This window comes from Sebastes umbrosus, chromosome 11 (assembly GCF_015220745.1).
Source record: "Sebastes umbrosus isolate fSebUmb1 chromosome 11, fSebUmb1.pri, whole genome shotgun sequence".
In the NCBI taxonomy this organism is placed as follows: Eukaryota; Metazoa; Chordata; class Actinopteri; order Perciformes; family Sebastidae; genus Sebastes; species Sebastes umbrosus.
In genome coordinates this window covers 30,193,959-30,315,854 of record NC_051279.1, presented here as the reverse complement: position 1 = coordinate 30,315,854, position 121,896 = coordinate 30,193,959, and the positions used below count along the sequence as shown (strand labels likewise).

At 41.0% G+C, this 121,896-nt stretch overlaps 2 protein-coding genes and 3 long non-coding RNA genes across 5 annotated transcripts; 1 reads left to right on the top strand and 4 right to left on the bottom strand.

The window, feature by feature from the left end:
- Positions 1-325: 325 nt before the first annotated feature.
- On the bottom strand, positions 326-6,930 carry LOC119497223. The gene is made up of 3 exons (XR_005208887.1): positions 6,857-6,930; positions 6,249-6,311; positions 326-1,649 (listed from the first exon to the last, which is right to left on the bottom strand). It is a non-coding gene; the product is annotated as an uncharacterized LOC119497223 (long non-coding RNA).
- A 14,271-nt stretch (positions 6,931-21,201) lies between these two features.
- Positions 21,202-69,557, bottom strand: LOC119496530. Its single transcript, XR_005208734.1, has 4 exons — positions 69,117-69,557; positions 47,174-47,289; positions 41,430-41,504; positions 21,202-21,366 (listed from the first exon to the last, which is right to left on the bottom strand). It is a non-coding gene; the product is annotated as an uncharacterized LOC119496530 (long non-coding RNA).
- LOC119496531 lies at positions 23,978-25,125 on the top strand. The gene is made up of 2 exons (XR_005208735.1): positions 23,978-24,394; positions 24,532-25,125. It is a non-coding gene; the product is annotated as an uncharacterized LOC119496531 (long non-coding RNA).
- Positions 69,558-72,139: 2,582 nt separating the features above from the next.
- Positions 72,140-77,355, bottom strand: tent5aa (terminal nucleotidyltransferase 5Aa). The gene is made up of 2 exons (XM_037784006.1): positions 75,916-77,355; positions 72,140-75,446 (listed from the first exon to the last, which is right to left on the bottom strand). Exons 1-2 carry the CDS (start codon positions 76,339-76,341, stop codon positions 74,667-74,669), a joined length of 1,206 nt encoding a protein of 401 aa, XP_037639934.1. The 5' UTR covers positions 76,342-77,355; the 3' UTR covers positions 72,140-74,666.
- Positions 77,356-88,987: 11,632 nt separating this feature from the next.
- ibtk (inhibitor of Bruton agammaglobulinemia tyrosine kinase) lies at positions 88,988-118,993 on the bottom strand. Its single transcript, XM_037784005.1, has 29 exons — positions 118,804-118,993; positions 117,045-117,950; positions 116,736-116,832; positions 115,546-115,670; positions 114,034-114,144; positions 112,786-112,956; positions 112,383-112,500; positions 111,925-112,105; positions 110,342-110,465; positions 109,843-110,020; positions 108,954-109,107; positions 107,694-108,078; positions 106,768-107,024; positions 106,598-106,684; positions 106,388-106,470; positions 106,088-106,125; positions 104,459-104,555; positions 104,250-104,351; positions 103,696-103,813; positions 103,345-103,405; positions 102,145-102,272; positions 101,404-101,516; positions 101,160-101,305; positions 100,770-100,888; positions 99,132-99,230; positions 98,744-98,899; positions 96,784-96,984; positions 90,677-90,809; positions 88,988-90,156 (listed from the first exon to the last, which is right to left on the bottom strand). The coding sequence occupies exons 2-29, from the start codon at positions 117,366-117,368 to the stop codon at positions 90,031-90,033; spliced, it is 4,032 nt and encodes a 1,343-aa protein (XP_037639933.1). The 5' UTR covers positions 117,369-117,950; positions 118,804-118,993; the 3' UTR covers positions 88,988-90,030.
- Between the last annotated feature and the right edge of the window lie 2,903 nt (positions 118,994-121,896).

Below are 121,896 nucleotides of genomic sequence, written 5' to 3'. Positions count from 1 at the left end.
GATTGCCTGTGGCAGTTGCAGTGAATCTCATATCTTGAACCTTTATATCTCTCCTTTTATTAGCAAAAAGCAACATGCACAGCATTCAGTTTATGTTAGCATTCTCATTTTTACATTGAGCTGCCACCACTTTTACAGATTGAAATGTCAAACATCATCATGTCAGTTCAGCAAGCTAACACTGAAAGGATAGTTCGGGTGTTTTAAAGTGGGGTTGTATGAGGTACTTCTCCATAGTCAGTGTATTACTTACAGTAGATGGCGGTCGACACGCCCGCCAGTCTGTAGAAACAGACAGGAGTACCGGCACGGGAGCAGAGCAATGTGCTGCTGTGGACGGGGACGGCAGAAAAATGTATTTCAGCCACCTAAAAGAAAAGCTCACCTAAAAAAAACAATATCAGTTTAAGTGTACACTATATTTAGAATATTTTCACCGCTTTATCTTCCCGTCAGACAGTTCTTTCCGAAAAACTGAAACTTATCTATGTTCTCTTGAAAGATATACAATCTATTTTGTCCTACATTTTCTTGTCCTTCCTTCTGGCTACTTCCACTGTTTTTATTAGATACACATTGCTTCCACCAGAACATACAGTGCAGACGTTTCAGCTTTGGGTGATTGATGAACTCAGTGGAAGATGTAGTTGGGGTATCCCATCCTAAGTGAGATCCCTTTTGGGATAAAACTAATAAAGTTTATGCTTACTCTAGGTCTGGAGTTTCAGTTGGCTCAGTTGTGTGCTACGGAATGAATGTAGTGTCTGTGAATGTTGCGCTGCCAGGTTTTAAATCTATTATCTTGTATGTGTGTATACAGTCCCATCCAGTATCTGTTGTGTGTGGTCAGCTGGTGCAGACTCTGCTCAGCAGCTGGCCGGAGGGAAGTTCAAGATAAAGGTGGATGTGCTCAATCAGCTGGGTCCACTATGCTTCATCTCCATCCAACACTTTGATGTCCATCTGTGGTGAGGCTCACACTGAGAGGGACAAGTGTAAACCACTCGTATCTCACTTCACTAAACACTGTTTTGATTGCAGTTGCATGTCCAAGATTTATATTTGCAGATGAACAATGCTTGCATCTTTTTTTATTACTATTTCCTGGAGCATTCCAGTAGATAAACAGCTTCCTCAGAGAAACGGACTCCATGTGGAGTGTGCAGTTAATCAGACATTATCTACTAAAGAGGAAAAGGTGGAGTGGAAAGGTTCAACAATTAACTCTATAGGATTCAAACCATCAGAGTTCATGTGCAGTAGTAGCTCTAGACAACAGTGCTGATATTTTATGAGAGATTTTAACAATGCCCAGTACTCATCACTACAGAGAATTTATTATAGCAGCAGTTTGTTATAATATTGATCAGTAGCTGGCAATGACAGCTTTACCAAACCATTAACATCAGCTTGCAATCAACACGCGACGCCCTCCAGTCATAAATGCTGTTGAAATTGTTGCTGGTCACATATTTCCTCAGTTTTGAACACGCCAGTCCGGGCTTGTGGCATGGCTTCCATTCTTCAGCCCTTCACGCACTCTCATTTTTTCAGAAACACTTGTAGACACAGAGTACTTAATCCACTCTTGGTTCCCAGATGTGTCAGATGTGCCGTTGAGCGGCGGTGCTGAAGGATCTCAAGGAACGCTATTTTGCAGGGAGGGAAGAGAGGAGTCATTTGAGTTCAGGGAGGGGGAAATGTGTGAACAGTAAAACATTTCACCTTCCTGGAGGCTGAGTCAGAGTACTTCTATCTGAGCTGGGAGCGAGGTAGAGGAGTGGGGGGCGGGGGGGGAGCTGGTTAATGTGATGGCTATCTACTGACCCGTGCACCGCTGAGCTCCTACTGGAGGAGTAAATTAGATTACTATTCTTCTAGTACTTCTCACAGACAAAAATGTAAACAAGATTCTCTATGAGAAAAACTGGACACTTGCATACCTTTATGGCAGGATTATTTTGGGTGTAGTGGTGAAATCCATTTATAGCTGTTTGGGTGAGAAGACATGCAAATGTTTGCAAAGATATTTTAGGTAGAAATTTGAAGCATTCCCAAAGTTTACAGTTTCACTTGAATAATTTGTTAATTTGGAAATTCAGTTTAATTGGAAAAAAAAAAGTTAGATCCCAGACATACTTTGTTATACTCCTGCAGCGCCAACTTTCCTCAGAGGCAGGTCATATGAACTTGAATCTGGCGCTGGTTTGCAGGGATACAATTACAATTTCACAGACACCCTTTTAAGTAAATCCGTCATAATTTAAAATACGTGATACCTTATAATATATGATGGTATTAGAATTCTTTTCTTTTTATCAGGGAATGTGTCTCAGTGTAGGCCTAATGTTATTGCACTTTCACAAGTCCGTTTGGCTAATCCGAATCAGACAGAAATCAATCTTTTGGTACGTTTTCTATTTAGTCTGGTTCTGTTATATAGTGCACAAATGAAAATTCAGTGGTAAAGTTACTGAACATGGGATTGCACATTTAGCCTTGAGTGTTTCCTACATTAATTAAGGTGATTAAGACCTTTTAACAGTGTCTTTTAACAGACTTTACAGTGTCCCAAATAGGTCATGACTATCCCACATTAGGAAATAAAGATTTGTCTGAGAAAACTTGGCATTTCTTTTATGAGTATGATATCTGCATTTTCTTTTTTTTTTTGAAGCTGACATTACAACCCATTTAAAGAGACTGTTTGTAAGAATCAGAAATGCTTGTTAAAAGCGACACCTATGGCCGTTAAGTCAACGAAAGTCAGCGTCAGGCTTGCGCTTGCTTGCTCTAAATAGACATGAACGAGCATTGCTCAAAACAGTGAGGCGACACGCGTCAGCTAAACCACAATATCACTCTATATTTCACCTGCTTGGCAGTAATGTTAGCTGACAAGACAAAGGTCTCTCCATGAATCAATGCTGATCCTAGTGTAAGCTTTTCCTGCTTCAGCCTCCCGACCGCAGCCCGAGGGAGACACCAGCACCCGGTTGGAGACGATAACGTTTCTCGCTGCGGAGCTCCGTCACTTCACAAGACACGGAAAACCTCTGTTGGTCTGGAGGAGCTGCAGCAGTAATTTCTGCACAAACGTCCACTATACATTCACTAGATATTCTCAGAGCTACTGAGTCTCCTGCAGTGTGTAGTGAGCGCGCATGCACGTGAGGTCGAGCGAGCTGAGTGAAGGCAAGCAGGCAGGCAGAGGAGCAGTGGAGCAGAGGACAGCAGAGACTCCGGCCCTGGAGACCAAAGCTACGGTCTCCCCCGCGTACTACGACCGCGGCCAACACTGTTTTGCAAGACGGGCTTCACTAGATAGAACTTTGTGGTTTTGGTGCTTTCGTGTAGTTTGTGTTGGAGTCTTGTCTGAACAGCATAGCCACATGCGAGCACCATATGCGAGCGCGCCCAGGACACCGACCCGGGTGATTTATACGTGTAAGAAGTTACAAACAGTCGCTTTAAGGAGCTCATTTGTCTTCTTTGCAAGTGCTCAGAGAAAAGAAACACAGTGTTGGAGGAGGAACAGCCGACTGGGTGGAGACGAGGACATCAAGGTGAGGAGAGGTGGACCTAAAAAACACTACTATCTGTACACAGTTGGAAACTGTAACAGTCAAATGACATGATTTTTATATTTGAATGATTGTGTGACTGTAATATGTATTTTTGCTTCAGTAAACACTAGAGGAGCAGCTGGAGAACCAGAGGGAGGCTCAACAGAAGCTGCTCAGCCACCTCTGAGACAAGATCTAAGACAAGCAGAGGATGCTGGACGAACTCAGAGTAAGGCCAGTAAAGCTAAATATTGCCTTGATACTTTGATTATTGTTTCTGTAAGTATTGTATGCCATAAAAGCTTCATTATATAGTATGCCATGAAAAACATCATAGTATAGTATGCCATAAAAAATGTCATAAAAAATATAATAGTATAGTATGCCATAACAAAATGTCACAACAAATGTCGTGAAAAATGTCATAATATAGTATGCCATAAAAAAGCTCATAGTATGTTATAATATAATATGCCATAAAAATATTATAACAAATGTCATAGTATATAGTATGCCATAAAAATTAATATAGTATGTCACAAAAAAAACTGTCACAAGTATAGTATGCCATAAAAAATATAATATAGTATGTCATAAAGAAGTCATAGTGTAGAATGCCATATATATGTCATGAAAATATTATAGTAAGTCGTAAAAGAGTCATAAAAATGTCATAAAGATATAGTATGGTATGTCATTAAAATGTCATAAAAAGTATCATAGTATACATTCTGGGCGGTATATCGACTTTTTAAGGTATGTTATTAAAGTTGAGTGTTGCGTTATGTAACGTTTCTTCCGTAAAGCCTTAACAGTGTAGGCTATGCATCTCTCCTCCTGCTCTCCTCTCTCTAACTCTCCGACTAGTACTCATACTGGTTACTGTATGAAGCACGTGCATATGCCCATGCTGATCTGGTGGGAGGAGCTTAAGAAAGAGAGAAAAACTGCAGGATGAGGGCTGTAATTCCAGATTCTGGCTTTTTTTTTTTTCTTTTCCAGAAAACTACCCTGGGGTACCAATTGAATTACAATATGCTAAAAGGTTATAATGGAATTTTTGCCAAATAACAACAAAAATAAACTGCATGCCCCAGGTTTAAGTATAGTATGTCAAAAAAGTATTAAAGTCAAAGCATAGTATGTCAAAAAAATACATAGTATAGTGTATCATAAAAAGTCATAAACATTCTAGTATGTCAAAGAAAATCATAAAAAGTCATGGTATAGTATGTCAAAAAACGTAAAAAAAAAAAGTCATAGTATAGTATGTCGAAAAAAGTCATAAAAAAGTCATAATATAGTGTATCGAAAAAAGTCATAGCATAGTATGTTGAAAAAAAGTGATAAAAAAGGTATACTATACTATAACATTCTTTTATGGTCTACTATACTAAGACATTTTTATGGCATACTATATCACTTTTATGGCATACTACACTACATTATTATTTGTCATTGCATACCATACTATGACATGTACTATAACACTTTCTATGGCCTATAATACTATGACATTTTTTGTGAGATACTATCCTATGACTTCTTTTATGGCATTTTATGAGATACTATACTATAACATGTTTATGAAATTTCATATGGCCTATTACACTATGTCTCTTTTTATGACATTTTTATAACATACTATACTATGACATTTTCATGGCATACTATACTATAACATTTTTTATGACATTTTTATAACATACTATACTATGACATTTTCATGGCATACTATACTATAACATTTTTTATGACATTTTTACGGCATACTATGACATTTTTATGAAATTTTATATGGCCTATTATACTATGTCACTTTTTATGACATACTATACTGTGACATTTTTATATGTATACTATTAAACTGTGACATTTATTATATCATGTTATATACCCTATAATACTATGACATTTTTATGACATATTTATTGCATTCTATGACATTTTTATAACATACTACGACTTCTTTCGTGACATTTTTTTATGAAATAATATACTATGACATTTTTCAATGATACTATACAATGTCATTTTTTATGAGATAATATACTATGACATTTTTCAATGATTCTATACTATGTCATTTTTTTATGATATACTATACCATGATATTTTTATGATATACTAAACTATACTATGACATTTTTTCCAAGATACCATACTAACTAACTAACTTGACTAAGATTATGATTATTATTAGTATTATCACTTTTCTTTTCCTTCATTGGCTATTAATTTGAATAAGAATGAAAAAAAGTAAATATACTCCTCCGAAGAGGGGGGATGGTAGCGAGCCCAAAAAATAAAGAGGGGGCAGCCCTACATACTATAACATTTTCATGACTTTTTAATGGCATACTATATGACTTTTTTATAACATTTTTATGGCATACTATATTATAACTTTTTTTATGGCACACTATACTATGACATTTTTATGTCATATTATGACTTTTTTATAAAATGTTTATGGCAGACTGTATTATGACTTTTTTATGGCACACTATACTATGACATTTTTATGGCATTTCTGACATACTATAGTGTGACTTTTTTATGACTACTACTACTAACGTTACTACAACCACTACTACTACTGCTCCACCAATTGCTACTAATACTACAACAACTTCAACTATCACTACAACTACTACTACTACTAGTTGATTTGATAGTTACCAAGTGTTTGTTCCAGTTCTTGTCTCCTCCAGGCTCTTCAAGTCCCTTTGTTCATTCAGCAGTCTGGACAGAAAACAGAGACATAACATCAACATCTATGAAACATATAAAGTCTCTCCTGCTCCAATAACAGACCCTGGTTCACCACTTTTTAAACAGTTCAGTTGCATCAGTTTTCATGGAAGACGGATCAAAACCTTGTAAAACACAAACCACAGGTAGGTATACTATAGGTCATATACTGATAATCTGATCATGTAATCACAAAGTGCCTTCTGTAATGATGACAAACAGTTAAAGTGACTTGCACTGAATTACATTTAAGACCCTATAAGTCACAAAATGACTCACAATGATTAAATTGAGACCTACACTGTCTGCCAGTCCGTTAATTTGGTAACAAATAATAAAAATATAAATAAATAAAACATGAATGTCCAGGTAGTCAAGTGCATATGACGCATTATGGAGTTCCACTGGATCCATTCTAACCATCTACTATCAATAAAAAAAGGCTAAAATGTCAGATAAATACCTTTAAAAAACAGAAAAATCTGAAACAATAATCAAAGTATGGAGAAGATATTGCTTTACTGGTGTTTCCTCACTTTGTGAGTTCGTCCAGCATCGATCTTGTCTCAGAGGCTGCTGAGCTGCTTCTGATGAGCCTCCCTATGGTTCTAAAGAGACACAAAAACACACATTTCAGACACACAATCATTCAAATATTAAAATCATGTCATTTGACTGTTACAGTTTCCAGCTGTGTACAGACTGTAGTGTTTTTTAGGTCCACCTCTCCTCACCTTGATGTCCTCGTCTCCATAAAGTCTGCTGCTCCTGCCACAACATCTCACATCTTTTCTCTGAGAACCTACAAAGAAGACAAATGAGCTCAGCTTTAGCTATTCTGAAGTTCTGGACATCAGGGATAATGAAATAATTTATTTCCTAATCATTTGAATTGCGTGTTTTTATGCAAATAACCACTATAGATGACAATAACAAAGTAAAAGGATAACATTTAGAAATATCGGACAGTTGGAATGTAGCACAAGATGGAAGTGAAAGCAGCGCTCTGTTTATTTAAATGTGAGATTGCAATAAAGATATATTGTCCCTAATCTAAAAATAATCACAATCTCAATATTGATCAAAAATAATCGTGATCATCATTTTGGCCAGAATCATGCAGCCCTATGATTCAGGAAGGTTGTTTATGTATAGACTAAAGAGTACCTGTTTTACTCTTTAAAAAAGAGGATGTTTTATTGTTGATAATGACACATTGTTCATGGTTCAGAAGATATGATTCAAACCATGTCAAGTTTTTTTGAGAAAAACTGTATTTGTAAAGTTTGGAGATAAGAATACTATAATTTACAGTATCATTGCCCTCCTTTCATTTCTACTAGCCCACCCTAATATAGCTAGAAACTATCAATATATCCACACATCTTTAAATGACTGAGTAAAGCCATTACTAGCATATTTCCACCTCCTAAAATTAGATAATTCTGCTTACAAGAGCAACGTTACAGTATTTAAGCAGTTGGTAATGTGAGGAAATAACACAAATAGGAGCTATAATCAAAACTAAATCAAAACTAATACAACTAATGCTGAACATGTTACACAAGCAGAGATTAATAACCTTAACAAACCATATTTAAGCAATAGATAATATCAACAGAATCATGTATGAAGTCTGTACAGTAACTTACATTATCATAAATGAATTTGTTTCTTAAACTCTACAATCTTGCACTAATTGTGAGTTTTGTGTTCATTATCAGCTGTTGACCTGCCGCCATCTCTTCTTTCCTCCTGATGTAGTTGATTAGTTTTAATGCTCATCCACAGGTCGCCTTGAGCTCCTCTGACAATAACAGCAGTACAAGTCTAACAAAAGCGATATCTAACGCCATGTTCATTCTCATTTTCACCATCATTCGGGTGAATTTGACCGCCGGATCGTTTGATTATCGCCAAACAATCAAACACGTGTTAGCATAAGTTAGCTGTAAGCTAACTAGCTACCTAGCCAGGCAGCCACCATGTGTTTGTAAGGCTGTTCAGCCTCTGACGGACCTCATAATTCACCAGAAACGCCAGTTCTTTCTGTTGTTTTCCTCCAGCCTCTCTCCGCTTACACCTCGTCCTCCATGAGTCTTAATGAAGAAGGTTCATGAAGGAAACGTGTTGAGCACATGGACGGTTGGGCCGCGGGAAGCCATAAATGGACATGGTTCAAACACTTTTTCATACTATTATCTTGAGATCGCCATTTAATTAACTCGTTATCACGATAAATCAAAAGTTCGTTATCTCTTATTAGGCAACTTCTAATGTTTGGGTCAAATCAGCCGATGGTAAGTGCATTCAAACATTCAAACAGCCCACATGGAGCTGAGACCATGGCTGACACAGTAATGGACTTGGAGAAGCTAGCGGAAGGACGCGTGTGACTACATCCGGTTTTGAAAATAAGTTTTTTTTTATTCACAAGATGAATTTACAAATAATAAGGCAATCATCACAATCACAAATGAATCATCATCTAACTGAGCAGGTACCACATTAAACATAAAACATTTACACAGATACTAGTATATTGACAATACTATATAACATTTTATATATATAAACTGGAAAAACAAAGTTTGGAAACTTGTGTTTGGTCGATTATTTCTCTGTTGTTACAATGCTAATTGGCGTGGTATTTTACATCGTTGGAAAGCCTGTTTATTTACCTTCTCAATGATGTCCAACTTGTAAGGATCATGCATTTGTGGGATGAGCAGCAAAGCTGATTATGTAGGTAGCGCCCAAGAAAAATTTGCCAAAATGCTCCGTCAATGGTAAACAGTGTATTCTCCTGTTGGTATTGACTCTTGTTTTGAGTTGTTTGGTGGATTGGATGATTGAACTCTCTATCAGTAACAAGGAACAAACAAGACATATTGGCAATTTTACACTTTATTCATTTAATCCACCGTCAGGAGCCTCAGTAGCGAGTGGAAGATCAATACGCAGCCACAACAGCCTGGCACCTCCTCCTCATGCTGGTCACCAACCTGGTCACACGTTGCTGTGGGATGGCGTTCCATTCCTCAACCAGGATTCGTTGCAGGTCAGCCAGCATGGTTGTGTTGGTCACTCTAACACGTACAGCACGCCCAAGCTGATCCCACAAGTGTTGAATTGGGTTGAGGTGTGGACTCTTGGCAGGCCGTTCCATTCTCTCTACTCCCACATTGTGGAGGTAGTCTGTGATAACCCTGGCTCTGTGGGGGCGAGCGTTGTCATCTTGGAGGATGAAGTTAGGTCCCAGATTGTGGAGATATTGGATCGCCACTGGCTGCAGAATCTCATCCCGATATCTCACTGCATTGAGATGGCCTTCAATGATGACAAGCCTTGTTTTGCCAGTGAGGGAGATGCCCCCCCACACCATGACACTGCCCCCACCAAAAGCTGTTACTCCATCGGTGCAACAATCAGCATAGCATTCTCCACGTAGTATCCATACTTTGACCCTGCCATCCAACTTTGGCAGACAGAACCTGGACTCATCACTGAACATGACATTCCCCCACATGTTCAGGTTCCATTGTCTGTGTTGTTGACACCAGCACAAACGGGCCTGACGGAGAAGGGCAGTCATTGCAGGCTTCCTGGTAGCCTTATGAGAATACACTGTTTACCATTGGCAGAGCATTTTGGCAAATTTTTCTTGGGCGCTACGCACATACTCAATTGTGCTGCTCATCCCACAAATGCATGATCCTTACAAGTTAGACATCATTGCGAAGGTAAATAAACAGGCTTTCCAACGATGTAAAATACAATGACCATTAGCATTGTAACAACAGAGAAATAATCGACCAAACACAAGTTTCCAAACTTTGTTTTTCCAGTATATATATATATATATATATAATATATATATAAATATATATATAAATATAAATAAATAAATATATATAAAAATAATATATATATGAATTAATAAATATATGTATATATATATATATATAAATTAATATATTTATGTATATATAAACTGGAAAAACAAAGTTTGGAAACTTGTGTTTGGTGGATTATTTCTCTGTTGTTACAATGCTAATGGTCATTGTATTTTACATCGTTGGAAAGCCTGTTTATTTACCTTCGCAATGATATCCAACTTGTAAGGATCATGCATTTGTGTGGAAGATCCATACACAGCCATAACAGCCTGGCACCACCTCCTCATGCTGGTCACCAACCTGGTCACACGTTGCTGTGGGATGGCGTTACATTCCTCAACCAGGATTTGTTGCAGGTCAGCCAACAAGGTTGTGTTGGTCACTCTAACACGTACAGCACGCCCAAGCTGATCCTACAAGTGTTGAATTGGGTTGAGGTGTGGACTCTTGGCAGGACGTTCCATTCTCTCTACTCCCACATTGTGGAGGTAGTCTGTGATAACCCTGGCTCTGTGGGGGTGAGCGTTGTCATCTTGGAGGATGAAGTTAGGTGCCAGATTGTGGAGATATGGGATCGCCACTGGCTGCAAATCTCATCCTGATATCTCCCTGCATTGAGATGGCCTTCAATTATGACAAGCCTTGTTTTTCCAGTGAGGGAGATGCCCCCCCCCCCCACCCCCCCCCCTCCCTACACACCATGACACTGCCTCCACCAAAAGCTGTTACTCCATCGGTTCAACAATCAGCATAGCGTTCTCCACGTCGTCTCCATACTTTGACCCTGCCATCCAACTTTGGCAGACAGAACCTGGACTCATCACTGAACATGACATTCCCCCACATGTTCAGGTTCCATTGTCTGTGTTGTCGACACCAGCGCCAACGGGCCTGACGGTGAAGGGCAGTCATTGCAGGCTTCCTGGTAGCCTTATGAGAATACACTGTTTACCATTGGCAGAGCATTTTTGGCAAATTTTTCTTGGGCGCTCCCCTCATAATCAGCTGTGCTGCTCATCCCACAAATGCATGATCCTTACAAGTTGGACATCATTGCAAAGGTAAATAAACCGGCTTTCCAACAATGTAAAATACAATGCCAATTACCATTGTAACAACAGAGAAATAATCCACCAAACACAAGTTTCCAAACTTTGTTTTTCCAGTATATATATTTTTTTGTGTATTTTTTTTCAGAAACATCTTGTAGTGTACTGTTTAGTTGTAAAATGATTGCTGTTGCTCCGGCTGGTGGGCGGTGCTTGGTATTTCCTCAACTGATCTCAACATGGCTGCTGGGTCACAAACTTTCTAATTTTACAGCTAAACAGCACACTACAAGATGTTTCTGAAAACATTTGAGGCAAGAAATAGGCATTAAAGTAACAGAATATTGATTCATATTTGATCAGGGCTGCCTAGTTTGACCGTTTGATCGGAGTTTACGAGTGATTAACAGCTGCTCAGAGACGGCAGGGTCCAGCTCGGCTTTGATTAGTTGTTTTTGCAGATCTTGCAGATGCCATTAGGAGCACCAGAGGTCACAGAGGCACATGATTTTTTTCAGATTGCCTGTCTCATCCACTACTGTCAGGATATAGTGACCGTTTTATAAAAATAACTTTTTTTAAATCATATTGCTTCATTTCTACCTACTGCTGCTTTAACATGTGAACTGGAACTAGGTCATATTGTTGCAGCGTGGCTAAAATGTGAAACTGGCCATCTAAATTGAGCCATTGTAAAACAAAAGGAATGGCTGTTTCTTGTGTCTAATTTCTCTAAGCTTCTTCCTCTGCTTTACTGACAGTGTGACCTTTACAGCCTTTTAAAATCACTCATAGCTCCACAGTCACATTCTCAAAGCTTGTGACCAAACCTCCCACTCATGTCACTGCCGTGCTCCCGCTTCAATAAAACAAATACACAAAAAGTCACCTTTCCAGTTACATTTACTTTTTTTTTTTTCTCCATGACTTTCTGCCTAAATCTTTATAATTTTCGTTTGGAACCTTTGTTTTTGTTTTGGTATATTTAGCCATTCCTCGTCCTGGGCACAGCACCCGCTTGACAGACAGTCTCTAATTAGCACAGCTGAAATACATATTTAGAGCTGTGCGGCTTTGGAGACTCTCTTTATTTAAGTCACCAGGGAGAACAATGGAGGAAACAATGGCTGCCTGCAGCAGGCATGGTCTTCACATCACCGACTCAGTGCAGATCTTTTCAATATGACAGTCCAGTTCAAATTGAGATACTGTAAAACAACCCACTCATTGCAGAGGCTACAAAAAATGTTTATTTTCTTCAGTGACAGGGGGTTGATTGTTGTGCTGCAGGGTTTTACACACAATATGAATAGCTGTGGTACCATGTCTGGAAAGGATTTAGTATAAGCAAATGTTTTTGGCACATTTGTTGCATGAATAATAATGAATCATAGCTTAAATGATGAATATGGTGGCTGCTTGTAATCAAGACAAGTGTTTGTTCCCCCTAATCATGGGTTACGCGGGTGATTTAAGGCATAATAATAGACATTTTGGGAACAAACTGTTTTAATCTCCCTGTGGCAGAGTTGATAAGAGGAAGCTGTGTCTTAATACCAGTAGCTGTTTCGGGTTTGTGTGCTCCATGGAGGCAGGCTTGTGCAGGAAGTGTGGGTGCGGCCGGCAGACATTTCCCTTGGCTTCCTGCTAAGGCTCCTTTAAAAGTGAAACTTGAATCAAAGCCTCTACACATTCACTTGTCTGCGGTTCACAAATGAGTAAATGAGTAAGCAGCAGGGGACTTCACCTCTGCTGCAGTAAAGGATACCCCAAATAAGACCTTAGATTTCAACCTGAAATAAAAGGGTGGCTGCATGACAAAATAACTCTTCAATCTTCAAAACAATATTATTGCATAACACTCTTTACTCTCTAAATCGATTGCAGTTATAGAGCTAGTGAAGATACTGGTATCATATGAAACCAGAAAACCTAATGAAGCCTACCATGCCAGCTTGTCGCAAAGGAGGCTAAATAACACTCCAAAGTTGAGCTAAATTTTGGCGAGGGAAAACTGGCATGGCCTCAGGATATGTGAATGAAAATGGGTTATATGGGTACCCACGAGTCTCCCCTTTACAGACATGCCCACTTTATGATATTCACATGCAGTTTGGGGCAAAAAAAACATGCAGTTTTATACACGTAGTACAAATGTGTTATTTTATTCTTTTGTCCCTATTCTAAAATTATGTATTTGAATATTTCTGCATACTGGGGTCCCTAAACAGTCTTGGAATTACATAAATTGGGTATCACTGTAAAGCTGAGACCCTTGTGGATCCAATGAGCCCAAGTGTGATGATGTCAGTCCCCATAGTAGCCATTTCATTGTAGTGAGACCATTTTTTGAAACTTTACCTCACTGTAGAAAAATGACCTCTGGTGACCTCTAGGATAATCACAGCCTCATGAAACTTTACAGCCACAAACTAAAGACCTAGAGAATTCAGAGGATATTCCTAGGTAGATTGACAATAAGGGGGTTTCTGAGCAGTTTCCAAAACAGAAGTGCTCGCCATCCAATCGCCTAAAATGCAATTCTTGCAGAAATCTCCAAATGTCAAAAGTTTTTTTAAATCAAATCACAGCATGGCTTTTTCTATGGTGTTCCTCAAGGTCTTGGTGTCTTAATGTGGTATTTTGGAGGGATTATTGATCATTCCTATCAATTCTCAAATGGTAAAAAATAGTTACATTTACCACTAAATCTGTGCAACAAATGGTATCAACCCAAAAATCACTGCAACAACTTATGAGACACAATAGAGCATGGGGATGGTCATCATATACTTATATCATGATGTTCTAAGCCCTTATACACTATACTCGATGTGACATATACTGCTGACCTGCTATCTCCCCGTAAAGATCCCCTGCAGCAGAGGGCCCTGAAAATACTATCCTGTATGATAGAATCAAAGAAAGGGTTAAAATTCTCATTTGGAGAGTACTAACTTTTCACCTTATCTACACAGGGAGTCAATCATTGTTTGGATCATTCGTCTTCCATTAAAGATTTTTTTAAACAAAAGCTGTGGCATTTCCTTGATAAATAACTGTAACTGTAATATTATTAAAACTGAAGCAGTATACCTTATTCCAAGTAATGCATTTTTAATAACCTCACTGTTCATTCAACTGCCACTAAACCTCATGGACTACATGTGTTTTCATCCCTGACTGAATGAATTTGTATCTATTGACCTGCTTCCATTATATTCTTCCATGTTCCCCGTCACTCAGCAGACGGCGGCGCGGCCCAGATGTGTAGGTGTAAACATGCTGGTAATTAGGCCAGAACTCGCTCTGATCTCCTTTCAAAGGCACTGACTCGCTACAGACACCCTCTCTCTCTCCACGACCCCAACGCCCAGCCACTGACCAGCCCTACACCCAAGGCAAATATTTGGGGGAAATAGCAATGAACCCTGTGTTATAAACACACACACATATGCGTGCATTTCTATAACTACACTTGTGAGAACCTCTACACCCCCTCCCCGCCCAGGAACCCTTAAAACTGGAGACAGAAATGTTGGTCTGTGTGTCTGACGTTTAGTCAGACACAATGATTTTGGTGATTACCTGACTTTTCAAGCTTGTATGAGCAAACACGCATATTGTATTACTGTGCTAATGTTTGCACTAAGCTCAAAGCAAGGCTGAGGAAGAACAGCTGATTTAAATTACACTAGGTAACAACAGGAACATGGTCCCAGCCTCACACTTTACTTTTGGAGTGTGGTGACGTAGTTTAAAGAGCGAAAAGACACACCGGGCGGAAGGTCAGGGAGGTGGATGGGTCCAACAAACACAAGGCTTTCATTCAGGAGACCGTTGTTTGTGTGCTGTGCGTCACGTTACGATAAGCTGTTCGTTCGTGTCCCGTGTTCACAACGTTCAGTGTCATTTTCACAGTGTAAATGTAGTAATTTTAAGCCCAACCATGTATTTCCTTCCTAAACCTAACTATAGTTGTTTTGATGCCAAAATTAAAGTGATGCCAAGGGGCGTGACAGAGCGGCGGTATTTGACAAGTTGGGAAGTTTCAAGATGGTAGCTAGCATGATTCATAATTAGCACGTTAACACACTTAGCATCAGCATGTTAACGTGCTAATCACACAGCCTTTGCTCTGGCATCACCCTCAAGGCAGATGTTACATATTTTTGCATATTTCTTCCCTGCAGGATTAAGAATAGCAGATACTAGTAGCCTACACTTGGCTAAGTGAGGACAGAAGTGGAACACGTACTGTCCGTACAAGCATGTCCGTACGACCAGCTCCTCACTGTGGGGACTTATTCATGGAATTTAGTGAAGCCTTGCGGTGTTTCCTCTCACAAAGACGAAGGTTCAGTGTCTCCGGAGATGCTTGCCAGTTGGACTGCCTGGTATTAATACCACTTGAATGAGGACAGCTTGTTTGTGATCCTACATGGAAGATGAGAAATCGGCTGAACCAGGCAAAGCAAAGCTCGCCAGTTTAGCGCTCTAGGTGCTGAAAGAAGGAAAATAGAAGCAGATGAGAATTTGTGAATACGAATTAAAAAACCTAACCGGGGATGGGGCTCTGCAAATTAGTTTCAGCTTGCATTTATTTTTTAAAATGTATTATTTATCTGTATTGTCCCTGAAAACGAATACATTATTACAGCAAATCAATGGGTTACATTCATGACACATACGCTTTTAAAGTGGACATGACCTTTCTTACAATATATCATAAGATTAATGGGAGAAATTCAAAATGAATTGAAGCCAATAATCAGTTGTCCCATAAAGAAATGATTACATTTTGCATGTTCAGTTTACTGTACTGTAATCTCCTTCAAACAACTGTATTTATTTAAGTTTCTCGCCAAAAACTCAATTTTTCAAGATTACATTTGAACACATCACCATAAAGTTAGAATTTACCTTTGCCCAATATTTGTTTTACTGAATAGAGCCTGAACGCATTATCATTTAAATCAAGCTAGCTAAAGCTAGTTAACGTTAGCTGTTAGCAGCCGGTAAGCAGCACAGTCCTGCACGGAGCTAACAGCTAATGTTAACTAGCTCTCCTCCTGCCGATTTCAACACAGATTTGTTGTTCGCAATGTCACATTATCAGGATAAAAATAGGGTGCGTCCTCTGGACACGTTGATAGTGAGTTTACAGCGTCCCAAACACATTTTCTATCGTCCCCGGGACGACGTTAGTCTCGAGCCCTGAAGGTACCTACAGTATCCGTGACACAAAAACGAATACAGTATTTTGGTACCCTATAGCCTGATGAAGATTTAGCTTTTATGAACTTTTTTAAAAATGTATCTGCATTTATATCCTCTCAACTCCTGGTCTTGGCCTGGATATCCTCTGGCTACAGCAGAACAATGTCACAGTCAATTAAATCATGATTGGTATTGTTACTTCTGGAGCCTGATAGTGTTTCTGGGCTCTATTGGCATTCACTTGTTGTATGATCTCCCTCCATATGCCGTCTTTTTGAGAGGCTGTGAAGCCACTGCTATTGAAGAAGTCACTGGCAATAAGCCTGTTACCTCATTTATCGCATTACTTGACATCTCACATCACAGCTCCTCTTTTTCACTTTTATTCATCATCATTTGGGTCTTAAAGTCAACACATTTCCCCCTCTGCCTAATATGGATTATCTAAAGTGATGCCATATTTTTTCTCACAGTAACTATGATCCCTTCTAAATATACTCACACATTTACTAGAGTATATGCGATGAATGAACCCATTGATTTCTGTCTGTTTTGTAACTCCCACCAGTCCCTTCTGTCTGACTTTCAATTTATTCATGTTTGTCTTTGTGTTTGTGTGTTTATCCGCCCATTCACCAGGGTTACTCACACTGAGGGCTGTTTCTCATCTCCACATACCCTGTTTGACACATGGCTAAATACAGCTGAGCCACTCTGCATTTATAACCCAGTGCTTTGTCTATCTACACTCTCCTCCTCTGTCCTTTGCTTCAAAGTCTTCAAACTTCCTCTAACTTCCCTCTTATCGTTTACAGGATTTACATGAAAATGCACGTTATTTTGATCAACGGAGATCACGCCAAACGTTCTGCAGGTTTCTTTTCATTTTAATATTTTAATGTCAGTTGCTCTTAGGAGTGTGATACCTGCTAATATTTACATCAGGACTCTTTTGACATTCACTCTCACACACATATTCATACTGTGTATTAGCACGGACCACACACACTCAATGATTGATTTAGTGGTGACATCAGTACTTTCCCAGCAATAATCTAAAGCCTCTTCACAGAACCTCATATCCGAAAATACTTTATTCATTAAAGCAGGGAAAGAAAAATACAGCTTTCAAATATTATCAGAGTCTTTCCTACCAACTGAGAGGAGAATGTGAAATTATTCCTTAACATACTCTGTGATTTAGTTTTATAGTTTTTTTTCCTTGACCTTCCCATAGATTTGTGTCGGCCTACCTCGCCAAAAAGTCTCCAAGTTTCCCCTTAATTGATTCTCACCGCATTCCAGCGACCGGCATGCCAAGCAGCCAACCTGATTAAGAGCGCAGGTAAGATCCAGGAAATAATTCAGCGCCGTAGGTTTGTGAGAATTTGTAGCTCAGATTTGGATCTGTGTACTGATCCTTCCAGCTGGAGCAACAGAGGAGCGTACAGCATCAGCGGAAGACAAACTCACTCAGAAAAACTTACAATTCAACATAAAATCTTGGCAAGACGATTAACCTGTGAGGTCACAAATTAAAGACAGCAACAGAGGAAAATTTGAAACCAGAGATGCCAAATCCCTGATTTATAGACTGCCTCACTGTGGCCCAAAACAGGCGAAATTGCAGCTCGATTCATTATTATCAGATTAGCATCATTGCGTTCATAAACTGGCAACCCACGTCAAAATCAGTCTCCCGTGTCTGCAGTACTTCAAGTCATGACGGCCATGTTTTTAAAAAAAAATTAAACCATTATTCGAACCCCGATGGTATGTTAGGGAATAAACACAGAATAATACAGTTGCAGCAGGTACCCTGACTCACTCTGTATCATTCATTCCTATTACTCACCAGGCGGCCGGCGAGACACGACGTTGCCTTCTACTTTCACATCCCACAGGAAGTGTTTTGCCCTGAGATCAATTGAAGGAAGATATGAAGACGGTATTTCATTTTGCTGTTATTTTACTGGACGTGGCGCTGTAGCCCCTGGTTGTTAATTCATAGATGTTCGGAGATGAACCCCAGCCATTTCTACCACACAGTTTTTGCCCGTGGACTCATTGCTCATCCCAGTTAAATTCATGTGAGTTTACAAGACCTTGAAAAGCACCATGCTGTGCTCGGCCTTATGTGACCTCAGCAGTACTGGGCGATATGGCTTCAAAGGGCACGGCGCTGCATGTAATTACACATCTGTTAGGTTTTTTTATCCTCCTTTCATCCTTAATTCCCATTTTTGCTATGTAAAATATTTACTCAGGTCAGTCATAATCACAGTGTCGCTGGTGTGGACACTGACCTACACACAGCTTACCGCGTCCAGCATATTATTTTCCTTAAAAGACGTAGTAAAGATACATCCGTGTGTCGTCTTTGGCTCATCTGTTTCCCGTGATGTTTGGATGAGTGGAAACTGTGCGGCGTTATATCATGCAAGGTTTTGGTGTCATCTATACTGAAGTGTGCACCCTATCATTTAACCCCATTCCCAAGATCCCCACGATTATATCATATGAAACTGTATATTTCCTGTTTTGCGCTACATGCAACAACTACATCCTCTGTATATTGTACTTGTGTTACGAGGCATGCAGGTCCAAGCGAGAAGAAAGGCCTCGTTTCATCGTAATAACCTGCCTACAGTAGCTTTTCCCACACACAGTGTCCAAAATGGACCTTGAACTGCTCATGATCAAGTATGCAGCTATAGCGAAACCTCAAATGCCCTACCACCCTGTGTGTTCCTCGCTCCGTCCATGTCGTCCCGTCTGCACCAGACTGACAGCTGCGCCTTCGCTCTCTCTGTGATTTCGACCTCAGAATTCAACCATAAATTGGGTTCCCATGTGAAGGAAAACGACATCCACCCCGTGCTGATGTAACCCCTAATTACAATTGATGTTTTTCCATGGATCCTGACCAAAACTTTGCACTGCAGCCTTTACAGACGGACAGTATGTGGAAGTCAGTGACAATTTGCGTCGCCGCAAATGTATTCCCAAACTCCTAATGGGATTTTAAAAACAAATACAGTCCTAGTAGTTGATTGCTTATAACTGTCCATGGTGGTGTACCAGACTTGATTTTAATGTAAACCTACAACTTTCTCATAAGGTCAAAGTCAGCAGCGTTTTCTATTTGACAAACATTCAGGACGTATTTTCTGGGGATTTAATTTTGTCAATTTATAATTTACTGTCCAGTAATTCATAATTTGTCTTTTTGTTACGTTTAATCTCATTTTAAAGCTGCACTAACCAAATTTTTGTGCAATGTTGACTATGTGTAATGTTAAAGGGGTCGCCTGTAGTGAGAATTATTGCCTGCCTCTTTGGTTCCACTCAGCTCTATGGAGTGTTTTAGCGTCTTTCAGCTTATAGAGAAACAAAGTCCCGCCCCTTTTGGTGGACCACCATGGGACGTTATTTCAGAAAAAATATGAACGCTAGTCAACGGCAAGAAACAAATATGTTTTTAATCCCATTTCAACTGCGCCATGAATCACACATATATTTGTCAATTTTGAAAGATAATATTGCAAGTCAAGAAGGTTGCAGTTGTATGAAACTGTGAAAACACATATTTAGAATGCCGACACACCCAAAAGTCACGTAAGTGACGTCTCTCTCGCCAAAGCTACGATGCCTGTGTGTTTCGTTCTGGGATGAACTCACGCCAGCAACGGGTCTCGCTTGTTCTTTCGCTTCCCAGCTGATAAAAAGACCAGGAGTCGCTGGATAAAATACATCAGGTAAGATAACGTTTCATTTGTGCGTTGGACATAGCTAAGTTAGCTAGCTAGCTAGTGTTGGTGACGTATGTTGTGTGATTTGAGAGATGTAGTTCACTGAACAGTTTCACACAAGACTAAATGATACTACGACAAACTGAGACTTTCTTTACTACTTGCAAAATTATCTTTTGAATTGACAAACATCACGTGTGATTCATGGCGCAATTCAAACGGGATGAAAGAAATATTTGTCTCTCTCCGTTGACTACCGTACATATTTATTCCGAAATAGGGTCCCATGGTGGTCCGCCAGAAGGGGAGGGACTTCACCTCTCTTTTGTTTTGGTTTTGCAGCCAACATGTAAGTTTTGATTCTCTTTCACAGCTCTCATCAACCTTGTTTCCTGTTGCAGGAGGCAGCCGTTTTCAGAAAAAGCTCTGATAAACCCCCTGTACTCTACTTGCCCAGCACTGAACAACAGACGTAGTGGAACATTTAGCAGTTAATGAGTCTGATTTTTTTTTCGAGTTGGTGAAGACCATAACAGAGCTGAAAGCTGAGAAAATATTGGACTTGCATTCATCGGGAGGTCAGACACACAGCAACACACAGAAAATGCTGCTCTGTGTCTGCTTGGAATAGGCGACACTCTAACATTCACTTTGACAACTTTGTAAGGTGACAATATTTCAACGATGTGTTTATTTCGTCCACTGCCCACAAGAGGCCAACAAAAAGTCCTTTAATGCTGCTTTAAGCCAATTCAATGATCCTCAAGAAGAAGCACAAATCTATTTCATTCTGAAATGAATGAACACTGGTTCGTGTGAAGATGTGTTAATCACAAAGAAAAATAAAATGCCCCATCCTTACCTCCATATAAATCAGCAAAGCAGTGTTGGTTTGAAAGTGGACCCAAGTGCAGATCACAGACACAAGAGGCAGATGAAGTTAAACTGGTTTATTGCAGTAGTGACTGTAGACTGAGATGGGTTGGAGTGTGGGGACGGCTGGAGACGGCAGAGGGAAGAGGGGGAATGGAAGAGCGGCTGGGCGGCGTGGCTGGCCGAGGACGCGGCAGAGAGATTGTTGGCAGGCAGGCGGACTGGCACACAAGCAGGCAGGCAGACAGGAATCCTGGAGCACAGGGAACAAACACGCATTAACGAGGAAAACAAGAACACTCTTCTCAAGAGATCCTGGAGCTGTAGACGCCTTGTACCACTGAGACCGGAACAGCGATATGGCAAAGAGTGGGAGGAAAGCTGGGTTGATATACTGTGGGTTGATGAGCTGATTGCAGGCAGGAAGGGAGGGTCCAGGTGAGCAGCAAGACGGGAAACCAAACCACCCCCTACACCATCCCTTCCTACTTCCATTCTGTTTGCACGCTCGCATGGAGGGTCCGCCATATATAGTTCCATCCCAAACCAATTAGCGTATATATACAGTGCTTTCAGAAAGTATTCAGACCCCTTCACTTTTTTCACATTTTGTTATGTTGCAGCCTTATGATAAAATCAATAAAATTACTTTTTTCCCTCATCAATCTACATGCAATACACCACAATGACAATGTTGAAACAGAATTTTAGAAATTTTTGCAAATTTATTAAAAAGGAAAAACTGAAATATCAAATTTTCTTAAGTATTCAGACCCTTTACTCAGTATTGAGTTGAAGCAACTTTACCAGCGATTAGAGCATCGAGTCTTCTTGGGCATGACGCGACAAGCTTTGCACACCTGGATTTGGGGAGTTTCTGCCATTCTTCTCTGCAGATCCTCTTAAGCTCTGTCAGGTTGGATGGGAATCGTCGGTGGAGACTCATCTTCAGGTCTCTCCAGAGATGTTCGATTGGGTTCAAGTCAGGGCTCTGGCTGGGCCACTCAAGGACATTCACAGAGTTGTCCCTAAGCCACTCCCGAGTTGTCTTGGCTGTGTGCTTAGGGTCATTGTCCTGTTGGAAGGTGAACCTTCAGCCCAGTCTGAGGTCCTGAGCGCTCTGGACCAGCTTTTCATTAAGAATATCTCTGTACTTTACTCCGTTCATCTTTCCCTCAACCCTGACCAGTCACCCAGTCCATGCCGCTGAAAAACACCCCCAAAGCATGATGCTGCCACCACCATGCTTCACCGTTGGGGTGGTATTGGGCAGGTGATGAGCGGTGCCTGGATTCCTCCAGACATAACGCTTAGAATTGAGGCCAAACAGTTCAATCTTGGTTTCATCAGACCAGAGAATCTTGTTTCTCACAGTCTGAGTGTCCTTTAGGTGCCTTTTTGCAAACTCCAAGCAGGCTTTCATATCCGTCTGGCCACTGTGCCATAAAGCCCAGATGGGTGAAGTGTTGCAGTGAAGGTTGTCCGACTGGAAGTTTCTCCCATCTCCACACAGGATCTCTGGAGCTCAGCCAGAGTGACCATCGGGTTCTTGGTCACCTCTCTTACCTAGGCCCTTCTCCCCCCACTGCTCAGTTTGGCCGGGCTGCCAGCTCTAGTGAGAGTCCTGGTTGTTCCAAACTTCTTCCATTTAAGAATTATGGAGGCCACTGTGCTCATTGGGACCTTCAATGCTGCAGAATTTTTTGTAGCCTTCCCCAGATCTGTGCCTCGACACAATCCTGTCTCTGAGCTCTTCAGGCATTTCCTTCCACTTCATGGTTTGGTTTTTGCTCTGATATGCATTATCAGCTGTGAGACCTTATATGGACAGGATTGTTCCTTTCCAAATCGTGTCCAATCAATTGAATTTACCACCGGTGGACTCCAGTCAAGGTGGAGAAACATCTCAAAGATGATCAAGGGAAATGGGAGGCACCTGAGCTAAATTTCAAGTGTCATAGCAAAGGGTCTGAATACTTATGTCAATGTGATATTTCAGTTTTTCTTTTTTAATAAATTAGCAAAAATTTCTAAAATTCTGTTTCTGCTTTGTCATTGTGATGTATTGAGTGTAGATTGATGAGGAAAAAAAGTAATTTTATCGATTTTAGCATAAGGCTGCAACATAACAAAATGTGAAAAAAGTGAAGGGGTCTGAATACTTTCTGAAGGCACTGTGTATATATATATATAAATATATATACATATATATTTATATATATATATACACACACATATATATATACACACACACACACAACATATAATTATTATTTTTTACCCCTATCAGCAGCAAAAAACCCATCTTTATAGGAAAGCCTTTTTATAGGCCTCATCCATAGGTCTTTCATTGTTTCTGTGTTTCATATTGTAATTATTCTTTGGTTTCTCTCATTGTTCGATATTTTATTTGTGTGTGAAGCACTTTGTAACAGTGTGTTTTAAAAGGTGCGATATAAATAAAGCTTTACTTACTTACTTTACTTACTAAGCTATAACCCCATAATTTATTATATCTTCAACTGTGAAGTACAATAATTTAGTGCAATATTTCAACTGTGCAATAATCTGGTTTACTCTGGCATTAACACTGCATTTATTTATACAGTACATTTAAACTAATATTCTTGTTTATTTATACTATTCTTGCATTTTTACACACTTAATGATAGATCATATTTTTCAGCATTATTATTTGCACTGTTGTTATACATATTTCTTCTTCAAAAAAAAAAAAAAAATAAAAAAAAATATATATTTATATATTTTTTTTTTTTTTTTTTTTTTCTATTCTAGAATGGGAGCTAAACATAACTCAATTTCTCCCCAGGGGATCAATTAAATATTTATGATTCTGGTATTTATTCATAGTTTCCTTGTCGGAGAGAGAAGTTCGTCCCAAAGCTTGCCGCTGTATTTATACCCTCCACCTTAAAGAAGGGTGCTTCATTCAGCTTTGAGTGTGACTACAGACGGAGTTAATTCCATCACGGTGTGGGAGTGAGGAGGGTCTGGTTTTATATGTGGCCGTGACAAAAAGAGCAAAATTAAATGTTACACAAAATCAAATCAGATTCTTTTTTTTCTTTTCCAGGCAGACCTTCTTCTCTGGCTATGTGACCACATTCTTAGTCAGGATCTGCACCAGATCCCAACACCACCCACGATCTTTAAATGCCTAAAGCATTCGACTGGTCCAGCCTCTGGCACGTATCCTGGAGGGAAACGCTGTCTGAGGGCAAAACTGTGTCTCAGCAGATAGTGGACGCATCAGGACAAAGGTAGATTCCCTAATCGTTTCCCTCTCTCATCCCCTCACAGTTGCTTATTGCAGCTTTAAATCACCCTAAAATCCCTAAAAGCCTCGGCTCTTACACAAACACATTCAGATGACTGATCTGTTCTCGTCTGTTCCCAGAGTTCAAGAGGATTTCTGACTCTCCAGAGGGCAGACTTTCTAGTGTATGATAAGCCACTGTGCTGGGATTCATGCCCATAAACAGACGTCACGAGGACTGATCTTTGGCTGACGCTGTCGAGCCATGGGTTGCATGTCGCTCTGATACAAGCCAGCGCTTATTAATTCCCGTCCCTTGATCTTTGACTGCCTGAGTGACGTCTTGTGTCGCAGGCAGAGCTCGGGTGTTGACTGGTTCGACGTCATGAATTTGTGACGACGTGAGTCACAGGAGCGGGGACATTTAGCCCCCTGTGGCACGCACAGTCGAGCACTTTCAGATAATCAGATGCGGTCGTGTTGAAAGCAGAATGGAGGATTATTCATTATTCATATGATTAAGATTAAATGATTTTGACGTTAAAATGTGTGCCTGGAAAAATTGATCCTGTAACCTTTTGTTCATTCATTAATTTCAGTTTTATGCTGAAGAGGAAGACAGATTGTTATCATGCTTTTAATCAGGATTGATGTGTTTCTTTTTAATCTGTTTCCTGTCATTTATTTTTTCCCATATGTAATTTCTTCATGGTTAACCATAAAATGTTGAAGCACGGTTCTGTAATCGTTCTTTAATGAAAAACATTACGCTAGCACACTGTCTGACCGAGGAAACATATAAACTCATGGTCCATATGCTTTCACATGGTCTTGGTTCTGTCCACATGGATCTCATACTCCAAGTTGCATAAAACAGCCCTCTAATCCTTACGCCTCTCTGTTGTTGTAACCACTTCACCCTGGTCTATAGTAAAAACACGTTCCAATATGCTGTCCTTATGGAAAAGTGAACCCGTGTTTCTTCTCGCCCGCTCTTTGATGCTGATATTTGATGTCGAGTGAATAGTGATCCCACATTGTGACGATATTGAGTTCTGAAAATTCAAACTCTTCAGTCTAATGTCAGGTGACAGGCCTTTCAGACCCGCTGTTTGGAGTCAGCAAAGCACCTGGTTAATGTAGGCCAGATAAGACCTCAACATGACCCTCATCCAGCGCCTGTTCGTCAAATCATGAGGTATTCACTGTAAAAAATAAAAAAAATCAAGTCTGAACACATTTTATACACGTTTGTTGTTTAGACTGTATATAAGTGGACGTAGTCACCGTAATGTCACCCATTTGGTTTGTGGACTGCCGTTTTGTAACCTCGAGCTTGGCATTTTGGCCGTCGCGATCTTGTTTTTTTGCAACCAGAAGTGATACAAGACGGTGGAGCTACAACCGAACGCTGAAGAAGATATTTTCAGGCGACCAAAAAGGTTATAATTAACTTTCATGAACTGAAAACACACTGTGAAAGGGTTAAAGTTGCAAGACGAAAACACGACAACTCCCAGACCGGACAACGCCATGGTAACGACCTGTCAATCACAAGGTAGCCACGCCCTAAAGCATCCCCTGCTTTATGGTCTATCTGACTCTAAATGGGACCATAATTTACTAAATGAACATCATGCTGTATTGAAGAAGACTTGAAACTAGCGATTGAGACCATAAAGTCATGTTTACAATGTTTACTGAGGTAATAAATCAAGTGAGAAGTAGGCTCATTTTCTCATAGACTTCTATACAATCAGACTTCTTTTAGCAACCAGAGGAGTCGCCCCCTGCTGGCTGTTAGAAAGAATGTAAGTCTGGCATCACTTCTCAGACCCGGAGGTAGCCCACTGGTCTGATGGAAGTGATCACAAAGACAAACACTTCTAATATTTTATTATTCATACACCTAATGACCCCCTTTGTGTCATGGGAGCACTTAATCATAAATAACAAACTCTCTAGGCAGTGGAAGAAAGTGCACCAGCGGCTACAGCGGAGATGAAACATCCAGCGAGTGTGACACACATGTGACAGGGCCTGCATCCAAACACAATAATGATGTGCTGGCCTGAGCAGAGGCGATGGAAAACAGCTTGTTCTGGTTAGATGCTGACCGGTGTGTGTCCCCCATTGAAGCCAGAGCCGTAAAGAGTCGACAGCAGTCGCACCGCTCACACCGCAATGACAATAAAATACCTCATCGATCCGCTCCGTCGCCAATCTCCAATGTGATAATCAAGCTCAGGGGAGTTTACAGTAGAAAGCACGGACAGAACTGAACATCAAAGCAGGCAACAGCTGGCCCCGGTGAAAAAGACACAACTGATTTAATTAGTTATGTAAAATCTATCTTTGTTGGTACCATCGACAGCAGATCAGGTCCCTTTATGACATGACAGAGACAAGCACAGCAGGTTTTACTGTGTATCTTGAACCTCTCACACACGAGTCAAGTAAAAGCAGAACAGACTTTTCACCATATGGATCCCATATTGTTTGACTCAAGACGTAAACCACAAAAATGCTGTTTTGATCCAAAAGGCAGATTTATTCTAACCCTAACCAACCCCAAGACATGTAGCATTTCAAAACCATAAACCATATAGCCTTTACAAAACATGCTTACATGCAATTAAATGTTTTTATCCTTCCAAGTACTATGCATGATGTTGTTAAAGTTCCCCCCCGTCGAGATCGAGATTTCATAATGCTATAGTTCACGGTCAGAAAATAACATTCCGGAATTGTAATCATCCAATGTAAATATCAGACTGAAGTTGGATCATCCAAGCATTTTATCAAAATTAGAGACTGCCATCAGATCCAGAGTCCACCACGTGCTATGGGATACCTATTGGACAGGAGGACTGGAAAACTCAAGTCTGGTGAGGAAACTCGAGGTGAGGAATTTGTGCCATATTTATAATCATCTGGCAGCCATTTAAAATACTGAAACTGTTTCAGTATGAGGTAAAGATGGCCTTACACACTCAACTTAAAGATAACGCTTTTGTACTTTTTCCCTTTCCTTTAGTGTGTTATATTTTTTGTGCATGTAAAAGGTCTTCAAAGTTACAAAGTCCACGCCAAAGGGAGTTACTCTCCCCTACAGAAACACTGCTCCTGAACTGCCTGAAATGCTTCCCTTGAAGTCCTGCCTTTTCTAACGTAGTGATGTCATCAAGTAACACATTTGCATAATACCTGCCTAGCGGGAAGTTTGGCACGCCCTCACACAAAGCTAGTTAGAGCGGAGCTGGAGAGGAGTCAGAAGAGTTTGGTTCGGCTGACCAATCAGAGCAGACTGGGCAGGAGCTCAAACAGAGCGTATCAAACAGAGGATGAGAAGAGGTGCTGCAGCACAGCCGGTATGAGAAAAATAAAGCGTTTTTTGAACATTAAATCATGTAAACATGTTCTAGCAGAAACCCAAAATACAAGTGTGAACCTGAAAATTAACCTTTAAACTCAAACATGTTCAGGGCTGCGATAGGTTGGAGGTACATCAGTGCACGTCCAGGACATCCAATGCAGAAATATCTTTACTTGCATCTTGTAAAGTGCTGCGTATTGTATTTGGATCTATCATTTAGATAGAAGTTCTATAGCAAACATGGAAAATACAGTACTTGAGATAGAAACATGGTGTAGTGAAAGAGAGGGAATTGGACAGGATGGGATTGACTGGTTGGCATGTGTTGGTTGGTGTTAGGACACCATGAGCCGCCAACACAGCTTCATTCTCCTTGGCAAGTATGCTTGAAGTCTCTGGACCACTAATGGAGTGATGAACACCATTTTTACATAATATACTCCCTGATTTGGTATTTTGATGATGGTCGTGTTCAGACCGACTTTAGCCCAGCATGAACAAAAAATGCAGCTTCCTCATCAATTTGAATGAGGCCGGGGTGGCACTGTGTCGCCTCACAGCAAGAGGGTTCCGGATTCGAATCCAGCTCAGGGTCCTTCTGTGTGGAGTTTGCATGTTCTCCCCGTGTTAGCGTGGGTTCTCTCCGGGTTCTCTGGATTCCTCCCACAGTCCAAAGACATGCAGGTTAGGTTAACTGTTGACTCTAAATTGTCTGTAGGTGTGAATGTGAGTGTGAATGGTTGTCTGTCTCTATGTGTCAGCCTACGTGATAGTCTGGCGACCTGTCCAGGGTGTACCCCGCCTTCGACCAATGTCAGCTGGGATCGGCTCCAGCTCCCCCTGCGACCCCGAATGAGATAAGCTGTAACAGATAATGGATGGATGGACAATAGTTCTGGTAGCTTCTGTATTTCTACCCACCCCTTCTTCACCCCTCACTGGACAATCAATTGGACAATAAAGTTATCACCAGTGGTGATGTGTTGTATTTCTGGTAGTGTGGTCTAATGTAGAGGAGATTCACAATAGCTCCAAGACACAAGCAGGGTCATGCATTCAGTTGGTGCAGGCCGCCACCTTATGAGTCATTTCAGCATGTGGGAGGGACAGGCTCCTTTTTGGCAGATCAAACGCCTCATCAATCTTACTTAATTTATAGCCAGAGAGCAAATAATTCTTCTTCTGTGTTGGCTCACGGTTTCTTGGAAAAGATGCTGTGCTGTCTATTCTCTGAACAGACTTCTGTCAAGACCTTTGATGGGGCAAGAGCTTCCCTAAGGGCAATCGACTGTGTGGAAGACAACCGTGAACATCACGACTGTAAAACGACTGTCAAATGCATTTGCAATTGCAAAAGCTTCCACACCCACTCTGCTATTAACCATCCACGTTCATAAAATATAGTCTAATCCATTCAGTGAAAGTGACTGCTAAATTGCTAGTACTGCTACCAACATTACTGTTACAGCTCAATGGAGCGGCAAACATATGCTAATTGGTTTAGAGGGGAGTTGATTTCCAGTTGCATTTCGTGAGCAATTAAATTCTGACTCATCTTAAGCAATAACAGGGTACTGTTATCTGGGTTGTGTCTATTTTTCATTAACATGAAACACAAATGTGCATCAAGTTACTTCAGAAGCTTGTTTGTCTCAGTTCCTGTTTCATATTTGTCCTTTTTTTTGTATACACAGTGCATTTCTTAAAGGGGCTAAATGCGAGATTGTGAGTATATCTATTGCCTCCACATGGCTCTCAACATGGCGATGGCTGAGCCTAACAGTGTTAACCTGAGGCTGGGTGCTACGCTTTCGCAACGCTGCTGTCGGTTGTGAATACCTTAGCAGACACATAGGAACATTAGCATTAGCAAGTCGTGTTTCCAATATTTACTCCTCTCCTTTTCGCTCTGATTCGGTTTCCACCAAGGGAAATATCTGTCGCTGCTAAATGCACCACTATGTTCACCAGTCGCTAAATTTGCCTGTCTGCTGTTTGATTTTTAGTGCAAATGCCTCAATTGTGAACAATAATTTAAAGAATATATAATCTTCAAGATGTTGCAGAAAATGAATGAGGCAAATATGTTATAAAAAGGTGTTATGTAATAGAATATGTGTAACTCCTGTATGTCTGTAAAAAGGGAGGATTAGGGAGGATTTCCCAGGTGTTATGTTATGATTAAAAGACAATAATGGGCCAATAAATCTGCCCTATCCTAATCTAATCAGGTAACTAGAGATCTCAGATCAATACTCTGGGACATCAGTCAGTACAATGCAAAAGGAAACAAATGGCTGAATACAAAGCCAAATCTAAGAGCCAACGGGCATAAAGTGATCATTCTCACATGACATGTGTTTGCACACAATCTATCACGGCCGGTGCCAAGGACTCAAAATAAAAAATTTATGCTGTTTCCCATATCCTCATACGCTATGAAAGCCCAATCAAGAGCACACCAGCAGAGCATGAAACCGCAAATGTCTTAAAACATCACAACAATGTGGTGGAGGTTTTACTAAAAGGAAACAACTATTGTGTTGCCCCTCAGTTTGGCAGCGGATGAAGGAATATTTATGACGTAGGCAGGATGTGGAAACACAAGTCATCACTCCTTCACAGAGCATGTCGTGTCAGGTCTTTGAAGGGAACTTGATTTAAACACTTCAAATTGGCGCAAATCAAGTCAATTAAAAATAGATTATATCACAAATCACAAATTTGCCTCAGTAGGCTTTACAATCTGTGCAGCATACGACACCCTCTGTCCTTCTCAACCCTCGCTTAGATGAGGAAAAAAATGGAAGAAACCTCAGGAAGAGCAACTGAGGAGGATTCCCCCTCCCAGGAGACGTGCAATAGATGTTGTGTGTGCAGGACAGACCAACATGATACAAAATAAATCAAAACCAGGAATGCCTGTGTTTTTCATATGATGGATGCATTTCGCAACCGTGACAGTTTCCCTGATCTGCCCCGTTGAACTGCAGGATCATCTCAGCGTCTGCACTCAGCCGACATTTCATTAAACATCACCTCAGGGCTCATGGACTGTTGCCCAAGCTCTTAGAGCAGCATTTGGGATTGAAATTGATTTGCTTGCCCATCCCTAAAGGCAGCTCCACTGCAGGTGTGACCTGAGTCTGACACTTTCTTTTATGACACGTATAAAATAATAGCCCAAGGTGATATGATTGACTAAATTGACATACATGTGATGGCCAACAATAACAGAAAAATGGTACAAACAGTAGAATAACAGAGAAATACTAATAATAAAATATGTACTAATATTAACATGTTTCATCATTTATAATATTAATTATCTTATTTAATACTTTTACTACTAATAATTAAGGCTGGGACGGTACCCAGCTCTTGATTCGATACTATCGCGATACTTGGGTGCCGATTCGATATGTATTGCGATTTTTAAGTATTCGATAATACAATTTATTGCTGTTAACTTTTTTAACACTAGACCATGGGAAAAAGTTGAATCATACATTTCTTGGGACTTTTTATTTGAAAAATATCTAAATTAATACAGTACAAAATTTAGATTTTCAGCATGTATGTAGTCAGAGATGTCCTGAAGTCAAATATAACAGTCATTGTCAGGAATTATTTATGAAATTTTTTCCAGCAACCCAAAAGTCAAAGAATAAAGACATTTCCCTCACAAATAAGTGATATTTTCTTTTTAATTTACAAGGGACATGTAATGTTTTATACTTCTGGTGGATATAATCCAATCAATCTTATTTCCATTGATGTATTTTGTATATACAGTTCCTTTTGTTAACACCTTATTTTGAAAACCGGACGTTAGCCGGTAACCCTTTAGCTGTGGCCATTTGAATGCATTTAACATAAATGTCAGTATATTGGTGCTCTACAGTTGTAGCGATGGCCCATTTGACCACGGAGATGAGAGTGACTTCACCGCATGTTACCGCAATACAATGACGTTTCCTGTCCATGAGAGAGTTAACATGCAGCTTTAGCCGTGATGTCTAGCTCTGCCTTTCCTGCAATGTGTGAAACCCAAAGTGTTTCCATACTTTACTGGATGTATAGTGTTTACCACGCTGGATTTAAAATGTGATCGTGCAGGTCGTATCCACGTGGACTCTCCGCCGTTTTCTTCTTTCTAGTTCCGGCTCGCTGTGGTTTGTTTTGGTTGAAGGATACGGAACGGATATGACGTCACTTTACTCTGACTACAACAATAAAAGCGGTAACTTCATTTTACTTCCGCATAGACTCAAATGAAGCGAATATATTGATTCTGGCATTAAAAAAATCTATTTCAAAATCGTGGGGGAAAGCAATCGTGATACAAAGGTGAGACTGCACTTAAACACAGCAGTGCTTTGAGCTATATGCTAACATCAGCATGCTAACATGCTAGCAGTGATAATGCTAAAAGGCGGTGCTGTAAACATCTGTTTTGATAGCAAAGAGCTTAGAAACTCTTTTGGGATCCCTTGTAAAATAATATGTCGGGGGTTTTAGCATTGAAAAGCACAGAGAGAAAAGCACGTAGAGGCCAGTGACAGCTGACATATAGCAGGACATGTATTTGATGCTGAGCACTTAAATTCGCGACAAATTCTATCAGATCATCAATCACCCAGCAACAACCCCGCTGATGAACCACTGCCTGCTGACTGTTCCCAACACATGCAAACGTGCCGGCACAGACGCTCACACTCACAGATGTTTAGTCAACAACTTCCCATTTTTGGCAGTCTGGTTTCCACTTTTCACACTGACCTGCCAGTCCTTGTTTCATAGGGAACCTCCTCTTTAGCTTTGACATACTGTGTAATTATGTCAAAGATGCTTTCAGCCTGCTTCACAAGATGCCTCTAAAACATTTACACTCAGCAAAGGTACATATTAGTGTCCCACACCTTGCAACACTCACACATGCTCACACACTCACATAAACTTTACAGTAAACCTCAGCCTCGAGCCAGCCCTGCTAAGCCCGCATCCTGTCATCCTCTCCCCACCGCAGGCAGGCTCAAACAGAGGTGGAAGCGTGCTGTCAATGTTCCATGGAGCATTCCCCAAATTCTGCCTTTATGGGAATGTTTGATCCACAATGAGCAATCTGTTAACCCCACACCTAAATACAGAGACCAAACTGTTTCTCTTAGACCGAAATGTTAGTTTATCGGCGAGCGTGTGTGTACTCGAGTGTCTGCGAGTGTACGCGCACCTGCTCCTCTGTGTGTGTGCGTGCATACATTGCCAAGAGAATTTTCCATATGTCCACACAAAAAGAATGATGTATATTCACTTATTTTTAAGCGGCCATAGGGTAAACATACTGTAGGCCTTGGCAGTGGACGTTTCCTGCACTGTTAATGTGGAACCCCAAGACGGACCTCAAGGCTCGCGGCGACTCTCCCTCTTCCGTATTTAAAAAATCTCGGTTCACAGCTGCGCTTCAAAGGATGACATGCTGTGCTTGGTCTGGAGTAGAATATGCTTCCAGTTATGGCCATGTTTCGGCCATTGAGCCCTGTAAAGAGCTCTCTCTGTCTCCAGTTATTTCCAAGCAGGGGTACTTCTACTCCAGACGGTACTTCTGCAGTTGCCAGGGGGAGCAGTTCAACCAAAATTAAAAAAAACAGATATTAAGAAAATATCCACATATAGGGAAATAACTATCTGACCATTAAGCTCCTAGCTACAATAGACTTACTGCACAGTGCACAACTCCCACCAATCTGAGTAACTGCATAAAGGTGCTAAATGACAGATTGCCTCCACACGGCTCTCAACATGGCGACGGCTGAGCCGGCAGCTCGCAGCGCTTACAGTGAAAACAACGGCAACATTGGTGACAGAGCTAACAGTGGCCCTGTTCAGACCTGGTATTAACTTGCAGTCCTCAGTGATCGGTTCACAAGTTGAGGACGCATTGAGATCGGATCTTTCAGACCACATTCAGAATTGGTCTGGGCCACATATGACCACATTCTTTTAGCAGTGTGTTCACGAATGCGTCCTGGGCCACATTAAGGACCACCTACTCAATTGATGTTCAGCTGGGATCCGTGGGATCACTGCGCTCGTCAGGTGAATAAACAGGCAGACACGGGCACTTGTCAGCATGGAAACGGCCTCTGTGCTCTACTGTATCCTGTCGGTACAACTGTATCAGCTGTAATTGCTGTATGAGAGCAGTGCAGAAAAGCGGCTGTGAGCTAGCCAGTGGGGCACGCTCACATGCACAAACATTAACTAAAAGCTTGTGCAGCCGGCCTGGCTATGTTAACAAAGCATGGAGATGCTCAGATTATACTACGCAGAGGGAGATTGACTTTATTCTCTGCTCAGGTAGCAATCCTGTCATCCCACAAAATTACGTTTCCATACAACTAAACTGGATTCTCAATTACGTTTCGACAGTGGCGGCTGGTGGAAATTTTTCTAGGTAGGGCTGTGCCACATCCAATCAATTTCAGCAAACATTCCGATATGATTTGATGCAAAAAAAGTGAAGGTATCAAAAACACATTACTACTTTTCAGTTAAATAATCAACAATTATTTTATTCCAACAGGAGCAGTAAAGAATGCTTAGAAAAACACAACAGTATAACATGTACTCAGTGGTGGAAAGTAACTAAGTACATTTACTCAAGTACTGTACTTAAGTACAATATTGAGGTACTTGTACTTTACTTGAGTATTTCCATGTTCTGATACTTTCTACTTCTACTCCACTACATCTCAGAGGGAAATATTGTACTTTTTACTCCACTACATTGATTTAATAACTTTAGTTACTTTACAGATTCAGATTATTAATACAATATACAGTATAATCAACGAACAAATGAGTATAATGCAATAATATACATTATTCTGCATAATGTCTACTTTTATGTTTGGTACTTTAAAGGTGAAGTAGGCGAGATTGGAGCAAATATGATTAAAAAAAGCTATTTTTATAAAACGGTCACTATATCCTGACAGCAGTACGTGAAACAGGTAACCTGAAAAAAATTATTCCCTCTGTGTCCTCTAGTGTCCTCCGGTGTCCTCCGGTGCTCCTAACGGCATCTGCAACATTTCACTGCAGTCAGAGCTGACCTGAGGTCTGCTGTCCAGCTGCCGTCTATGAGAGCCAGCTGTCAATCACTCTGAACTCCGACCAAACGGTCAAACTAGGCCGCGCTGATCAAATATGAATCAATATTCTGTTACGTTAATGCCTTTTTCTCTCCTCGAATGTTTTCAAAATCATGTTGTAGTGCACGGTTTAGCTGTAAAATGAGAAAGTTTGTGACGCAGCAGCCATTGTGAAATCTGGTGAAGGAACGCCAAGTTCTGGTGACATGACCGGAGTACAGCCAATAGGAACGCTCTCTCAATGGACTGACCTGTGATTGGTCAAAGTCTCCCGTCACGGGCTAGATATTCTAAAGCCTGACGTCAACAGTAGCTCGCTGCTTGGGGCGATAAAATAATCGCCCCTCTCGTATCAGATTTGAGGACGCTGATTGGCTAAATTTAATGTCATAGCATCATTGGCTAAGCTGCTACATAGACCCGCCTGCTGTGGGCGATTTCTCAGTCGCCCCAGAGCTGAACTACAGACATACAGACAGGCAGAGGGGAGACAGGGACGTGCAGTAAAACCATATATTTTGCATAAATGATTTTCTGTCATATTTTACACATACAGTATTACTGGGTGCATTCTATATTTTTAACACAAACATATTGACAATTTGTATAATTTATTATTATCATTATTATTAGTAGTAGTAGTTATGTTCTTTTTGTGTGTGGCTGTCTGGCTCAGGGGGGTCGGCGCCCTAGCGCCCTCTATTAGCCGGCCGCCACTGCGTTTCGAGTGAAACGTATTTTGTCAATTCAGGGCCCTGCGATCGATATTAGTTAAATATGCCCATTTAACACAATCAGTTACAATTATAGTAACTCACAAAAAGCAACTAAAATATTATTTGACAGTTTTATTACTGGGCTCTGTAGGAAGGAGGTGCGTTCGGACGGAAATGGTGATACAGACGTGCCATGGGAATTTCAAAATAAAGGAGATGATGTTTTCACTTTGCATCGATGACATTGGATCGTTGATCATTGAATCGATATGTATTCAGATCGATGTATCGTTACACCCCTAGAAGAGAGACGATATAATAATTAACAAAAAGTAGATAAACAGATGAAATAACGATATGAAATTAATGGATAATCAGGTTAGCACAAAAGTAAACAGGTAAAATATTTAGCTGGATAAATGGTTGAAAGATTCAGCTGCTTCCAAAAGTGTTGAAGTGGTAAAATTGGAATAAATTGATAATTCCATTATATGAAAAATGATTATAAACACTTTTTGTGGTGTTACTTAAAATCCACTTTAAAATCTGAAAAGAACACATGAGAGGTGGGGTTGATGAAGGGGTGTTTGGACTAATAAAGATGTGAGGGAACATCAGACTAAACAGGTTGGGGATCACTGCATGGCAGTTTTTATTTTCCTCAACCACATGGCATTGATAGAAAATGAGATGACGGTCAGCCGATCATATTTCATAAAAACATCTGACTCTACTCTCTCTTGCTCTTGCACATGGGATGCTTCATTGTGTTGTTTTGTTTTCTTTGGCAGGCCCGACAGTCAAAGCAGCTTTTCAGCAGCTGTCCTCACACCCCTGTGTGCCTTAATATTAATTTGTCTCACAGGATTTGGTTCCTTCCCGCACAGCCAGTACACAGCAGCGAGGCCAGTATAGTAAACCCCCTCAAGGTTTCGCAGATACCTCATGACGTCCAAGACCCTGTTGATCATCAGCAAATGGCCGTGAGAGACAGTCTGAACATTCCCTACCTGGGACAGTGTTACATGATGTGCGGTACATCCTGTCATTTTCTCCGCTTGACAGAAATGATTAGAGGCACTTGCGGGGATTGAGACTGGAAACCAGTAGGACTCCCAGTGCTCCTGCTAGGTTCCTGGATGCCATGTTACAAGACAGAAAGACAGAACCTTCCATCTGTTATCGTTGCACACCAGTTTTTATTTTGCAGCTATGAAAAGCCAAAGAAGGCTGCAAAATAACACATGAACTATTGCCCCAAAACATGTAGAAACATAAATATCAGAATATGAGTCTTGCCTAAGTGAAAATTGAGTCCACGTGGAAATTATTTGTAATGGCTTAATCATTTATCATGTGTTCGAGTGCATTCTGGATGTCTGTTCATGCACTCACATCAGCAGAACACAACAGATGCCACGATTAGTATGTAATAGTTTTGTTTGAGACATTCAAAGTCATGAGTCATCAGAAGCCAATGAGTCCTACATACACGTTTTTATGGGCCTTGTTCTCAGCAGCACAGCGGTCATACTGTATAGCCAGTCTCTTACACTTCATGACAAAAATGTGGGAAGTGTTTTCTGCAGCTTCAGCATCTTGTTTTGCTTTGCGATGCTGGAATGGTAGGAGAGCCAAAGTCTTGTTTATAACTGTTTTATTTGGTAAAGTCCACTGGAAGAAATGTTTGTGTCTTGGTGGGTTGGATGCTGCCAGATTGTCATCAATACTCTGAGCAAGGACATAAAAGTTAAACCAATGAGCCGTGGGGATTGTGATCTCGCTCAACAAAGGCTTGCTTTTCATAGTGGATTGTGAAAGCAATAGATACACACTGATTAGACGACAGATAATGAGCACATCTGATACTATAACACAGACAAATCCGGACTAGAATCTCTACAACATGCGCATAAAGTCTGTTATTTACTGCCTGAATGTGTAGCACACATTCATCCGTTTGTTTGTTTTTTAATATGGAGCAGAGAGCAGGGGTGAATCAGTAGGCATGGATGCCACACAGATGAATTCTGGGATTAAATGGCAGCAGTGCAGCCACTCATCTGGTTCCCATGTCTCTTGGAGAGCCAGTAAAGACACAAGTTTGTCAGCAGGCACAATGACTTTGAACTGTCTCCGACAATCACCGCTCTGGACTTGGATGATGTTCTTTGTCACAAAAATTCTATTTATTTGCTTATTATTACTTTCCATAACATATCAGCCAAATGGTATGATCAACAAACAACAGATTCTTCTCCATATTGCAAATAGATCCCTCAACGATTGTGCTGCTCAGATCATTTACATAACATCTGACAAAGTCTGAAAATGATTAAGATGCTCAGCAAGCCTGCAACCTTACATCTTGTGTTTATTTACCAAGTAAATATCACTTAGCAGTTTGGCTCATTCCTGCAGTCTCAGAACATTTCCAAGTGAATACAAATGTTCATACATTAATAAGGTTGGCGTATAGCTCTTCGTTATCCGATCTATGGTGAGCAGATGATAGCGAGGGAAAGGCAGATGATAGGAAACAATTGCAGCTTTCACCAGTGTTCGTTATTACTGTAACTTTATAAAAAGACTGATTCCAGGCAGCTCCGAGGTTATTTTCTTTAACTGGACTCTTACTGGAGATGACGTGTTTGTGCATAACTCTGACACTCTGAAATAGCTTCTGTGATGGCAGTATCGTGGCTGTGAATATCTGGATATAAATCTGTAAATATATAGAGCGTATGTATATAAATATAATAGCCACTGGTCTGGAAATGGAAGGATTTAAACTAGCTGTCAAAGTTAACGCGATAATGACGTGTTAACGCAAATTTGTTTTAATTAATTTAATTTAATTTAATTTAATTCTAATTTTTCTAATGCATTAACGCAATCAAGGTTGTAGTGGGCTCAGTTTTTAAAGCATACTTGCTTGTCGAGAAGGAGGTTAAATAACACTCCAAACTTAGGCTAAATTTTGGGAAGGAAAAACTGACATGGCCATTTTCAAAGGGGTCCCTTGACCTCTGACCTCAAGATATGTGAATGAAAATGGGTTCTATGGGTACCCACGAGTCTCCCCTTTACAGACATGCCCACTTTATGATAATCACATGCAGTTTGGGGCAAGTCATAGTCAAGTCAGCACACTGACACACTGACAGCTGTTGTTGCCTGTTGGGCTGCAGTTTGCCATGTTATGATTTGAGCATATTTGTTTATGCTAAATGCAGTACCTGTGAGGGTTTCTGGACAATATTTGTCATTGTTTTGTGTTGTTAATTGATTTCCAATAATAAATATATACATACATTAAACGTATTTGCCCACTCCCATGTTGATAAGAGTATTAGATACTTGACTAATCTCCCTTTAAGGTACATTTTGAACAGATAAAAAAATGTGCAATTAGTAGCAATTTGTAGTTATGATTAATCATGGACAATCATGCGATTAATTATCACATTAATTGATTGACAGCCCTAATTTAAACATTTGTACGGAGTGAGTTCAGTGCGCAGAGATTTTAATCAAAGATTTTTTAGCAGAAAACTAAATTCATATTCATATATTTCATACATAAATTCACACCGTTGTATCTCATAAGATCAAAACTATTTTTGTGAGATAAGCATTTGTGCTTTTGCCAGTTTCATCCTGTCAACACAAAGCCATGACGAGACCCAGATATTTTGCACATATTTGATATTGTTCCATGGGAGGGTGTGAAATTTGAAGTGTCCGGCCCAGCTGGGTCAGGTCACATTAGCAGATTACATACTGTGGAGTAAATTCTGAATTTACAATGCAGTGTCAGTTGATCTAAGATGTGAACATGGTGATTTGAACTTTGTCACCATTTTTTTTGTGAGCATTTTAAAGACTGTTTCCTCGTCTCACCACACAATGAGGTTTCTTCACATACAATCTCCAAATTTTTTTCATTGCATCAGGTTTACTAAACACAAGGGTCATGCATGAGGGTTAAAATGAAAGCCGTGAATGAGTGTCTGGAACATACTGAGCATATGGATGGGTATTGGAGAAGTGTATTATGCTTAAGGAGAGGTTTGAGAAGCTTCTATGGATGTTGTTATGCCTTTTTTTTTACCAGAATTTATTGAAAATGACGTTGTTGTCTTTTTACTACAGTGGCATTGAACTGCTCAAACTTCATGACCTGATGTTTCTCCAGTCAGGGATTCTGAACAGAGTTGGTGGAAGTCTTTTGCTGGGCGACAGACCCACACATTAAAGAATCTGTAGGAAAACTCTGTGATATAGCGATATGTCGTACAGAAATTGGAAATTAAGTTATATTTGAACGAATCCTTCATGGGGGTTTTTAGATCAGAGTAAACGGGAAAGATAGACTAATCTGATAGCTATGAAAAGTACCATGCACCAGCCGATTAGACTGTTATCAGCTCATTAAATGGCCGTTATCAATGGTTATAAGCTTCATAGATGTGGGTCAGAAGCGGCCTGCTACACCCACTACTAGGTTTTATTATCTATTCATATGGGAGATCACCGAAAGAAGGAACAGTCGAATCGGGTGCGGCCACGGAGACAATTAGCGATGACTATAGTGGAAAAAAATAAAAGCCTTAAGTGGTATCAAAAATAGGGTTTGATTAAATGAAAATCTTAAAGGCACAGTTGGTAAAGATTTTAGAAATATCTTTTGTTATATTGGTTGAAATTCTCATTACCACTAGCTACTTTCATTGGAAAAGAGTTGGAAACACTGGAATTAAAAATCAAGTGTACTCTTGCCAGTTTCTCAAGATCACCGACTGTGCCTTTAAGGATGTAACTTGGGAGCGGAGTTAGGATTTAAAAGCACAACTGTCTGCTCGATGTGAAGTATCAACATCTGGACTCAAGCAATAATAATTACATCTGGAATGTGCAGTAAATCTTAAACTTAATGTAGCATTCCCCTCATATCATTCATTCCAGTTCAGAGCAAAAGCCATTTCTTATCACTGGAATCAGTTCCTTTTTCTGACTGGCTGCAGTTTCATGCATGGCTTTGATTTCTGGCCTGTTACTCTGCTTAATCTATGAAAGCTGTCATCTCTATGGCAACCTGCTCGCTCACATCAACCATTGGCAACAGACAGAACAATGTTGTTCATCGCATGTATAATGACGGGGTGTGCTTACATGAGAGAGAGAGAGATAGATAGAGAGAGAGAGAGAGAGAGAGAGAAAAAGACACAGGGAGGAACAGAGCATTAGAGAGCATATTTAAGGTGGTTTATGTACTAACACATACATGCTTATGTATGAGCGTGTGTGTATGCGTGTGCGCCTGTGTTTCCAAGCAGCGGAGAAGCGAAGTGGAGGCTGACGTCAAGCGGATGACCTTGGGTCTGGATGTGTTTACTACTATGTAAAGTGTCTGTTCTGGCCGACGGTGATGCAGCCCATGAGTCTATTGCATGTGTGCGAGGCCACGTCGACATGCCATGCGAGTGCAACACGCACTGCCACCAGCCTTGTAGGGTGTTACAGTGACGCCTAAATACGAGCAGACAGAAATAGAAATGCACAAAGCTTCCTACGCACACACACACACTTTCATATCTCACACTTTCAGCTGGAGTGCCAGACACACAGTCATAAACATCCAATTACAATCACGGCTTTGTTTATCTGTTGATGATTAGGCGAGAGAAGTCTTCCTTTCCTGCTGAAACTCTCTGTTGTGTTACATTATTGATGACTCGATGGGTGGCAGAGTGAGCCAGTAGGGTGTTTTTTTTTTTTTTTACTTACATTGACTTATGATGTTGTGTCATACTGTAGATCTCCTGCTCTCCCGTTGCTGTTTAGTTCCTTCAGGTGACATCACTGGAGAGATTACAAATTGCATCAACTGTCAAGTTACTGAAGGTGGCAGCTATTGTTTTTTTTTGTTGATCTATAGGGGTAGACAAAATCTCTTTACAGTGCAATACAATATCCCTGCAGCAAATAACAAGTTGTCAAGTTTGTGGAACTTGCGATATTCACTTTTTAAATACTTTCACAGGTGCTAATTCAAGTCGATGGCTACAGGTTGCACTGAGAGGTAGATAGAGGGCCCTTATGAAAAACACGCATCTCTAAAATGTGAGCTTTTTTTTTTTAGAGAAGGATTTCTTAACGTCCAGTGAATAGACTATATATAAAGGTGGACGACATCACAGCTCCCCAAAAGTGAAGACAAAACATCTCAATCGCCCCCTGGTGGCTGGCTGCAGTATAGCTCATAAAGCCCGCCCTCCTCTATGTTAGTGGATGGGACATGAGCCAAACCAAAAAGTCACGTCAAATACATTTTTCCCAAAGATGGTTTCTGTCATTTTAGGTAGCTTTTATCATGCTGATGTACGTTCAAGTGTTCATTTTTCTGATATATTTGGTTTTAATTAGTTATTTGATGCTATGAAAAGGGGGTGAGACATCATGATTGGCAGCTGTGAGTCCCTGGTGCCGACAAGCTGCAGCTGTGCTCGGCTCGCGATTGGTTCGGGCGGGTGACCTCGATATCATGGCTCCACCGCTCGATCAATACTGCACAGACTAGGCCCCAGGGTGCCCCAAGTGCGCCGGTCGTCGATCCCAACTTTCGTAGTGGCCAAACGGCGGTACTGCAACTTCCGTGTCAGTCACGTGATGCATAGGGCCCAAAAATACTTTTTCTCATAGACTTACATTGGGAAAGAGACGTCTGTAACTCAGCAGATTTTCCGGACGGAAGTTGAGCCATTTAGGCTTCATGCGCCAATGAGCAACTCTCATAGGAATGACCGGAGGCCCACCTCCAACGCTGTATCCAGTTCTTTTAAAACATCCATGGCGAAGACTCTGTCTCCAAATTAAAATCAAATTAAGATTAAGATCTCAAGATGGCAGCTCCCGTATGCAGAATATTTGGGCTTCACTTCTGTACAGTAGGAGGAAGTGGAGAAACATCGTCCATCTTTATATACAGTCTATGGTTCGGTATGAATGGGAGGAATTACAGTTCAATGTTCCAATGGGGACCTGACTAAGGGAGACTTGAAAAACTGAATATATCCTTTAATGTTGATTCACATCACCACTTTCTCACTGTGAGATTATTCACCTCTTCTTCACAATAATAGAAATGCTGATCGAGTAAAGACACAGCAATGACAGAGTGACAAAATTTCCCATACTGTTTACAGCTCCGGGAGACTCTGGAGTCTTTTAAAAAGGAGGTTTGGGGTTTGCCGGGGCAGTTTCTGGTCATATGAAAGTGGTTTTACTGAATCCATATAGAGCTGACATTCTGGGGATGCTGAACTCTCTGGTCCTTCTAATTTTATACATCTTTCTGCCGGCATACAGTGTATGCATCGCTAGCAAAAGCTTCTCCATGTGGAAACATGATTCGTGCGAGGCTTAGGTCTTGGCTTTTTGTCTTACTATAATCTTTTTATAGTTGTTTGTTCAGCTTTGGGAGTTTGGCTGACACTGAATATCTTGAGAGAAGAAAATCCACCCATTGCATGAATCGGTGATGTTCAATACATATTAGACAGTTACTGTATGTGTCTATAAATGCACTTCATAATTAAAATGCATTATATCATTATCAGATCTTTGAGTTTACGTGTCTTTTTGTATGCGATTCACAGTAACACTTTTCAGGGGTTCTGAGTAGCAACCAGCAAGAAGTAAGGATAAAGTCAGATTTCCTATCTACGGTGGCCCTGAGAGCTCAACGCACTGCAAATTAAGAAAACACACGCAAATACAGAAACGTGCTACAAGTGTGCCACTTGTAGCACTACAACGGAAGCTGTTTCTAGGGGACACTAAAAAGTGATGCACACGGCTTGGACATGCTTGTTGTTGCCATGCTTAAGAAGTTACTGAAGTTGGCTGTCTGTTGTCTGTTAGTGATGGAAAAAGAGCTTATTATTAGCCTGCCAAATCAAATAATCTGACGAAATACACACAATTAATTGGGAAACTTCTGAAATTTCAGAATTGTCACCAAGTAACATTCAAGTACAAAAGAAATTACTTTTTAAAAATTAGTAGTTAAAAACAAGTCAAAATAAGTTGCAGCTTGATGCCATGAATATTATTTTAAAATGTATACCTTTCTGTAATGAAAGAAGGGGCAGCATTTACTTAATTGTAAACTGATAAACAAATTAAGCAAAAGTGAAAGGCTTCAGTTTATTAGCCATGCTTGTCCCCTATTAGAAGTAACTATGAATGTAATAGCCAGCTAACATAACGTTAGCCTGTTCCACAAAAAACTGTGTGTATTTGGTCTGATTATTTGAATAGGCAGGCTAATATATTAAGCAAAAGGCTAACGCTAGGTTAATTTCAGCCATGTGCATCACTTTTTAATGTCCCCTGGAAACAGTTTCTGTTGTAGTGAGAACCTCTTGTAGCACGTTTCTGTATTTGGTTGTGTTTTTGCAGCGATTCTTTCCAAATGCTGCGCATGTGTTTTGCACATGCAAGATGTTTTCTTAATTTGCTTTACCCATTTGCATGTGTTTTCTTAATTTCCAGTGTGTTGAGCTCTCAGGGCTACTGTACCTAATCAATGGTTGTTGGAAAGATTGGGAAATCAACCAACATAGTATAGTATAATAGCTATGAAAAATAACAATTCAAAACCTCCTGTTCAATCATTTGAATGTCTATCAGTCAGTGTTTGTGGTCACTGTTCAACATTAAATAAAATTGAAAACTTTAGCCATAGTGCTACAGTGTTGTGACAGCAGTTGATAACTTTACTGTTAGGCGTGTTTAGCGTATACTTCGAACAGTTGTCTAACTGTCTTTCCCTCTGTACCTCCCCCCAACTTTCTCGGTCTGTCCAGCGTAGGGCATGTTTTCCTGTGTTTACCATCAATCATTCTTTAAGAACTGAGTTCTGTTTGCGGTCTCTCGGCTCACAGGGAGTGATGAATCACACCCTTGGAGTGGATACATTTTCGCAAATCAGACGTAGGTAACTACTAAACTTCATCAATGAGTCATGAGTGATTCCTCCTACTTCACGCGCTACACTTTACCCAGACTAAACACACACACACACAGAGAGTTTGGAGAGTATGAGGAATCCTGGGAAACTCTCTCTTCCTTTTGATTGGCGTTGTGCCCAGAGGGGTTTCCATGTTTCTGTGACGTCTGAGGAACAACTCTGTGTAGCCACATATGAGGACAGCATGGGTTACACCTGGACATTTTTCAACAATTTACAGTAACATCACCTTTACTCAATAAAGCACTGAGCTCATAGACTGTATATAAGATGTGGACGTAGTCACCGTGACGCCACCCATTGGTTCGTGGACTGCCGTTTTGAAGCCTTGAGTTCGGCATTTCGGCCGTCGCCATCTTGGTTATTTGCAACCAGAACTGACACGATAGGGTGGAGCTTAGTACCATAATTTACTAAATGAACAACATGCTGTATTGAAGAAGACTTGAAATTAGCGATTGAGACCATAAACTCATGTTTACAATGTTTACTGAGGTAATAAATCAAGTGAGAAGTAGGCTCATTTTCATAGACTTCTATACAATCAGACTTCTTTCTGCAATCAGAGGAGTCGCCCCCTGCTGGCTACTAGAAAGAAAGCAAGTTTAAGGCACTTCCACATTGGCTTCACTTTACAGACCAGGAGTTGCCCAATGATTGAGCTTCCTACAGTCAGGCTAATGTTACAGGTAGCAAGCTAACATCAAGGTAAAGTATATTGTATTTCTGGGCGTTAAAGCTCCCACAGGTGTCAGTCGTTCGACATATTTATATGAAATGGAACAGATTATCTGATTCTGTGACAAGCTGAAGGGAGACAGGTTGCTGTTTTTATGATGAGTTTACTTACTTACTGTGTAGTACACAATTCAAATGAGGTTTTTTTATCCTCCCTAGAGCTTTTAATAGTAAATTCAAACCAAATCAAATAAGTAAATCCAATTTAGCACATCAGTTAGCCACAGATATCAGGATTCATGCTTGTGAAAAAAAGCAGTCACTGGAACAACTCTCATTCTTTGCAGCTTCAGAATCAAATTATGCATCTATTGAGCAATCGGTTTCAAATCCCCAAGATGTATCTGGCAGGGGATGACTCCCAGGTGTGTTGCTAAGGGTTTGAATCTAAACTTTGGCATGGCTACAGCGCTGCAGAGCCATATCTGTCTGTCAGTGGAGCAGTCAGCAGTCCTCAGCTGGACTCTTAACGCTGGGTCCTCAGAGCCCAGAGCGCCAGTCTGCTAAGCTGCTAATGGGCCCACACTCCCACCATCACCTCATCACTCAGCTTCTGGGAAAGCATAGTTAGAAAATAAACAATGTGAAATCCCTGTCAAGATTTTATTCTCCACCTTAACAATAACAGAACGTACATGTCATGATGTCATGTTCTGCGGCTGCTGACTACTGCAGCTAATGCTATGTTCACGCTATGAGCGCCAAAAGCAACAAAACAGTTGAGCGTGGCCAGCTACATTGTCAGCGAGTTGCTGTTAAAGTGTTGCTTAAGCGCTCATTGACGTAATATTGTTGTTAAATAACACGGGGAACTGACTAACAGCATTATTTTTTGATGGAACGGAACGAGCGAACTCTGGCTAATGGAGCACAAAAAATTGTCCAGATATTCTGTCATCATCGCTTTGCCTGTTCGCTAACGCACGGAACAGGTTAGGACGTGTTCATTGGGAAAAACTGAAACAATCTGATGTTCGCTCCTTCGCATCGCATCCTGTTAGGAAGAGGTGTAAAGCTACGAGTCCAAAGCCGTTCTAAGCAGCTCTGTGAGGCTGCACAGTGGAGCTTTGAGCTAAATGCTAAATTCAGCATGTTAACACACGAGACAATGCTAACATACTGATGTTTAGCAGGTATAATGTTTACTATGTTCAACATCTTAGTTTAGCATGTTAGCATGCTAACATTTGCTAATTAATTAGCACTAAACACAATGAGGCTGATGTGAGTGTCATTAGTTCTGCAGGTATTTAACACGGTAAAATGTTGACCTGATGATGGTGTTGGATAACAAGAGTATTGGGAGCTTGAATATCCGTACCAAATTTAAAGGCCTATATTTGTGGAGACATTTCACACAAAAAACAAAAAATTCAGGTAATCACCAAGTCAGTAGGTTTCATTCTCTGGGGCCACAAATATCTGCACAAAATTACAATGTAATCCATTCAACAGTTGTTGAGATATGTCAGTCTGGAATTTGGTGGACTGACTGACATATATCCCTAGAGCCACGCGGCTACAGTGGCTAACAATCTGACCAGTCGTCTGTACTACTGGAACCACTGAATGAAAGCGAGCCATGTATTATTATCTTTCTACTGCTTTTATCTCTTGTTTATGCAAATGTTATCCATTGCCAATTTCAAAGTAATCTTTTTTTCTTTTTGATGCTCTCCTAACCCAAGTTTCCTTCAGTTCCTCTGTGAGATGTCTTCATCTTGTATCAGACGTGTGTGTAGTGTGATAGCATACTTACTGTAAGGTTCAGAACGGCATCCATTACATCTTTCCTGGACAGCCACTTGCTCGTCCATTCCCACAGCTCTCCCATAGCAGGTCTGCTCTCCCTCACTGTTGTGTGCCAGCCGTTGTCTAATAGCAAAAAAATGATCTTCATTTGAAAACCTTTGATAGTGCTGTCTGCTTCTCTCCTCTGAATGGAGGACACATGTTATACATACTGCTAACTCTGACCTATAGCAGTTAAGGGGGCAGTATATTCCCTCAGAAAACCAACAAAAAAGCACGTATCTTTATAGTGACATGTCGAAAATGTTGTAACATACCACAGTTTAAGTTTTTTGGCAAACATGGTGCTGTGTCTTGTTTTATTACTTGAGAAATAAAACAGTAGAAGACTGGTATCCCTCAATAAAAAGAGGAATAAGCAACCGATTCCAATCTGGACTGAACCTGTTATTGTGTGCAGGGGAAATTAACGGAGGGAACCTTTATGTAACACAGTGTGACGGTAAACGTAGTGACCTTTCAAGACAACAATGCAAATGGCACACAGGGGACAGATGACTAAGTAAGTACAAAGACATCAACTAGGCCAATGGAGAAAAGAAAATGAGACGGTTTTGTGCAAACTATAGCAGTGTTTCCATTCACATATTTGATTCATAATTTATATTTTGAAGTATTGCATTAGAAAAGCTGTATGGAAACGGCAAAATTCGATGAAACTTCAATTGCGAAAAAAAAAAGTTTTTGAGTTGATACGCTGAATGGGATATAGAAATGCCTTTGGTGATGTAATGTAAATGAGTACATTTACTCAAGTACTGTACTAAAGTACAATTTTGAAGTTTGTGTACTTAACTTGTTCCATTTTCTGCTATTTTATACTTCTACTCCACTACATCTCAGAGGGAAATACAGTACTTTTTACTGCACAACATTTATCTGACTTTACAGATTTATATTTTGTATTAATAATCTGAATCAGTAAATTATGATATATTGCTGTATATTAAGCTGACGACCAGCAGTTAAGTATTTAAAATTTGCCACACCATAACCAGCTGCAAAATGAATGTGATGTACACGAGAATGCATCAATAATTATAATCCAACAATATAATATATATTATTCTGACAAGGGCCATTCTGCACAACTTTTACTTTTGATAGTATATTTTGATTCTAATACTTTTGTACTTTCACTCAAGAAAGATTTTTAATGCAGGGCTTTTACTTTTAACCAAGTATTTCTACACTGTGGTATTTCTACTTTTACTTAAGTAAATGAATACTCTGACGTAGTGAACATTTAACTCACGACAGATCAGCCTCTCGGGTATTCCTATAACGTGCGAATGCTTGTCTTCGTCTCCGGACAACATGAAACACTGCCAATATTAGCTGACATTAAAGAAGAAAAATTGCCCAATTGAAACAAATTCTTGAAGAGCTCTCTCCAATTTTTTTTAATCGTAGATGGGTTGGATGGCCGAGCCATTTTGTTTCCAGTTCACAACCTCTACTTTTCTAATCTGTTCACTGGAGGATTACTGCCATGCGTGGCCTATAGCGCCAACTTCTGATGGAACTATGCTGTAGCCAAGTTTATTCACTCCACACTAGTTGATGGAAATGCATCTAATTCGCATTTTTTATTATTTTTTTTGAGACATTTCAAAAGTTCACTTAAAATTTGCTTGACAATTGAATGAAAACACGGCTAAAGTCACCTCAGCATGATCAATCTGACTGCTCTGCCCATGAATTTGTTCTTTTTCTTACACAGTTTGGCCTCTCCACCATGTCTCTACATGCCACATAGCTTGCCCGTGTATTTACTGTGTGATGGAAAAGAGTCTTATTCCCCCATTTTTCTTCCTGCTTTTGAAATGCAGACAGACAGCTGCACTAATGCACCTCGGGGTTTAAGCTTGAGTATGAGTATGGCCTTTTTAACCCCCTGAGTGCTCCCTTCCTTTAACAATTGACACCGCTATCTTTATCTCTTTCACAGCCCAAGGAGGAGTCTATTCTCTGACCTTGAAAACAGGTTTGAGTTACAGTGTCACTGAGGGACTTCCATGGGTTTACCAAAGCAAGTCCATGAAAGCTGCAACTGACTCATTCTAACACAAAAGGAATCAAGTACTGCTTTCACAAAGATTAATGTTTTACTAGCTGGAAGTACGTTTGTGTCTTAAGTGATGTTTTGGAAGACGTCATGTTCCGTGATGCAATAAAAGAAAGTTGTTGTGAAGCATTTCCTTCAGTGTCCCAGTCGAGCTCAGCTAGTCAAACACCTAACCATCCTCATCCATCTCTCTTTTTGGCAGCAGACACTTGGAAATCTGCATCTGTGTCTGCACCAGTAGCTCTCTCTAATGTTAGGGAGTGCATTTGTGCAAAGGTTAAGTGTGATTACACTATAGAAGAAATGAGATTATTCATTTTGTAGCATGTGTTTAGTTTCACCAGTGCTACTGGGAGATGTCACATTATCGCTGAAAGAATTTAAAGTTCACTCAAGGAAAATTGAAGCGACCACAATGCACCGTATGTTTAACATGGTCACCATCTAAATAAGAGCTGATAAACTGTGTGCAGGAATATGTTAACAATGTGAGGCATAAAAACTAGTTTTTCTCTAATGTTTACAGAATCCAAACACTTTACGAAGCAACTGTACACATCTAAGCTGTCTCTTTTTTCCATTTTTACTTGCCATCTATTCTGTCACATTCCCATATTTTCTCTGACGGATGATATTACCCCTTTTTCTGAAATTTCTCCTGAAACTCTCAACACATCAAGGACCTCTGCATGCAGCACGTGAGCTTTTTCAAATCAATGGATCTTGTTATCTTGGTAAAATCAGTTTGATTTACAGCATATTGCCTGGCTGTCCTGATATTAAATATTTGTACGACAGCCAATACAGGCAGGTATCCACTTGAAGAGGAGTGTATAGTATCAACCGTATGGGAGTCTGTGTGCGTCCATGCGTCTGTCCAAGTGCATTCATGCGTATGGGTATGTGCACACCAGCGATATAATACAGATGCGTACAGGCATGTATTGCTGCATGTGATGTGTTGACATGTGCTATCATAGTAATTTGTGAACTGAACCGACTTTGTAAAACCCTAAGAACACACACAGAGAGACATAACCAAGCCTCTTAACCTCATGACCCTACTCCAGTCCAAAGGGTAGCTATATTAATGGTTAAGAAATGTACTAAAGCTATATATATATATATCAGTTACGAGGCCATGATAAAGTACATATTTTGGGTTGCTAGGCCAGTAATTTAATCTTTTCCGGTGTGCATCTGGACTACTATCCTTTTACTAAATCTTGCCTACAACTGCAGACCTGATAGGTTGTGAAAACGCTTTCTTAATGACTTAATATGTTTTACGAGTGCAGACATGATGGCTCATTATAAAGTGAAAAAAGGCTATTTATCAACAGTTTACCAACATTTATAACTGCATATTATCAAATAGAAACACGCCGCCATGTTAATTTCTCCGCCAGGAGATCGATCACGTGTGTGAGCGTGGGTGAGTGTGTGTGCATCTCTCTGTCTGTCCTCCGGTGCTGAGAAATGAAGCCAACGCGGAAGTGCAAAAAACTGCAGTTCATTGAATGGCCACTTGAGGCTGGCTCCAAAAGTGAGGCAATCCCCACAGACCCCCATGTTAACATGCCCAACTTTACAGCAGGAAATAAACATGTTTACAGCCTTGTACAGAAATGGTTTTGGTCTCTATAACTAATATCCTCGTTCAAACTGTACAGGGGTGAATTTTTATATAAGTCACCCATTTAAATTATATTAAGGCTTAAAGTTAGGCATATAATTGACGGCGTGGCCGCTTTGAAATACAGATGGGTGCTGTACCAGAGCGCTAGCTGTCAGCTCCACCGACAATCCACCTCTTTGCCCATTTGTGGATTAGCAGGGAGTTAGGCTGTGTATCGTCACTGCCAAGATGGTGACGGCTGGAGCCACCCACTTTGAGCTTCACAACGGCTCTTCAGAAACCTATGGGTGACATCCTGGAGACTACGTCCATATTTTATCAGTCTATGCATTTGACCCATTGTTAATGTAAAAATACTGATTTCTACAGCTTTAAAGATCCTTTATAAAGGGTGCCTTATTAGAAAGTGGTATCAGATATGGTTATTTCATATTGTTGTGTTATCGCCAGGCTTTAGTGTGTCTCGAAGAACAAGACACTCTCTCTAAAGTCACCATTTTGCACGCACGGATTGAATTCTGTCGGTGAGAATTTTTCCCACTTTAAGGACTCAGAAGTGGTTGGCTTTCCCATGAAACCCCAACTCCCTAAAGTGCTGTAGCACTCTGATATTTTAAGTTCCATTTGAAAGCTTCTGTTTTTGGTGCCAGGATTCGTTCTTACAGTCTGAAAGTACCTGATGGAGTACCAAGAAGCTGTCTTGATTGGCTGATTGTTAGCAATAATGTTCTCGGTTTGGAAGGGTCTCGCTGTCAGATCTGTCTGGCCACCACGGTACACAATGTTATAAACTTAGAAACCAAAAGTCTCCGTACTATTAGGCAATCCCTGTGTTTTTTGTTACGTCTCCATGGACCAATGCCATGTTTAACAGAATTTGATCCGCGAGGCTGAAGGTTTGTGATTGGAGCCACATATTCTGTCTTGGTTGGCTAATTGTAGGTGATGGTGTTTCCTGTTGTGGGAAGGGACACGCTGGCTCGATCATAGCGCAGGGTCGTTGCGGCCATGCCTAATAAGAAGCAGAATAAGATTACTCACATGTGGAAACCGAGCACACGAAGGAGTCATACATCATAGGGAGGAGGAGGAGGAGGACGGGTAAAATAAAACAGGTCACTACAAATATTGCCATGAAGAGAAGAAGAAAAGCGAGGCATTGATCCATTTATTGTTACAGCTGAGGAGTGTCCATAGCCAGGAAGCTTTAGACAAAAGCTCTGTGGTAAAGCTAAATGTCTATAATTATAGCACCACATCATAAAAGAGGTGAGAATTGTATGCGCGGTTACATATGTCAGGAGAGATGAGTACAGTGTAGCACCCATCTGTCAGTCAGTTTTATGTGACTGTGGTTATTGCAGGTATTATCACTGCACTACGAGGCAGTCAGTTGACGCCTGTTCTCACTCCATAGTGGTTAGAGCAGAGGCACTGGTGTCCAGCGGCACCATTTCAAAATACATACGAGATGAGTCTGTGAACTTGAGGCACGGCGCAAAAAAAAGAAGAAAGTCTGTTCCAAGGAAAAGGTGAAGCCCAATACCTCAAACGGCCAAATATTGTCTTTTGTCATCTCTTTTTTGTTCAGCTAAGCTCAACACATTCTTTGGAAATTCGCAAGCTTTGGAAACTACACTCACATGCTGTTAGCATCAGAATTTACATTGAAATCCTTTTCAGAGTCATGGTTTTTATTCAGTGTCCACTTCACTAAATGGGCCTGTTGGCCAGCAGATGCTCCGCACACTATAACCCTCCTCACAGGCTGAATCATGCACTGATTTGTGAGGCAGAAACTGCCGGCACCAGAATAAATCTCAACCCCAGAAACTGATAAAACGCTTGTTTAGCTCTTGGCATGGCAACCACAACCGGACAAGACTTAGACGCCGCTGGCTCTCTCTCTCTCTCTCTCTCTCTCTCTCTCTCTCTCTCTCTCTCTCTCTTTCTTTCTGTTCCCTCTCTCTCCCTCCCACTCCCCGTGTTTTGCTTTCCAGATTTTTCTCTGGAGTTGTCAACAGTTGAGCAGTTGAGGACCGGCACGGCTGGATCCCAGAACAACAGCAACAGTCACATGAGGGCCTCAGCGTGAACTGTACCGGACCGTGACCCGGAGCGAGACCGTACAGTAACTCAGATACAATGACCTAATGAAGCACAGGAGAGAAGGCCTGTTCTCAGGCAAAAAAAAACACTTACAACACTAAGCAGAAACTATTAGGACATCATCTGAAAATCATTATACATTAGAGCCGATTAAAATATTCAATCGCGACTAATCACATTATAGTCCATAATTAAGGCTAAGGGAACTTAAGGCTGAGAGAACAAAAGGCTGAGGGAACAAAAGGCTGAGGGAACATAGACATGTTCCCAAACTGGAGCCAGGATGTGGTTAGGTTAGCTTAGCACAAAGACTGGAAGCAGGACTGGAAGCACATCTATCCTGGCTCTATCCAAAGTTCAAAAATACATCCACCAGCTCCTGTACAGAGCCAAAGTGAAGCTGAAATATCTGGGTCAATAATAACGCAAACATCTAAAAATTCAGCATAGTCAGCAACCTCTTTCATAAACTAACAGTGTAATTTATGTGTAGAAGAGGACCAGTACAGTTCCTGGAAGTCCTCCCCATACCAATAATTAACACCATTTTCCTAGCCAGTGGTCATCTATTTCCACAACTCGTTCATGGAATTATCTGTCATTTGAGTTGAAGAATTGCTGCACTGCAGGAGGGTTGTACTTACTTGTGCTAGGGCAGGTGTGTACGGTAGGGAATCCGCTAGCACAGGTATGACGATGGAAAAACCTGATAATTACTGTCATCTTTATCCCAGGTAAGTATAGCTGTGGATCAGCAGCGGGTTCTAGATGTGAGTGTTGCTCCATCATCGGAGCATAGAGGCTTGTCCAGGGAAACAGGAATGGCTTTCACTGTCAAAGCTACTGCGATACGGCAGTTTATAAGCCCTTAACTGGTGTAATTTTAGCTTTAATGAGCACTTGAGGAGAGAGGTATGTTGAAAATTGGTACTCTATGCCAATAAAACATTAAAACGATGCTCCTTGGCAGCCCCTTATCTCTCAAAGTCTCCGTAATTGCTCCACGTGTAGGCTTTTCAAGTGTAATTCCTTCAATGTGGTGACTGCAAATGCACAGTTATATTGTGGGTGGCAGTACTCGCTGTCCCGTAACTGAGCAATTACACCCCACCCCAAACATGCTTGTCATTTAGCACCTACAGAACATATTAAGTTCCAAAACTGAAAGATCAATCAATCAATCAATCAAACAAACTTTATTTACATAGCACCTTTCAAATAAGTCAAATGCAATTCAAAGTGCTGTACAAACGATTGATAAAAATGTAGAATGTTAAAAATGGATTTAGAGACTAATGCACACCAAAACAACCAATATAAAAGTTCATTGAATAAGAAAGCAATACGAGATGGGTATTTAAGATAATAAAAGATAAATGAAATACAAGGAAATAAAAAATAACAATAAAAATAAATAAATACAAATTATGAAACTACACAAAATAAGCAGATTGTATTAAAATAATGAAATTTTAATCAAATAAAATAGAATAAAAGAGATAATAATGATCCGCAATAAAATGTTGATTAAATAAAATAGAATAAAATAAACACTAAAATGATGATGATAAATAAAATAAGTATATACAAACCATACAATTTTAAATTTATAAAACTATAAAACACTACATAAAAGCCAGACTAATTACATGAGTTTTTAGTTTACATTTAAAAATATTAATATTTTAAGCTCCTCTGGGAGGTTGTTCCAGCAGCTGGGAACGTAATGGCTGAAAGCCGCAGCATCACCAGATGTTTTTGTTCTGTTTTGTGGAACAACTAAAAGAGAAGAACCGGAGGATCTGCGGGGCCTTCCTGGTTCATAAACCAAAAGCATTTCTGCAAGGTAGTCTGGTACAAGGCCGTGTAGTGCCTTATAAACTAATAAAAGAATTTTAAAATCAATACGAAAGCTGAAAGATGATTTCATTCTATCAGGACACTGTGAGAGACATGACGCCATAGGGGCTAACAGATGTTTAATTAACGGCAAGTTCATAAATCTTCAAAAAGTGTGTAGATGAATTTAAAGGTTTGTAAAATTAGTCAGGTGTTTTTAGAAAAAAATTTGCAGCAAGACCTAATCATGAAAAATAGTGTGTACTTGTTTGCCTCGTATTGAATGCTAATCAATTTATCAGTTGTTTTTGCAATGTGTGGAGTGTCTATCCATCACACAAAGCACTGATACATTGACAAATTACATTAAAAGAGAAGGAAGGAGTATTATTAACTGATCTGAAAGACATTATGAAATTAAAGATTTATCAGAGCAAAAACATTAAACATTACCAAACCACTTGAATAACATGCTGTAACCGCAGTCTGAAAATATCCAAAATATGAGCTGTTCAGCAGCTGAGATAACCCATTTTTAATGTTTTCTGTTGTCCCAGTGAATCAGATTTCAGAGGGTTAAGAGGCCATAGAATGCCCTCGACCCACAGAGTAATCCTTCAGCTGCAGTGAAACCATGAAAATTACCTAAGTTGATTTTATGAGGTTTTTACACACAATCAGTGTTGAGTGTTGGTGAGCAGTTTTCATCACGTCAACACCGAAGCGAATGCACTGATGCTGTTGCACCATCTGGGGAGGTTTAGTTAAACATCCTCTCTACACATGAAGAGCAGAGATGGTGTCCAAACCGAACAGGGGATATGTTACAGACTACCCTCCAGAGAGGTTTTGGGTCGTCCAGACAGGAAATGAAATGGAAAATGGTTGTAAAACGGGTTCTGCACATGACTCATCAGACCTGGCACTCAATAGCCTGGAGCTCGTCCCTAGGTTGTTCTGACCTGGACTGTTTGGTAGTGACATTACTTAAATTCAGTCATGTTGAAAGACATTTGTTGTGTAAAATGTCAAATGTCTGCATTTAATAAAGTGGTGCAGGAATGAGTCCTAAAACCCAGAAATGAGTTAGCATTTCAGCACTTCCGCTTCCGTTTTAAGACGTCTTATTATGTCATTAACACTGATAAAGTTCAATTCATGCTCATATCAGTTCTTGGTCATGCAAGCAGCGGGGCAGTAAGGTAGGCAAGTTCTGTCCGCCACTTTTGTCCAAACTGAAATATCTCAACAACTATTGGATGGATTGCTGTGGAATTTTGTACAGATGTTCTTGGTCCCCAGAGGATGAATCCTGACTTTGCTGATCCCGTCTTTTACTCTACCGCTGCCACTTCATCTTTCACCTCCCAGCTACATCATCAAAACTTCAAAGTGTCCAATACTTTGGTTTATGACCGAATGACCTGCAAAACTGATGACATTCCCATCAGCCTTAGCTGTACTTGGTGTTTAGTTGTAATTAGCAGATGTTAGCATGCTAACATGCCAAACTAATATGGGGAGCATTGCAGATATTACCTGCTAAACATCAACATGCTGACACTGTCATTGTGAGCATGCTAGCATACATGTGCTTAATGGGATTTTGACGGCCAATACCAACTAAGGCTGGGCAATATATCGATATCATATCGATATTGTGATGTGAGATTAGATATCGTCTTTGATTTTGAATATCAAAATATCGGAATATGGCATAAGTGTTGTCTTTTCCTGGTTTTAAAGGCTGCATTACAGTAAAATTACTAATTTTCTGAACTTACCAGACTGTTCTAACTGTTTTCTATTATTAGCCTTTACCTACTTAGTCATTATATCCACAATGCTGAAGGATTATTTATCAAAAATCTCATTTTGTAAAGATTTAGTGAAAGCACCAATAATCAACCCTACACTATCGTGGCAATATCAATATCGAGGTATTTGGTCAAAAAATATGATATTTGATTTTCTTCATATCGCCCATCCATAATACCAATTTATTTGTGGACTGAAACTGTTGATAGCTTATATTTCATGCTTATACATAATATCTTCCATCTTAAAAAAAATCTTCATCTCACTGTGTCAAGTGCATGTAGCACTACGATGTACAGATCAATACTGAAATACCAATCAATGAGGCTCAATGAGGCTAGTTACCATAAGTGATTATACTGTATACAATACGTTAAGATTCCTCCATGAATTTGTATATGAACTGAAAGACTGAATCAGGTGTTTATGTCCAACTCAATTATTAGTCCGCTGGAGTTTAGTTTTATGTATTTTGGACTTGGAACAGGCGGATACAACTAACTGGAGGAGACGTCTGTTGATATCTGGACCAGTGATGCTCTAATGGGGCTATTTGCTGGCGTATGTGTCAGCACCGGGCTCACAGCCTTTTTTTTTTTTTTTTCAGGAAAACTTCCAGCTGGCCCCGTGTGTGGAATTACACCCCAGGATCCAAGCAGGGCCGGCTCACAGAAAAGAAAACAGCTGTCAGACAATGAATTACTGTCCTGTGACCAGACAAGTGCTTTTCTGAGGAGTGGATGAGGAAGCTGGGAGCGCGTCAAGAATCACACGTACACACACTCCCTCATGTGCACATATATACACACATATTATATGCATACTTGCTCACATGAGATCACACACTGAGAAGAACTAAATTACAAATTGAACCACTTTTCCTACTTGCAATATATTATACTTCACACGGTGTCAGATACTTCATATTGTACGGAGCCAACACAACATAAACCCAACAGAAATCCCCACTTTACCGTTCACATGTTCAGTGCTACAGTATCCCCTTTCCTGAGGGGAGAAGGAAAAAAAATCTCAGAAAAAAAATCTCAGACTTTCCAAAAATGTTGCTCTTTTCTGGAGAAGGGCTCTTAAAGGTCTATCAGCTCACTTTGGCAGCAGCGTGGCTTTGCAATGCAAACAGCACACATCCTCAGACTGACCCCTGTGAACCAAGCCAGCAGCTCCACACATCGACCCCAGAGCCTGCAGATCTCAATGCTGCCTCAGTCTCACATATGACTGTGAGGGCCTGAGGCTCAACGGTCTCACGGAAACAGAGGAGGCCCTTTTTAGAGGAGCTCTGTTGAAGGGCTCAATGTGTAATGCATATGTGTGAGTAATGGAGTTCCGACAGATTGTCGGAATATGTGCATAAATGTCAGCCGGATCCGGTTATCATGCAGTTTGAGGGGTTACATATTTACTATAAAACTACTCAACACTGCTCCACTGGAACATTTCTGAATCTTTAATCCATTACAAATATAATGCAAATATATATTAATTGATATGTTTGTCGAGCGGTGGGCAGCCTGTTGCAGCAGCTCTCTCGCTACGGTCTTATCTTATCTTATCTTAGACCTGTTTCAATAGAGACATACACCGATCAGCCATAACATAATGACCACTGACAGGTGAAGTGAATAACATGGAATATCTCGTTACAATGGCACCTGGCAGTGGGGGGGATATATTAGACAGCAAGTGAACATTTTGAACTTTGAACTTTGTGTTGGAAGCAGAAAATATGGGCAAGCGTAAAGATGTGAGCGACTTTGACAAGGGCCAAATAGTGCTGGCTAGACGACTGGGTCAGAGCATCTCCAGAACTGCAGCTCTTGTGGGATGTTCCCGGTCTGCAGTGGTCAGGACCTAACAAAAGTGGTCCAAGGAAGGAAAACCGGTGAACCGGCGACAGGGTCAGACCCGAGGCTCATTGATGCACGTGGGGAGCAAAGGCTGGCCGTGTTGTCCAATCCAATAGAAGAGCTACTGGAGCTCAAACTGCTGAAAAAGTTAATGCTGGTTCGGATAGAAAGGTGTCAGAACACACAGTGCATCAGTTTGTTGCGTATGGGGCTGCGTAGCCGCAGACCGGTCAGGGTGCCCATGCTGACCTAATGTTATGGCTGATCGGTGTATAGTGACCCAGTAAGACATGACAGTGTGACAACAATACCGTGACCCTGAAACCAAAGAAGCTAAATCCAATTTAGCTATCAATAGTTTTATTATTTACAACTGTGCGTTTTCTACTGTGGCACATCAGTGCGTTAAGTTTGAAGACCGTCAGGTCACGTTTAGCCTAGCTTGGCATAAGGCAGTGGGAAACAGCTAGCCTGTCCATATGTGTCCATAAGCGTCTTTGAGATCACTAAAAAGCGCTATATAAATCTAATATATTATTATTATTATTATTATATGTGGCAACCTTGAGACATCAAAAATAGGGAGGATTTCAAAACCAAAGCAGGGGGTCTGCGGGTCCTCCCCAAGGAAAATTTGAGTTTCAGAGACTTTTTTTCCTGCATTTCCTGGTGACTTTTAGAGAATGAAAATAACAAAATAATAATTACACTGCAACAGCATCTTCATGTTAAATAGGCCTACTTTTAATTTGACTTTTAATCCTCAGGAAAGAAAACTGAATAATTCGCCCCTCTGGCATGAACTTGTGTGAATCTGATGAAATGATGCGGTGGAGACTTACTGGGATAATACATGCAGCGTCATGGCTGCTACAGAAACTCTCCCGGGGGGATGGGTGAATATGGGACTGAATTGTCTGTGTTGCGCGTACACTGCAGCTGGTGATAAATTATGGATTTAACCTGTGGATCGGCCTTTCGTTGCAGCTTGTTAGGCACTAACAGTAGCACCGCTGCATGCCACGCACTAATGTTGTCAGTTAACGGTTAATAATCGGTTAACGAGGGTCGGTTATTGGCTAGGGAAAAAATCAAAATTAGCATCCCTACTGAGAATGATATCAATCTTCTCATGTCACTCTTGGAAAGGAAAGTAACTAGCCTTTTTTACAATTATTTTATTTCTTTCATCAGGGCCTTCAACAAACCAATACTAGTCAATACTAGTTGAAGTGTGTCCTTGCAAATATGACAGTGTGATTCAAAGAAAAAGGACTTTTTCTTTTCATAATCAACAGGTTTAGTTTGCATGTTGGTGACACTCCGCCAAACTCTTACAGGTGTACACAAACCTGCATCTCATATAAGGTATGGAACATCGCTCTTTGTGTGCACGTTCTAGCGTTTGTGTGTGCCTGCGTGTAAGAATTACATTTAACAGTAATAATCAAATCTGCGCTCAATCTCAGGCAACCTCATCTAGTTGCATTGTGAAGCTTTCAAAAGAAAATCAATCTCTCCTGCCAGGGGGGTTCTCGGTATTTCTCCTCGCTCGCAAGACTCTCCTCCTACCAATCACATTTAATTGGAAAGTAATGAAATTTCTTTTTAAGGAAATGATACAAGTTTACGAGGATCGTCTCGTTGGGGAGACATAGGATAGCCTTATCTCGGTCTGGTTTTAGGAGAAGTGTCTAGTCCTTTCACAGTGCCCTTGTATGAAATTACCTTGCTTTTATATCAGCTCTACCATCTGGGTCCTATTACCTCAGCAGCTGATGAGCCAGCCTAAAATGGTTTGTCTCTGAGAGGAGAATATTGCGGTTTACCTGGCAAACACTACGTGGATTATCACGCAGTTGTGTTTTGCTCCTGTTGTAAATATAAGGCTATTTTAAGACATATGTTTTGAAAAACTTTTTTCAAAGCCTAAAATAGCTTCCAAATCCCCAACAAGGTTTTCTAAGGAGAATATGGTATATGTTATCAGAATTTGGGACATTGCAGTCGAGTATATAAATAAAACGTTGTAAGGCTACAATTAGTGGTCTGAAGAATGCACATTCATATAAAGCAGCTGCTCTATTCAAAGCAATGGCTTGCGTCAGGGCCAAGGATGTCATCTGTTTCAGGGGAAAGACAGTTACAAAACGGGGGTCAAAGAGCCACAGCAGCAATCAGGATGATACATGACAGCCAGTCACCAAGGGTTTTCTTGACTTGATGTTCAGTGCCCACAGGAACCAAGGCCGTAAAATGCCAATAATATGGAATAAAATAACTTGAGATAAACATTAAATATCTCAGCTCTGCCTGCTTCTGCCGGAACATGGAAACAATCTGAGGAGCCATTTCAGTTCAAACCAAAGGCTTTGAATTCAGTGTTTAGTGTTGTGGTTGTATGGAAGGCCATGTCGGTCTGTTGGTCCACCACTTTGGTACAGATTGAAATATTTACACAACTTTTGGATGGATTGCCATGACATTCATGGTGCCCAGAGGATGAAGCATACTGACTTTGGTGATCCCCTGACTTCTCCTCTAGCGCCACCCTGAGGTTGACTCGGTCTACAGCCATGCTTACAGCTATCTCTTGTCCCTAGTTAATGGATATTTGGTGGCGTGTACAACAAGCTAAGGTGGAAGACAAGGCCTGTGTTCATGTTTGCAAGTTAGATTCTGAGATTTTAAGCTAACGTGGTTGCTCTTCAGAGTCTGTGTCTCTTCTGTAGCAGGCTGCTGTCTGGCTTTTAGTCATTGTGACCATCTGCCTATGTAACGCTGACGTTACTGCTTTGATCTGATTGGGTGTATCAACATAAGGTCTCCATCTACGTAGACACATACCAGAGCAGCGTTTTGTCAAATTTATTCAAAACCAGAGGACGCCATCATAAAAGCCAAAAAATATAAAATTTCTTTTTTGATTTATTTCCTCAAAGGAGAACACAGGACAAGTGATTTACAGGGCAGATGTGTACGCTGAGAATTTTTTTATGTAATTGTATTTCAGTTGGACTGAAAAAATGAATTATTTCCCATGTACCTCTAAAATAATACCATGTTTAAGGTTGCTAAATCCGAGATTCTGAGCATTTCTATTGCCTCTACACAGCTCTTAACATGGCGGCAGCTGAGCCGGTGGCTCGCAGCTAATGGTGCTAACAGCACTAACAGTGCAAACAATGGCAACAGTGCTGACAGAGCTAACAGTGTTAACCTGGGGGGAACCGGAGGGTGGGTGCTACGCTTCTGGGATGGTGTTATCAGCTGTAACCGCCGTATGAGCGCAGTGCAGAGCGGCGGCCATGAGCTATCCCAGTGGGGCACGCGCACATGTACTATAAGCATGTGTGGCCAGCCTGGCTATGTCAACAAAGCACGGAGAAGCTCAGATTACAACACACACAGTGGGAGAGTGACTTCATTCTCTGCTTAGGTAGACATTATTCCACAGAACCAGATTAAATGGATAAATTCCACTAGGCTCCCCCCTACATGCACGTTTTGATTCTTTATAGCAGGTTCAAATGAACTTTGACGCAACAAAAAGAAAAACGAGAATCAATGATCCCGGGCTAATATGCTTCATATTAGAAATGCACATTATTGAATGTTTAGCTTTATATAACAAGCACCATTAATTCTGTGAATTGAGAATGAACAAATGAAATGCATACAAGTTTATGACAAACACGAACAAACAATCACAATCATAGACACCACAGAAAGCATCTGTGGATTTACAAAATAGCCTACTGTAGCTGCGAGAAAAGATGACTGCAGTTGAATATAATGATGCAGAGCCATCTTACGTTACTGTGGAAACAGGAATAAACTCCTGCTAGTAGCTGCTAGCCAGCTGTAGCTCATGACATGCCGCAACAGCTGTTTCTACACCCCCTGCTGATTTTGACAGAGAATCCTTCATAAATTAAAAATATATTTAGCGCTTCACTAGTGCTACATTCTTATATGAGTGCTCTGATAATAAATGTATTCTTTGATTTTTGAAACAGTAGCCTTGTGTTGCGGTTGGCTGCAATGTGGAGTCGCTGGACAGTAGCAATAGCCTGCAAGTGAGACGTTTATGGAACATCAGTAAATTGTAGCGCCTACCAATAGTTTGCATACAAGTCAGTCCGATGTCTTCATATAATCTATATATGTTATAGTTTTCTTCCATAAATATTTTTAATGTAGCCTACATTAAATAATGTTAAATTTAACACATATTCTAAAATATTTTCATTATGTAGGCAGTTGATGTTCTTTACCCCTCTGTCTGGGCCCCCTAATGGCAAGGAGGCTCTAGGCATGTGCCTAGATTGCCTGTACATAGACCCGGCCCTGGACGAGTGACGTTAAGGTACAGTTAAGAGGAAAAACATGAATGTACTGTAGAAAAAATATTTAACACTAAAATATTTAATAATATTAATTTGCCTTAAAATAATACTGGAAAATATTACATTGAGTGGAAGAAGTAATGATTAACATTGTGATAAACAACTTTCATTCAACGGTAGCTCGAACCGGTAATGTTGTAATCGATACAGTTGTGATGCAGTGAAGACGTATTGCTTGAGTATACTTCAGTGTGCTGATAATGGCATACTTGATTGTTAATTTAGTATGCAGTGGGCGCAGCGGTAACTCACCTGGTAGAGCATGCACCCATAAACCAAGGCTGAGTCCTTACCGCAGTCGTCCCCTCTCTCTCCCCCTTTCCAGTCTATCCTCTGTCCTATCAAATAAAGGCCAAAAATCCCTAAAAAATAATAATCTTAATTTAGAATGCAGTATTACGAACACAGCTTCACCACTATTCACATCGATTTGTCCGTGCACGCTCTGTGGGATTTCAGACTATCTTTAATGAGTTTACACTTTCCATTCAAGCATTTTCATGATATCTGCAGGTCTTATTCCTGCAGACAAAGAAAGTCGGCTCCCCGCCAGCAGCACATCTTCTCACACCACAAATCACAATGCAGGATCCCTCCACGTCAATTTCGTTTTAGCTCAGCATTGACTTATTCTGTGGTGGACGTCAAACTGGTGATATGACAGGAAGGAATTACAATCACAAAGTTGTCAGATATCTGACATGTTTTACTGTAAAACTAAAACCTGATCCACTGTACCTGCCACCCCCCTTCTCTCTATCCCTAATTCTCTTCCACATAAACACACAAACACACCGGTCATGCACAGATGCACACCCGTCCATGCATCTATTGTGCTGATGTGGGTGTGATGTTGTTTACTCTGGCTGTGTGAAAGGGAGTCATTTTATACTCTCTTGTCAACAATGGTTAACACAGACCGCCCAACACATGCAGGTATCATATGAGAGACCTGTGTCAACAACTGCCTGCTCAACAACACAAAACACACTGGCAACATGAGCTCTGAACACACATAATACTCCACACAAACAGCACTGCTACAATAGAAAACATAATAATACCAAAGTATTTTCAAAACAGAGGAGCAACTAAAATTATTTTTGTTAAAACAGATGAAAGAATGTCTCATGTGACTCATTCCATACATTTATAGATAACATAATTAAATTAAATAATTATTCAAAACATTATTTTTTATATTATTTTTTATTTTATTTATAATATTATTTGTAATTATAATATAATAATTAAATAATCGTGATTTTTTTTCTATCTTCAGAAATTGACAGAAGTGAAACTGAAATAATTTTACACCATTGAAAGGATTATTCGCTTTAAATAAATGCAGATTCTGTGTAGCTCCAAAGCGTATCATGTAATGTAACTGTTACTCCTAATCATTAACCGATTAATTGCCATTGCCTCTTATGCAGAGAAAATACAACAATATGTCTCATAAAAAAATGTTTAATTTTAATGTGTAAGGCTATAATAATTGTTTTTACGCAAAGTCAAAAATAAAGTAATGTCTATTCCTTTTATTTCATAATTTAAATGACTGAAAACAGATAAACGAAAAAAATATATTAAATGTTTTGCTTAATTTTTAGAATAATGTATTCTTGGGCTGTCAAAGTTAACGTGATAATAATGCGTTAACACAAATTATTTTTAACGGCACTAATTTCTTTAACACATTAACGCAACTTGCGATTTTTAAGTTGTAGCGAACTCAGTTTTAAAGCTAGAGTGATGATACTGTTATCATATGAAACAAGAAAACCTGATGAATCCATCGGTTCCAATCATTCATACTAGCTTGTCGGAGGAGGTTAAATAACGCTCCAAACTTATGCAAAATTTTGGTGAGGAAAAACTGGCATGGTCATTTTCAAAGGGGTCCCTTGACCTCTGACCTCAAGATATGTGAATGTAAATGGGTTCTCTGGGTACCCACGAGTCTCCCCTTTACAGACATGCCCACTTTATGATAATCACATGCAGTTTGGGGCAAGTCATAGTCAAGTCAGCACACTGACTCACTGACAGCTGTTGTTGCCTGTTGGGCTGCAGTTTGCCATGTTATGATTTGAGCATATTGTTTTATGCTAAATGCAGTACCTGTGAGGGTTTCTGGACAATATCTGTCATTGTTTTGTGTTGTTAATTGATTTTCAATAACAAATATATACATACATAAAGCAAGCATATTTGCCCACTCCCATGTTGATAAGAGTATTAGATACTTGACAAATCTCTCTTTAACAGATAAAAAATGGGCAATTAATTTGCGATCAGTTGTGATTAACTATAGACCATCATGCAATTAAATAACTTAATCGATTGACAGCCCTTATATATTTAAATACAGTATATTATCAATATCTATATTTAGGTGGTCTGGTTACATGGAACTGAAAAGGTACACTGGGGAGCCATCAACCCCTTAACAATACAGAATATAATAATTCAAATCCTTATCAGGCAAAACTTAGCATGAAAACATGAATCCAAATGCCTATTCACTACAATACAAACGGCGTCAGACTTCAGAGTTTCCTCTGACATGTATGTGTCTTCTTTATAGATTCCTTTTAGAGAAAACAGAAGTTATTACAACTCTGGTAAAATGAAAACAATTTCTATGACTGCCAATCTGAGAGTAATCATCCAGCTGAGTGATGTTCATGTCCATGTAGGAAATGATTTTCTCTGTTATGTCTCATCCTCAGTTTCCCAGACATGTGACATCGTCAGATCCAATTTGCATACAAACAGGATCAAAATGTGTAGAGAATGATTTTTTTTTAACATACATGGTTTATTAGGATGGACTGAGGATGGACTTTCTCTCCCCGTCTCTGTCTCTCTGGCCCAGTTGCTGAGAGAGAGAGAGAGGATGTGCATCTGTCCTGCAGGTTCTGAGACTTACATAAGATAAACCTGCTCACCTCAATGACACTAATCTCTGTGAAGAGAGGATCATCTTCCCTCCCTGCACTCTCTCACCTTCTCTCTCTCTGTCTGTCTCTCTACACAAACACCTCTTTTATGATCCGCTACATTTTGTCTGTACTCACAATTCTTTTTTTCTTTTCCACCTCCATGATCCATGAATCACTAAGCTCTGTATTTCCTCCCTGTTGACGCCGTCAGCTGAGGTGTTCTTTTACAGAAGTCAATCAATCTTTAAACATCAGCAACAACATCCATCAGCTCACCGTCGCTCCCATTAACACCTGCTGTTGACCCACTATGTCTATGTATCTCTTCCAGTGTCTGGTTTCTTCTGTGTTTCCAGTAGCAGGTCAAGACTAAACTGACTTGTCTTGCATTACCTTTTTTTGACACACCTTTTGCTACAAAACTTTCCCAGGTTGGCTCATATTTGCTCCAAATCTACTGGAATAAATATTGTTCACTGTTTTTAAGTACTTACTGTGGAAGTGACTTAACATTTTCTCCTGGAACTGAGCCTCTTTTTATTGTGGCCTTTTGATTAGGGATGAATATTACTTTTTAATGTCCGATACAGATACCGCAACCTTCAGTATCTGCCGATACCAATCCGATACTGTCTTTTTCCCTGTCTTAAACAACTAAGTTTAATAATTTTAATAACTCTACATACTTTGCAGATTCAGGTTATTAATACAAAATATGTAAGGGATAATGTACAGCGGGCCACTCATTGTTGTGAAAGAATCCCTGACAGGGCAATGCTGCACTGTGGACTCTCATCGCCCCGACGGGGATTCTTTCGCATAGCTGTACATTACCCCGCTTATTACACGGCTACTTACTGAAGAAATCAATATTTTTAACACAAAAACGGTCCGCCAGAGTCCGAAATCAGAACTGCGCCCATAGCAAATGCCTGCTATACATAAAAACGATCTGTTATAAAGAAATTACAGACCGCGGAACGCCGTGATTGACCAATCAGAATTGAGTATTCAACACAGCCGTGTAATAAAATGAACTAATAAATGATGATGTATTACAATAGATTAAACTACCCAGCTGTATATAAAGTCATTAAAAAGACCTCCACATTTACCAGCTGCAACATGGAAGTGATGAACACTTTAATGCATCAATCATTAGAATACAATATCATATATATTATTCTGCGTAATGAGTACTTTTCCTTTTCGTGCTTTAAGTATATGTTGATGCTAATACTGATGGAGACTGTAGTCAGCTGATACTTATCTGAGTTTGTAATTGTCACTGCTAGTGACACCTTTTAACATAACATTTAACCCCATATCAAAATATTGGTTGGTGCAGCTTTAACTTGAGCAGGATATTATAGACGTTTTCCCCACCAGTGACTGTTGTAGCTTTTCGATTTCACAGCCTGAAGGCCCGAAGGTGACAACTACTGTCAGTGAATTTAAGGATGAAACAAGCCCGGTACTAATATATCCATGCAGTCTGGTATAGTGAATGCAACCTTATTGTCAATACAAGGCCAATATCAGCCAGCCGGTAATCTCAGACAGATCCATCAGCCTTCCTGAATAGCCTGGGATGTATCTGCTGATGTAGGAGTTCACTGCTTGAGGCAGGTTGTTGTCTGGAGGCCCAGAGCGATCCTGATGATGTTGTTTTACTAAGAACAGTAGTGTGCTGTAGGTCCATCTGTCTGTGACCTGCAGCTGACTTTCCCTCTGCCTCTTTATCTCCCTCATGGCTGTTAACATGCATGATGAATGTTTCCTTACTGTTTGCACAAACTCACTCCTCTGGAATTTGTTTACAAGCCTGGCTTGATGTGGGGGGGATTTCTGCTCAGTGTTATCCCACACTCCTTAAATAAGAAAGAATATAATGATGACATGTTATTATTACTGAGACTAAGCCACATTGTAGATTGAAACAGTACGTGAGCTTGGCCGCAGTCGCCGCTCCCCACCAGCGGACTGGACCCAGTCGGTTTTGTCCAGCCCCCCTTCCAAACGGTTTCCGCTTATTCCATAAAAACTTTCATCTGGAAAAAATTCTTCATAGCAATAGAGAGGGGAAAAGGAGAGAAACCTCGCAGACAGTGGAAAAGCCATTAGAGATCAACTGAGCCCTCAGACAAGCAGGAGGGACGTGGACCTGGAGGATGAATGACAAGTGTCTAAGCTTCTCCTCAAAGGTAAACAGGTTATTATAAAGACATTCACTGGCACATACTGTGGGGATTCAATCTGCGGTCGGCTTCAGCTATCGCCCGCTGCCAGCTGGCTACTGCGGGGAGAGTCTTTCACAACTTCACTCTTCAAACTTTAAAATCAAAGCTCCCTCAAATTAAGAGGGCTATTTGGTCTGATGCTGCATCTCAAATTAAGGACCTGAGATTTAGGCCCTTCGGCGCCGTTGTTACATCAATCGGACTTCTTTACAGCAAACCACAAATGAGAAGGCTTCTTAAGAAGAGATTAAGTAAAGTCGTGCTTTAAATTAAGACGAAGACTAGAAACACCACCAGGTATAAACATGTACGAGATAGTAAGTAAAAGCATTCCTGCTGGCTGCTGGTAAAGATGACGGCTGTGATGGTGTAACACTAAGCCTGACTTTGTTTGTTCGAGTGTTTTTAGGCCATGTATTGATGATAATAGCCTCTGGTGATAGGAATTTCATGCTCATTGTCACTCATACACTCAGACAAATGCCCAGGTCTAGCCCTGATTAGCGCTGCACAGAACAGTACAGTACTAAATACTGTATTGTGGTCCTAAATGGATACTCAAAGGCATACTTACCAACCTTGAGACCTCAAAAATAGGGAGGACTTCAAAACCAAAGTGGGGGGTTTCAGGGTTCTCCCCCACAACAATTAGAGTGTCAGAGACTTTGTTTCCTGCATTCTTGTGACTTTTAAAGAAGGAACAACATCAGCAATAAGCCTCACAAGAATGAACCAGAAAAGAGACACAACTAAATGATGGACAATAAATAAAGCTAGCTATGGACACCACGGCACCTGAAACTTCTTTTAGAATCAACAGTAGAATAAAACATCACCAAAGGAGACAACGTGGACATGTAAACAATAAAAACTCAATAGGTTGCAGCCACAACCACAGCAAAGGAGAGACTGCACAGGTTTTACCATCTAATGTTGTTGTCCAGTTACTCACCTGCCTGAACCTGGATCTGTGAGTCTTTAGCACAGCGACGTCCTCCACAGTTTGATCCAAGTTCAACTCCTCTACTGATTCATTTTCAATGCAGACAAGGAGTCCACTCGGCCTCCTTGTCCCAGTATGACCAGTCCACTTGGCCAGTCCACCGTCACATCAGGGATTAACAGTGTAAAACAGCAGAAAGTCCTCATTCATCTCATGAAGGTAGAAGTTCCTCAGTGGACGCAGAGATCACCTGGAGGATGAGCATGTTAGCATGTTAGCTTGTTAGCCAGACCCAGCCTGTAGGCTACTGTGCAGGTCACGAACATTGTGTGCTCGCTGGGTGCGGTGCATTAAATCGGTCATTGATTAAGATACATGCGACATGTTTTACTATGCCGATGTACAGTAATGCTAATTATAACCACACCCTGTCATTTGATTGTGGTTGAAGTGGCCCCTGACCGTGAACTCGGCGGCGGTGGGAAAACATTTATCACTTCGGTGTGTCACCTCTCTGAAAGAGAGGAAACTCTGGTGTTTATCTAACAGCCGCTGCCACCATTTTTGTTCCGAAAACGCTTATTATATTTATAATATTTTATTTTTCATCACAGACCATTTTGATAGAATATGACAATAGAATAGAAATAATTTTATTTAACTTTTGTATGGCACTTTTTAGGCGGACGTTTTACTGGCGTCCGGTAGTCACTTTCAGTCCAAAATGGCGGAAGCGTAGCTCTGCTGCTGGGCGCTGATGTTGCAATGGAAGGAACAATTGACTTTCACTTCTTGTTAATATACGTTCTTGGATGGATCTCTGCCCTCCTGCTGCTGCAGACACACCTGCAGCTTGTTCTCTGCTGCAGCTGATGATTTATCTCCTTTCTTCCGCTCCATTCTCACACAGTTTATCTGGACTTTTTCATGTGACTTTTGTTTTTACTCTGTAAATTGAAATGTAAAGTATGCCTACAATACTTGTGATAGATGGAATTAACCAATATATAGAATTTACAGATTTTTTAAAATACCGTACTGTATTCAAAAAGTACAAGTACACAAAAATAACTTTGTTACAGTAACGAGAGTAAATGTAATTGGTTTCCACCCCTGAGTAGAGTTGAATTAATCCTTAAAACTGAACATGAGTCCTTGCAAAATCCAACATGTGCTGCTACTGCTGGCTGGAAGCTACTGTGTGATACTGATGCAGGATGCATATTTGCTGCTATATGGAAGATAAGAGTTGATGAGAAAAAGTACTCATCTAACACAGTGTAAGACGTCAAAGAAGCAAATCTATCTTTAAATGCCAGAAACAGGTGACTCACTCAGGTAGTCATTCAATGGCAGGTTATTCCTATATTATTGGTCATCATGACATGAAGACTTTAAAGAATAGGTTCACATTTCTTTAAATCTTTCTCAATACTCCCATCATGTCCAAAGACTTGAAACTTGACTTGCAAAAAGAAAAAAAGTGACTTGTGAGCATCTCTGCTTTGTAGTTCATGAACATATACTTTGTATACTTTAACTTATAGTACTTAACCAATGATTTATTTATTACATAAAGAGACTTGCTGCTTTTGCTATTTGACTTGATGATTTGTGATGAGATTTAAAAAAAGAATAAAATGTATGGTTCATGCATGCCTCTATAGTGATCGGATAATCCAAAAACTTGCTGAATGAAGTAAATTCATATCAAAACAGCCTTTTATAAACTCTCACACAATTTAATAGGTTACTCTTTCAAAAAGGAAGCACAACTACAAGCCAAGTATTCTTTTCTGTCGGCCTATAAGGCATGAATACTTAATTATACTTTTGTATATCTTGATCAAAAGATTAAGTAAGTAGGCCTATAAGCCAAGTATACTTAGACTTTTCTGTATACTTGTCAGTATGAGCCAAGTATACTTAGACTTTTCTGTATGTATACATATATACTTTTGTTAAGTATATCTCTGATAAGTACATATAAAGTAAACTGAAACTCTTTTAAGTTCAAAAGAAGTATACTAATAGTACACTTGAATAACCTTCATTTTGGTAAGTATAGTTAGTATATTAAAAGTGTTTGTGGTTGCTGCAATGGTTCCTCCTGTCCATACTGGCCATTAAAAGATCCCTTCCTGAGGTGATTCCACTGAAGACAATATCGGGCTTCAAATCAAGTGGCTATCCTCCAAAGTCAGTCTATTTTATACCAAATGCCCGCTAGTAATGTTTTATGGTAGACTTGAAAACAGTGATTCTATTCTTTATGAAAAAGGCTAATAGAACATTAAATATGCTATATGAGCCTAACCGGTCGAACGTACACAACACTTGTATGCCTGTATGTGCATTTCTATTCAGCCTCAACCTGTCAATCATCAGTGGCTCAGATTAATGAGCTGTAAATGCGCTTAAGTGAGAGCGATAATGTCTGCTATATATAGTACCGTGTCATACATCTCTTACTCATTGTCTTCTCCGTATCTAGGACATCATCGTTATGTGACCTGTCAGCTCTGTTTTTGAGAGTTTTGTTTCAGCCTGACAACCATGAGACAGTTGGACTCTGGTCTCTGCAGGCCTTAGCGCTGATCGTCACTGCATTGCTGTCGGAGTATGGTGGTGATGGTGGGGGTTGGGGGGGCTGTTAACAGAGAGAATTTGATGAGCAGGCAAAGATATTCATTCTACAAAAGCGTCGAAGTCTCTTTTTTGGGTGGATGCAAATCCCCTCACATTCAACAACAGCTCTTTCTGGCAGCGGAGGGCCAGTTCTGGACGGGTTTCTGGCTGGGCCTGTCGGGCCCTGCAGGCCATGGCAGGGGTGAGTGAGTGGGCAGGGAACCCGTCTGAAAGCCACTGAATGGCTAACGTCAGTGAAAAGAGACTCTCTCACTGTCCTTTGAGAGAAGAAATCTGAAGTTCATCAACAAAATGAGCATTTTCTCACATTTGAGCTGCTTCATCTGTGGACCAACGTGACTAACACTCAAAAAAATATGAAGAACGACAGACATGACAAAACCTGGTTTTCAGATATTTTATTGACGAAAACATCTTTAACCTTTTGACCCATTGGACACATAACATAACATAGCAAAAAAAGCTATTGAGAACATATCCTTTGAAGCCCGATCACAGATTCAAAAGCACTGCAACACCCTGCAGTGTCTGGTACATTTATAAAAATAACAATCATAAAAAATATACATACAAGACAAAAGATCTCTTTTTCTGTCTTTTCCAAAGTGTGATTTGTAAAACACTGCATGAACAGAAACGGATATTTGAGACGACGCATACGAGACAATGCAGTAACCCACGATCTCTAACTGACAGGCACGATCACTAACTGACAGGCAGACTGGAGCTAGCTAGCTAGCTAGTCAACTATTGGGACTTCACTGAGTATAAAATGACAATACATCGCCTCACACAATCCAGAGGACACTGTCGACGTGGACAGTCACTGAGAAGATACAACAACTGAGCAGAGCAGTTGTGGATTATCAGAATCAGGCGAGTCAGAGGATAAGAAAAAAAGCTCTTTTCAACGCAGTATTGAGTTGATGCTGGTCTTCTGGGCCTAACGTACCTTTTGATGCTATTTTGTCTATCTGCCATCCGGAAAGGCTGAAGTATAGTTTGCAAGGAGTAAGTGAGTTGGCAAAGCTGAAGCATGTAATCATATATATACACAGTTCTTTAAAATGAAGTGGAATGAAGCATAAAAAAAAAACATTAATAAAGCAACCTCACAAATGGGTTGCAACTTAAAGTCTCCTGACGCTGGTGTGAATGCATGTGATTTTCTTCAGTTTCAACTCTTTTTTTTAAACAACAATCACATGATTAAAAAAGAGAGCGAATGCTGATTTCATAATGTTTTGGTGTCCCTTTAGCGCTGTCCATAGTGTGACCTCAACAGAGACAGTTTGTACAGTAACGCGTGGTAGCCCTAGAGAGATAAACCCCATCACCAGCTGCACCCATCTCTCCAGACCGACTCACTCTCCCTCCTGCTACGTTTTCCTTTCTCTCCCTTTTCCACCTCATCTATCGTCTATTTCCCCGTCTTCTACATCAACACAGCATCTTTTTCTATATCAACACACGGCCCCTTTAAACTTCAGGGCTATCAGCGGGGCCAATGAAACGTTTGGCACAACATCATGTGAACCCTGAACGGAGCGCCTGCAGACCCAACCCAGCTAAGTTCAAGCTCTTCAGCAGCAGCTGAGGAATTCCCTGCCAGGGTGCTACAGCAAATAGTGTCTCGTCATTCGAGGTGTCTCTGCAAATATCCTTCAACTTGTAGGCGGAAGCATGGGGAACAGACACCAGCTCTCTGAATGCACTCTTTCCTCTCTCTCTCTCTCTCTCTCTCTCTCTCTCTCTCTCTCTCTCTCTCTCTGTTTGTCTCTCATCTTCTTCTTGTGAACTTTTGTTTTTGAAGCACCACTGTACAAAATATACAGGAAATTGTGTGTGTGCGTGTGAGTGAACGTTTTCTTTGTTGCTGATGATCTGAAAATGCACGTCATTCTTTCTCATAACAAATATGCAATATGTTAATTTGGGACATGCAATACAGCATGTTTGGTTTCCAAATACCCGCACGAAAACATTAACGCGCGCTGCTATTTGTCGTCCAAATATAAACAAACACCGACTGCATGATGTCACATATACATTCACAAGCCTCTGGGGTGCTATGGTCTTGTGTGCCTGGCTATCATATAAACAGAGTGGGGCTAATTCACAAAAAAATCATATGGCCTGCTCATTCTTTTATAGGCACTTTTAAAACACACAAATGTTCACATATACAAATAGACACAGCTTCATATTTTATTTATTTTTCCCCCATCAAAATAGGGTTTTAATGTTAGAAACAATCAAGAAAAATCTTTGGTCTGTAAACAACCATAATTATATCCAAATGCAAGGCGGAGACGCCAGTTTGTTATCCAAACTAGTTTAGCAGCATCTCACCTCAGTTAAGCTGACGTAAAACAGAGTCTAGGGTGCTGCACACACCTCTGATTTCACCTTGAGTGTGTGTGAGTGTGTGTGCGTGTGTGTGTGCGTGTGTGTGTGTGTGTGTGTGTGTGTGGAGCAGCTGTCAACTTCAGGGCACTGATGCAGCTGTTTGGACTGTGCTGGCTAATCAGTTCTTGACGGATTCAATCAGTCTCGCACAGATTCGATGACAGTTCTGCTGCTTGCGTCCGAGGCCGTCACACACTTGCATTCGGCCTTTATTTCAAAGCTACCCAAATTAGTCTTTCCCAAACCTGGTTGCAGGTCAGTTGGCATTTCAAGAAATGTGAGATATTCACATTTAAACACAAACTCGAAGAGTGAAAGCCAATTGTTCATACTCAGCGTATGAACAGAAAACACAAGCTTTGATGCAAAACATTAAAGAGAAGACTCCTTTTGCCGCCAGCTGTCAAACACTGGGCAGGTTTGAGTCGGCGTCTATGCTGCTGCTCTCTCCTGTTTAAACAAAAATCAGACTCTCTCCCTCCACCTTTCCTCTGGGCTGACTCAGTTACAGGGCAGCCAGGTGGAGTACGTAGGCTGCTGGCAAGCAAACATCGGCTGAACCTGCGCTATGTAGTAGTTACTGAAGTTGCCATCTGCCACATAAGGAGCAGGTTGGTAGTAACATGTGACGTTGGCCACGTTGGGGATGACATTCTGCTCTGCGAGAACGCGTACCGCCAGCATGGCTATGAGCCCGAGGGTCTGCCGCCTCTCGTGTCCCATCAGGCACACCGTGCTCTCGTTGACCACTCCGTGGAGGGTCATCAGGTAGTCGTACTTGCGGTCCTCCAGGCCCACAAAGTGGTTCTGAAGGTAGGACTCCAGCTTGCGCTGCTGTTCACCGATGTCAGAGAAGTCGATGAAGAAGCGGGAGCACATGTAGCGCTGCAGGGACTTCATCTCGGTCTCAGAGGCGGCCCGGAACCCCCTCACCAGCAGGTGACAGTACTTCAGCAGACCCCCGCCCCGGATCTCTTCTGGGTTCCGGGTGCAGATGTACTTGTGACGTAGGTGGTCCAGAGCCTCGCTGAAGTCCCCGTACACGCTCTCGCCCACGATGGTGGGGTGGAAGGTCTCGGCCATGGGGTTCTCCGAGCACTCGTAGAACAGCAGCAGGGAGTCCAGCTTGATCTGAAAGGAGTCCACGCTGAACTCAAACTGCCGCCGGAGAGAGTCCACAAACTTCAGCTCCACGTTCTTTCCCCGGTTGTTGGAGAGGGAGATGAGACTCCAGCGGTCCGAGTCATTACACACCTTCACCATCTTCTGCACATAGGCTTCCTGTGTGTGTGTAAGGGAGAGAGCAAGAGCATACATATTAAGTAGACAGCCTTAAAAGTGCAATTATTAGTTCAGCAGAGCCATGTACATGCACATTTTGGCCGAATTTTGCATTTTGCAACTAGGTTTTATAATTAATAAGCACTTATCTATATGTAAAAGTACTAGTTGCATGTTTTGTGTTCTAAGTCTTGTGTTATTAACGCTATTGACCCTAATATTAAAGACCTTGGATATGGATCTAGGTGGCTGAGCTCAGGATCTCTTCCAAATTGGTTTAACTCAATCCTCTTAACTACAGAAAACCAACATTTTACTATCACTAAACTAATCTAATTGCACTTTAAGCTGTGCGTAATGGTCGTTGAGCCGAATTGGCACAAATGCAATTAATTCTAATCACATATCTAAAAGTAAACAATTGAAGCAGGAAAAAAAAGAAGAAGAAAGTTTGTCAGAGTGAATGTACCTTTAACGTTAACGGGCTTATTTTCTCTTTATTCACACAGTCGGGTAAAAAATCCAGGAGACAGTCCAAAACTATGTCCTTCACAGTCTGGAAATCACTTTCACCTTTCATATCTGCGCAAAATATGAGGTCGAGGTCCTTATAGCCCAGTCCGCTGTCTCCGTGCAGGATGTGGCTGGCCGCGGAGCCGTTTAACCGGACGTCCCGGACGTGGATGTGTTTCTCCTCCATCCGACTGCGCACCACTTTAACGATCTGCCGCGGCTGCATCTGCAGCGTGGGGAAGTTGCCCCGGCCGTGGATCGGGATGGTCTCCGTGAGGATGGCGTCCAGACGCTGCACCTGATCCCAGGTCAGAACGCTTGTGTTGCTGCCTTCGGTGTCGGACACACCGCTGCTGGTGGAGCTACTGTCGTCCTCTGACATGGTGACGGATGGAAAAGTCCTCAGCGATTGAAATAAAATAATAAAAAAAAAAATTAAATAGTTTTCTCAAAATAGGAACAAATTGCGTAATTTACGCACAAATTCTGGGTGACTGTAACTTCATCCGCAGCAGTATTCTTAGGATCTGAAGTCGTCCGAGATGACTGTAAACATTTAGAAATAGACTAAAAAAATATTAAAATACCCAAAGGCAAATAGTGACAGTGCGTTACAGTTTGCGCAATAAGCCTGTGGTTGGAGATCCAGTGGCGCAGCAGTGGAGTAGTTGAGGAAGAAGTGCAGCCAGTGAAGAAGCGTCTAGAAAACAGGACCTAACTTTCTCTTCTCTTCCTCTGAGCTCTTAACTTTCTCTTCTCTTCTTCTCGTCGCTCTTCAAACATCCACCCCGGTCCAGTGCTGCTGTCAATGAGTCCGCTCGCTGCGCATCACAGTGTTTGAAGGTTGCTGGTGATCCAGGAGGGGGTTTGCTTTTCCGGCTGTGACTCCATCGCCCAAAGGCACGCCTATGATTTTATAAAATTTGCATGAATAAGCTGCTCCTCAAGTCGCACTTTGGCACAATCCTCCCTCTGATGACGATCGAGCCCTCGCTGGAATCTGGTGGATTCTTTACGCACAGCTCCTACATACTTTTCATTTCTCCTCTTTTGCTGCCAAGAAGCGATCCCGTTAATGCAGTTTGAATGTCCTCAGGAAATCCAGCTTTCTTTACCCAAAAAACTCTGTTTAGTTGGACATATTTGTCCCACTTGTGGAGGAGTTAACCGTTACCTGCCCACTTGACATGCTGCGTCCTTCTGCACCAGTCGGCTCTGTGCTCTGTGGTGTGGAGATGTCAGCTGTGTTTCAGCCCGCCCACCTCTGACAGACAGACAGGCTGCTGCTCAACCAGTGTCTCAACACGATCCCACTGTTCATGAGCTCTCTTTAGTCCAATTCCTATTCAATCTGAAGTCCTTGAAGTACATGAACAAGATATTACTCCATTAAATATTTTCTGCACAAAATGATAATTGATGCACTTGAATTCATTCAGAAATGACAAGATATTTAGAGCCAGGCGTCATCATCCTTCTATAACCAAATATAGACTTTAAAAAAAATCATAAAAGTAAAAGAAATATATGTATAAATGTTTTATTTTATTTGAGTTATCTCTGTAAGATTCAACTGGTGCTGATCTGCATGTAAAGCTCACTTAGTGCTACCATGTCGCCCTCTGTGGGCTGATTTAGGTTTTGACATAAAGTATCCTAATAAATACAGTGGGACTATTTAAGTGTCACATTAAAGACCTTTTCATTGCCAATCTGTTGCTAAGGCAACAGCTTTGGTCCACATGTACTTCCTGTCAGCTACTGCATTAACAACCATTGGAACAGGACATGCAAAGTCTATAATATTAAACTTGTACCAACTCAAATAGCCGTGACAGAAGGAGGACTTTTGCTGTTTAAAACAGACAGGAAATATTGTCTCTGTAAATCCCATAAGCCTGTTACCCCCAGACCACTAACACCTTCAGGTCAGGGTCTGCAGCCTCTCTCTGACAGGTTACCCTCAGCTTCTGTTGACGTGTATAGACAACCACTTAGCCATCTGAACTGTAAAAACACCCGTTGCACACACACACACACCTTAAGATACATCTACTGTATCCCTGCTCTTCTGTATTGGCTCAGTTTTTAAACCTATTCAGGAAGTCATTCTTACTCATTCCCAAGCACCAGACAGTCCCTGGCTCAGGCAGCATATGTGTGTGTGTGTGGGTGGGGGGGGTGATGGGTCAGATGAAAGCGGAGGCGAGACCTGGAAGTTTAACGGACGGGCAACGGCGAAGTCAGGGTGGGGCAGCTGTCGCTGGTGCTCCATTAGGCAGCGTAAAGCCCTGCGTCACTAGCAACCCAGATCTGTAAACCCTGATTATCCCATTTACTCTATTGCGCTGTCTTAACTCCGAGGCCCACACAGGAGCTCTGCCTCTGCACAGTGTCACTCCCTCTGCAGGAGGGGACACACACAGGCAGGTTTACTCAAGTTTACAATCAAATGGTGCAGCTTTTACAGTGAATACAGCCGTAAAAAGAACTCCCGAGTCACCCAAATTACAAATTAAGAGCGAAAAAAATAAAAATTTGAGGGGGTTTTGTGCACATGGTGCAATAGTTTTGAAGAATGGACCTTCAGTTCATTTCTTAAATGTAACCTTTGTTTTCATATTTTGCTTTGGCGCGTGTCAGACAGGTTGATCACAGGTCTCTGAAATTGAATCCCACATCTGGAAATGTACATGGAACTATTAGTCAGCTACAATGGACCGAGAGCAGCCTCGTCAATGTGTTTCCCAGGTGCGGAGGGATGGTTGCTATGGGTTGGACCGAGCCCCTCCGCCATGCACACTGCAGAGCTAAATCAAAGCCGCTGTCAGAGACGAACAGCAGGTATATGCATACAGTACACACGTCCAAATCAGAGCCCTGCTTGATGTGATGTTATGTGTAAATAGCACCTGGCACCTCATTACTCACTATGGAATGGATGATTTATTGGTTGGTGGTGAAAGTTATGAATGAGCTGTCAGAAAATTAAAAGGAAGACTTCAAAAACACACCTTCCCCCCCCCCCCCCCGATGATGTCGACGTCTTTCATCGGATGAGTTTGTATTAATTTAGTCAATACCTTCAGCAACTTAAAATATGGAAAGTAAAAAAACATTTCCAAATAAGAACACTGTTTCCTTCTTCTTCTTCTTCTTCTTCTTCTTCTTCTTCTTCTTCTTCTTCTATTCCTCATAATGTTTGTCTCTGGGGTCTATGAACCCTTTTCTGGACAGTCCAGCCCAATAAATAAAAGAGAGTTTTGTTTTCCGGCGCCATATATCTGACTGCCTGAGGTGGATTTATCTACCATGAAGTGTGACATCTCTTTTTTCCTTCAGGTCAGGACTGTCCACTGGGGACGGACCATCAAAGCTTCTCGATTATTCAACATGATCCAGTATCTCATATCAACAACAGTGATGTAACAGAATGGCTAGTTTCTCTCAATTCAACACTGCACTCGCAGTTATGAGTTTTGAAAGGGTCAAACATCAGTTTTATTTGCATGTAGACCGTCCAATCATCTGGGCTGCATGAAATGATTTAACGGGTTTATTGCAGTCCCTAAAGTTGGATTTTTTCTTCTTTTTTTTTGTCAGAGCATTTGATTTATTGATTGCTGTCAGGATGTAATAAGAATTGCAACAAATATAACAAAACATGGTTTTGGAGAAGATTACCAAAATAGCTTTAATATGATGAAATAACATTTAACAATAATGAACTGTTAATAATTCATGACATTTCAGAATTCCTTTTTTCTTTTATATATTTTACCCAGTTTATACATATGATTATTTATTTTATAATGCTCTATTTATTCATTTAATATTTGGATATTAAACACTTTGGGGCTCCATAACCAGAGGTTTTTTTGCTGTTTAAAAGGTTCTGTGGAGAATTTCTAGAGACGTCCAAGTGTTGTTTCCTCCTTTATAAGAGTAACATTTCGGAGGAAACTAAATTCCTGCAACGCTGTGACAGATTGAATATGAATAATTATATTATTTACCTCAGCGTAAACATAATACTATACCCACGGGCCTATGGTAGGACCCTAGTTGATATGGATTATCTTCTGTAATGGGCCTGCAATAAGGAACGCCTGTTAAAAACATCACCACCACTTTGATGTTCTACCAATTTTCCAATTGCAGCCTTTATTAAAGGGACGAGTTGTGTGGACTTTTGTTTGTTTACAGTATCAGCCAGAAGAGATGCTGCTGTTCAGGTTCCTCTAGTGTAATTATTAGTATTTCTGTCTCATTAGAAGCAATCCAGTGGAAACCTGACCTTTTCCTACCAACCTTTACATTCAGCAGAGCCAGAGAGAACAGAGTTAGTTGTGCCAAAATGGGGAAAATGGGCCAATAAGCAGCAATGAGTGATGAAACAATGCATGCATGGTGCAAAACAAAAAGCTCTGTTGGCTCGTGTTGTGTGCAGACTAGTCTGTTGTGATGACAGAAAGAGATTTAAATGCAGTGTCAAATAATGGACATTTCATTTTTAAAACTGTCAACAGACGGGGAAATCCTCCTGCTGCTGCTGGTGTGACCGAGAGGAGGAAAGCCGATGGAATAACAGAGTGTCAGATTCAATCACCTGACCTCAGAAACTATGCAGCCCGACGCATACGGGCGAGCAGTTTCTGAGCCAGTGTTGCTCGAGAAATCGTGAGCGATGATGACATAACTAGAAAACAAAGATCCACTCATTGCCACCGCCCCCCCCCCCCCCCCCCTGTGTCTCCTCGCCCACCTTTCAAAGGGATAACTGGATTTCCAGCAGGGTCACATATTAGTTTGTACCGGCTGTCGGAGAGATATTCCCACTGCTGACAGCAGAGTTAGTTTTGGTTGTGGATCAGAGGCACGAGGACAGAAATGGGATTTCCAGCCCTTTTCAGTCAAACTGCCTCTGACCCCCAGTGACTAAAAGCTGGAGAATCGCTCCGCCGTCAAGGAAAAGTAGCGTGGGGTTATACAGGGTCTGTAGAAAAGAAGCAGCAGCCATCACTTCGGTACAGAGGATCCCTTTATTTCAGCTATTTTTGATCCCAAAGGGCTGGCGTGTGTGGTGAGCTTGGTTTCAAATTATCCTGTAATGTTGAAGGTTGCAGAGGGGGTCCTGTTACACAGAGCGATGGAGAGCCCCATCTCATCTTATCTGCTTTATTATAGCTCTTTGAGATCTCATAGCCTGCAGGTCTAAGGACAGTAGAGGAGCTGAATGCTGCTGCTGGAGCACTTGAGAGACTAATAGATGCTACAGACACTCACACACGCAGTGATCTTGGTACTGTAGGTGCTGTCTCTGCATGGCTAACTGGCTTACAGTGGATTCATCTTAATGGTATGAAAGCCTCTCCCCCCATCTGGATGTCCAAACCAGGCTGGCTGAAGGCATGCTGGGAAAACATCCACGTCAAACAGCAGCCACACCTTTAACTTTAAGAGTGGTTTTCTAATCTGTGCCATTGTAACTGCACGCTCAATTTGCACCCTGTGTCTTTTACAGGCATGTCCACTGTTTACAGTAACGACATGTCTCAGAAGCATGCGACAAAAGATCAGTGGGGTCATGAACAAACATGTATGGCTTATCTTTATTCAGTGGAGAGATAGTTTGACATTTTGGGGAGATATGCTTTTTCGCTTTCTTGCAGAGTGAGATGAAACACTCGATACCGTTCTCGTATCTGCACTACTCTGTGTTTTATGGGGAAGTTGTCAGCAGCAAAGCTTCGTAAAAACCACAAATCAACAGAAAAAAACAAAAACTTGTTGTTTTACACTTTGGTTTTTGTACGCATTAAACAAACAAGATATAACGTGTTAATTGCTGAGCTTTAGAGGTGTTGGAAGGTGTAAAGGTTCCCTAAGCTAAGCTAGCTGGCTGTAGCTTCATATTGACTGTGAAGACCATACAGTGTGTTCCAATCCACGTACTTCCTGAAGTACACTTCAATGTAGTGCACTGTGTGCATTCTGTACTTACTTGAGTAGTGCGTGAATTTCAACGGGGTAGGGTCGTCTCAAATCGAATACTCTGTAGCGCACTTACCGGAAATGACGATCACAACATTTGACCGCGGCTCGCTACCCGCCAAAATATCTTCTTCTTCTGGGTTTTACGGCAGCTGGCATCCTTTATGTTGCACTGCTGCTTCCTTCAGGTTTTACCCGTCCACTACCCTGCTTTGTTGATCCAGAATACACAGAAAATGAAATCAAATGAGTAGACGTGAAACGTTATAACTTACATCTATAAGGTACGTTGTTCAGCACCGCGAAAGCTCCTGCATCATCTGCCGCCATTTTCACCTGTTTGAATAGTGGTCGTGGTCTTCTGCTACGTAGCCAAGATGGCGACAAAATTAGTGTGAAAAGTGTCCAGGGTTCCACACTCAACGATTTGACTGTTTTGAGTACAACATCCGGGTACTTCGAGTGCACTGCATTTTGCCGTACTTCACAGTGTGAACGCACTCAAAATAGTAAGTGCAAGTATGGAAGTACGCGGATTGGAACACACTGTCAGACTGTAAATAAAGATGGACGACATGACAGCTCCCCAAAAGTGAAGCCAAAACATCTGGATCGCCCCCTGGTGGCTGGCTGCAGTATAGGTCATAAAGCCCGCCCCCTCCTTAATAGTGGATGGGACATGGGCCAAACTAAAAAGTCAAAGTACACGTCAAATACATTTTTCCCAATGATGGTTTCTGTCATTTTAGGTAGCTCTTATCACGCTGATGTATGTTCAAGTGTTCATTTTGTCTGATAAGCTTGATTTAATTAGTTATTTGATGCTATAAAAAGGAGGTGAGACTTTATGATTGGCAGCTGTGAGTCTCTCGCTGACATGCTCGGTTCGCAATTCGTTCGGGCGGGCGACCTCGATACCGCAGCTCCACCGCCCGATCACTACGACGCAGACTCTGGCTCCAAATGATGTCAAAGCATCAAGATGGCAGCTCTCGTATCCGGGGTTATTTTGGCTTCACTTCTGTACAGTGGTAGGAAGTGGAGACGCGTCGTCCATCTTTATATACAGTCTGTGGTGAAGACATGAGAGCGGTATCGAAGTTCTCCTCGACAACAGAGCGAATAAGTGTGTATTTCCTGAATAAAAAAAGACAGAGGAACAAGCAAAGCCCGAATTGGACCATGGTCTGGCTGTGTTCATACCAAAGTCAGTATACAGGCCTGGTGCTGCATGCCTGACAAAAATAAATGTTCCAAGAACCCCAAACAACCATGTTTGCAAATATATTTTGCTTGAAATATTAGTTAAAATGGGGAGGAGAGTGTATGGGTACAAAAAAAATGCAGACAAGAGAAAAGATGATCGGGATGGTAAAAGGTGACGGTATCCAAAAATCGCTCACATTCCCACACATTCACAACAACTGTCATCACATCCAAAGTCACAAGACCACGCGGTTTTCCAGGAGACACGTGGCTAGGAGGCTGTCAAACTGACAGCGAGAGGATGTGAGCTGAACGGCAGCCAAGACAGCAGGAAGACCGGCACACTTTCGGTCACACTGTCCCAGTGAAACGCTTCCTGAGGCCCTTAATGATCTTTGTAAAGCTGCCAGCAGAGTGACGGCTGTGGAGAGGACAGGTAATCCACGGCTAACTGGCTCCATGTCCACTAAATAGGATTGAGAGGGCTAGTCGAACTTTTATCTCTCTCCGACTGAGCCACAGGTCAGCATTCACGCCAAAGACGAGTATGAATAACTCTTAAGTAACTCTTAAGGTATTATGGAAGAGCAGCCGTCAGGCTCCTAAATGACCTACTGTTCCCACTCTGAACTGCCACGTCCATATCTTTTTTTAGATGTCGTCTAAAAATGCATCTTGAATAAAATAATATTTTTAAAAAAAAACATTTGAATTAGTAATAATACTAGTAGAAGTGGCTGATTCATGTTAATCATCTCACAATATATGTTATACATATTTATATAAATAAAGCATGTGAAACTTCTAACTTCTGTTTTTCCCTTTTAGTACCCCTTAAGCAGCTTTAATGTTGTTGAATTTATTTCATTGATACGAAGCCCGGGAGGCAGGGAATGAAATTAGCACCTGACACCTGCCAAATCCAGAGTAAATGTTGGCTGTGGCAGGTAAATATTTCAGATCACCTGCCACCATGGCAGATAGGTTTTCCTTATGTTAAGAAATATTACTTTTAAAAAGCAATTCCTAAATTGGAAATAGTCAGGGATTAAAGTTACATGATCCTTATTTCTACTGTCTGTTACCACTGACTCGGTGTTTATTAGGGGCGGGAGAAAATATTGCATATATTATGTTTTGTGATACTCAAAAACCCTGTATTGATTTCTAATTAATAGTTTACATTCAAAGATGAACTCAGTCAATACTTTGTTATTTGCAAAGATATGCGTCCTCTGTGATAAATGCAAATGCAGATACTACTATTTTGATTGCATAAAAAAGTAAACTTTTTTTTTACTCAGATGTTATGCATATGATGGTGTCTTCTTTATGACAGTTTTCCTCAAATTAGATTTTAAAAAATTGCAATATATCTCCTTGCTTACAGTACTGCAATATATCACAATATATTGAATGGTAACCCCTGTATCATGATATGTTATCGTATCACCAGATTCTTGCCAATTCACAGTTCTAGTGTTTACAATCCTAAAGCGTTCTACATAGACTTCAGAAATGGAAGACAAAAAACTTGTGTGGCTAATAGAGTGAGGAAAAAAACGTAATTTTAGACCTTGCGGGAGGTGTCATGGAGCAAAAGAAAATAAGTAATTTAATTTTTGTCTCTTTTTATGGCTGCACCATTCCATCAAATGAAAATATTCTACATGTGTTGTGTATCATTTTTGACAAGTTCCCCCAAAATTCAGCTTGACAGTTTGTGTGAGACCAAACAAAATTTGGCTGCACAGCATGAGTTTGTAATGACAAACTGATGCATGGGCCGCTGCTTGTTTGTTTTTTAAGATAATTTTTTGGGGCGATTTGCCTTTATTTGACAGAGGACACTGCAGAAATGGGGAAGAGAGAGACAGAGAAGGGTATGACATGCAACAAAGGAATCGAAACCCGGGACGTTGCGGTTATATGTCATGCGTTGTAACCACTTGGCTACCAAGGCGCTGTGAAGGCTGCTGCTTGTTGACGGGTTGTTTAACAAGCTACAGAAAATAGTTTACTTTGGAATATGTATTCATATCATGGACGAATAAAGAGAACTGGATGTATCCCGTGATTCCACATCAGTGGGCCCGTAGGGCAGATTAGCATCTTCCAGGCAGCCGCTCCACAGGGAGTACATCTTGCTTTATATCCATTCAAAAACTTTGTTTCAGACAGTCAAAACTTCCGTTGTTAGGTACTTACAGTACACTTACTGTAGCGGTCTATAGGTTATAGACAACTTTTAAAACACTAGGGTGTAGAGTAAGAGCAATATGCTCGAAATTTGTATTTCTCGAGCTCAACGCACTTCATCTTTACACGGTGAAGTCCTCTTCGACCGGTAGTCGGAGTCTTTTAGGACCTAATGATTTAAGGCTATTTAAGTGTTTGTACTTGGAAGTTGATTTACATAAAAAAAAATGATCCGCTGATTTACAGACATTTCTTTTCCAGAAGTATTTTTGGGCCCAATGGCATCATCACGTGAGCGACCCGCAATTTGTAATTCCGCAGTTTGGCCACTATGTCAAATTTGCTTCAAAGCATGTATGCTGACAACCTGACAATCCTTTCTATTTAAAAAAGAAAGGAAAAAGAAGGCTTTAAAAATGCTTCAAAGCCCAGCGCTCTTCCTGGGGGCTTGATTCATAAACAGCTCATTCTAAGGATATGAAAACACAATGATTCTTATTTTCTGGTGATTAAAAACATAAATATTATATTCCATTTCTGACAATAGATCCCCCTAAATGCTTCCTTTAAAGACATTTCCTATACTTGTGTGTCCGTAAAAACACCAACGCTGTACAACTGAATTGAAGCTGGTCATTACAAACTTCTTATTGCATTCACTGATCTCAAGCTGGGCTATTGCAAATACTTCAGGGCAGACAAGGTCACACATTTATGTTGCTGTCAAGACGTGTGCTGTAACTTATCAACTTCCTCCCATTTTTATCTCGAGCAGGGCTTCAACATAAAGTCAGTGACCTAAAATAAAACTCCCCTTAATTACAAAACGAAATCAGCAGGTTTCAATTTGCTAGTACACAGTTGTGGAACATGATGAAACACACAAATCCGCTCAGAAAAAGGCTGAAAACCTGAAACTGACCAATTTCAAAAGCTTAAAAGTGTAATATTTCCTTTCTGTGGTTCCCAGGCAGAACTGTAAAAACTGAATATGTAAAAGAAGTTGGAGAAGTAGCCTACTGAAGAGTCATTTACAATCATTAGACCCGAACAGATGACATTGATAAATGGTTTTTTTTACCTCGCTCATTTTGCTTTCAACCTGGCACTATCCTGTAAGAGCAGGTTGGGAATGTAGGAGATATTCCGTGGAGTGTCTAGAACGGGCCTTTTTCTCCATAAACAAATGAATCCTGAAGTTATACTCACCGTCTGGAGGACGGCGCTATGACTTTCCCATCTGCTTGGTGGGAGCAGTTGGCCAGGGCCGATCCTCCACCACCACCACCTCTCCACAGGATGAGTGCACCACTGCTCTGTCGTGGCCTTCTCTGTAAAAACTATGTGCTCAGCAGTGATTATTGACCGGCGGTACTTGCTCTGCAGTTACCGGGGGGTACATGGTGAGATTGTGGAGTAGGTCAAGTGATTTTAGAAAAAAAATATTTTTCAAAATCCACATAACGTTACAGAGTCAGTTAATACCTGAACAAGACAAGTGTTGCAATAAAGGGAGCGTGAAAACTGTTGAGCAGAGAAATTGAAATAGTAAGCTAAATGGCTAAATAAAATACATAGCTTAAAGGTGCTAAAGGTGAGATTTGGAGCATTTCTTTGGCCTCCACACGGCTCTCGACATGGCGACAGCTAAGCTGGAGGCTCACAGCGCTAATAGACCTTTCACACAGAGAGCGGAAACGGCGCCACTGCGCCATGAAAACCATCATTTCCAATGGCTTGCACGGCAAAACAAAGGCTTTTCGCCGTTTCGGCGCTGTGATTAGGGTGACCGGGTGTCTGACTTTATGAGGGACTGCACAGCATTTTTTATCCCTTGTCCCACATATTGAGACAATGTCCCACATTTTCATTGGCTCTGGTTTTCAAAAGTCAAACCACTGCAGGACAGACGCTTTTCTAAAATCAGGCTTTTATTCAACAACTGTGAAGAAAGCAGGGAAGGCTGTCATCAGGGCGCTGTGTTTGCTGTCCAACTGCACACACGTGGGTCAAGTGCAGATTAACATTTCACCGTCTTTGCTATGAATCACCTTAAAGTCACAAGCTCCACAGATTTAGGCGAAATATGATGGAAACTGATGGATGGGAGCTACAACAAAGACTGTGAAACTACTTATAAATATTTATAAGCCGCTGGAAGGTGATTCTCAAGAGTTTTTTTGTGGAATTTTCCAGTTATTTTTCAATTTCACACACAGGGGGGGAATACGACATGAAGCGACACGGTTCATGTGAGTCTCACAAGAAACGTGCGGCTCAAAAAGAGATGTGCCGATCTACAGATGTATTCGGGAAAAGCATAGAGATGTTATAAGATAAGGCAAAGAGATGTCACCCTAACTGTGATGTGCGCTGAACCCAGCGGCGAGTGCAGCGCAAACCACGTTCTGTGTGAAAGGCCCATAACAGTGGAAATAACGGCAACACTGCTGACAGAGCTAATGAGTTGTTTGCGCCGTGCATGTCATTGGAAATAATGGGTTTTAGATCACAGGGGTGCCGTTGCCGCATTCTGTGTGAAAGGCCTATAACAGTTTTACCCTGGGCGGGAAACCGGAAGGGGGGAGGTACGCTTACGCAACGGCACGGTCCAGTCAGGGCGGCATTATCAGCTGTAACCGCCGAATGAGAACAGTGCAGAGTGGCGGCTGTGTGCTAGCACGATAATGCACTAAAAGCATGCACGGCGGCCCGGCTATGTCAACAAAGCACAGAGAAATTCTGATTACAACACACACAGAGGGAGAGAGACTTCATTCTCTGCTCAGGTAGACATTACTCCTCTATATATTTACACAGCAAATAGATGTTTACCGCTATATTAATGCTCTGAACATAGAATAGAGCACCTTTAAAGTAATGGCTAAATGGTTATAGTTATAAGTGATGCTAGATGTGCTATCTCAGGGGTTTTCAGTGTGAGACTGTGGGCCTCCTCCTCCCTCAGACAAAGTTTGGAATAGACAGACATCCCGAATAAGATTAAAACCAGGGTACACTAATGCATATGTAACCGCACTCATACAGAGTGTATATGTTTAAATACATTATGAAAGCATGCTTCAAGGTCTAATTTTAAAACTTGTAATGTGGCACTCCACTACCTACAAAAACATTACATTAATAGTCAAAGCACAGACGCTCAGGATGAGCAGTCCTTTAGAAACATTCCTCATTGGTTTCCAGGCTTGTGGTTATCAGCCCGGCTCATTGTGGAGCGATGTAAAGCAGCAGACTTTCCCCTCTGAGGCTTTGATTCATGTGTCATCTCTGCACCGACTAATAGAGCCTAATGTGTAATTAATATTTCCCCCCGCGAGCCGTCTCTCTCTGACTTCCGATGCGATGCTCTACCTGTAATTACAGCCAATAAAATCCCTAAATCGCCACACTCGCTGTTCAGATCAGGGTCATCACAGTTAATCACAGGCTGAGACTCGATAATGGTCCTCCGCTCATGCAGGGCAGCTAAAGTGTCAGGAGACGGGCAGATTAAATCTTTATTAGATGCAGTGAGAGCCACATTTTTCAGAGACAAGGAAAAGACAAGGAAATAATGGAGAAAATGTCGGCTGCAATCTAAACTGAAACAGAGATGGGAGACAGTATCATTGCACAGGTGAGATATTTTATTACATGCCATTTTCTCTTCACATCCTTATGCCTCACACACACACACACACACACAAATGGCATCTGAAAATGAGATTACATGGTCCAGAACTGAGGTACCTACCAAGCTTACATTGGCTCCAGGACAACGGCTGGAGAGTAAAACAACTAAATAATGGAAGGATGAACAATGAAGAGAAAAATGGTATCTTAGCTGCTGTATCTGTATTTGATAAAAGGCACGCCACCATCTCTAAAACGTGCTCGTGATAACTTCAAAGGCTAGAAAAGCCTGATAAACACAATCACCATTCACTAGAACTGCATCAAATAATGTATTTTAAATATGAAAAAAACATATTTCATTCATATTTACTGAGTCCAGCAAGATTACCATGTCACTGCAAATCAGCTGAAGCAGCCAAGTGAAAACAATGTATGCATTGGGAAGGAAAAAAAAAGGACCATAAAAAGAACATATTGCCTTAGTAAACAGCTCACTTTATGCTTCGCCACAGTTGATAATTGGCACTCTTACTTTCTTAACCACATTGAGAGCTTCCACTGATCTGACAAGCCCCCGAGGTGATGCAGTTTGGACCCATTTTGTGGCTTGAACATCTCCGTTTCTTTGGCAACTTTAACTTCACATATTCATTTGGGACAAATGTTTTCTTTCTGTATCGTTGGTTTGCCAAGTAATCCCACCAAAAAGAAAGAGCAAATAAACATGCACGAGTAAACTTACTCTTCAGGACCACATTCACTCATGAAAAAACACTCACTCTCACTCATACAAACAAAAAGTTGAGCAGCAACAGAATACAACTTAAAGTAACACTGCAGAGACGAGCAGAAATTTGCATCAGACACATCCCACTCTGGGCTGGAGTCTGAGGTACACCTCAACACGGACTGATGGATCTGAGGATGTTTCGGGGGGGGGGGAGCTGCAGCAGGGACGCAGCCAACAATACAGAGAGACAACTGCAAAGGATGTTCTCACTTTGTTGGTATGTAGCGGCTGTGCTGTTAAATATTAGTGTTTGTTCCAGGTTGGGACTGCCATAGGACCTCTGGAAGACCTCTCCACCACTATCAGCTCATCCGGGTTGTCACGCGCTTTATAATGGATCAAAAGGTCTTGGATCGCCCGCTCTTCAATCTACAAGGACAGAAAAAGACAAGAAAAGGAGATCCGGGGATGTTGTGGGTTATAAAACCACACTTGAGGGTAAAAGAGAAAATGCTGACACCGAGAACTTAATGATAATAAGCGTGTTTTTACGTAATGGCAACCAGAAAGCCATAAGGGGAAAAAAGTGTCTTGAGAAGGTGCTGACAGAAGCCTGGCGGCAGCTGGAGGAGAACAGGGAGGGCTGTCAAAGGACAAAACTGGAGGCACCTCACTTCTAACCAGCTCTGTACAGAACGTGGTGTTCATTAGATACATGCCTGCCAGATAGGGATCGAAAGGAGACGCACGCTGCCTGTGGCCATACCACCCTGAAACACCACCACTATGTTTTCCACTTGGATGCCGCACACACGAGCTAATGCGTCCAGTCATAGCAGGAGTGCGTACTGCATGTGCATGTGTGTGTGTGTGTGTGTGTGTGTGTGTGTGTGTGTGTGTGTGTGTGTGTGTGTGAGTGTGCGAGCACTAATGCACGCAGACAAGATACCTGGATGAGCGCCAGCGGCTTCTCCCGGCTGCGGATCAGTGCGGCTTCCTGCTCCTTCTCCTCCTCCACGATGGTGGCAAAGGTTACCAGGGAGGAGAGGGGAGGGCTGCCCACCGCTCCTAGCACCCAGGGCCTGAGGGGAAAGACGGGCGACACACACAGAGACAGAGAGAGAAGAGATGGGTATCAGTGCCTGTTGCTGTGATAGTGAAAGCAACAAGAGTCTAAGTGCAGGAACAAAGGTTGAGTCAACTACTACTGACAAGCTCCTGTGTGTCCACCTGGCTTTCACAAACCTCCTATATGACTGCAGTTAAAATACATCTCTACAGTCGGGATTCCATCAGAATCACAGTACAACTTTAAAGTTTATGTCAGCAAACAGCTGCCTATTTAAACATCCAGCAGATACAGAGCAACATTAGCATTCCTACACCTTTTCCAAAGTCAAATTCAAGCACTTTTCAAGCTTTCCAGCACCTTACAGATGTGGAAAATTCCACATATACACAGTACGTACTGTATATACAGTATACTGATTATTTCACCTCTTCATCACATTAAATCAGAAGTTATTGTGTAGAGTTCGGAATCACCGGAGGTCTCTGAGACCATTCGTCGTTAATTCTGTAGTCCAAGTGAACGTTTGTGCCAAATTTAAAGAAATTCCCTCCTGAGATAAAAATCTAAATTCCATACTCTTCCAGACTCAACTTTCCAGACTTCTCAGTAGTCAAAATATGGTCTGAAAAATGAGACTGGAATCAGATCAGGAAAACCTGTATTTACCCGTTGTGGCCTGAACGGCCACAGCCCTACGCAGAACGTTGACGTTCCACTGTCAAACATCTTGCACTCGGGGCAGAGCTGTTTTGCAGGCTGTGACGTACAGGTGAAGAGGCAGCTCTGTGTAGGAGTGTGCGTTCAGTTACACGCCATAGGCTACTTCTCGTCTTGCTTTGACGACATCAAGCTCACTCTGGCCCGCGCACAGCAACGTATTGTCATACGACGGTTCGTATGATATCTTACGAATAGTTATTCCTCATTTTTTTCGTGTGTTTTTCTACGAATGTCCAGAAACATATGAAGCATGTGTCAATTTCAACTCGTCACATGCATATAGTCTTCAAAATAAACTTCCGTCTTCACAGGAAACAACTTGGTTAGGTTTAGGCAACAAAACTACTTGGTTAGGTTTAGGAAAAGATCATGGTTTGGGTTAAAATAACACCGGAAGTGGTGTAACTTACAGTAAATACGAAAGTTAGGTGACAAATAAATCAACGTTGACTTCAGGTTTCACATGGGGTACGAACATCGGGCTCTTGGGTGAAAATCTGGTGTTTTTTCACCCACCCATCCACCCTGACCTCCTCCCTACGCAGCGTTTGTTGCTCTTTATACTTCCTGGTTCACAATTACATGGATTAAATAAGAATTGATTTCGTGGGATATATATGAATTATAGTGCATTACTTTTCATAGGTATAGCTATGAACGGTGTATGAGACCAGCCTGCACACAGTAGTAAACATTTTGGCTGTGCTTGCTGCCAGCTCAAAACGCCATAAAAACATTCTGCTGCTTGTATGATCACTTTATTTTATAAATTCTGAATTTTATATTTTACAAAGTAGAATAGGGACAACAGTCTGGAAACACATACATTGGGTAAAATAAGTATTGAACACGTCACCATTTTTCTCAGTAAATATATTTCCAAAGGTTCCATTGACATGAAATTTTCACCAGATGTTGGCAACAACCCAAGTAATCTATACATACAAAGAAACCAAAACAAATAAATTCAGAAATTAAGTTATGTGTAATAATGTGAAATGACACAGGGAAAAAGTATTGAACACGCTTACTGATATTTATTTAATACTTAGTACAAAGGCCTTTGTTGGTAATGACAGCTTCAAGACGCCTCCTGTATGGAGAAACTAGTCGTATGCATTGCTCAGGGCTGATTTTGGCCCATTCTTCCACACAAACAGTCTTCAAATCTTGAAGGTTCCGTGGGCCTCTTCTATGAACTCTGATCTTCAGTTCTTTCCATAGATTTTCAATTGGATTCAAGTCAGGTGATTGGCTGGGCCATTCTAGCAGCTTTATTTTCTTTCTCTGAAAACAATTGAGAGTTTCCTTGGCTGTGTGTTTGGGATCATTGTCTTGCTGAAATGTCCACCCTCGTTTCATCTTCATCATCCTGGTAGATGGCAGGAGATTTTTATCAAGAATGTCTTGGTACATTTTTTCATTCATCCTTCCTTCAATTATGTGAAGTTTGCCAGTACCGTATGCTGAAAAGCAGCCCCACACCATGATGTTCCCACCTCCAAACTTCCCTGTTGGTATGGTGTTTTTAGGGTGATGTGCAGTGCCATTTGTCCTCCAAACATGGTGTGTATTATGGCATCCAAAGAGTTCAATTTTGCTCTCATCTGACCAGACTATGTTCTCCCAGTATTTCACAGGCTTGTCCAAATGTTGTGCAGCAAACTTTAAACGAGCTTCAACATGCTTTTTCTTCAGCAATGGAGTCTTGCGTGGTGAGCGTGCATACAGGCCATGGCGGTTGAGTGCATTACTTATTGAATTCTTTGAAACAATTGTACCTGCTAATTCCAGGTCTTTCTGAAGCTCTCCACAAGTGGTCCTTGGCTCTTGGACAACTCTTCTGATAATTCTTTTCACTCCTCTGTCATAAATTTTGCAAGGAGCACCTGGTTGTGGCCAGTTTATGGTGAAATGATGTTCTTTCCACTTCCGGATTATGGCCCCAACAGTGCTCACTAGAACATTCAGAAGTTTAGAAATGTGTCTGTAACCAATGCCATCAGTATATTTTGCAACAATAAGGTTGCTAAGGTCTTGAGAGAGCTCTTTGCTTTTACCCATCATGAGATGTTTCTTGTGTGACACCTTGGTCATTAGACACCTTTTTATAGGCCATCAGTTGGGACTGAACCAGCTGATATTAATTTGCACAGACAAGGGGCCGGATTGCTTTCTTATTACTGATAGATTTCAGCTGTTGTCTTGGCTTTCCATGCCTTTTTGCACCTCCCTTTCTTCATGTGTTCAATACTTTTTCCCTGTGTCATTTCACATTATTACACATAAATTAATTTCTGAACTTATTTGTTTTGGTTTCTTTGTATGTATAGATTACTTGGGTTGTTACCAACATCTGGTGAACATTTCATGTCAATAGAACCTTTGGAAATATATTTACTGAGAAAAATGGTGACGTGTTCAATACTTATTTTACCCGCTGTATGTATTTTTTATACTTCCTTTTTTCCATACTTCTCCAGACCTGAATATTACTAAAATCAAATTCCACACTTTTCCATACTGCGTAGGAACCCTGCATAATTAATGCCTCCGGCCACGGCTTTCGCCGGCGCGCAGGCATAAAATTATATTACATATAAATTGATTATAGCCGCTACAATTGATTATAGCCGCTACAAAATAAGAGACCTGATGTAAGCTGAGGTGGAAAAACTGATACATGCCTTCATATCCAGTAAGTTAAGTTACTGTGGGTCCTGGTTTACCCCCAAAAAATATTGTACACAAAACCATAGACTGTAAATAAGAATTGGACATAGTCACTGTGACGTCACCCATTGGTTGGACTGCTGTTGTAAAGCCTTGAGTTCGGCATTTTGTCCGTAGCCTTGTTGTTTTTTGCAACCAGAAGTGACACGAGAGAGTGGATCTAAATACAACGCTGAATAAGACATTTTTAGGTGACCAAACAGGTTATAATTAACTTCCGCAAACTGAAAACACACTGTGAAAGGGTTAACGTTCGTACTGACAGACAACTCCCAGAACGGACAACACCGCGGTAGCGACCTGTCAATCACAAGGTAGAGCCGCCCTAAAGCATCCCCTGCTTTATGGTTTATCTGACTCTAAATGGGACCATAATTTACTAAATGAACATCATGCTGTATTGAAGAAGACTTGAAACTAGCGATTGAGACCATAAACTCATGTTTACAATGTTTACTGAGGTAATAAATCAAGTGAGAAGTAGGCTCATTTTCTCATTGACTTCTATACAATCAGACTTCTTTTAGCAGCCAGAGGAGTCGCCCCCTGCTGGCTTTTAGAAAGAATGCATGTTTAAGGCACTTACACATTGGCTTCACATTTCAGACCTGGAGGTCGCCCACTGCACAAAACAAACAAAATCTTAATGTTTGTCACTCATCCGTCACTAAATGGCTTAGCCCCAAAATATATTGCTGACCTGTTTGTGCAATAGGAAAACAGCAACATCTCTTAGCTCTGCAAAACATTTGCTTGGTGTTTGCAGGGTTAGAACAATAATTAGAGAGGCTTCTTTCAGTGACTTTGCCACACACACGAAACGAATCAGCAGATGATCTGATATTTTCTGCTGCCTTCTAAAATTGTGTTTACTGCTTTCTTTGTCTTTACTTTCATTTTTACATCAGGATTATCTCTAAGTTTGAATACAAGTTTTTTTTTTAATTCAATCTTTTAAAGTTTGTTTCCATTTCCTTTAAATGTTTGTACAGCTACCTTGTATATGACCTGTGTTATATAACTAAATTTGCCTTTTCAGAAGACATCATTTCCTCTCTGAATATATGTATATATTCTTCGACTCTGAAAGTACACAACCTGTCTTGCTTTTTCTTATTCCACAAGGATCCTGAACATCTATTGGACATAACATGTAAAATATGACATGTCACACAGATGACATGAGCTCCCTGCAGTTTGATCTGTGTGCACCTAAAGCGATGTCTTATTTCATAGTTGCTATATGAAGGTTGGAGACGCTCTGCATTAATAGTTTGTTATAAAAGTGGCCAAAGACATTCCTAATCACTCACTATGATGCATGACAAAGCTTTATGGAAAGTCTGTGTTTGTGTGCATGTCAATCTGGCCAAGAGAGGCCTCTGGTCATAGAGGACATAAGGAAAGAGAAAAAAAGACAAGATTATAAATGCATCTCTATTAATTCCGACTTGGGATATGGAAAAAGTGTCCCAGAAGGTAGAGATGAGAATATACGAGGTTCCTGCGGCTTCCTGAGCCTTGAACTTGTCCGTCTCTCTACTCATCCAAATACCAAGAGGAACCTGAAACCTGCTCCCTGTTCTGTATGATCCGTTGTGACATGAGGTCTGCCCTTATCAACACTGATTAACATCACCGGCTTCACCAGAGTGACTCACAGAGCTGTTTAATATCTAGAAGTCTGCTCTATAGATTACCCACGCCTCACGCTGCAGAGATACAGCAGAGGAAGCACGATATCAGATAGAAGAGCTTACAGAAAGCTAGGAAGGTCAATTTTAAAACTTAGAATTATGGAGATGGCCACTTCCACAGTTCTGTCTCTTTCTCACAAAGGCCTACATCAGAAATAAATGCAATGGAAGATAATCTGCCTTAATGTAATTCAACTAGAAATGCATATTTACAGACTGGAGCTCACACTGATGTGCGTGTGTTTGTCCAGCTGTCGGGGGGATGTTGTAAAGGTCAGGGTGACTCGGTTTCTGCGGGCAGGTCAACGCAGCTGTACCGGGTCATTAAGAGCTGTTCAACCTCACTCAGACCTGAGCGTCACGCCTCTATCAATCTGTCTAACTAGAGGAGTCAAGCTGTCCAGTCAGACTCACAACCTGCCTTCCCTGGAGAATCAGTCGTCATCGCTACTCCCCCTTTCATTTTCTTAATCTCAAAGCCGGTGTGCGTTTGTGTCGGATCTATTTCAAATCTCCAGGTGATCCCACAAAATGAAATAAAAAAGTTTTCGATCTGATAAAAGACGAGAAAAGAATTAGGATGGATATAATAATTAAGGCTTAGATTAGAAGAACTAGGGACTGACTCTTAAATTAATGTGGTATCCTGTATCTTGTATATAGTGTGTGTGTGTGTGTGGGCTACGGATAAAAAAAAAAGAAGAAAAAAACAGCAGTTTTATGAAGACACCTCAACAGTGCCACCAAGTGGAAAACAGCGGTACAGAAGAAGTCAACCTTGTTTTGGCAGCGACCTCTCTCTCTCTCTCTGTGGTGTTATGTATAGGTGCTCACCCAGTGGGTCGCTCTGGCTCGCTGCTTTCGGCACATTTGAACGTGACCCTCCTGGCTGCAGGGGTGGCGGTGACCGGGGATAACGGGGGACCTTGGCCCCTCTGGGCTCCTGTTTGTCCCACTCTGGTCAAACGGTTCTCCTCCTCCTCCAGCAGCGCTCGAAATGAGCACGAGGAGGTCGGGGACTGGACTGCTGTTGCCCTGCGGATTAGAATAAATGACACAGAGAAAGAAAGAGCATGTATGACTTATAAATTCACTATAAAAGTAAAAAAATAGCTGCACTTTTGTTGCTGCTGTGTTCATAATTTATTATGTTTTCCTTCCAATTTGTCAAGCTCTGCTCCCGTAAAAAGTCTAGGTACTCTTGATGTGAAAAATCATCATCTTCACCTGGATATATTTTCCAGATCTCTCTTTTTAATTTACAATGTTCAGCAGCTTCTCGGGATCGGCTCTGACATCATCCGAATCCGCATGTACGCATAAATCATCAACCCACCCAGATTAATTATTTTCTCTGATTTAGACATCAGCACCCACATGGACATTTCACTCCCCCTCTACCAGTCCCTGTAGGCTATGTTGCTTTTTAATATATTGTATTGATGTATTAGTGTTTTCTTTAATAATTTACTGAAATGATTAGAGAGGCTGCTTTCAGTAATTGTAAACGTTTTCATGCGTGCAGTAATTTCACTGCAGCAAATATCGTGGGACACCAAGCAGCAAAACTAATATAAACTTGAACAGAAGAAACAGAAGTAAACTTTTAGCTTCTGGAATAATCAATGACGTTACGCTGCTGTTCCTCGTGCGTAAATGCGCACAGTGTCTCTCTTAATAGCCTGCTGAAAAATGAAGCCGTCAGCTGCAGAGCGTGTTTATTTTTATGACCCTCCCTCACCCCTCCCGCGGATTAACCGCGGTGCCAGCGGATATAACTGCAATCCACGCATCACTAGAGGGTACGGAGGATTTACTATCAACAGAAAACATTATTTTGTAGCTAGAATTTACTTTTTGTTTCCTGCAGAGGGGATCACGTTCTAGAACTCTCTTGAGTGGATGTGCAGATTTTATTACCCACAATAACAGCATCGCACCACGCAATGACAACTTGGTGCGTGCAAAACTTTGGCACTAATATAAACATTATGTATGAACTGAGAAATCCTGGCAGAGATCTGATCACCTCTGGATGTGATGTCGCAGATCAGATGACATTCTGATAAATAATGTTGACTTCACATTAAGGCTACAATAACTTCAACATAAATGCTCGGTTGAGCATCTATCTGCTACCCACTTGCAGGTAATTGATTTATGCTAGATGTGTGACTGTGCTGTCATGGTGATTACTTAGTTTTGTTTAGTGAACATTTTTAGCAAACGGTTGCCTATTTAGACATATAGCCGACGCAGAGCACCATTAGCATTCATTAGGATTCGTGTTTCTGGCCGCATGATGAACTGAAGTTCAATGTTTACTCTCCTTTCAGCTCTGTTCTGGTCTCCACTGACTCCTGAGGGAAATATCTGGCTCCTTAGCTGCTAAATGCTAATCCACTACGTTTCACCTGCTAGTCGCTAACTTTATCCGTCTGCTATTTGATGCTGGGCTGGTAGTGTACAGTGAACTAATCAGAAAAAAGCTGCCTGCTGAGACAGAAAACGACACTGATGAGAAAAACTTTAAGTTGCGAGCCGTAAAACGGAAACAATTAGCTGAAAGCTGCCTCAGTAGAGCTGAGGGGAACTGCAGTCGGGTGATAATTATCTGTGGGTTTACAAACACAAAGTAATTTCATCCAATGTTAATATAAAAAATATTGCTGTTGCGGCTTTAAAACTGTCGCACCAGTGACGGGCTATAAACTCATCAACAGGAACCAGGAAGTTATTTCTTGACAGTTGTGAGTAGTGGACAGTAGTGGACTTCATATTTGGGCTCACTCACCAGGCCTTCACACTGCTTTTGGATGGGGTGACTGTGGGGGTTGGTTTGGACGCAGTGGACTCCACAATGGCCTCCTTGTTGGCCATGGCCAGCATCTTCCTCTGCTTCTGGGACAGTTTAGTAGGAACAGTGGAGTGCTTAATGCTGGTGCTGACACTGCAGGCAGGAGGAAAAATATGTACTGTTAGCTTCAGTGAATAACAGTCAAAAAGAAATAATGTTCAATCATGTGGCAGTAGTGCTTTCCTTCAGACTGGGCAAATGAAGCATCACGTTTTCAGCTGTACTTTTACGGCAATTAGTCATTAATTGATTTAGTCACTGTTCATTCGTGTTTTTTTTTTAAATAATGTCCTCGGTCAGAATAAATACAGCGGACGTCTCACACCTTCCAGGGCTTTTAGGAGTTGCTCCGAGGGTCTGCAGAGAGTTGGCCTCCATGTCCATGATGGTTCTCAGATCCAAGACTGGGGGCGGACGAGCAGGACTGCAGATTGTAACAACACAGTCACACATACTATACCGAGGACAGAGGTTCTCAACCTTTTTTCCTGAAGGGACCCCTTTTCTATCATTGAGTAAACTGATGACTCCTGACTAAGTGACATATTTTATGTATATTTCATATTATATTCAATGCATAACAATAACAGTACAGAACTACTGAACAGCTGCAGGAAGTGACTTGGATACATTTTGAGCAGATTATTTCCTGTGAATATTGCATCAGAGATGAGTTTTACTGATATTTTTAGGAAATTCTAATATAATTCTCTGTCTGTGTCATGTATTTTTAACAATCATACATACTTAATAGGCTTCTTTTTTGACAAATTCAGTGTTTTCTTCTCCCTGATGCTTGGCCATTGTTCTATCAGCTCTTTGGTTGTTTTAACTGCATATGTTTCTAATGCAGGACGAGGCTGTTCAGCAGAGAGGGGAGACTGTCTGTTTATATCTTAAATAATAATCCACACATTAAAAATAAAAAATTAATTTAGTTTTCTTAACAGAATGAATGAATAGCTGAGACAGAGACCCTCATTCACGCCTTCATCACCGTCTGGACTACTGTAATGGAGTCCTGTCCGGGGTACCCAGCAAAGCCCTGGACAGGCTCCAGTATGTCCAGAACTCAGCTGCCAGGGTTCTCACCTGCACTAGGCCCTGGCAGCACATCACCCCTACACTCATCCACCTTCACTGGCTCCCGCATCAACTATAAAGTCCTCATTCTCACTTACAAATCCCTCCATGCCCTTGTCCCTCAGTACCTAACCGACCTTCTCTACCCCTACACTCCATTCCAGAAACTTCGATCCTCCGACACTGGTCTTCTCTCCACCCCCCACACCCGGCTGAGAACTTTCGGCGACAGAGCCTTCAGCGTCGCGGCCCCCGCCCTCTGGAATCTCTCCCTCGTGAAATAAGAAATGCTTCATCCCTGGACATTTTCAAAAAACACCTCAAACACCACCTGTTCATCAAGGCCTCTGATCTCAGCTGACTCTTCCTACACATCACTCTTTTTAATTACTTAGCTATAGGTTCTCCTCTGTGTTATTTATTAGTATGATTTTTGTGTGCCCCCTTTGTAAAGCGTCCTCTGGTTTCTGAAAGGCGCTATATAAATCCAATTTTTTATTATTATTATTATAAAGGCCAACTGTATATTGTTTTTAAAAGTCGTCTTACACCCCTTGAAATCAAAAAGGGTGTTGCGACCCCCCTGTGTAGCTTTGCAGACCCCCAGGTTGGGAACCAGTGACCTAGGACATACACCTCAAATTTCAATTCTTTTTTTATTGACTAGGGATGAAGGCATTTCCTCCTTTCTCCAAATCTCCTCCTCAAAACAAAGCGGGAGGATATAAGGTCTGGTGTTTAAGTCAGGGTACCTTGTATCAAATCTCAAACCTGCTTTTTAAAAAATGTAAAAGGACGTGATTTCCTCCTTCTGAATGTTATATCTACATTATTTATGAGGAGGACAGAAAAATCAACATGATTGATAAGTCCACCTTACCAGGGAAGGACCTTGGGGATGTTTTGTGGAGCAGAGTTGGGTGGCGTTGAGAGGCAGTCCTTCAGGGAGGTCGGGGTGCTGGGTGGGGTCTTTAGTCTCTGACTGAATGCCTTCTCATCCTGCAGATGATAAACAACAATTTGATCTGTCATCTGTTGTATTTTTTTAGTATTATATCCACCACTCCATGTAACATTCCTTTAATTATCTAACATGATCATACAATGGCAAATGGATAAGTTAAGTATTACTTTGTATAATATTTTTAGAATGGTCCCACAGTAGGCAGCAAATATTACTAGCAGTAGTAGTACTTGGGCTCTGGACAGAGACGGAATAAATCCCTCCCAAAATAACTGCATGTGATTGCTGTGGTGATCAAACATTAACCTCGGCTCTGTCATGAAAGACAGGTGACTGCATGTCTCGGGGACTGCCCACCCCCACGTAGCTGCCCTCTGAGTCGGACGTGAGCAGCTCCTGCAGGGACTCTGTTGAGTTAGCCCTGCCTGACTTTACCAGGCACGGGGAGACCACTGAGAGAAGAGATAAGAGAGCGTGTTAGTGAAATTAGTACATATCACCTAACAAAAACAAGCTGACACTTTTGAAAGGAGCTGATGTTTAAGTAGACCTGCAGCTGGGGGGCTCTGAATGATATCAGACAGAGTGTAGCCTCCTGAGCTGTCAGAGCGTCGCCTTGGTTTCTTTTTAGCCTTCATCTTGGCCTTCTTTAACAGGATTTCCCTGGAGGGAATAATGGAGTACAATCATTAGCAGATATCTATTTGGGGCTCCACATTTAAGATGTTTAAAAGGGGATTGCCAGGACTTGCAGACAGCCTGGTTAGCTTCCGATTCCCTGAAAGGACCAGTGTGTAGGATTTAAGGAGATTTATTGGCAGAAATGGAATGTAATATTTATAACTATGTTTTCTTTAGTGTATAATCACTTGATAATAAGAATCATTGTGTTTTCGTTAGCTTAGAATGAGCCCTTCATATCTTCATAGGGAGCGGATCGTCTTTATAGAGTCCGCCATGTTTCTACAATAGCGGACAAACGAAACACTGGCTCTATAGAGAGCCATTCACGTTTTTACACCACCTGAAGGCCACCCGACACGCTCGGGAAGGGAGAGGTGAACAGAGGGGGATTCAGTTGGTTGCAGTCTGTAACCTCACCACTAGATGCCACTAAATCCTACACACTGCTCCTTTAACTTTAAGTCTATAGTCACAACTGAATGCTTTTTCTGGTCTGTATCCACGTGAAACAAGCAATCATCACAAAAATACAAAACCCCGCACCAAATCAGAAAAAAAAACACAATAAGAGTCCATATGGAGATACTGAGCATTTCGGTTTGTGTACCTGCAGGAGTGATCCAGTTCTGCTTCTGGTTTGGGGCTGAACGCTGAGTCCAAATCCTCATCCTCATACACACTGAGGTCTGGGGCGCCAGGATACGGAGTGATAACCCTCCTCTGCATGGCTGGGATCTGAAATGAACACAAAAAGATCATCAGAACCTGACCCTGCACAAATTTACATCATGATATGAGGACCAAGACTGACTTAGACTCGGTTCAATCAACTGTGCAAATGGAAATAAAAGTTAAAATACTGAAATATTCGACATACCACATGTTGCATTGTCAATGACACAGAAAAAAATAGTAAGCATTAAGGTACCAGAAGTTGCTGCATTCAGCTGCCAGTTACACAAGAAACAAAATCACAGTTACATTAGTTTTTCCTCACCTTTTTGCAAGACAAAAAGTGTCTTGTGACTACATTTACATTCTACTGAAGCAACTACTGTTTGTGAGATGGATTTCTTAAAGTCGGAGCAAAATGATGAGTATAGACCCCGCTCTGTAAACTGTAATGGTACGTGTCCACAGCCTCAGTCCTTTCCACGCTTCCCATTCATTGTCTATGTAAGCAGCCGTGGAATGTATTCTGGTAGCGTGGCGGCGCGATTCAAGAAACGGACCGTCACGTCGCTTGTTCCTAATTTGCACAAAGTTGAGGTCTAGGCTACTTTATGCAAATCGGGGGAGTCTGGTGCGACTTGTCGCCTCTGGAAACTCCCGAGGAACTTTTAAACAAAGCGTTGATACAAAATAAAAACAGATTCAGCAACTACAGGGCTTATATGTCGCATAAAATGTTTTCAGAAACACCTTTCGGTGAACTAATTTTGTGATATAAAGTGAAGAAAGTTTCCAAACGAGCCGCCATGTTGTTTCCAGTTTGAAAGCTGGGAGCAGCAGCCCACGAGGGAAAGTGTTTGTCCAATCAGGTGCCTTGTGTCTAGTGGTTGCCCAGGCGATCCCTCCCTGGACACGTACCATAAGACTGAGACCAAAATCTGATGGCTACTACTGCTATGTTAGATACTGTTCTTTGACTTCCAAGAGGCTGTTTCACAGCATTGCATTTAATTGCGATTTCATCTTTTAAAAAAAAATCAAAGCAAAAAGACAAACAATAAGCAATAAACATTGAAGTAATGCAAAGGCTGATGCAGATTGGGATGTTTGTAGGGGTGGAGGCGAGGTGACTCACCATCCTCCTGTAGGCTGCCGAAAGCTCCACAAGCACTTCATCACTAAGAATATCCAGCGCTCTGAGGGCAACACAAAAAACGAGGGGGCAGACAGACAGACACGCACATAGAGATGAGAAAAGATATTTTTAGCTCTCTCCTGTTGGGGCAAGTATTTGTCCCACTGTATATCAGAATATCCACAACTGTAATGACTACATAGAGATATTCCTATATGTATACTTTAGAAGTTATAAAAACACATTGTAGTACTGTATTAAATTGTTCTACAAAAAAAATAAATTAACATGCTGAAATGCTCTGAACCAATTCATAAAAGTTCAGTTTAGGTTATTTCTTGTGGTTCTCACTTTGACTCCAGCAGCGCGGCCATGTTGAGCACAATGAACTGGAGACAGGAGAGTTTAAGCTGCTCTGCGTTGTACATGGTGGAAAACTCCAGCAGCTCTGCTCCGTTTTTCAGAGTCACTGAGAAGAGCAAAGCAGGCAGCTTCATTCAGGGTTCAACAGGAAATCATTTCCGTAACTTCCATTGTGTAAAATTGTGCTGCATTAACATCATACGCAATTTGTGGTCACTACCCTTAAAATGAAAAAAATCCGACATAAAAGAGGCTGAGCTCTGAGCCAATCGTGTTGTTTAGTTAAAAGTAAAAAGTTGAGATTTAAGAGAATAACTGATCAGATATCTCAAGAAACTGAAAAACATAAAGGAGCCTGCAGCAGCCTGTGAATAACCCCCAGAATGCATGTTCACTAAACTATTTTTTGCAACCTTAACATCCATCAAATTGTAATTTTCATGACATGAATGCAGCATTATTTCAAGATAAAAGAAAACCGCTTGAGGGCAGAGTAAATGACGCTGTCTAAAAGGATAGCGGAAAAGACGAACACAGCATACAGTTCTCAGTGATGACGACCTCGCACATCTCCTTCAGTCGTGTGATTAGCAGCTGGTCGGCCACAACCAACACGTTGCAAACAAACTCCACATTCAAAGACTCTGTTGAGCAAAGAAAGATAACAATAAATCCTGTTAATACCGTTCATGCAAATTTGGCAAAACGTTTTGATTTGTGCTGTAAGTCAACATAAAATTTGAGAAGCTACCTTTAATGGTGGGAGACTCATCCGTGTAAATGTACTCGAGAATGACCTGCAGAATCTCTGAGCTGGTGGGCATCTCCAGTGCAGTGCAGGATGTGGCCTGAGGGGCGCAAGACAACATTATTATCAGTACCAGTATGGTTACGTCCACCTAATCGATTGCAAGCATTTAGACTAGAATAGGCTCGATTTCCAGTTTTGCCGGTTCAGTCCAGTGTACGAGCTTAAACCAGTTTGATTTTATGCAAACTTCAATCTGGCAAATTAAAAAGTAGCCTACATCAGCAATCAACCTCTAGCGACGGCGTCATGGCGCTAAATCCAACTTGTATTGAATTAATAATGTAACCGGCTCTTCAGGTTCGCCTAACTGGGTTTTATAAGAAAAGAATAAACACACACGGAGCATCCAGTTGAACATCAGCCAAAACGCTGGATTATTTCTCCTTATTTCTCCGGCGATCCCGAGGGACACAATTAACTGGGACTAACATAAAATATGTTACAGTAATAAGCAATATGATAGCATGATTAACATAATATTATGTTTGTTTATGAACGGACTAACGGAGCCATGAAGTAGATCAAATTTCAGTACAGGTCGGAGTGGGGGTCGGGGGAAGATGCGCACGGCGCACGTTATGTTAGTTTCCTAAAACGTTCATGTGTTTTTCTAGGGTAAAGAGACGAGACATGGCAGAGTTGGTCTCAAAGAAAACTGAAACTGCGCTAACATGGCATCATTTTGGATTTGAAGCTGACAAATGAGGTGAGTCGAAAAACAAGATGAGGCCACGTTAACACTGCAGGAGTCGCTACACTCTCATTCTCTTTCAGGAGCGGATGCTGAGTCAAGTGCAACATCTAATGGTCAAATTCGGTATACTTGTCCGGTGTTTGGGTTAATATCAAACCGGTTTGAAAATGTTTACACTGGCCCAGCCCTAATTTAGACCAGTGAAACACTGATTAATGAATAAAGCTGAAAACACACTGCCGCCTCAGCGTAACAGCGCGTCATATGATGCGCGTCAGGAGCCGCCCCTAGGTCCAATAGGAAGCATTGCGCTGCAGCGCGTCCAGAGTATTTTTACACTTTTATTACTACTTTTACTAAAGAAAAAGATCTGAGTAACATCAGCCATTTCTTCCACCTTAGCTTTTAATCACGTGTGGACGCCCACTACTACTTTAACTTGATTTTTCACCTGAAGAGCCGATCTCCAGTGCTATGGCTCGCCAGGCAATATCTTTTTTTGCCATTGTGGGTCGTACAGCTCGGGATATTTCTCAACCTCAACAACTAGTCTCTCCTCATCCATTCATCGACACACACGAGAGACAGCTACAGCAAGAGGTGATTGAGGAGATCGGATGTCAAGCTTCCACGGGAGCAGAGAAGAAGAGCTAGGATCTAGCAAGCAGGGAGCAAGTCGAATATAAAATATATTTTTTATCAGGTGGCGGGGCTGGAAATAGGACAGTGGCGTGAAGCGAAGCGCCAGCGCGCGCCTAGCCACCACTGACGTGGGGGGGATGTGCATAGAAAATAATAGTGGCAGTGTTTTGACGCGCACTGTTAGGCGACGGTGTGTTCTGGCTTTAAGGCTGTAAGACATAAAAACAGCATACCTCAATCCAGGGGTTTCCAAGCATACTATTGAAGTATTCTGCAGAAAAGACGGATACAAAAGTAAAAATATTTGTGACTTTCTGTAACTCCGAAACTCCAATGGCCATCAAATTTAATGTGCACTTTTATTTAAAGGGGCCAAATATATTTTTACTATTTTTTTTTTATTAGGGACATGAGGCACATGTGCTGATGTCTGACATACACATTTGTGCTAAATAACAACCGTGCATTTTCCATCAGTATGAATGAATGAGAATGTCTGTGTATTTGATTCATTGATGACGGGCTGACCTTACCTAGTCTCGCACAGAGGACACTTTTGTGACATGGAAACTCTTTCCCGTCTTCAGATTTCAGAGTAACATCACAAAGATAGGAGCTGTACAGACACAAAAAAGACAGATATATATATATCAGAAAATCTACATTTTCATGACAAACTCATTATTTGCCATCTAATCTAAAGCTCCAGCTGTTATTTACATAATATTCACTCATAGACGCACCACTTTTTCTGGTAGAATTTGGGTTTGTTGCCAGTTTTCTTGTTTATAACATTGATCTTTCCACTTTCATATTTGACTCCGTCCAGTCTGTCGAGGAATAAAGAAAGCATGATTAATAACAACACATCTGATTTTGCCTTGGGGTTTAGAGCACACTTTCGGTCTCTCACCGTGCAGATAGGCCTCCCAGGCCCAGCTTTTTGGCAACACCCTGTAAGGTTTTCACAGGGTTGGCCCCTCCCTCGTTGGCCCCGGCCTTGTCACCTTTGCCTCCCTTCCCCTTCTTGCCAGGCTTGGCGCACTTGCTCTTGGCCTTGTCACCATCTCCTTTGGTTGCAGGAGGAAGGGAGCGGTACACCTCGAGGGCTGAACGACCTCTCAGGCGCAAGTCCTGCAGGCTGCTGATAAGCCTGTCCTGCTCGAAGTCCTGGCCAACACAGACAGTGGAACATGGTCTTCATGAAATAACCACAGGTCAGTCAGAAGCTCTGCTCTTCAAGGCTAATGCAAATATTTTGTATAGACTCAAGCAATAGTTTATATTTAGGGCAGTCAAAGTTAACATTATTACGCGTTAACGCAAATTCATTTTAACGCCACTAATTTCTTTAACGCATTACAGCAATTTGCCATTTTTAAGGTTATAGCAAGCTTTCGAATTTTAAAGCTAGAGTGAAGATACTGTTATCACATGAAACTTAAAAACCTAAAGAATCCATTGGTACCAACCATGTCATACTGGCTTGTCACGAAGGAGGCTAAATAACGCTCCAAACTTACTCTACATTTTGGCAAGGAAAAACTGGCATGGCCATTTTCAAAGGAGTTACTTGACCTCTGACCTAATAAATATAGACATACATTTGCATAAAGCAGCATATTTGTCCACTTAAATCTCCTTTTTAGGTACATTTTAAAACAGATAAAAAATGTGCGATTAATCGCGATTAACTATGGAAGATCATGTGATTAAATAATCGATTGACAGCGCTTTATTTATATATATATATATATATATATATTGAAGTCTTGTATATCTGGATTCCGTTACTGAGAGTTTAAATGAATAACACTTTCTTTTTTCTATTCCCCTCACCTGGTTTTGTCCCATCAAGGCCCCTGAGACTCTGGGCCGGGCCCCGTGCACCAGCAGTTCACAGGAGTCCGTGTAGATGAAGTGCAGGACGTATTCCAGCATGTCTGCCGGGATCTTCTCCAAAATGATCAAATCGCAGCCCACGGCATCTTCGCTCTTTCTCACTTCTCCGTCGAGCTCCTCATCGACCCCGCAGCTCTCGGACATGAACTGCTTCCGGAAGAACTCGGACCTCATGGACAGGATGTACTTGTGGGCGGGGAAGGTGCGATCGCCGGCCTGAAGGGTCACATCGTGGATGCTGTCCATTTCGTCCGCCTCATCCAGAAGGCTCCGGAAGTGTTGGGAGAAGGAGGACGGAGAAATGCTGGGAATCTCATACAAGCTGGATTAAAGACACAGGACGGGCGTCATTGTACAATAATTACTCACATGATTAAAAAAAATTAACATTTAGAACACGCACATCAAGAACCCAAACACAATACGTTTAATCTGTGACAACTGACTGGAAGAAGCTTTTATGCTGCAACACTGGCTCCATTAAAGCAGTGTATATTATCAGCAGGGAAGAGATCTAAAAATAAAGACAATTAGACGCAACCCGATAAGATTAATAGTCCACTATTTTTGCGTCATGCCCAACCGGCTAAATGTGCCAACATAACATTCTGTGGTAACTCATTATCGAGTCCCCGGGGAGATAATGCTTTTGAAGTCTTTTTTTTCTTCCCATCACCCGTTAAATGCTGATGACCCGTAGGATAGGAGGATGTTTTATATCTCATAAATATTCTTTGTTGCTCTTTAGCCATTTACTATTTAGCCATTTAAACTTTCTTAATGTTTTACCGACATACAGTATAGTTAGCAGAAAAGAAAAGTAAAAACATTCTTAAAGTGGCATTAGACAACTTTTCCCCCCTAGTGTTTCAAAGTGGTATTATTGTTGTCGCAAAGACAACCGGATCGCTTTCCATTTTCCTCAGAGCCAAGCAACTACCAACAACACAAGACCAGTGTTGCCAACTGTGTTGGTGACTTAGCGACTTTTCAGTCCCTCTTAGCGACTTTTTCGAAAAGGCAACGAGCAGCAAATTTAGCGATTTATTTAGACCATCAGGGAAAAAGCAAGAAACACCCGGTATACACAGAATGTAGTTAAGCTTCTGTTTTTGAATCCTCTGAACAGATAGGCTTTATGAACACAAGTACCCAATTGAGTGCAGCATTTTCTGTGCTTCAAGGGAGGCATCCTACCTTGTTTTGGGGTCGGACTGTAGCACTCCAAAATTTCGGCCTTTAGAGTCCATGGTGACGCTGACAGCTCTGTGGACATACGGGAGTTTCTCCAAGCGGATTCGCTCATACACTGTCACAGCATCTGAATGGCCACAAACCTCCACGCTGCCCTCTAAGATAACAAGAAACATGTAAAATCAGAATCGAAATCAACATACTCTTTTAAACCTATTTTAAGAAACTGTATTGATACACGGACGTCAAGTATCGATCTTTTATTATATAAACTATTAACCTCTTAACGATCCGACGGCGGGCCTGGCTGCTATTCTGTCTTTTAGAGGTTGTAGCGAGCTCAGTCTTAAAGCTGGAGTGAAGATACTGGTACCATGACATGTTAGCTTGTCGGGAAGAGCGCTTAATAAACCTCCAAAGTTAGGCTAAAATTTGGTGAGGAACACCTGGCATGGTCATTTTCAAAGGGGTCCCTTGACCTCTGACCTTAAGGTATGTGAATGAAAACTCTGAGATGAGAACAGAGTGAAAACTGTATCTTATTAGATAAAACAGATGTTGATAAACTGCATAATTTGCAGCTGAAAAAAGGTAATAAATTGCAATATATTTAATTGCAACACTTATTATCGAAAAATGTTTAAAATCGCAGTGACTTAAGTATTGTGATAATATCGTATTGTGGGGCCTCTGGTGATTCCCGGCTCTACTTTTAATGTTGTTTTTCCTCTCTATTCTTATCCTTGGACACTTGTGCTGCCGTTTTATCTCTAATAAGCTTGAGTATGTTTAGTCAATACAAGTCCAATGAAAACTATTTAAAAAGTTTGAGACAATTGCATAACATTGGCCAACTTTATGATTCAATCTACCATGTTCCTAAATGCCTCACCTTTCTTCTCCCCGTACTTTTTATATTCTCCAGCCCACACGCCACTGAAGCCCTCCCCCTCCTGAGTCACAAACATCATGCCGTTCTTGCTGAGGGCGATGTCCGACATGAAAACCTGCCGCCCATACGCCCACCGGCACTGTCTCACTGAGCTGCAGGAGGACCGCCAGCAAAACACCTGACAGAGGGAGGGAAATGGAGGAGAATTTAAGGAAAGTTACACTGACAAGTCTTAGTCACCATTTTCCATCTATAGGACCCTGTATAGGCTAGCCTGCTTTGGGATTGTATAACAGTCTACAATGCACCATATAGGTTAGATAACAATAGGGGAAGTACAAATAAGAATGTCATACATTCTGCTTCAGTTTCTAAATGTTAGCACGGCCAGAGAAGTGAGATTTAAGTACAGTTTTATTATCTCATAATTGATTTAGGCCAAATTATTAAGTAAAGCTTCTCTCCACCATGTGCCTAAATAACAGTTTAGTGCACTTACCCTCCCAGCTTCATCTAATGCTAAGATGGCCACCTTTTCCCCTCCTCCCTCGTTCAGGATCTGTGGAACCACACGGTGGTCCAGATTACCACCGCTGACCAGAACCTTCCTGATGTTCAGCTGCCTGAGAGAGACCAATCAAAATCAATAATTAGAAAAAAAGAACACCAAGTGTCACATTCAAAGCATTAGTATAATATACTTTTTCAATGAATTTGTCCACCAACAGATCAAGATCTACATATCTTGGTGGAAGACGCTCATTTGAACATCTTGAACATCTGCATTCAAGTAAATCCAACGTTGTGTTACTGCCTTTTAAACAAACAGGCATGCACTTAGCCCCACTTTCCAACTAACAGATATTTGCAGCACTACACTATGCAAACCAAAGAAAAAGATAACATAACAGTTTCCAGTTTAGTGGGTGATTTACTATCAGTTGCCATTCAAATTAGGTCTGATTAGAATACCGGAGGTGATGCAGAACAGCCTCTGGTGGCTCGAAAAGGCTGCACATTATCAATCAATTTATGAGCATGGAAGAATATAGAGAGTAAAACCTTTTATTCTTTACAGAGATTACATCTTTTTACATTTGCCTGACAAATACCTGCACCCTTGGGCTCTGTCTGACATCACAAGATGCAGGTTTTTGTTAGTTACAAATGAATACTGTACTTTAATGAGAAATGTGCCCACTACTTCTGCAATGGGATGCTGGATATCGGAGACAACCTGCTTTCAAAAACTCTATTATGGACATTCTTGCTGATACATGCAGCCGTTTCCCACCCCAATAATATTCCCTAAGATTTGTTTGTCTGCTGCAAACTGTTGTCTCTTGCATGTTTGCTTGTCTGGCTGCTGCTGTGTTGCTTTGCCTGTTTGTCCTACTGCTTGTATATGCTACTCTTGATCTGTTGTTGTATTTCCTGATGCTGTTTGTCTGCTACTGCCCGATGCTTGTGTACTAGTCTGCATATTTTTATGTTGTACTTGCTGTTAAATGTAAAGCTTGCTGTGATTGTTTGTCTTTACTACTTGCTACTCTTGTTTTGTTGTTGTATTGCCTGATAGCCTACTGTTTGTCTGGTACTGTCTGTTGATTGTGAGCCTGTCTGCATTTTTCTTTCATGTAATGCTTGTTGTGATATGAAATGTTTGTCATGTATGCCAGTGCTGTCTTTTTAACTTGTGATATTTCTATTTATCCCCTACCCCCTCCCCTGAAGAGGCTTTGTCTTTTGCCAGGCCGCCATTGTGTATTACAAGTTTGTTCTTAATTGACTTGCCTGGTTAAATAAAGGTTATATAAAGGTTAAATAAAAACAAAAATCAATGCAGTATGTGTTTTGTAATTTGGTGGGTGAGACAAGCTTCAGATTGTGGTATTATGCACCAGTTTGTTCCATTTATTGCTCCGATTACACTTGGAAAATGAAATAAACTAAACTGAGGTCATGCTGATTTTGTGTGCTGTAGCAGAGTGACTGTCATGAGTCTTTTAATAAAAGGCGATTGAGTCTTGATTATTTTTGCAGTGTAACAACGAGTGGTTTAAGTTCTACTGTCCCATTCACCTTGAAGCCATTTTTTTGCACTGGTAGTCTGCCAATAGGTAGACGTCGCCCTTCTCAGTCACGACTACTGTTGCTCCATCACTAGCTGCTGCCATCGCTATGGTGACATCCTTGTGGTGCAGGGCTGATACCTGCCGGGGGGCTGTCACACACTTCTCTCCATTAGGATCCAGCAAGTAACCTGGACATCAACACACAATGGAGTACAAAATATACTGTTACAAATAAATACACATTTGTACCATTCTACCAATACAACGCAATCATTAGTCATGCTTGCATGCTAAAAAAATATTAGCTTTTTCTTTATTTTTTACTCTGGCATGGTTGGTGTGCCACAGGGTGAGGGTCTCACCGTTATCTGCTCCAATTTAACACCATAACTGTTCAGTCACATTCAGTATCTGAGAAGCAGTGCCATTAACACTGGCTTTAGCTGAAATTTCAGTGAGACTTACCCAGCTGGCCTCCATTGAGTCCCATTGTGTAGACAGCCTCCCTGGTCCACAGCACGGTGTGGAACCTTCCTGCTGCAACTCCAATCACTGTCCTGCCTTTCAGCATCTTGGAGAACACCTACAAACACAGCATATCACAGGGACATTGAAACTATAGTACAAACAGAATTGAAGATCTTCTAGATAAGATAATTATCAAAGTATTGGTTGTATAAAATACTAAATCAATCTCAAAAAAAGAAACTTGCATAACTTAAAACAAAGAGCAGATTGAAGAAGTCCTCGCACATTGTCATTTCATTCACAAACAACCAAAATCTCATTTGGCACATAAACAATGCTAACTACATGCACCGCAAAATGTCATCGGCCCCTTTCCGTTACCCTCCCTGCTGCCTCTCACCTGTTTTGGGACATGAGCTGAGGCAGGAGGAGGAGCCAGACCGAGCTGGTGGAAGGTGTTGAGGCCAAAAGTGTAAACGTAGCCTTCTTCTGTCAGCACCACGGTGTGGTCTTTAGCTGCCGCCACCTGGGAGCAGTGGTGGGACATCAGAGCCTCCACCATCCGAGGAACCTGTGGAGAGGAGCGAGAAGGAGAAAATAAAAATAAAAACGGTGTACAGAAACGTTAGCTCAATGATCAGCATTCAATGGTATCTATTTGGGTTTGACCAATAGAAAGGTATTGAATATTATAGAGTTTCCTCTACATTTACTCATAACAGTATCCCATGCCTGAATTTTTAGCACCCAGGCAATTCCCTGTGTATAAAATTGCCTTATTTATAAATATATGCAGTCATTCTGTCACTCCAATGGCACCGTCACAGCAGGAGCCCTGTGACTTTCTGCTCTGCTCAATTCATTTGCTGCGAGAGCTTATGTAAAAGGACAAGTCTGGTGACTATATTTTCTTATTGTCAACAAATCCCATAAAAAGGACCAAAAACAACAATGAATTGATCTTGCTAATAACTCTGTGTATCCAATGCCTGATATAGCTTATTCCTCTGTGCCGTTAGAGCTCCACTGTTGGATTGGATTCTTTAATTTTTTTCCCTGTTAAAATATTTTTTCCTCATCCATTGAGAGGCTCATACTGTAAAGGACAGAGGGTGTCGTACCCTGTACAGACTGTAAAGCCCCCTGAGGCACTTGCCTTACTCTCATCACCTATAGACCTACAAAAAGAAGCTCATTTACATTCAGACAGTATGTTCCTCTATTCAATTTCTCAATTTGACTTCATTTCCTGCAGCAGCGACTTGCATGTTAAAGAGGACCTATTATGCTTATTTTCAGGCGCATACTTGTATTTTGGGTTTCTACTAGAACATGTTTACATGCTTTAATGTTCAATGTTTATTTTTCTCATACCGGCTGTGCGGCAGCACCTCTATTCACCCTCTGTCTGAAAAGAAAAGACAGGACTTTAAGCGAGGCGTTTCAGGCAGTTCAGGAGCGGTATTTCTGTGGGGGCGAGTAACTCCCTTTAACGTGGAGTTTGTAGCTTTGCAGACCTTTTACATGCACAAAAAAACTATATAACACACTAAAGGAAAGGTAAAAAGCACAAACGCATAATAGGTCCTCCTTAAAATATATGGCCAATCTTGCCACACCAAAATAATGCCCTTATAACAAGTCTCACCAGATAAGTCTGTTCATCTCCATGGCCAAGTCGTCCTCCCAGCCCATGTCCACAGGTGAACACCTGGCCTTTCTGAGACAGGAACACAGAGTGGAACTTACACAGGACCACCTACAGGGAGAAGAGAACATTAAACATGAACATAATTGCCATTTTTCAGATTTTTATTTTTATTAGTATTTTAAGTATTTTAAAGAAAAAAAAACAGAGTCTGAAGTTTGTGCTGATTAAGGCTCTTGTCATTATAATTTGGACCTCATAGCAGAGGCTGCGATGCATCTCTTTCCATGTCCCTCGGCCAAGCCCTCTTGTAGTGATAGTAAAACACTATGCCAATAAAGGCTGGGGCACAAGTGGAAAAGCAAACATCATTACTAATACATTGCAACCCTCAAGCTTTCAATAGGGCGCAGGGATGTTACCCAAAGTATCACATTGATGTGGACATTCGCACACATGCATACACACCAGTGTAGTTCATTTAATTAAAAACATGTCATTGTGGAATTAATATTTAACCTCTGGCACCTGTCGGGTTGGGCTAGGAAGACAAAGACTATACGCAGTGCCACTGGGTCATTGTGTGGTCATGAAATCAGATCCATCTGTCCCCCACTAGGCTTTATGAAATTACTCCGCATGACAAGTCCTGCATGTCAGAAAAAAAACCCTCAAACATGGGTTTTCCTCTGTAAACACCAATAATACAGGGACTTAAAGCCCAGATTAATCATTTCTTAATAAGTATTCAAACTACATACATCTTAAGAGTTGATTACAATGACAACATGTCTAACACAGTCATTACTTAATCCACTGTAACTAGCATCTGGTGTGTACGCTACGCACACCACTGGGGGTAGTTGCACTGGTTCCAGTAGCTATATTAATCACACTAAGAGCATCCACATGACAAATGCATGAAACAGTAGCCAGGCTGGCACAGTCTCACAGCGTGGTTTAACCATGCACAAACCGGCTTTAACAAAGTCACAAATGAAGACTAAACATGAGAAGACAAAGCTGATCAGTCCACACCGACACACCAACTATGCCCTCTGTTTGACTCAGTCAAACAACATTACTTATAGATTCTTTTTTTCCCCTGATACTCCTGATAATGTGCCAAGGCTGTATAACCACTAACTTTGTTCATTTATGAAACGTACAATTTAAATCTCTCTAGCAAAGCCAATATTTATACATCTGTGGTTTCACCTTGATAAAGTGGAGGAAACATTTTTTTTTTTTTACAAATGCTGATTTACCCTGAAGAGAAGATTGTGTAATACAGGCCTATGGGGAGGGAGTGTTTTGCTGGTTTACCCAGGTGGTGATCCTTATCTGGAGTACCCATGTGCATTGGCTTTTTTTTTTTTATGCAACACATGTTGGCACAGAGTTGAAGCATGAGGTCATTACTGGTGTGATACATGCGAGTGAAGTTTTCAGGGTAGGGAAGCCCCAATGCTGTAGGAAAACATATTACTCCCTGGAGAGCTGTTAGCCTACCTGCTTGATGTAAACCCCAGTCCTGGCAAACACATCCACAAGCTCAGGGTGCTGTCGGCTCTCCTGATTACCATGCCCGAGACTGAAATTAGTATTGTTTCCCCATGTGTATACTTCAGTTGGGTCTATAATGAGGAAGAAAACAAAATTACAAGCACGGCCACAACAACCTTGATTTAACCACTGGTCTTTTCTGCCAATAAAACAGGCAATGCATATTTGTATAGCACATTTCAACAACAAGGCAATTCAAACTGCTTTACATAAGACGTAAAAAAACATTAAGAAAAGAAACAAAGCAATATAGAAAGACACATTCAAATAGAATTTAAAAAGGGTCAAATAAAATAGAAGATAAACATAAGCTAAAAGTGGGATCTACATCCTTTTCTATATAATGTGAAAAGTACAAATCATAAAGGCTAGAATAGCATGTGATGTAGTAGCACAGGGAGAGGTAAATCCCATGCATGTACAAGTGTGAAATACATCATTACACAGATGAGTCACCATGACGCTAATAAGCTTGGTGGCTCAGACTCAGAGTCAATAGTTTCTTTTCTAATATCATATTGATGTATGACAACAATGTAAATGAAAAAATGTTCTTTGTAATGTGGCGTATGATGACCCTGATGAAGGCCACAAGCCCAGACGTGTTGGTCTCACTATAAAGTTCTTCTTTATACTACAAGTGTTGCTGGAGTTTCAACTCTTCCCACTTTTTCCCTCCTCCATGCACCTAGGAAGTAGATGAAGTTGCACCAGATATCCAAACTGAACTTAAAGAGGACCTACAGTATTATGCTTATTTTCAGGTTCATACTTGTATTTCAGGTTTCTATTAGAATATGTTTACATGCTTTAATGTTAAAAGAACGCTTTATTTTTCTCATACCGGCTGTGCAGTACCGTTTTTCACCCTCTGTCTGGAACACTCTGTTTGAGCTCCTGCAACCGCAGCCCAAACACACTACCCCCATTCAAAATTAATGGGAAAACTTGCGTTTTCACCGCACCGCCAGATATGGTGTGAATGCAGCCTAACTCCCTTTGGCGTGGACTCTGGGCTTTGTAACTTTGCAGACCTTTTACATGCACAAAAACTATATAACACACTAAAGAAAAGGGAAAATGCACAAAAGCATAAAAGGTCCTCCTTAAGTGCAGAAGTCATCAGCTCTCCTTACCGGTGTTTTTGAACACAACATGTGTTGGTCGGTCCTTCATAGTAAGGTCCAGGACAGAGAGACCCTCCTTATCCTGGGTGGAGAGAAGTGCTCCATGCTGAAACAATGTCAAGAAACAAAAATGTATTCAAAGTTAAGTCAAAATCTTTAAAATAATCAAGGAATAATCTTATTTTTTCCTTTTATTGCACCACAGGTTACTTTCTATATTGTTGCATTATTTGACTAATTTGGTAAATGGGACCAATTAAATGGGAACACCCTGAACAACTCGATACACATGTTTGGTGATTCATGTTAAATACATACCTTGACCAGCGATATGAGACAGTGGATATGTCCGTAGAAAGCACTGCGATGCAGAGCGGTCCAGCTGGACTCCTTATCCTTCACTGACAGGTCAGCATTCTTACTCTCCAGCAGCCACTCTAGTAGGGTCTTCTTTCCCAGTGAGGATGCCAGGTGCAGGGCTGTGCGACCAAAAGCATCCCGCAAGGTGGCCGCATTGTGGCAGTGTGAGGTCAAAAAGGCCCGCAGCTGCCCCTCAGAGCCACCCGTTAGTGCCGCTACCACCTCGTCTGCATGCCGCTGTGAGCGGCATTTGGGGGTGCAGTCCGGCAGTGCCAGACTCATCCTGACCTCCGCCAAATCTTCACAATGAACGCTCCTCTCTTTTGTGTTACAAAGTCCCTCTGACAGCCCAACAATCGCAAAACAATACCCTCAAAAACAATATAATGCAATGTAAAAAATCAAAAACAGTCACTAAGTGTGTACTGTAACAAGAGCTGCCCTCCAAGAAGAAAAAGTACAAAAAAATGTGTGTCAACAAAAGGTCGAGATGGTTTGGAGTGCTAGAATTGTGCTTGTGTTGAGGTTCCACTGCACCCTAGCGACCCCAAAGCCTTTCTGCGACTTGTTTCAGTCCACCATTTCAACCAAGAGTTGAACACAAACTAAGGTGCTTTTAGCATACGACGATGGCATCAAGAATTCAATAAATACAAAACCTCTTGTGCTTTTTTATAAAAAATTGTACATTTGCAAAAATAGTTTTTCCTCTAAATACTCTTAATAATTTACAAAAGGCAAAAATTTCTACAACCCTCTGACCTTCTCGTCCAGCAGTCCAACCATCAAACTTGAGGGGAAAGGCCTCCTTTCCCCCCAAAACTCTCACTGTCCTTTTCAAAACTCCATAATTGTAGAGTGAACCTGAGGAGGAAAATGTGAGAGTCATCAGTGAAAAACAATGGCTTATATTCAAACTCTGTGTACTTGCAAAATGCAAGTACAGCTATGCGTGCAGGATGCAGAAGTGAGATGAGATCCAAAACTGCAAGTGCAAAGGTCAGAGCAAGCCTGGCCTGATTACAGACTTGCAGAGCACAGATCAGCTGAGTTGACTGGTTTGATAGATAACTATTTGACAGCGCTGTGCAAATAAGGTTAAGGCAACTTTAAACTTTGCATATAGCTTTGCATTTGTTACACTTAATGCACACATGATGTTTATGTGAAGAGAGTGCATCAGCGTTCACAAGGGGAGTCCTTCATGTTGACTAAACAGCAGCATTATGTAACAGGAGAAGTTAGCTGAATACCATCAGCTTGCTAATGTTGGCTGCACCCCATTGAACCCCCCATTTGGGTTCTGCGTGATATAACTGCGGGTGTTGAAGCCAGTGTGAACCCATTTCTTTATTATAACAAGATAAACCATCATATGTCCCACATGTGTGACTAACCTGCTAGGAGGCTGTGCAGAAGCACTGACAGCTAGCTAGCTAGCCAGCTAGCTACTTCACCCCAGTAGCTCGTAGTGCTCCAGCTGGATAACGTTACACGTCAAGCTACATCATAATGTGCTATGTAGTTTCAATTCTGACCGCTAACTAGACACCAGCCTCGGGCAAAAGCAACTATAGATATGTATAACGTTAGGTATAACAAGTGTTGTTAGCTAGCGTTAGCTAGCATGGAGGGATCAGAGCTAGCCGTCAGCGGGCTGGTTGCTGGTTGCTGGTTGCTGGTTGCTAAGGGAGATTAACGTCGTATCATTTCTTACCTTCCGTTAGTTAAAGAGAAAAGAGGACATGAAGAAAGTTGCATCAACGACGTACATCCACTGTGTCATAACTGATGATAGGAGACGCTGGCAGCTTGTTTCACTGGTGCAGATGTTCACAGGACTGGACAACTGAAACCCCGCAGGTTAGGTAAAAAAAAGACCTTTGGTAATATGGAGACTTGTGATTGGCCAGGGCGTGAATATCCCAGTGTCCTATTGGTTGATTTTGGGGGAGCGTTTGTAGCAGCTCAGAGTGTGCTGTTGCTGTATCTATGATGTCACAGGAAATTTAATTTTAGGGTTTACATTATAAATATGATAACATTATTAAAACACATTAAAAAACAACATGATAAATTAACTTAGTTATATAAAATGCTATATACCTTGTACATTAATGTTAAATGATACAAGAAGACAACACTTCTTGTATCATTTAAAATGTATTTACAATGCTATTCACTCTTAATTGACATTTAAATTATCACAAAATTGGCCTATATTTCAACTTACACGCAATTAGGAGCAAGAGAAGCAGACAAAGGGTTTAAAAGTTGTTTTAGAATAATTTCTGTACAAGTATGACAAACTGGGGTGGATTAATGCACAGGCTGGCCTAGGCTGCAGCCTAGGGGCCCCATGTTTGCAAGGGTCCCAGATAGGCCAGATTAGTTTTTATTATTTAAATGTACTTCAGAGAAGAAGAAAAAAACACCCTTTACCCCTATTGGACCATAAGAAACATTAGAATAAAATTAAGCAGCTGATGTGGGTAGATCGGAGCCACTTCCACCCAATCAGCAATTTGGTTTTCAAATATTACGTCACTACTGGACAGAAGAGCGGTAAAATGAACGGAGCACAAAAACGAAAACCACAACGGCTGAAAGAACACCATGACCAATATCTACTAAAGAAAATCCCTAAATTGACTAGATATCTCAAAGTTTAGATAAAAGGCTGTCTCTATGTGTGTGTGTGTGTGTGTGTGTGTGTGTGTGTATATGAAAGTGCTTCCCAAGTGTGTTCGTGTGGGCCATGTAATATTCCTAGCATGCTTTTACACGTGGCACTAAATTACTTTTTTCCGGTAATGTTAAAAGCGTGATGAGTAAGGGTGGGGGGCCCATACAAAGAGTAACCTATAGGGCCCCTGGCCCCACCTTAAACCGCCACTGATGACAAAATAATGGTTTGTTCCTTTAATAGAGAATAAAGATGTTCCACCCATGAGCATGCCACACCTACAGTAGACATGCGGGGGATGTTAAAAGCTGTAGATCCTCCACCAGAACATCATGTCAGTTACAATAGTTTCATACTCAACAGATAGCCTCGGGGAGGAGTATCACTTTCAGCCTGGATCCAGGTTTCAAGGAATTACTCAGATGATTGTCACACTGACCCAGGCTAAGAATAGGTAGGGGTCAAAGGAGGGTAAAGCTAAGGTTACACTAGGATCTACACCGGGGGCTTCCAAATATGACATATTGATGAGCATGCCTTCCCTCACCGTTCATGCATGAACACATCCACAGTTTTTGCTTCTCAGCAGTACAATACAGCCGACAACCACAAGGTCACCACTCAAGGCCTTTCCTAAAAAGAATACTGAATTTGACCATTCCAATATTTTCTGAAATAGTAGCATGTTATTGAACCCTTGATGTTATAAAATGTTGTAGGCTCCTTTTTCATTATCATTTGGTTGAGGAAATCATTTTCAGCTGCCAAAAAAACAGTTTTGCATAATGTATTGAGAATAACTAGATCTCTCCCTTAGGACAAAACACGCAAAGTCTGGCTGGCAGGCTAAGAAGATTGTGGTCCAGCGCTGTAACTCTCCCCGTGATATTTCAGGTATTCACTGGCTCCAGAGCCTTTTTGGATATTTCTATACCTGGAACTATCATCAGCAAGAGTCAATGATGCACGACCAAACACAATTTTAATGTGGACAAACTTGATATATCTAACTAATTTCTTGGTGTTACAATAATGGTTGCAATAAAAAATAAGTGATAAAAAAAAAGAATAACTCGATTTTGTATTCCTTTCACATTGGTAAGATCCAGAAGTTCCTAAACTTTTCTTTGTGCCAGTAACACTCCAATCAATTTTGATTAAACCGTAAAATCTGAGTCAGGTAACTTCATCCAAATGATTACAAGTCATCTTTCCTTTGCTCTTATTTTGAGTTTGTTGTCTATGTGGTTCTGTATTATGTCGACATACAAGCTGGCATACAATAAATCTTGACAATGTCTTTTTTTCCCTGCATTCATTGAGTATGGTTTAAAGACCCATATAATCCTCAATGATGGGATTGTGACTTATCTAAATGACTACTAGTAAATGATGGGTTCGATAATGAGACATTATCAGTGGATCAATGATTGATGTGTTTCCTTTACCAGTTTTATTTTGGCTTTTCAGTTCCTTTAGGCTATGTGTGTGTGTTTTCCACACAGCCTTGTGTTGAACTTGGTTAGCCTCGATATCATATCATATGATAGGCCCAATATATCAAACCACATTCAAGGTTCAAGATTCAAGATTCAAGATGTTTATTGTCACGCCGGTTATACAAATACAATCGTGTGAAATATTTTTAGCTGGGAAGCTCCATTAAAAGAATAAATTATATTACAATAATAAAAGGAAATACTTTGTACAAGGGCATATTAAGAACATATATATATACAGTATAAGAGGCAGTGAGATAAATATGGAAGCAGAGTTGGGTACTATAAAAATATTGCACAGGCATTTATATATATATATATATATATATATATATATATATATATATATATATATTGCACATATTGTATTGATTCAAGTGTTGCATGTTTATTGCACTTTGTGAGAGAGTGTCATATGGATTATCTATTCAAGAGTCTGATGGCCTGGGGGAAAAAACAGTTCCACATTCTGCTGGTGTGAGTCCTGGGGGTCCTGTATCTTCTACCAGAGGGCAGGAGGGAGAACAGGCTGTTGTGTTGGTGAGTGATGACACATTAGGATATGTGAAGATATCTTATTCTAGGAAATGCAATCTGAAAATATTTGTTTGTGGTTGGTAATGAT

Excerpts from the sequence above, each read along its gene's own strand:
- ibtk (XM_037784005.1), bottom strand. The coding sequence starts at position 117,368 with ATGAGTCTGGCACTGCCGGACTGCACCCCCAAATGCCGCTCACAGCGG. Across the intron at positions 114,145-115,545 it reads CTGGGGTTTACATCAAGCAG|GTGGTCCTGTGTAAGTTCCA; the intron begins GTAGGCTAACAG and ends TTCTCCCTGTAG. Across the intron at positions 101,306-101,403 it reads TCAGAGCCCCCCAGCTGCAG|TGGTCTCCCCGTGCCTGGTA; the intron begins GTCTACTTAAAC and ends CTCTTCTCTCAG.
- tent5aa (XM_037784006.1), bottom strand. The coding sequence starts at position 76,341 with ATGTCAGAGGACGACAGTAGCTCCACCAGCAGCGGTGTGTCCGACACC. Across the intron at positions 75,447-75,915 it reads TAAGCCCGTTAACGTTAAAG|GAAGCCTATGTGCAGAAGAT; the intron begins GTACATTCACTC and ends ACACACACACAG.